The following is a 144,179-nucleotide window of genomic DNA, read 5'->3' on the forward strand; positions in this document are numbered from 1 at the left end:
TTAGCAATGAAGTATTTTAAATTAAAATATGCACATTGTTTTTTTTTAGATATAATGCTATTGCATACTTATAATATACAATATAGTGTACAGTGTAAACATAACTTTTATATTCAACGGGAAACCAAAAAACTTCTTGTGACTTGCTTTATTGTGATATCTGCTTTAATTGCAGTGGTCTGGAACTCTACCCACAATATCTCTGAGGTCTGCCTGCAATCTATTTAAGGAGTTCAGGAAGCCTTCTCTGAAGAAGCAACATTGAAAGAGAGAGCCACTCTAAGCAGTTTCAAGTTTCCAAGCTAGTCAGAATCAAAGACAAAATTTAAACCAGTTGCTTTTTGTTTCTTTTTCTCATTCACCTATGTGTGTTTATTTGCACAGCCAGCACATATGCAACTGGATATTATTCCTGATACATTTTAAATCCCGTTTTCTTCTTTCACTGGTGGTAGTTGAGGCTTTTACTTCTATAAAACTCTTAGATGCTCTCTTCTTTCTTAAATTCACAGCCAAGTGGAAGCTAATAATATTCTTACTCTCTATAACTGGAAATTTTCATGTTTGCAAAGCATCGAAAACCTCACCATTGTCTATTTTGACTGTCTGGTGCTAGGCACTGTATTGAGCATTTAAAATACATAATCTCCCTTAATGTCTGCACAATCAGGTAAGTATCTTACAGATGATAAAACTAAGTTACAGAAAGATGATATAGCTAGTCTACAAACTAGTGATATACTGAACCTGGAATTTGCAACCAGAAAGTTCTGAAGCTGACATCTGCATACTTCATTTCATTCATTACATGCCTCTTCAGTTTAATCAGCTTTTGCTTTTCCTGAAGCCCAAGGAAGGGTAATTGACTTGCCTAATATGGCAGAACTTTGTGAGAATAGTGTCCTAATATCACCAGTATCCAGTATGGGGAGGAAAAAATATAAATTAAGACACAAATTCTTTCTCTCTCTCTTTCTCTACCTCATCTAGGTAAACAGATGTAGAGATGATAGATGATTATTTTAGATATATCTATATTTATTGTTTGGATAGATCTATACATAGATTTAATGATGTCTTTTATGAATATATATTTTTAATTTTATTATAGCCCAGTTAATTATTTTCCATTATGGTTAGAGCTTTGGTTTCAGGATTAGAATCCAGGCTCCAGTGCTTTCTAGCTGTGTGACTTTTTTGGCAAAGAATCTTAATGTCTCTACACTGTATTTCCCACCTAAAAACAAAGTTAATTGCATGATGTGCTTATCATGTAGGCTGGTAGTTGATGGAATGTACATCTAGTGGTATCCTCAGTGGTCAGCAGACAGCAAACATCAATAAATGAGAAACTAAGTCATGGTGAACACACAAGGCAGGCTGAAAAGGAAAGAGAGCATGCGAGGGCAGTCTGAGTAGATGTGGCTGGAGGGAGGTGGAGGAGAGAAGGCATAACACCTTTATTTCTTTTTTATTTTAACCAGCCTTTCTATACATTTTCATAAGGATTCTTAAGCTGGAGGCATTGTATGAGCTCTAACAATGTGAGATTCTCCAGATTATGAGCAAATTTCCTTCAAGTTAAGTAAGCTGAAGATGATTGATCATCTCTGAAATCTGTTCCTTCTCTCACTCTCAAAACCAATTTATCTGCACTGATCTTTCAAAATGCATCTCTTCCAATCTTTGTGACTAAGGTCTACTCTCCCATAATAGAATATGAGTCCCTTTAAGACAGGGTCAGTGTAATCATTTTCCCCCCTCACTGCCCTTAGCTCCAGGATTATGCTTTTCTATGGTGGAGGGAATAATAAACGCTAACTGCACATAGAGCAATTTCTTTTCCCTCCTTTGCCTTTGGCTTAGAGTCAACATCACAAACATCACAAACACTTTTATTTTTTTCTGCTTCTCAGCTTTCTTTACCTCCAGGTCATCATGACTTTGTTTACAGATTATATATCCAGGTTTCCAGGCATTTGACTGGCTATGATGTGAGATTCATAATAACCTTCCTTTTGGTTTAGACTTTGTGACAAATCTAGCTGCATGGCCTTCGACAAGCCAAGACCCCTCTCTGGACCACAGCTTTCTCATCTGCAAAATGAGGTAGCAGGCTCACTGATTTCTAAGACCCTTAATTGTCTAAATTCCATGCCTTTGGCAGCCACCCTCATTCCTGAAGTAATGAAGCTCTGAAATAAATTTTCAAGTGGAAAGTTTTTGTGTGAACTGGAGATGCTCATAGATGCTCATGAGGTTTATCACAAGGCATGAAGACACAGAGCATCTTCATGAATCTGTCCTTGTGTCTCGATCTTGCTGCTCATGATGTTTGTCACGAGGCATGAGGATGCAGAGCATCTTCCTAAATCTGTCCTTGTGTCTGGATCTTGCCTGGCTCTTGAGCTATAGTCCTCTTTCCACGATGACAACATAGCATCAGCTGAGTGCTGTTATGTGTCAAATTACCTATTCTCTTTCCTTCCAAAAAATGAAACTATACTCTCAGATACGTTTTAAGGCATGAAATGCACATGCTACATAGACACTTAGCTTTCTAGGGAAAACAAAGGTTTGAAAAGAGAAAAAAAAATGTTTTTCAGTCTATATTCATTCCATTCTTAACTTCATATGACATTAACTTCAATACAGAAAACGAAGGTTTAGGTAGGAGAAAAACAATCTCTGATCCTTGGGACTTTGTTTATAGTTGGTTCCAGTTCCATGACTGATTTAATGTGATATTTTAAATAATTTGTTGAATATTCCTTTGCCACATCTACCTTTGTGTAAAATGGAGATAAGGATTCTCTGCTTTGTTCCTGAGAACACTGCTACATAGGAGCACTAAATGGGATGGACCTGACTTGTCACTTATTAGGTGTAGTGATAAATCCCTTAACTTTTCTGAACCTCCTTAAGATGATGATACCTACCTCATGGGATTTTTGTGAGAATTAAAGGACTGTAGCTTAGTTTCTGGCACTTAGTGGGTATTCAACAGATGGTAGTAGTAGTTAATTCCTTGAGATGACACCCAGCCTAGTGGTCTATAGTTTTATTAAGTCCTAGATGCAGAGCAAGATGACTATGGCCACAGGACTCATGTTGAAGGACTCATGTTGAAGGACACACATTTTGTGTGGCCCAGGAGTTCCTTATTCTGAGGTTTATTATTCAATAAACACAGAAACACCTTTGGCTGGGCCTGAACTGCTTTGTGACCTTTTGAAAACCATTTCCTATTTCTCGGCCTCTCTTTTTCTTGTCTGTCATTCAAGCAGTGTCCGTTAGGTATTGTCAATGTTTCTTCAGGCTTACCAATGTTAGGGGTGAGAGACTGAGCTTTTCTCTTCCCAGGAATAGTTGGTAGGGATTTGATGGTTTCAAAATTCATATAAATTGTAGCTGTGCCCTGGAGGTACAATGGAGGAACTTCAGGTGTGTTAAATCCATTGTACAGTGGGGAAACCTTAAAGGATGCCGGCAGCAATGCTGTGTTTGTAATTTTAGTAGCTCGTGCATTTCTTGATCAGTACATTCACCAAGACTCAGAAATATTTATGCCATTCTTTGTTCTACTCAAAGACCAAAAGACTTAGCTTCTCAAAACTACCTGTGATTTTTTTTTTTTTTTGTACTGAGGCTTGATAAACAACAGTGTATGCTAATAATAATCATTATGAGGATTTTTTTATGATAAAAGTATATCTATGCCAAATTCTCCAGGCACCTAAGAACGCCAAACTGAATATATTACCTAATAAAAGGGCAGCCCAGCTCTATAAATCTCAAGCATAGTGAAGAAAAATTCTCCATAACCACCACCAACTGTATAATAAATAAAGCAACTATTCACCTACGTAAACCAAAGGAATGAAGGAGCTTTACAAAGCACCAGCATTTTGTATCTGAGGACTTTAAAGCAGAACCAGAAAGGTGTTATATGCGGAAATGGTCTACTAGGTACTTAAAAGTTAAACCGAACCTCTTTTTAGGTAGTGGGTAAGCCAGCTAGCCGTTGACAATTTTATAGCAGCTGAAATAGAATAGGATGTGTGTGCTGCAGTAACGCACACTTCCAAAGTTTCAGTGACTTAACCCATCAGATGTAATTTCATACTCGTGTTAAGTCCTATGAGGACTTGAGGTTTGTAACTCTAATCCACATCAACTCAAAGATCCAGGCTGGACATTGGCTGCTTCCCTCTAGTGACCTCAAAATCTTGGTGCTCTTTACGTCCAGCCGTGCAAATGAGGGAAAGAGATAAGGAAGCATAAAAGACTCACATCCTTTCCTATTTACCTTGGACTAAGAATAACACTTGCCAATTCTGCTCACAGCCCATTGCCCAGAACTAGCCACATGGCCCTAACTTTACATGAGAGACACTGAAGTAGGAAGGCTGCATTGTAAACAATATTATTTTGCTATATAGCAGATCTCTTTTATCCACAAGGGTGAATCTTGCCTACGTCTCTTACCTTGATGCATGACTTTGAAAAAAACTTGCATCCCCTCTTGGACTACAGTATACTCAAAAGTGAACACATAAAAATCTTTTTTCAAGTGGGAGGATTGTGTCAAAGATCAAGTGGAATGATGACCAAGAAAGTGTTGAGCCTGCCATAAAGAAGCATCCAAAGATGAGTTATTATATGCCATGAAGATTATGGGTCCTGTTGCTATTGTATCTTTGTTCAAATTCTGATACAGACACTTATTTAAACTATTTTTTGTCAAGTTACTCAATTTTTTTGTTTCTGATTTCCCATTATTTAAATGGAATAATATTTGCCCTAAAACTATCAGAGGTGAGTTATGAGTCTTTTTAGATGATAGGTGTGGAAGCATGGTCAAAACATTATATACTTAATAAGGGTAACATACTGATAGATCGATTGAGTTGAGGGTCTTAGGTCCCTGTAGACCCTCTTGAAGTCAGATAGAATGCTTTCAGTAGAAAGTAACAGATGACCTGACCTAAAATAGGATTGAACAATAAGGACACTCATTATCCTCCATAATGGCAAGTCCAGGAAAAGGTAAATATGGCAGATCTTTAGTGACTCAAGTTTGTGTCATGTCTCCACATTAATATCCTTCATGCTACCTTCATCCTCAGTGGATTAACAAGGAGACTGTGGCAGCTCCAGGTGTCATACCCAGACAAAACAGTTAAAAGCAAGAAGGATCATTATTCATTTGTTCTCCTTCTTCAGCCTGAAGAAACATTTACACAAATTTGATCTTTCCCTCCATTCCTTCCTAGCAGAAATTTCCCTGCCTATCCCTAAATTAATAGTTGGCAAATGAAATAGAATTGCCATAATTGGATTGATCATGTTGCATCAAATTTAGGATGTTAAGGAATCAAACAATATCTAGGCTTACTTTGTGTTCAATTCCTAGAGCAGTATTTCCTTCTTGAAGAAAGGTTTCCTTTTTCTGATAGCAACTGCATTGTGTTCTCTTGGAATCTAACAAAGAATCTTAGCTCTGCTATAGTTGTCAAGGGATCCTACTTGACACCAAGGTGAAAATCTCAGATAGACCAAGATTGGGCTGGCCACCTGGCCTTGTGAAAGAAAAAGGGCATTGTAGGCAGTCAGATTTAGATTAAAATCCTGACTCAACCACTAGTGACTTGAATTTTGAAAGATGCTTACATCTCTTATGCTTCATTTCCTCTCTATAAAACCGGATATTAACAGCTACCTCACAAGTCTTTTGAGATGACTGAATTAAATAATGCAGCATTTCTGGCACATAGTGGGCACTCAATAAATGTTATTAGTGGTATTAGTATTAATATTAGTGTCAGAATAATGAAGAATTAGAAGAAGAAAAACTATTCTTGGTATCTTTTCCCACATCCCTTTTCTTCTGGTCATGTTGGGCATATATTACCTTATTTCCTTTCCAACAAGCCCTCTGTCAAAATGCAAATACAGCTTAAAAAATATTTGTCCTCAGTCTTCAAAAACAGGGGCATGGTTAAGTAAATTGGGGAAAGACTGCATGACGGAAAGTTAATCAACCATTAAAAATGATGTCTGTATAGCATTTTAATAACATGGAGAATGACTTACGTTACAATATTAAAAATATGTTCCAAAGTATATACATAGTATGATATAAACTATGTAAAAGAAAAATATTCAGAGGAAAAAAGCTTGGAGGGAAAAGCAACAAATTTAACAAACTTTGGCTCTCATCAGAGAGATTCTGTGCAATATTATTTTTTTTTTTGTTCTTTAATTCCATATTATCCAGATTTTCTTTTTGAGCATGTATTAATTATGTATTTAAATGAAACTACATTGAATATAGAGTTATCAATATAGACATATAAATATGGGTTTATAGATATTATTATTTATTGTAGATATTATCATTTATTGAGCTCATACCTGACCTTGTGTTACACTCATTATATAGGCATTACCTCATAAATTTCCTGCTAGAACGCCAGGGAGTAGGTGCAATTATTTCCATCATTATTTCCATATGATGAAATTGGATCTTAGAGGGGGAAGTAAGTTACCAAGATTACTGATGCCTGTTAGAAAGCTAGGATTGGAACCCTAGGTGTTGGCCCCCCAACACCCATGATTTGAACCACTCCAAATACCTTTCCTTCTACAAAGCAGAGATTTAGAGATGAATTATTTGTTTGGAATATTATAGTGGTAACTTAAGTACAGAACCAGGTGATCCTTAAAGGTCCCATCCAATGGAGAGATTCTTTAATTCCATGAAAGAGTAAAGTGATATGCATGTCTTGGGCTTGTGAGTGCCCAGCAGAAAACTGATGTGCAAGTAGGTAAGGAATGCCCGGTTTGGGTAGATTGAAATGGAGGAGAGCAGGACGAAAGACATGAGAAACAGAAAGTGGCATTTTGGTCTTTCTGATTACATTGCTGCATTGCCATGGTAGCTGTTGGCTATTTCTGATGGAGACTGTTATACACTTAACTTCCCAGTCCATAGCTTTCTATTCACACAAGCAAGAGACATGAATATACTTGCATGTCAACCTATGGAACAAGAGTGGAAGCTTTTTCTGGGAATGGGAGACACATGTGATTTGTTTAAAAGTCAAATCATTAAAGATATAAATTAAGCTAAGGCAGCAATATGAGACATGCAACTCAACAGCACTGGGTATATCAAGACAAATTTGTGCTGGCATTTCTAGTACCTTGGTGACTCTAGTGAGGGGTTTGTAATGAGCTAAGTAGAAGGAAGTTGCCTGAGTTAAATTATAGAGTCAAATCCTGTCTTTCACATTTTCTGTGACTTTTTGATGTGCACCAATATGATGATTTGGTGTGCAAATTCTTCCTCTGAATTCAGTTTGACCTGAACTGTATGTGTTGAAAAGAGAGTACTCCTACAACAAAACCCCATGCCATTTCTGCTACTACCTATGGGTTCTTGTCCACAAGACATTGAAGAAATACAAGTGTAAAAACTATGTTTGCTTATAGTGGATATACTTAGATGACATAAAATGGACAGAACTCCATGACTGCAATGGATCCTGTGCAACGCATCGTTTTTAAATGTCAGTCTCAAACTATAGATGCTACCTGAAATGAAATGGGATGTGGAAGTAAAGTTGGATATGACACTGACACACTGACATCTACCAGATCATGATGTGATGGCAGCAGAACGTTGAGGACACTGGGACTTGAGCAGTAGGGGAGTCCTTAGAGGGAAGCATATGGTTAATATTATATAGAATATTGATGTTTCTACCTGCTCAGCTGTCAACCCTCTTCCTTTTAGTAAGATCTCTCAGGTTCTGGAGACATCATCTTTAGTCTTTCTGGGTATAGTGAAGCTGACTCTGTTTTTAGTGCCAGAAGTTGAGTATGTAACCGGGTTTGGTCAACCAGAGTCTCACATCTCTCAGCCTTAAAGCTTGATTCAGAGATAGTGAGGTGGCCTGGACCAAACCAATCTGAGTCAATACTGCCTGACAACCTTTCTTTTTTTTTTTTTTTAATTTTAAGAGAAGATAAAATTTTCTGTTGAACTTAAAGATCAGTCTTCAGCTGCTGGGGGGCAGAGAGGTAGACAATACATAAAGATAATCTTTCTTATGATGAAAATAACATAGAAGCAAAAAGAGAGAGTAGAATAACGAAGAAAAACCTATTCAAAATACATGGAGTGAGCCCCTGGATCCAGCCAAGTCTGAAATCATACTTATATTTGGATTACTTAATTATGTCAGTTGATAAAGTCACTTTTTTCTTTATTCCAGTTTGAGCTGGGTTCCTTTCATGCAAATATAAGAAGCTACATTAGTACCAAGTTTTATGTATATAAAAGTTGTCACATTTGAAGTTTCATGAAAACTTTTCATAGATGTTTTCATCCTGGAGATATATATATATAGATATCTATCTATCTATCTATCTATCTATCTATATATATATCTATAGATAGATAGATAGATAGATAGATATCTATATATATATATATGAGTTTTATTATAGTAGAAAAATTAAACTGGTAAATGGCAAAAATGGTACTGTAACTACATCAAAAAGAAATAAAAAACCCTTCACTTTGTTCCACTGTCAAGTGAAATATTTTAGAATTAATAAAAGGAGCTAGTATCTCTTGTAACAGGTTTTAGAAATGCCAAGATTTGTCCCTTGTAGGTGGGTATTCAACCCAACGAGTGAATGACAGCTGTAACTGTATTCAGACATCCGTGTTTGTGGAGTCCATAAAAGAGAAAGTGGTCACAGACAAACACAGCTTGTGTTATGAACCATTGCATTTAAAAAGAAAAGACAATGATGTGTTCAAGCTTATCAAAGACTTCTGTTAGAAGCATAAAAACACACAGCGACATGTGGATTGATCTACACCGATGACACCCCTGCTAAGCTTGGGTAAATTCCAGAATGGTTCCCTAAGAAAAGAGTACCTCACAGCTTCATTACAGATTGTATGTGGCACAGTCATGAAAAGGCTGCAAAACCCATTCATCATAATCAAAGGATGCTTTGCTTACTGCAGCGAACACAGTCAACTTCAAGGGAGGATGTGTTCTCAATTATCATTGATTCTATTTTTTTTGTTAATAAATTGATAAAGAGCACTGCCTTTCTTTTCCTTGAAGAAGTGAGGTGACTTTTTTGGTAGCTAGATAATTACTTGTATTTTTCTCAAATGTGCAAAATAAAAATGTTTCTTTACCACTGAAATAATAGGTTAGTTGACTTAGAAATAATTGTATGTAGCAGATACACTCAAATACTTAAATGTACTAAATACACATTAGTCAAAACCAGGTTAAACACAATAATGGCTAGAGTGAAGTTACATCCTTTTATTAGGAAATGCTGTGTGGTTCAAAGGACTTGGATAGCATAATTACTTCACTACCATTTTTTTTTTTTTTTAAAGAAAGAGTTGTTATGGAAAAAGAAGGAATGACCCCCATGTGTGAAGTGACAATGCATTTGCCACACTGGAAGTCTCCTTTCCATAGATACTTTCACTCTGGAGACATTAGTGTGGGAAAAAATAAGTGCTGGACCCCTTCCCACTATTGATATGATGGAAGTAAGTGTAAGTTTTACACTGTTGTGTCCCAAATGTTAACATCTGGAATGGTGCCTGGCATGTAGAAGGAGCTCAAAAATATTTTGCAAAAAAAAAAAAAAAAAATGGATAAAGGAAGAGCCAGTTGTTGCAAACGAAGGGAATGATATCGAAGTCTGAGACTGTCTGATGTGCTCAAGTGTCATCTTTTCCCACAACTTGCAAATACAGTGCTGCAGACCTGGGCACCAGACAGTGTTATCATCACTTTGCACATCCAAGCAAAGACCTGGAACCACTAAAATGTGAGTGATGACGTGCACATGTCTATTTCAGCAAGGTTCCTCATTTTTTCCAAAGTCATAGACAAAAGTTCTAACAGAGGAGTGATTGATCTAGCAAAAATAATAATAATAATAATAAAAGAATAAACAAGAAGTAGTAAGTTTGACACTGTTTTATGTACTCTTAGGATTCTTTTGAAAATAAAAGTAAAATATAATGATAAGCCTTTCATTGCTTGCTCATGATATATCTAAAATTTTAATAACTAACCTCTCGTGGTTTTTAATAAGAAGCATGAGGACAGATTTTCAGAACAAAAGGCAGGGGTCTGGGGAAGGCTGCAGTGAAATTAAGTACCACTGTTGTAGTACTAAGCCAGCATAGTGGTCTAAACTGCACAGAAGGTGTCAGAAAGAGAAAGACTCTCAAGTTACATCACGCAATCCTTTCGTATAGCCTCTGACCTTGCAGAGTTTATCTGAAGGTAGCAGGAGACTCTACATCTAGTCTCTGCTCTGTTCATTGCTCTTGTCTTCTTGCTGTGCCAAAACCTCAGTTAACCCTGCAATCTCATTCTCAGGACTCCTGTGGGGCAAGTCACCAAGTTTCTATTCCACTTGCCTGGTGCCAAGGAAGCCAGGCAGCAGCCATGAACAGGGCATCTACATTTGAGAGTGAAGCTCTCAAAGAGAGCAGGAGATGGAGAGCATCAAGTCAGGATGGAAAAGCATGCAATTTCAGGAAAAAAAAAAGATTCCAAGTATTTGTTAACTCCAACCTAATAGTCCCATCTTAGCCCTAGAGACAGAGGAATATTACCTTCAGCCAACTATAGCTGGAGGAGAAATCTTATGTGTATCCAATCTATTGCTCCATTCTTTTTTTTTTTTCTTTTTCTTTTTTAACATCTTTATTGGAGTATAATTGCTTTACAATGGTGTGTTAGTTTCTGCTTTATAACAAAATGAATCAGCTATACATATACATATATCCCCACATCTCCTCCCTCTTACCCTCCCTATCCCACCCCTCTAGGTGGACACAAAGCATCGAGCTGATTTCCCTGTGCTATGCGGCTGCTTCCCACTAACTATCTATTTACATTTGGTAGTACTTACAAGTCCATGCTACTCTCTCACTTCGTCCCAGCTTACCCCCCTTCCCACTCCCCGTGTCCTCAAGTCCATTCTCTATGTCAGCGTCTTTATTCCTGTCCTGCCCCTAGGTTCTTCAGAACCTTTTTTTTTTTTTTTTTTGCTCCATTCTTCTCATGGGCAATACAAAACCTATAATCCCAATGGACAAGATATGGCCTTAGTTTGCTCATGAAAATATCATGCTAGTGTACAGACAAGGGTGCAGCAGCTCCTCTTAGTCTCAGCTCCCTCCGCAATGAAACTCCAGGAGATGCTTCTTTGGCCTCATTGCATTAGGGTTTAATTTAATCCTCTTTCTCAAGACTGAACTGCAAAAAACACATGTCTTTCTGTTGTGCTATTCATTTCACATGGCATTTCTCTTTTCACCTGCCAAATCTCTCATTTTTAATAATTCCTTAAAAGCATAATGGATGGCCAGCTCATGGTTGGTCAGACAATAGCTTTGCGAATGGTGCTAAGAGGAAAATGATGTTTGAAGTGGGGAGACGATGTTTCTACTCTGCAGTGGCCACCCCACACTTGGAATGTTAGTTTTCATTCTGGGTACTACACTAAATGAACTTTGACAAGTGGATGGTATTCAGAGGGAATTAGCAGGAAGGAGAAAGGGGCTAAACATATACTATTTATGGAAAAATTGAGGAACTGGAGCCCAGAGAAGGAAAGGAATAAGAGAACATAAGGATAGGATTTAGGTACCTGAGGAAGCATCCTCTGAAACTAGAAGCTTTTAACTTTTTAGTAATTCCAAAAATTTGAATACGTATTTAGTTCAATAAATTAAGATTACTTTGTAAAGATCAGATTCATCCTCAAATTTAAAAATATGTTTTAGGGAGGAGTCAAGATGGTGGTGTGGGAAGACACGGAGTTAGTATCTCCCCACAACTAGGGTGCCAGCCGGCCACTGGTGGGGAATTCTGACCCCCAAGGAGACGGGAGGAACCCCAGAGTGAACCGCCCCACGTGGCTTGCGGGATCTTGCTTCGTGAGCCTGGGGTCAGGCGGAAGCTCCAGCGGTGGGAGCTCCGAGTCTGAACCACTGGACTAACAGAGAACCTCAGACTCCAAGGAATATTCATCGGAGTGAGGTCTCACAGAGTTCCTCATCTCAGCACCAAGACCCAGCTCTACCCAATAGCATACAAACTCCAGTGTTGGAAGCCTCAGGCCAAACAACCAGTAAAACAGGAACACAATCCCAATCATTTAAAAAAAAAAAAAAAGAGACAGCAAAAAAATATGTCACAGATGAAGGAGCAAGGTAAAAAGCCTACAAGAGCAAATAAATGAAGAGGAAATAGGCAATTTACCTGAAAAAAGAATTCAGAGTAATGATACTAAAGACGATCCACAATCTCGGAAATAGAATGGAAGCAAGGATTGAGAAAATACAAGAAATGCTTAACAAAGATCTATAAGAATTAAGGAACGAACAAATAGAGATGAACAACACAGTAATTAAAATGAAAAATACACTAGAAGGAATCAATAACAGAATAACGGATGCAGGAGAATGAATAAGTGAGCTGGAAGACAAAATGGTTGAAATAAGTGCCAAGGAGCAGAATAAAGAAAAAAGAATGAAAGAACTGAAGACAATCTCAGAGACTTCTGGGACAACACTAAATGCACCAACATTCGAATTATAGGAGTCCCAGAATAAAAAGAGAAAAAGAAAGGGTCTGAGAAAATATTTGAAGAGATTATAGTGGAAAACTTCCCTAACATGGGAAAGGAAATAGTCACCCAAGTCCACGAAGCACAGAGAGTCCATACAGGATAAACTCTAGGAAAAACACACCAAGACACATATTAATCAAACTAACAAAAATGAAATACAAAGAAAAAATATTAAAAGCAGCAAGGGAAGAAAAAAAAAAAAACAACAAAGGAATCCCCCGAAGGTTATCAGCTGATTTTTCAGTGGAAACTCTGCAGGCCAGAAGGGAGTGGCAGGATATACTTAAAGTGATGAAAGAGAAAAACCTATAACCAAGATTACTCTACCCAGCAAGGATCTCATTCAGATTCGATGGAGAAGTGAAAAGCTTTTCAGACAAACGAAAGCTAAGAGAATTCAGCACCACCAAACCAGCTTTACAACAAATGCTAAAGAAACTTCTCTAAGCAGGAAACACAAGAGAAGAAAAAGACCCATAAAAATAGCCCAAAACAATTAAGAAAATGGTAATAGGAACATACATATAGATAATAACCTTGAGTGTAAATGGATTAAATGCCCCAACCAAAAGACACAGACTGGCTAAATGGATACAAAAACAAGACCCATATATATGCTGTCTACAAGAAACCCACTTCAGACCTAGGGACACACACAGACTGAAAGTGAAGGATGGAAAAAGATATTCCATGTAAATGGAAATCAAAAGAAAGCTGGAGTAGCAATACTTGTATCAGATAAAATAGACTTTAAAATAAAGACTGTTACAAGAGATAAGGAGGGACATTACATAATGATCAAAGGATCAATCCAAGAAGAAGATATAACAATTATAAATGTTTATGCACCCAACATAGGAGCACCTCAATACATAAGGCAAATGCTAACAACCATGAAAGGAGAAATCAACAGTAACACAATAATAGTAGGGGACTTTAACACCCCACTTACACCAATGGACAGATCATCCAAACAGAAAATAAATAAGGAAACACAAGCTTTAAAAGACACAATAGACCAGATAGATCTAATTGATATTTATAGAACATCGCACCCAGAAGTGGCAAAATACACTTTCTTCTCAAGTGCACATGAAACATTCTCCAGGATAGATCACATCTTGAGTCACAAATCAAGCCTCGGAAAATTTAAGAAAATTGAAAGCATATCAAGCATCTTTTCTGACCACAAGGCTATGAGGTTGGAAATCAATTACAGGAAAAAAACTGTCAAAAACACAGATACATGGAGGCTAAACAGTGCGCTACTAAATAACCAAGAGATCACGGAAAAAATCAAAGAAGAAATAAAAAAATACACAGAAACAAATGACAGCGAAAACATGATGAGCAAAAACCTATGGGATGCAGCAAAAGCAGTCCTAAGAGGGAAGTTTATAGAATCCCACAGCACATTAAAAGGATCATACATCATGATCAAGTGGGATTTATCCCAGGGATGCAAGGATTCTTCAATATACGCAAATCAATCAATGTGATACACCACATTAACAAATTAAGGAATAAAAACCATATGATCATCTCAATAGATGCAGAAAAAGCTTTTGACAAAATTCAGCACCTATTTATGATAAACACTCTCCAGAAAATGGGCATAGAGGGAACCTACCTCAACATAATAAAGGCCATATATGACAAACTCACAACGAGCATCATACTCAATGGTGAAAAACTGAAAGCATTTCCACTAGGATCAGGAACAAGACAAGGATGTCCACTCTTGCAACTCTAATTCAACATAGTTTTGGAAGTCCTAGCCATGGCAATCAGAGAAGAAAAAGAAATAAAAGGAATACAAATCGGAAAAGAAGAAGTAAAACTGTCACTATTTGCTGATGACATGATACTATACATAGAAAATCCTAAAGATGCCACCAGAAAACTACTAGAGTTAATCAATGAATTTGGTAAAGTTGCAGGATACAAAATTAATGCACAGAAATCTCTGGCATCCCTATACACCAACAACGAAAAATCAGAACGAGAAATTAAGGAAATGCTCCCATTTACCACTGCAACAAAAACAATAAAATACCTGGGAATAAACCTGCCTAAGGAGGCAAAAGATGTGTACTCAGAAAACTATAAAACACTGATGAAAGAAATCAAAGATGACACTAACAGATGGAGAAATATACCATGTGCTTGGATTGGAAGAATCAGTAATGTGAAAATGACTATACTGCCCAAAGCAATCTATAGATTCAATGCAATCCCTATCAAACTACCAATGGCATTCTTCACAGAATTAGAACAAAAAAAATCTTACAATATGTATGGAAACACAAAAGACCCCGAATAGCCAAAGCAATCTTGAGAAAAAAAAAAAAAAGGAGTTGGAGGAATCAGGCTCCCTGACTTCAAACTATACCACAAAGCTACAGTAATCAAGACAGTATGATACTGGCACAAAAACAGAAATATAGATCAGTGGTACAGGATAGAAAGCCCAGAGATAAAACCCACTCACATATAGGCACCTAATTTACGACAAAGGAGGCAAAAACATACAATGGAGAAAAGACAGCCTCTTCAATAAGTGGTGCTGGGAAAACTGGACAGCTACATGTAAAAGAATGAAATTAGAACACTACCTAACACCACACACAAAAATAAACTCCAAATGGATTAAAGACTTAAATGTAAGACCAGACACTATAAAACTTTGAGAGGAAAACACAGGAAAAACTCTCTTTGACATAAACCACAGCAAGATCTTTTTTGACCCACCTCCTACAGTAACAGAAATAAAAACAAAAATAAACAAATGGGACCTAATGAAACTTAAAAGCTTTTGCACAGCAAAGAAACCATAAACAGGACAAAAAGACAACCCTCAGAATGGGAGAAAATATTTGCAAATGAAACAAGAGACAAAGGATTAATCTCCAAAATATACAAACAGCTTATGGAGCTCAATATCAAAAAAACAAACAATGCAGTTAAAAAATGGGCAGAAGATCTAAATAGATATTTCACCAAGGAAGACACACAGATGGCCAAGAGGCACATGAAAAGATGCTCAATGTCACTAATTATTAGAGAAATGCAAATCAGAACTACAAGGAGGTATCACCTCACACTGGTCAGAATGGCCATTCTCAAAAAAGCTAGAAACAATAAATGCTGGAGAGGGTGTGGTGAAAAGGGAACCCTCCTACACTGTTGGTGGGAATGTAAATTGATACAACCACTATGGAAAACAGTATGAGGTTCCCTAAAAAACTAAAACTAAAACTGCCATATGACCCAGCAATCCCACTACCGGGCATATACCCTGAGAAAACCATAATTCAAAAATCTTTTTGCACCCCAATGTTCATTGCTGCACTATTTACAATAGCCAGGACATGGAACCAACCTAAATGTCCATCGACAGATGAATGGATAAAGTAGATGTGGCATATATATACAATGGAATATTACTCAGCCATAAAAAGAAACGAAATTGAGTTATTTGTAGTGAGGTGGATGGACCTAGAGTCTGTCATACAGAGTGAAGTAAGTCAGAAAGAGAAAAACAAATACCATATGCTAACGCATATATATGGAATATAAAAAAAAAATGGTACTGATGAACCTAGTTGCAGGGCAGGAATAAAGAGGTAGACATAGAGAATAGACTTGATGACATGGGGTGGGAGGGTGAAGCTGGGGCGAAGTGAGAGTAGCATCGACGTATATACAGTACCGAATGTAAAACTGTTGGCTGGTGGGAAGTAGCAGCATAGCACAGGGAGATCGGTTCAGTGCTTTGCGATGACCTAGAGGGGTGGGATAGGGAGGATGGGAGGGAGGCTCAAGAGGGAGGGGATATGGGGACATGTGTATGCATATGGCTGATTCACTTTGTTGTGCAACAGAAACTAACATAGTATTGGGAAGCAATTATACTCCAATAAAGATGTATTTAAAAAAAAGTATCAATAGAAACAAACAAACAAAAAAAAAGTTTTATAGGACATAGTGGGTCAATAGAGGGTCCAAGGAGGTCTTGGAAAATTATCTGAATAGGATGTTGTAAAAAAGGAACTCAGTGAATTAAGGGCCCTGGGCCAAGTGCAGCCTGCTCTATTTTTATTGGAAGTCGGCTCATCCATTTAGTTACCGATTTTTTATGCCTGCTTTACGTCTACAAAGCAGAGTTGAATGGCTGTAATAGAGACTGTATGGCCCAAACAATCTAAAATATTTACTATCTGGCTCTTTAAAGAAAAAATTTGCTGACCCCACCAGGGAAGAAATTCAAGTGTATGAACTGAGACCCTGAGAGGTTAAATTTTCTGACTTTGTCTTGCTGACTTTTTAAAAGAGAGAAATCTCTATTTGGAAGCAATGGAGAAGAAAATGATGTAATTTCCAAAAATATTTTGTAGAAACACACCCTTATAAATAAGTACTATAAAGAGAATTATAGCCTGATGGAGAATTTACGGATTACCTCATTAAAATAATCATGAGTGGGAGGCATTAATATTCCAAGTTTAACAGTTCATAATAGCTACTGCAGAGTCATTTTCATGATCATCAACAAAATATTATTACCTAGTTCTTTTTGAAATATATGGAAGAATTTGAGATTTCATCTCTGTAATGTATGCATACAAAGCACATTGAAGCAACTCACTGAAAGAATACAATTTTTGATAAGTAAATGATAAATCTCTGTATCATAAAGCATACTACAACTTTTATAGAACCTTATTCATAGTCTTTTGGAATACGTTTTAAAGGTTCAGGCATGTTTTTACTGTACCTGAAGTAAAGTAAGTCTTTTAATTGCAAACATTATGTTCATTTCCATATGCTCATAACTTTGAAGATGGTGAATAGCAGACATTTTGCAAGATTTATTGGCGTGTTATTTCCTGTAGGCATTCATTTGGTGAGTTTTTATGTGATGAATGTATTTCTAATTGGGACTATTTACACAGGCATCTGGGACCTGGTTAGGAATGGAAAGGAGGGACAGGGAGGCTCAAGTTTAGTTGATTTTACATTTGATTTAACATTTTCCAGAGTGGAGCAGGTTTCAGAATATGTCATTTCTGCCAGTTTTGGAGTGACGTAGGTAGCTTTTATGGTTCCTTCCAGCTCTTATTGTCTATAACTCCATATACCAACAAAATTTATCTCTACAACACCCTGGATATATGTTAAGAGGCAAAAGAGGAGAAGATAAAGAGGCCACAAACCTCTGGCTTAGACTGAAGATTTATTTATTTTGTCGGTTGGGTTAGGCTGGGAAGACAAGTATAAGTCTACTATAAAGAAATGAGAATTTTTCTAAATGCTGGCTGTGTGCCCATTCTTGTGGGGCGTAGGAATAAAGAGAAGATTTTTTCTAAAGTTCATAAATAGGTTTTTCTGTAAACTATTTTTGTACATTCATAATTTGGGCATCCCTCATCTAAGACAGCTATTAAAACAAATTATTTTTCAAAAACCACTGTCAGGCTGGGTATCTATCTTGCCTAAAATAGTTGGGCAATTCAGACTTAACAGGCAAATCAAGAAAAATACTAACAAATATTGCTTTCTTTTTGTCTAAGTGCGCAATGGGCTGAATAGTTCTCACTTTGGTTTCTTTAGTGGTAAATAGCTCACAGGAAAGTAAGAGAAATGTCTAATAGGAGGAATGGGGGACTGACTGGGAAGAGACAAGTGAACAAGGGACAAGAACAGGGCCTGCAGAAGCTGGAGCTATCTATCCTGGTGAGTGTACATTTAGGAAAACTTATGGTTAAGACAGGAGATTATTTAACCATGACAGAAAAGTAAGCATATGCCAAATGTTGTGTGTGTCAGCTTAGGAGAGAGAGGAATCCCCTCTCATGGCTGTGCAATTTTTAACCCTGAGGCCATGTAGTTTTCCGTCATCCATGTACAGTCTAAACTGAAAAGCAGTAGAAAGTTACAAATGCATGGCCTGCCCTGGATTCTTCCCTGTTGTGTGAGATGCTCTGTGTTTTGTTTACCTATTGCTATATAATGAACAACCCAAAAATGTAGTGGCTTAAAAACAACAATTCATTATTTCTTATGATGATGCCGTTTGGCTGGGTGGTTCTCCATGTGATGTTGGCACAGGTTACTCATATGGTTCATTCAGCTGGGAGCTTGTAGGGCTGGAGCATTCTGGACTGGGTCCTTGGCTCTGACTGTTGGTGGAGGACCTCGTTTTCCTCCATGTGGCTATCTTTTGGTCCCTCCTTATTCAGTAGCTTGGATCCAAGTTGTTTTATGAGAAAGCAAAAGTTGATACTGTCCAGACCTCATAAGGGTTAGTCTCAGATCTGAAACAATGCTATTTCTGCCACATGTTATTACTTACATAAGGCAGGGATAAACAGTCACTTGATGGCAGAAGCTGCAAGCACCTACAGCCTTCTGTATTATGTGCAGTCTTCTTTGGAGATAATCTACCACACACTGATTAATAGAAGTGTTCAGCAAACCCCAAACTGCAATCACATACAACTCTTTTCAGTGCCTATGTCTTATTCAGAGAGTAGGTGAAAGATGATTAGATGCAGAGGTAGAATACCAAAGTAGAAACTTGGTTGTGTGGGGTTTGAATAATGGCTATGGGGACAAAAGTACAAAAAGCTTCCTGAGGTCACAGAAGTTTGGAAAACACTGGGGGAAACTTACTCAAGCAACTTCCCTTACTTCTTAGACTTGTGGGACTTCTCACAGCTTTTAATATGCTAATGTTCATTGCTGTTTTCAAAATAATAAATATATTATGAAGCATTCCTAAATGGATTTGATTACAGATCACTTTTTTCATGGAACACTTTAAAGAAGAAATGCTCTATGGAATACATTTTGGGAAATGTTGGGGCAATGTGAGAGAGGGCCAGATAAATGGCATGTATGTCATGCCCCCTGAGACCACAGAAAAATAAAGAAAGTGAGGGAAAGCCCACAAAGCATAATAGGACATGGAGGAAAATGCCCAGGATTTGGAGTCAGAACAGCGGCCTGTCATTTTCAGCCCTGCTGAGTACACTGAGCAAGTGATTTCATATGATCTATAGAATGGAAAGAATAGTGTTACTTTCACATAAAATGGTGCAAGGGTTCAATTGGGACATGAATTGTGATTTTGTGGGAGGTGGTTTCCAAGTTTTTCATTATGAAAGTACTGTTTTTATTATTTTTCTTTCAACCCAATGATCTAAGTTTGCTTGCCAAACAATGGTCAAGGAAAGATACAGGGTAAACTTGGTCTACTAGAGGTATTTATACACATACTAGTTAGTTTAATTTTTACTAATAACTATTAAGGTGAATTCCATCTTTGGTCTCTCTGGTGGCAAAACTATCATAGGATTTTACTATGTGGATTTGAGGAGGGTCATCAGATCTCCTATCAACTATCTCTTTTATCTTTTAGTTTTGAAATCTGCTGTTCTCTTCACATTCTCCTGCCACTGCTTTCCACAAAAGAGCATGAAGAAGAAGAGGGGATAATAGTCACCTCAGATACAATGATCTTGAGGCATTCTTTAAAAATGGTGCAAAAAAAACTTTTAAGAACTGTGAATTATTGGCACACAGGCAACTGTACCTGTCACAGTGATTTTGCCTTCCATATTTCCACCAGAAAACATGGGTATTTGCCTCTTTTTTCTTTCTCTTCTCTCTCTCTTTCCTTCCTTCCTTTCTTCTCCTTCCTTTCCTCTTTTTCTCTCTCTCTCTCTTTCTTTCTCCCTTCCTTCCTCCCTCCCTCCTTCCCTCCCTCCTTTCCTTCCTTCCTCTCTCTCTGTTTCTTTCTTTCTTTCTTTCTCTTCCTTCCTTCTTTCCTTCCTTTCTTCCTTCTTTCCTCCTTCTCTCTCTCTCTCTTTATCACACCTCTGTTAAACCTTCAAGGATATATTCATCCTATTCTACCCCTTAAGACTGACAGCCTTAATGTGCTGTATTAAGTTGCTTCCAGACTTTGAATAGCTGTGTTAGCATCACCTGCTATAACGGAATCTGTCAATTCCCTGCGCCACCCCCACTTTTTTTAACAGTCCATTCTGTTATGAAATATAGAAGTTAAAATCACATTAAAGCTGGATTCAGGTCATGATATATTTCAAATGCAGCCTTGGCATATAATAGATGCTTGGTATATTTTGTGGGGTTTGTTGATATCATTGTTGCTCTATAGGAGAATGTGGGGATCTACAGTTATTTGTCCTACAATGTGGTAGGAAAAAAAAATCCCATGGTGTAATATACTTGGGAAACGTATTTCTCTTAGAGAGTCACACACATATTAACATCTTAAAATCTCTGACAAGTCCTAGAGCCAAGAAACATTTATCTTTCTTTAGCTCAGAATGTCAAATTTATTTGAAGACAGAATTTTTAAAAATAATACCCACCAATATCCAGGAGTGAGTGTGAACGGCAATGCAGAGAGGCATTGGGAAATCTGCTCTAAATATCTCAGAGTTCTTCAGTTTATCAACTCTATAGTTACAAATTTGCAGGGTCTCTTCATGAATGTGTTTTATTTTTGTATAATATTTTCTGCAAATTTTGTAACCAAAAAAAAACCCCTGGCCTGCTTGGATCTAATAATTGGGATATAAATTATAATTTTGTATGAGGTGATTTCCAAGATTTTCATTATCAAATTATTGTTTTTATTATTTTTCTATCAACCCCATGGTCTGAGTTTGCTTACCAAACAAACTTCATTTATTCGTAGCTCATTTGTTTTCTTAGGATTATTAATCAGAGACATACTTTTCAATCAGGGTGCCTTACCAGCATGAGTTAACCACAGTGACTTTATAACATTTTAACCAAAAAAAAAAAAAAAAAGAAAGAAAGAAAGAAACATTTTATTGTATTTAAACTGCCAGTTTAATTAGGAGTAGGATTTTTTTTTTTAACGTGGAAAATAGCTCACAAACCCCAATTACTGCTGTTGAAATAGCCAAGGATCTAGAACACTGGTTCTCAGCTTTGCACATTAATTACCTGAAGAGCTTGAAAAAGAAAATGCCAATGCTTAAGCTTCATCCTCATATTTAAGTCTGAATCTCTGAGATAGGCCTCCAATATTTTTGTTAGACCCTCCAGATTATTCTCATTTACAACAGAGGTTGAGACTCTCAACCCCTGGTTAAATCATACAGGTGAGATACAGATTTTCATAGAGATGGAGTTACTTGTTTTGAGCCAGAAGGTAAAGGCACTGCTTAATAATGAGTCAGCACATTCAGGGTCATTGTTCTCTTTGAAAAGAGGGTTCTCTGGTTTTATCCCATCTCCTATGTTGTTTCATAATCTTAGTTATAAATTAAATCTTCCCGAAGCAATCATGTGGGAAATAAATGCATGTTAGAATGTAGAATTTGGATAAGAACCCAGCAACTAATTCCTCTCAGCTCATTATTTAGTGCAATTTATTGAACTCCATCTGTCTACCCTTCAATTTCTTTATTTTCATTCCAATAAAAATACTAGTGTTGTAGACTTCTGTAAGATTTCAAGAATAAAATACAAATCAAAACCTTACACAGTTTTAGGTACAAAGTCAGTGCTCAATAAATGGTAGTTGATGCTGGATCATTAATTCCAATATGTCTTTAAAAATTTTTTGTATAAGCACCATTGATATGCTTCAAAATTAACCAAGGAAGAAAGTAAGTAGAATACTTGCTTTTAATTAGAACCCTGAAATTGTAGCAATATATTTTGACAAATATGTAACATCTCACTCTACCCTACCAAATATTATCAGAGAAATTCATTGATTATTTATTTCTGTGCTTTTTTTCATGGAAACATTGGCATCATTCAGTCTAAAAAACTAAGAGTTTCTCAATGGCTCCTCATGACTTTGAATTACTAGGAAAGACATTAGTGATCTTCCTTTTTACATTTAATACAAATTTGAAGACAGGCACAATGCTGGCTGAATACATGCACAATCTAGATAGGTTAAGAAAACAGTTCCTATTTTTAGTTTTTTAAGGAACCTCCATACTGTTCCCCATAGTGGCTGTATCAATTTACATTCCCACCAACAGTGCAAGAGGGTTCCCTTTTCTCCACACCCTCTCCAGCATTTATTGTTTGTAGATTTTTTGATGATGGCCATTCTGACTGGTGTGAGGTGATAACTCATTATAGTTTTGATCTGCATTTCTCTAATAATTAGTGATGTTAAGCATCTTTTCATGTGCCTCTTGGCCAGCTGTATGTCTTCTTTGGAGAAATGTCTATTTAGGTTTTCTGCCCATTTTTGGATTGGGTTATTTGTTTTTGGATATTGAGCTGCATGAGCTATTTGTATATTTTGGAGATTAATCCCTTGTCAGTTGCTTCATTTGCAAATATTTTCTCCCATTCTGAGGGTTGTCTTTTCATCTTGTTTATGGTTTTCTTTGCTGTGCAAAAGCTTTGAAGTTTCATTAGGTCCCATTTTTATTTTTGTTTTCATTTTCATTACTCTAGGAGGTGGGTCAAAAAAGATCTTGCTGTGATTTATGTCAAAGAGTGTTCTTCCTATGTTCTCCTCTAAGAGTTTTATAGTGTCTGGTCTTACATTTAGGTCTTTAATCCATTTTGAGTTTATTTTTTGTGTATGGTGTTAGGGAGTGTTCCAATTTCATTCTTTTACATGTAGCTGTCCAGTTTTCCCAGCATCACTTATTGAAGAGGCTGTCTTTTCTCCACTGTATATTCTTGCCTCCTTTGTCATAGAGTAGGTGACCATATGTATACCTACAGCTGATTCAACTGTATTCAACAACTTCGTTGTATAGCAGAAACTAACACAACATTGTAAAGCAACTATAGCCCAATTTTAAAAAAGAAAACAGTTCTTTAGTGATATTAATACATGTGGATCTATAATTTTTCAACTAAATTTGTCTTTGAGTTAATTTTAATTTTTTCAATATTTGAAAATGTTTCAATTTTCTGGAGTCAAATCTCTCAATCCTTTCTTCTGTTATTTTGTTGCTTAGTGGGTAGAAGAATCCTACCCCTCCATGAGTTATTAGTTACTTATGCTTTCTTCTTATATTTAAAATGTCCTTTTGAATTTTACATTTAATAATTTAATTTAGTTGGAAGTAATTTGATATATATTCTGATACAAAGAATATTGATTTTTAATATTGGTATTCAGAAAATATTTGGTACATAGAAATAATTTTGAATTTTTTTCATAATGTATATGCCATCTTATTACTATATTTAAAGTAGATTAATGGACTTAATATAAAAGCTCAACATGGCACATAAGGTCCTGCAAAATTCAGCCCTAGCTCCCTTCTCTGATCAGCACCCCACTCCCCTCTGTTGGCTAATTGCACCTAGAAAACATATTCATTGAGTACAGGGAACATCCAGCTGACCCTTGATCCTCTTGCATCCTTTAATTCACACCTTGATGCATTTATACTCACTCATGCCTCCTCTTCAACTGGTAAATTTATAAAGGAGAGAAAGGAATATCTGTATCCTGACAAAATTCATAATCATTCTTGTATCTTTTTATCCTCATAAAATTTTTGAGTGGAAATTTCTCCCCATTTTAACATCAGATATGTCATATCTAAAATTGTGAGATGTTAAGAATCTGCCCAATGTCACACAACTGGCAAGTGGCCAAAATGAGATTTTATAATGTGGATCTGTCTTAAGCCAAAGCCCATTTCTTATATTCAATACTATTTTGCTTCTCATTTTAGCAACTTTACGCAGTCTGCTTGCCAGCTTAGACTGCCCTAGTCATCCACACTTCAACATATGTATATTTCTATGCATCACTTATGTATCATGTATTATACTGTGAGTGCATGTTATTCATGCCCACTCACACTTATGATCTCATGACCTCTTTGAGGAATCATGTAGAATTAATGTTTGTACCTTCATCAGTCAGCACAAGGCTAGACACAGATTAGATATGATAACAATAAATGTTTGATGGATGGATGGATGGATGGATGCAATTTGATCACACAGTATTGTCTATTCTCTTATTTTGCTTTCTATTTTAGTTATATAGCACCTCTCAGTATAAAATTCCATTATAATATATTTATCATCCCAAATGGCTTACAGGGGCTTTTATTTTAATTGAAGATATAGTATTACAGTTGTGTGAGTGACATCATATCTCTGTAAGAGGCAAAATCTATTCTTTTTAAATATATACTGAAGAGTTTGCATAGGAATTGTTTCCAAGCTATAAAATTATTTACTGCTGCAGTGAAGAGAAAACAAAATCAATTTCCCTCCAAAAATATATGAGTGGTCTAGATAGAGCTTTAGGTAATACATCTCAAGGAGATCTTTTGATAGACCCTTGCTGCTGCTGTATTTCTTTTGAACTGCACTCTACATTTCCTAATCAGCTATATACAGACCTTAAAGTAAACTTTATGATAAAAATAGAAAAGCCTAAAGTCCTTGAATTCCATTGGTTTGAATAAAACACTAGATGAGAAAATTGTTCAACAGTTGATTTTTCCCGTTAATCTTCTTATTAAAATATTTTTATAAGTCAGAGAATTAGAAGTGGATTTTCCATACTTTATTCTGTCAAGTCTAAGACAAGGAACATTTCCTGCATAACTAGCATGAGAAACAAATAAACAACAAAAAAACTCTTTATCAGTATTCTTCATTTTCAGCATATTCATTTTAGTACATTTGAAATTCTGAAATTAGGAAAAAGGAATAAGAATTTAATATATCATCACCAAGGCTCTATCAGGAATTTGACCTGGATTACATCTTTGACACTGGTAGCTTAGATATGTTCCAGCAAACTATTCCTATCTTTTATTGTAAATATGGAGAATATATAGAAAGGAATCAAACTATAAGAGTTGACTCAGAATTGATATATTTTACTCTTGAATATAGTCAATGGCATGGTCATTTTTTCTTGAATGAGATTAGCATTTGAAGTGGTAGATTTAGTAAAGCATTTTTCTATCCCAATGTGGGTGGGCATAATCCAATCCCTTGAGGGCCTGAATGGAACAGAAAGTTGGAGGAAGGAAGAGTTAATTTTTTCCTGCCTGACTGCTTGAGCTAGGACATCCATCTTTCCTGCCTGTGGTGCTCCTGGTTCTCAGGCCTTCAGACTTGGATTGAATTACACCACTGGCTTTCCTGGGTCTCCAGTTTGTAAACAGCAGATTGTGGGACTTCTAGGCCTCCATAATTATGTGATCTGATTTCTTGTAATAAATCTCTTCATGTATATATCCTCTTGTTTCTATTTCTCTAGAGAGCTCTGACTAGTTCAAGACATTCGCATGCAGACGACCACAATGTAAAACAGATGAATACCAAAGTGCCATGTCTGAAGGAAGAATGGGGATTGGAGACCTGCCCAATCCAACCTGTCTCCCAAATCCAACCCTAGAAGCCCCTCAATTCCATAGATTACAGGTTAAAACTACCGATTAATTCTCATCACTTCCTTTTAAAGTTGATGGTGGATACAGAGACAGAGAAGTTAATGGACCAGCCCAAAATGAGGGATTTACTTATGTAGCAGCCAAGTCAAGTCTGTGTAGTTTAGTTTCCAATTTGAGAACTTTGAAGATGAAAATTAAAGTAACATTATTAGTGGAAAGAAGGTAGAAGCCTGGGAATCACACAATTGTGCAGTAACTTCAGAATTTTAGGAAAGGAAGCAAGGTCACATTTGTTCTGACCTTCTAAGTCTCAGTACAGATAACTTCCATTACTACGGAGAATTAAGATAGCCTCATTTTCTATTCCTTGCCACAAAACATAGGATACTTTAATATGCTCTAAGTCATTTGTAAAAATGGTCAAGGGGCTAAGAAGTGTCATTTTAAAATCATATGAGTGAGGCTGTCTATTCCTGTCCATTGCTGTTCTCAGTGTAAATGTACACATAATAGATATACTCTATTTGTTCCAGTAAGTTATTTTATAAAGGGAAGTCCTGTTCATCCTCGCATTTGTTCTTCAGGATACCATTCTGTTTTCTTCATTCTTGTATATCTGTGCAGATGCCCCAGAATGTTTTATGTTTGTTCGTTTTTTTGTTTTTGACCCTTGACAGTAAACAGAGTATGTGTATTTATTTTGATCTCGTTATTCACTTGGGTGCTGGTCAGCCTCTCTTTCAAAGTCAATGGGACTCTCTGCCTGTTGCAGGGTTTAACTTTGTTGTACAAGAAGTGATTATTTCCTATCTCCAGTGCCTGGTTCTCCAATGCTCTGACTGGTTGAAGGGGATGGACATTATAGCTGGATAAGCTGCTGCAAGAGCTCTTTTCACCAAGACCCTGACACAGCTTTTACTAATTACGAATTGTTTCTATCTCCAGGAGTGCAATTGCCCGCCATTTTCTTTTACTTCCTGCCCAATTGTCTTCTTGGAATTTCACACTAGGATGTTAAAAAGGGAAATTTCTATGGGGGAGGGAGATTAAATGTAGCAGCATTTGGGAAATCATACACACAGAACCGAATGATGACAAATTGGCATTTAATGTTGGGGTTGAGGTGGGTTACAGCTAGTCCAATATCAATATATTACAGAATATGAACTTGTGAAATAAGGACCAAAGAGTGGGGGGAGCAAATAGCTGTTGTTGTCCTACTTACTTTCTGCGGAAACAAGCATACTCTAGTTCTCATGCTTTTTCCATTTCTTGCCTTCAGAGTTGAGGTAAATTCACCTCAAGAACAGAAATTTCTCTCAAATTCTTGTAGTAAAATTGACAGTCATGCCCACTTTTCAGAGAAGTGACTTCTCATCTCTGTTTGTGTCTTCATAGGTGTGTTGGCAGAGAGGTGGGAAAGATGCCATCAAGAGCTGCTTTCCAAATGCCATTTTAAACCATCATCACAACTCTCTTTTGATAAAGGATGGGTAAAAGAGGAATGTTCTGTACTCAGCTCCAGAGGATTTTATTTCCCTCTTATGTAAACCACTTCATGTCAGAATAAGAGTTTATATAAAATTAATGTGTTATATATACCAAGACTAAATGACTTAATTTTGGATAAATAGACATTTTCAATGATAAATATTAGTATGTAGAAATTGAAGGGCCTCTCAGGAATGACAGAGCTCCCAACCCTCCTTTATGTTTTGTCTAAAGCAGGATTTAAAGGTTTTTAATAGACTTGAGAAGGGCTAGAAGTCTCCATATATACAGCCTTGCCTGCTCTGATTTATTGGTGGATTTCCTGTGGAATTTCTAATGTGACACTTGATTTCCCCTGCGGGGCTTGTTAACTCCCGATTGGGTAATGTAAATTTCCAGCCAAGATTAAGCACAAACAAAGCCAAACTCATTTATTTTAATAAGGGAAATTGAGGTTCTGAAGGTCTGGTGTTTCTCTTTTCAAATAAACTAGTCTGTCAGGTGATTCTTTTTAAAATATTTGGTTGGAATTAAGAAAAAATAAATGTAATGTTCTAATTTCTGAGTTATTCATTAAAGTTTGAAATGAGAACTGGTCTGTGTCTAAGTATTTTGTTTGAGTCTCTCCTTCCCTCGCCCCCTTTTTTGGCTCATAGGATAAACTGCTGGGAGACATATTTCCACTTTTCCTTAGACTTGAGTACTCACCATCTCAAAAGCCTTGCTAGACTCATTCTCAATATAGAGATGGCATTTCTGCCGGCCTTCAGCAGATGAATATAAATTTTCTAGCCAGAGACAAACTAATGATATATTTGTATTGGAAACTGTATAAGCCCCTTACATATTTTTTCTATTATTTATTTCTCACAAAAGAATGACCACTGTAATGGAATTAAAGACTTTCCTAAGAGTAGTGACAGCATGTGATAGAGAAGAAAGCATTGCCCGGCAAGACATTTAGGAGATAGACGTGATGGTGGGAGAAGGTTGATTGGGAATGGAAGAGGAAAAGAAGGAAGAAATCATTCCAGATTTCCTGGCTTGAGTGAACTGATGACAGATTTACAGATGGAAAAGACAGGAAGAGGAGAAGATTGTTGGTTGAAAGGTGAGAAAGTTAAGAAACTAGTATTTGGATATGTTGAGTTTAATATACCTTGGGGACTAAGAGGTCATGCTGACATCTTGAAATATATATCTGGAGTATGGAAGACAGTCTGAGGAGATAGTTATACATTTTGGAAGAGTTTGCAGGAAAGTTCCTTAGAAACTTTGGATATCAAGGTTGTAATATACATTTTATCTTGTTTTCTGCTATAATCCTGGCACATAAATGACCATATCACTCAATATGTATTTCTGAATATCTGAATGAATGAGCAAATGAACTGAAGTAATGTTATTAGAGAGAGAAGGAGTTACATTGGATAACATAATTTATTACCTATCCACTTGTAATTTTCTATATTCACTCATTCAGCAAGTTTAATTTTTTTAACAGTTTCAATTCGACTTTTCTGAAAATTCTCTATCAGTCACAAATTGTCACAAACCACTCCAAACTACTCCAAAACTCACAAACCACTCAGTGTCTTAAAACAATAATTACAACACATTTTTGTCACATGACCTCACACTGGCTGGGGTTCAGTTGACCTAGACTAGTCTCATCGGGGCTTGGCTTTGGGCTACAGGTTGAATCCAGATTTTTCTCATGTGTCTCTCAACCTCCTTTCAGAACAGCAGCTAAGATTCTCACAGCAGAAACATAGGAGACAAAGCCCTACCCTTCAAGCACATTCCAAGACTCCTTGCATCCTAATGTTATCTTAAAAAGGCTCATGAGTGGGCTCAAAATTAAGGGGCAGAGAAGTCCATTCCCTACACAGAATGGAGAGGTGGTGACTATTTCTCAACAATAGTTCTATCTACCACATTTGCCAAAATCAGTATGTGAAGTTTCATGGTTTTGCTAACGTGTTAGGTCAATACATTGCCTACTGGATATCTTCCCCTGAATGTACCACATCCTTTCTAAGGGCATCACTTTCCATACTCCTGCCAAAGGACTCTCTTCACTTCATGGTTTCCATACTTTACATGACCTTTCAGGTTAGGAAGCAGAAAGCTTTATATACTTCAAACCTTTCATAGCAATCAGTCACCAAATGTTTTCAAATTTCCCTATGTATTCCTCTTCAATTTCTCCTTTTATGCTCCATTCCAGCTGTCCCTCATTCCCTCTTTCTGGTATAGCCACTCAAATTCAAGTCAGTCCTTACTCAAATAAGACTTCATATCATGTCCACTTTCCCACTAAAGTGACTTTCTTCATGTCAAACCCTGCCAAACATTGGCTGACCATTTTATTAACACAGCAAGTATCTATGGAGCCATCCTAAGTGCCAGATACACTGCCATGTGCAGGGATAAAATAGTGAACAAGGAGGGAAGGTCTCTTGGCTCTCTTGAAGCTTCATGCTAGTGGAGTCAGAGAGAAAAGAAACATAAAAATGATCTGAGAAATATCTAAGAAAAATCTTAAGGATAAGTACAATGCAGTGAAAAGAAGGTAATGATTTGACAGGCCACAACTGGGTGTTCCCTTTAGAATGAGTGCCACTAAGGCTTTTCTGAAGAGTTGACATTTGAGTTAATACCTGAATGGTAAGGAAGTGACAAACATGCAAAGATCAGTGAGAAGAACATTCTAGGCAAAATCTGTACCAAACATATAAAGATGAACATCTTAGGTAGGGAGAACAACTGGTGCAGAGACCATGAGATGGCAGGAATGACTTCGACAAGGCCAGTGTGGCTGGAACATGGAGAGAAAAAAGAAGTTGGTTGATAAATGACATTAAAGATTGAGAGAAAACCATATAAGGCCTTAAGCCCAAGGAAACAAGATTTAGATTCCATTCTAAGAGTGATGGAAAGACACTGAAGACTTAGATGGTGACAAGACTTTCTTAAGAAGCACTTTGGCTATGTTTTGGAGAATTGGTCAGAAATAGTCAAGATTGGAAGAAGAAATCAAAGATATGTGGCCAAGACAGCAGTGCAAGGCAAAAAAAAAAAAAAAAAAAAAAAAAAAGTCAAGTTTTGTTTCATGTCTTGCATTGTTTTGTCTTATGAAGTGGTAAAATCAAGAGTTCTATTTAGGCATATTAGGTTTAAATTGTTTAATTAGACATCTAAGTGAAGCTGTCAAATAGTTGAATTCAAATGTCTGGAAATCTGTCAATTTTAGCAATCATACAGGTATTGTGTTATGGTTTCATTTCAGGATATGAGGACATTTTGAATTAAGTGAGGCTCAGTAATTTGTCCAGTCACAAATATGTGATGGTGCTAGAACTAGTCCCTAGACAATTAACTTCCAACCAGTGCAGAGCTCTTGACTGGTCTCCTCCTGTGCTTAACACAGAGTAGGTAGTTAATAATTTTTTTTTTTTTTTAATACTAGATAAGGCAAGGAGCAGCTGTCTGCCAGAGTGTAACAGTTCTCATTGAATCTAGCCATACACTGCTTAACCAAACGGATTCCCCACTATTGCCCTACCCAAACTGGCCACTCTGGGCAATCAAATCTTCTTGTGACCATGGTGACCTTTCTCACATCCAGCTAAACTCTCCTACCTTTTTTTTACTTAAAATCCTATTTCTGCTCTTCTCCATGTCTTCCAATTTCACCCATTTTTTAGGGTCTTAAGCATGCTGGTTCATAAAACCCTTTACTTCCCCTAGCCCACATTGATATCTCACCTGATTTTATTTCTTTACCATAAAATTTGACACTCCTATATTGTCTACGTCTAATGAATTATCCTTGAGTTCTCAAGTGGTTTTTCTTCCCAGCCAGACCATACCCTCTTTCTGTGTTCTCATGCCCTAATTATGAAAACATATTAATAAGAAAAATATAAGCTTTGGAATTAGATCTAAATTCAGCTTCCAGCTCCATGCTTTATCAGTTTTGGACTTTGGGCTAATTATTTAGTGCCTCTAAGCCCTCAGTTTCCTTGTAAAATAGTCCATATTGGTTCTACCTCATACGGATGTTGTAGGCATGATATGAAATGCATTATGCAAAAACTTCTCTTACAATGATATGCACATTGCAAAGTCTCAATAAATATTAGATTCTCTATTTTCTTCTCCTTAGCACCTTAGCATCTACCCAAATATTGGGATCACAATAGGAGCTGCCACTGGCTATGTGGACAAAAGAAGGAAAAATGTAACTGGTTATGAATTTTTATACCAAAGATTTTTGTTTGTTTTCCCATTTACAATACCCTACAGTGACTCACTTGATTTTCTGAAATGTCCTTCTTAATCAAAGTGCTGCATGGCCTACAATTTTGCAAACTGAAGTGGATTAAAATTAGTTTTGTCAGAGAATTTCATGAGACCCTCAACCCCCACCTGGAAATAACTGGAGACACCCTGGGGTATCACAGACCTGGGCTCAGGAATCACCACTCTCTATGTTGCCTCACTTGTGTTTTTATGAGAACTAAATTGACAGCAGCAGTTCAGTAGGGGAGTGTGATTGAATATGCATGGTTTGCTGATAAACTTGTAAGCCCTTGGGGAACCATGAAAAATGCCTTCCCTTTTCCCAAAGAGGTTAAGCGGAAAAGGTCAAAGTGTAGGAGTGTGGGTGTGTGTGTGTTTAATAAAAAAGTAATTAGAAATAAGATGCCAAGATATCTAATTCTAATAAGAAATTAGTCAATATCAGGACAAGCTTTTAGAGATCTACTCAGTACTTTTTAATGCTTCCAATCATGCACTTCCTAAAAGTAAGAATGCCATACCCACACTATGTGTTTGTTGCCTACAGGTTGTACGTAATTCAAAAGAAGGAAGAAATGAAAAACAGGAGGAAGGTGGAGGGAGGGAGCAAAATATGAGTCCTCAGTACCAGGAAGTGTTTACTGAGCTCCCATGAATTAAGGAGAAAGCTCCTCATTGTTAGACTTCCGGGGGTGGGGCAAAGAAAGAGGCAATTAGACCTGAGTTGGACTGCTGCCATCATGGATTCTGAGTAAGAGCTATCTCCCTTAAACCCACTGGCACATATGAAGGGTGCAATCTCACAGTGTTTATTAATAATACATGTCTACTAGAATTTGTGCTTATTACCATTGCCTTTTTTAGGACTTGCATTTTTAAATGGATCATCTTATTTCTCAGCACACCCAGTTTAGGAAGGCAGTCAGTAGAATTTTTCCACATTTCTTAGCGCATTTAAAGGTTCTTCTATGGCTGTGGTCGTGCTCATTAGCAAATGATCTGCACACTAATTCCTCAGCCCAGAGGTCTCACAACTAGGAGAGATCTCATTAGGACGTCCTTTGACACTCCCTTCCTCTCCTTTTTATCTGTTCACTTCATCCTGAGAAAAGCATGTGCCCCTCCAGATCTGCCTTCTTTGGCCAGTGGCCTAAACCCATGGAATCCAGCCACACAGGAAATGTGGATTCAGGGGAAGAAGCCTCCTTTCAAGCCCCCAGGGATGCTTTCAGTACTAATTACAGCAAATGTCTGAGGCAGGCACCAAGTCCTGAAGCCGGTGATGGTGGGTCAAGGACCAAAGCCACAGGGGCCTCGTTCTCAAGTTTCCTGAAATATTTTTGATCTTAATTATTCTTTTATCCCATCTTCTCCACGAGGACCCTCATGCAAGTCAGAACATAAGGATAAAATATGATTTGAAAAACACCATCATTGTAACAAATGCATACACTACAACAGCTTATCTAATAATATTACTAATAGCTAGTATTTATGGATTGCTGAAACACAGGAAAGCACTCTATCTGTATTCTCTAATTTGATCCTCATGGCAATCCATATATGTTATTGGTGCTATTTTAAGTTAAGGAAACTGTGACTCACGGTAATAAGTAACTTGCCCAAAGCCAGGAAGTGTTAGAGTCAGTTTCTAAATCCCAGTCTGTGTTATGTCATAGTCTGTGCCCTTCCTACCATGCCAGGCTGCTAATAGACAGATAAACAGATAGAAAGACAGACGTATGTATAAGTACAAGGACATCCATTAAGGTTGGTTTTAAAAGATCCCTGCCATCCAGGGGAATATCTCATTTGCTGAAAGCTTTCCCAAAAATCAGAACGCATGATGTTTTGGGGATTTCTCCCTCATTATTCCTACTGTGGATCAGCTTTCCTCCTGTCCCTAAGGATAAATCTGATTGATAATTTGACACCAGCAACAAGCTCTGAATTGATTCCCATTTGATATGCATCCTTTGATAGTGATTTGTTCTTTCCTTAGTGTTTACTGGCTTTGGTCTGTTTTCCTTTTAGTAAGCAAAATGCAATTAAACTTGGAGGCATTGCTTAAATTCCATTCCCCAGTGTACAAAACTTTCTCTTCCAAATCAATCTAATCACAGAAAATGTCAAAGTTAAAATAGATCTGGATGGGGGGAAAAAAAAGAGCATAGAGAAAGAGGATTGGGTTCCAAGGTTCTGGGTGGTCTTTTGCAAGGTTGAAGAGCGGACAATGTATGAGAAGTTGTGGTGTGAATAGAATAGAATAGATTGAATAAAAAATGAGTGTATGGCTCTAAGCAAGGAGCCTGGGAGGTCAGGTTTGGAAGCTCACAGGGGATAGACTGCTCGCACCCCTTGGGCCCCTTTAAACTTTCTTAGGCGGAAGTCCTACTATTAGAAAAATCAAAGTGTCTCCCAGTTTCAGGTGCTGTTCTCCAGTGAACATCTATTGGCTATTTTTGGTCAGTGTTGCCTCTGGGTTCCTCCTTCCTTTGCCCAAACCAGATGTCATGCAGGTGTTGCAGCCGTTGGTTTTCCCCACTCACTTGAATTTTAGTGTTTGTGGTCATACTTTGTCACCTGGTTTTGTTGTAAATCTTATCTATCAATTTTGGTTTTGTAATCTCGTTCTGTCTGTTGTTATGTGGTATTTGGAGTCTGAACCTATTTCATTTTTCTTCCACCCCATGATTCCCATATGGACTTTATGGGACTCCTTGTTTTTCTTTGCTAATCTAGACCGTTTGCTTTCCGTCCTACCCTATAACCTGAGTTTCTTTGAAACACATAAGATCAGATCGTTCTACTCACTGCCCCTTCATTAGCTTTTTGGTCACTTCTCATTCGCTGAAGATTATAACCATCAGATTCCTATACACTACTCACCACTGTTCCTTATTATTCTTAGAAAATTCAACATCCACATAAACTATATATTCAACACCCTGATCTCATTAGTTCCTGAACTCATTCTTATATTAGCCTACTATTTCCCACCTCAGGGACACATTCCCATGGTCTTATCTGAGATATCACTAATAACTGCATCATTTGCAAAATCTTGATTTCAAGTACAGCACTCTCCTCTAACCATCTTTCTATCTCACTATTCTATTACCCCTCATTTAAAAGTTCTTTGATCTTATTGAGACCTCCAGTCCGTTCACTACAATATTTTTTCACTGAATATACCTTCATATTTTTATTATTGTCCTTAATTAATTATGAAAACATAGCCCATCATTAGTTCACTCCCTTGAATATACCATTGCTGGAATAGAGTAAAAAATTATATGACGGTTAGACCATATATTACCCACCATTTTAGAGGTAATTCCATATTCAAAGGCCTGAGGTAGAAGAAGGAAACACTTTTAGGAGAACAAGGATTGATATTTTAAAGGTTAAACCATGTGGAAGAAGTGTTAGGCTGAACAAGTACACAGAGGCCAGGTAACAAGAGCCCTTTCAAAGCCATGCCAAAGAACTTGTTCTTTTGTTTTTCTTAGGCAATAAGATACCATGGAAAGTTGATGGGTTGTTTGTGGTATTCTGGGTTGTCTTAGTTTGCTAGGGCTACTGTAACAAAGTGCCACAAACTGAGTGGCTTAAACAATAGACATTATTTTGTCTCACTGTTCTAGTGTCTAGAGCTCTAAGATCAAGGTGTTGGCGGGACCATGATCCCTCTGCAAATACAAGGTAGGGATCTGTTCAAAGACTCTTTCCTAGTGTCTGGTAGCTCCTTAACTTATGACAGCATAACTCCAATTTTCACATAATACTTTCCTAGTGTATGTGTCACTGTCTTCAAATTTCCCCTTTTATAATGACACCGATCATATTGGACTAGGGGCTCACCTCATCCCATTATGAAACCGCCTTAACTAATTACATTTGCAATCCTATTTCTAAATAAGGTTGTGGTCTGAGGTACTGGGATAGGGATTTAAACATATGACTTCTGAGGGACAAAACTCAACCCATAACATGGATGTTTGTCAAAAACATTTTTCATATCATATGGAAGTTCAAATGTTACCTCACCAAAAAGGACCCTATTTTCTCCTACCATTAGGAAATAAGTTTGCTATGGGATGGATAAGAAAAACCCAACAGGGGTCCCTTTGTAGATTTTCTCTTTCTGCAAATGGCCTGGTTAAGAGACGGAGCAAGGATTACAATATAATGTGCAGTTGGCACTCACTGCTAATGCAGGAGAGGAAGATCCAGAGCTGTACACAGCGATGGAGGCTGTGCCTCTTTATTCCATGGGTGATGCTTAAAAAGGCCTCTGTTTTCATGTCTGGTAGCATTCGCCAAAGTTAGGCCAAGAGAAGTCAAAGTAATTTAGATTCAATCTTCTCTCAAAAATGAAATGAACAGAAGTTTTATTAAAAGGAAATGAAGAGGAAATTGAACTTTCATATTTCATTGTGCAATTGCAACAACAAAAAACAATATTCGTGAATAGAATTTTGAAAGATTGTTATTTATATGTCTTTTCTACCCCCCTTTGTGTTCACCTACACTCTACTTGCTCTTGTCAAAATAGGGGTCAAGGGATTTTTTTTTCCCTTAAGAGCTGAGTCATGATAGTAGCATGGCAAACCTAAGCTAATGTGTTCTGTATTGTTTTAAAATTTTTTTACATTTTCTATATAGAACAAATTTACCTAAAGTATTTAATAGTGGAAGATGGAATAAAATCATAACTTATTTTTTACATCATTATTAACTACAACATAGATAAAATATATTTTTGGCTTTTTCTATCTTTTTTGGGGAAGAGTATATTAGAATATGGCTATAGTAAGTAAAATCATAAGGGAATTAGAAATAGCTTTAGCAAATTTTCCTATTGAGAAATCAGAACATGTATTTCAGGATTCCATTTCTACTTGTGTCATTCTATTGAAAGATAAAATGCCTGAAATAAGGCTTCCTGTGACTGAATTATTTAAGAGAGAGGGGGTGTTGCTTCCCTCATTTGAGCCAATCTAGGTAGTAAAGTGTTGACTTTAATAGTCAGGAGGGGCCTTTAAGGTGAGGAATCTTTAATACAATCTTGAGGATTCCTTAATACAGGGCTTTATGAATGTGTAATGGGTCTGTTGAGAATAGATGAAGGCACATTTTAGAAATGGGCACTGGAAACTACTTTTTCCCTATACCTAAAACTCAGCCCCCCATAGCAGCAAAGAAGGAGAGATACTGGAGATTTGTGCATGAGGTGTTGCCGCCCTGGCTCCCAAATGGCATGCATCAGTTTTAATCACATGGATGGGCCAGAATTAGTCATATGCAACTAATAAACTACAAGAAACTTAGAAACCTTGGGACTATTTAGTGAGTAGTAACATGGGTCCAAGTTTCCTTATTGTACATCAGGGCCCACCTCACATTGCCCTCGATCTCTGTAACCTGAGCTTTATGAACTATGGTGTTGCTGGTGGGTGACTTTTTCTTAGTGGTTGACAACGCTGGGAGGGGTGAATGGAAGCTCAGTAAAGCTGGACCACCACGTGGGTGAGGTCAGAGGTTGAGGAAGAAAAAATGAAGAAGAACCTATAGTTTGAAACAGTTATGATTTGGGAAGGTTATTTAGTACTCAGATCATTTCCTTGACTTCTAAAAATCACAAATTTATTACATCTTCAACTCTCAGTCCTTTTTATTATAATATTCAAATCCATAGGCTCTGTATCTATAACAGGACAATTAGTATACCAAGGTGGGACAATCGAAGAACTAATATTTAGAGAACTCTGACAGGTGACATTAGTGGTCTTCTAACTAATTAAAGGGTTACTTCTGGTAAGGGTGCTGCCTCAGGAGTGGCTCAGAAAGAAGGTTCAAGGAGGAGCTAGAAAAGAGGAATGGCTTTGCATTAAAGCAGAAGGGATCGGGGTCTTAAGTAGAGGAGCTTCTGCCCTTGGATGATAAACTGGTGAGCAGTGGAAAGGGGTGGAGGAATATACATTTGCAGAGAGTGGAGGTCCTGAAATTTTGAGCTGGGTGTGTCCTTACATGCCATTCAGTCCATCTCCTTAATTTTATCGCTGGAATGCAAGCGCCAGAATACATTTCATAGAATGTTAATAGGATTTCCTGGAAAATAGTGTTCAGTGGATAATTAAGTTTAGGAAATGCCTCTTAAAGTTAAGGAGATAGGTGTGACAACAAGCTTCTTTCAGAATTTAATGTGATAATGCACAGAGCTACTCTCCAAGAGAGGGACAATATTAAGGAAGATTTCCTCAAGATTTGACCATGGTACATGATTTTTGTCAAAATAATCCCTGTGGAAAAACTTGTGTGTGGAAATATTGAAAAAAAAAAAAAGCAGTCATTTCTTCCTGAGGATTTAAACACTAAAACACTAACACTTTTGCTAGAAAGACGATGCACGCGTAATCTTTTCTCCCCCTGGACTTCATCAGTGTCAGCAGTTCAAATATCAGGCCCAGAAATAGTTTTCTTAGAGGCAATCTTACCTTTATTACTTATCAGCTGTCTGCTTTCTTAGTCTTGGGGCTCACAGTGGGAATTTAAACTTCGCTGTGAATGAAACGTTCGACATAGCCTTTCAGGATTCTCTGCCTTGAGATCCATCCAGTCTGCGCATGTGCTTGGGAGGGGGTGTGAATATTCTCACTGGCACCTGCATCATTCAGTTGCTGACAGATTCCATTTATACAAGGATGACCTGGTATTTAGGCAAAACTAAGCTGAGGATAAGCACGCAAACACCCCTCAGAAAGTCCTCTGCTGTATAACTTATCCTGGAAGCCTTTTTTCCTTCTGGAGCAGTGGTGGAGTAGAAACCCAGGAAAAAAAAAAAATGGTGCATTTGCCCTGGATGGAGCCTTTGGCTTTTATACATTTATATGATGTTTGAAAACAACCATGATTACAAAATGTAAATAAATAAATAAACAAACACACAGGGCTTTGTATGTGTAAGATAATATCCTTCTCAGTAAAAAAAACCCCACTTTTCGGCATCACAATACCTCATTGGCACATGCTGACCGCTCAGGGCCCTGACAGAAGACATTGAATGGACAGAAAGGGATCTGGCATTTTCAAGTTAGAATACACAGACTCAGAATGAGCATCATATAGCTCCCAGATGGTGGTTTATTTTCTCTGATGGCTTTGAAAAATAGAAAACTGCAATAAAAACTGCTGTTCTGACTTGCTCACTTAACTGAATTCGTTTTTTGAGCCATGAAAAGCATTAAAAGTTTTAGCTAAAATTAAAATTCGATAAAGGTCAGTTCTCTAGGCTATGAAAGAGAAACCAGAACATAAGAATAGCTGAGTAGATCCCGCCAAGCTGACCTATAGCAGTTAATAATAATGATTTCCAAGGCAGGGCGAGAGGAAACGAACAACTTTCGTGAACAAAATGGTGACGCTGTCTAAAAAAAAGGGGGAACAGGAACAATGAATGCCCTTTGTTAATATAATTAAATATCTTTCTTGCTAGGATTATTGCTAGAGTAACTGTCCATAGTACTTACATTTTTATTAAAGGAGCCTAGCTCTTATTTGTGGTACGTTAGATTATATTAATGGCATTAGGGAGTTTCAAATATATTTCAATAACACTTTTTACAGGAATAATTTTTTAATCCATCTGGAGAATTGAAATAGACCATAGAAATTTTTGCACTTATTGAAAAGTTGTAAATCTGGCTGGAATGTGAATGTCAACACATCTTACTGGAGTCTACTTGGATCTGTTAACAAAAATCACGAAATCACTTTACATATCATTGAAGTAACGTGCTGCAGAAGGTGGATTTTTGTTCTTCGGTTTTGGTTTTGAATCAGGGATGTGACACAAAAGATACGTAAGGATAAGTACATGGGAGACACATTTGTGGTATGATAGAAAATGAGTTTAAGTCTTCTGGATAGTTCCTTGTGAAATTCATTCTGACCTAAATTATATACACTATATTGAGATATAGTGAAGAGTTAACATGTTAGTTATATTTTAAGGACATATATATTTTTAAGAAATTGGAATATCCTTAGGGATATTGAAAATTATAATACTAATAAAACCTACATTTTCTCATTCTAATCCTTATCATGTTTCTATGAAGTAAGCATTATTATATCCTTTTGCAAATTTAAAAAGTGAGGCATTATTTACACTTTCTTTGCAAATTCATAAGAATCTACTAAGTTTTTAAATCTGCATTAGGGATACAATTTTTCATTGCATGGGTAAGTAAAGGAATAAATACCACGTATAGTGAAGCTTACTACAGCTTCCTGTTTAGATGCAAAATGGATGTTCTAATATATGTGGCATTTTGTGATGATGTGGGTTAGTTCCTACACCCAGCAGAGTAGTGCTTGTTTAATGTTTTCTTGTATGTAATGTGCACATATTCATTTTAATATTGGGCTAAATTTCAGTTCATTTTGCTACACAGAGCAGGAGCCCACACAGCAGAGCTACGTGTGTCTTCCCCTGGCTGGCAGAGTGCTTAATGCCATCATTCAGCTGCTGGCAACTTTGTCTAATTGTGGTGGGTCTTAAGGAATCAGAGAAACAGAAATTATTGCTGCACCAGAGCCTTTTGTTTTACTCAGTATTCCTAGTATTTATGGGGAGCTAGGCCATTCTGCATTCCAGAGCCAAATTTAGGGTCAGTGTCACCAGGAAGGTACATGTCCTAGAGCATCATCTACCTCTTGCTTTGCGGCACCCCAAAATCCCATTGCACTGCATGTGGTGTCCCCCACTTGCTCCCATGGACATTCCCCTAATCCCACTGGAAGCTAAATTACATGACACAGGGCTTCCTTTGCCTGCTTGTTTGTTTTTTACTCCTAAACCGATAATACTTAGAAGGTTGCTTGACACAGAATGGAGAGTCAATGAATTACAACCAAATGAAGAAATCATCTCCTCAGTAGATATAACTCTAGCCATACCCAAACTCGCTCCATGTAAAACACCTCAGAATTTACTGAGGCCTTCTGACCTGTTCCATCATTCCCCTCATCTGGATTTTAGCTGCTTCCTACATAACGTCAGAAACAGCAGAAACAGAGTTCTTTTACCTTTCCTAAGTCTAAATTTTAAAATTATAGTACTCTCACCAAGGTATATAGTTTAACGTTTTCTCTATTCTCACACCATAATTCTTCCTTTTCTAATTTGTACCAGTAAGAAAAACCTGAACAAATTAAATTTCTTCTTTCAAAAACACTGTTGCAATATTAGCTTGAAATAGTGAGCAAAAACAAAAGACAGGGGCTTCCCTGGTGGCGCAGTGGTTGAGAATCTGCCTGCCAATGCAGGGGACATGGGTTCGAGCCCTGGTCTGGGAAGATCCCACATGCCACGCAGCAACTAGGCCCGTGAGCCACAACTACTGAGCCTGCGCGTTGGAGCTTGTGCTCTGCAACAAGAGAGGCCGCGATAGTGAGAGGCCCGCGCACCACGATGAAGAGTGGCCCCCGCTTGCCACAACTAGAGAAAGCCCTTGCACAGATATGAAGACCCAACACAGCCAAAAATAAATAAATAAATAAACAAAAAACAAAAATAAAGGAATTCCTTTAAAAAAAAAGACAGAAATATTCCTGTAGTTTTCATGTTTATTTTTTCTCTTCATAAAGTGATATATGTATCATAGAAATTATAGAGAGTAGAAAGATATGCATGCCACATAATTATATCTTCAGGGACTTTTGTATGATTGTGTTGTATATCCTCTCCTGCCTTGCCAAAACACACACACACAAACACACACACACATGCACACACCACATAGGCCACTGCATATGCCTTTTTGTAAATTGCTTTTTTTCCACCCCCACAAAATATTCTGTTGCACAAATTTTCTTCTGGAAGTTCCACATCATGTTATAATAAGAGTATGTAATATGAATTTGCCTATTCCAAACACAACAAAACATTGGATACGATATTACAAAACTAGATCAATGCCAACCAGAGTGGTAAATCTGTAAGCAGACAGGTACAAGAGGTTGAGGGAGGAGAGAGGTCCAGATTAAAGCCGTGGAAACTAGAGTCTGGAAATTCAGTGTCCTCTGCAGGGCCAGGAGAGTAGCCTTGGGCTCTCATGAGTTAGGCCCATGGAGGGAAGACCCCTGAAGAGGAGGTACATGTGAAAAGGACACAGCCTCTGTGAAGAGAGGACTACAAATGCCAAACACTGGTCAAGATAAGTGATAAGAAAACTGTTTCTGCCCAAGTCTCTTTGAAGATATATATTAAAAAAAATTCCCCATGAGGATTTGAAAGTCCTAAGCTTACACCATATACTGGTATGAGGCCTAAGTTTTCCAAACTCATGAGGTGTCAATACTCCCTGACAATATATTTACATAAGGAATGGTGCCAGAGCTTAGCAAACACAAGCTGTAATCTTAGGAGACTTACCTCTAACACAGGGCACCAGTGGCTTCTGCAGAAGACACCACACTGTCTTTAAGGAAGCTTAAAGTCCCTAATTACAGACCCAAAGAGAAAACAATACTTCTTGAAAGAGAGCCGGCATACACAACCAACAGGAACACGAGTACCAGTGTTGTATCTAGCACATTTGACACACAGTGTATCTTCCTTCCTTCCTTCCTTTTTTTCTTTCTCTCCCTCGCTCTCTCTCCCTTCCTTCCTTCCTTCCTTTCTTTCTTTTTCAACAGACTCCTCTTCTATACTACAAATATTCCCAATGATAGTCATAAAATGTCATGATAACGATACTGGCTAAGGAAGAAATGCAGACAATGAAAATTTCTTTCACTGACATTTCTATATGAAATCAATCCCATAAAAATAAACTTAATAATGCATAAAATAAAAAAGTAATGGATTCATAATATTTAAATCCTTTAAAGTCTTTTTCGAATAAGAGGGGAAAAGCACTCAAAGAAATACTTCCCAGAGAAAGCTCTACAAGGTTCCCAGAGAGAGCTCTACATAGAACATAGAATTGAATTAAGTTCTGTTTCTGAATCTGTACAACCACTATACTATCCTCATTTAGTTTTAAACATAGTTTACACTCAGACATATAAAGTACCACAAGGCTAGAGAACCAATTATACTGAAAGAGAGAAGAAAATTATTCCAAACCTTTGAGCTCACTTTCTAAACAAATGCATGTAGCCGAGGCCATGTAAGTGGAGGTCCACTATATAATTTGGAGTTCTCCAAATTAACTTCCATGTGGAATATAATGTTCAGTAATAAAAATATCTTAAATTAAGCATAGATATGTGTGTGTGTGTGTGTGTGTGTGTGTGTGTAATAATGAAAACTCAACATTAACTGCAACAGTTATTTAGAACTTATACCACCATATGATTTTTTTCATGGAGGAATATTTTTATTATTAGTATTGATTAGAATTTCAAGTACAATGATACTTGCAACTGATAACTGGTGGTGATAAAAAGTAGACTGATTCATCTTTGTTTTTATATTATTTCAAATTCTCTATAGACAACACCCCTTCATTGATTGGACCCAATGTACCATTCTTGGTACACCACAGACTTGCACCCTAAAATCTTGAATTAATAGAACAAACTGAAAGAAAACACAATAATCATAGTAATAAAATAATAACCCTTAGTTATTATTATTGTAGTTATTAAATGTAGTTATTGTTATTTTTTATTTTTAAACTAGAAGTAACTAAAATATTGGAAATAATTAATTAGAAATTATAAGGAGATAGTAAGGGTTAAAATGTTCTAAAGGACCTTGAGTTTTTGAAAGGAAAGTTGAGATACTGATTAATTACAGGCTTTATGTCAAGCATACAGGTTAATATCAAGAATATCCATTTAACACATGAAAATACAATAAAAGAAGAGATGAGAATTAAAGATTATTGAAATAATCTAAAGGTACGTGTAGTAAAGAGAACAAAAAGAGTAAAATAGAGATTTTAATAGAAAAGACAAGAGGATGGCAGAATTAAGTCCAAATAAGTCAGTAAATTATCAAAAGAAAAATTAGTGCAGCAAATACCAAATATTTATAAGTAGTTTAATTACAGTACTTGATACTTATAAATATTTATAGAAATAATTATTTTAAGGATGTGGTTTGTCTTAAAGGGAAAAATTTGCAAAAAACAAAAATCACTTAGAGTCAACTTATACGTTCTTATATCATTGGATCAAAATAAATAAAAAATAAATTCCAGAATTACAAAGAGAACTTGACAATCAACTTTCACAGCAGACAAATTCATTATCAAATAGACACGAGCTAAAATGACCAATAGAGAATCTCAATTTAGTAGAATGCTGAAATAAATAAGGTACGAATATATTTTTTTAATGCACACAAAAATTTTATTTTATTTTATTATTATTATTTTTAACACCTTTATTGGAGTATAATTGCTTTACAATGGTGTGTTAGTTTCTGCTTTATAACAAAGTGAATCACCTATACATATACCTATATCCTCATATCTCCTCCCTCTTGCGTCTCCCTCCCACCCTCCCTATCCCACCCTTCCAGGTGGTCACAAAGCACTGAGCTGATCTCCCTGTGCTATGCAGCTGCTTCCCACTAGCTATTTTACATTTAGTAGTGTATATATGTCCATGCCACTCTCTCACTTCGTCCCAGCTTACCCTTACCACTCCGCAAGTCCTCAAGTCCATTCTCTACATCTGTGTATTTATTCCTGTCCTGCCCCTAGGTTCTTCAGAACAATTTTTTTTTTTTTTAGATTCCATATATATGTGTTAGCATATGGTATTTGTTTTTCTCTTTCTGACTTACTTCACTCTGTATGACAGACTCTAGGTCCATCTACCACACAACAAATAACTCAATTTTGTTTCTTTTTATGGCTGAGTAATATTCCATCATATATACGTGACACATCTTCTTTATCCATTCATCTGTCGATAGACACAGGTTGCTTCCATGTCCTGCCTATTGTAAATAGAGCTGCAATGAACATTGTGGTACATGACTCTTTTTGAATTATGATTTTCTCAGGGTATATGCCCAGTAGTGGGATTGCTGGGTCGTATGGTAGTTCTATTTTTAGTTTTTTAAGGAACCTCCATACAGTTCTCCACAGGGGCTGTATCAATTTACATTCCCACCAACAGTGCAAAAGGGTTCCCTTTTCTCCACACCCTCTCCAGCATTTATTGTTTGTAGAGTTTTGGATGATGGCCATTCTGACTGGTGTGAGGTGATACCTCATTGTAGTTTTGATTTGCATTTCTCTAATGATTAGTGATGTTCAGCATTCTTTCATGTGTTTCTTGGCAATCTGTATATCTTCTTTGGAGAAATGTCTATTTAGGTCTTCTACCCATTTTTGGATTGGGTTCTTTGGGGTTTTTTTTGATATTGAGCTGCTCTTAAATTTTGGAGATTAATCCTTTGTCAGTTGCTTCATTTGCAAATATTTTCTCCCATTCTGAGGGTTGTCTTTTCGTCTTGTTTATGGTTTCCTTTGCTGTGCAAAAGCTTTGAAGTTTCATTAGGTCTCATTTATTGATTTTGTTTTTATTTCCATTTCTCTAGGAGGTGGGTCAAAAAGGATCTTGCTGTGATTTATGTCATAGAGTGTTTTGCTTATGTTTTCCTCAAAGAGTTTTATAGTGTCTGGCCTTACATTTAGGTCTTTAATCCATTTTGAGTTTATTTTTGTGGATGGTGTTAGGGAGTGTTCTAATTTCGTTCTTTTACATGTAGCTGTCCAGTTTTCCCAGCACAACTTATTGAAGAGACTGTCTTTTCTCCATTGTATATTCTTGCCTCCTTTATCAAAAATAAGGTGACCATATGTGTGTGGGTTTATCTCTGAGGTTTCTATCCTGTTCCATTGATCTATATTTCTGTTTTTGTGCCAGTACCATAGTGTCTTGATGACTGTAGCTTTGTAGTATAGTCTGAAGTCTGGGAGCCTGATTCCTCCAGCTCCATTTTTCTTTCTCAAGATTTTTTTGGCTATTCAGGGTCTTTTGTGTTTCCATACAAATTGTGAAATTTTTTGGTCTAGTTCTGTGAAAAATGCCATTGGTAGTTTGATAGGGATTGCAATGAATCTGTAGATTGCTTTGGAGAGTATAGTCATTTTCACAATGTTGATTCTTCCAGTCCAATAACATGGTATATCTCTCTATCTGTTTGTACCATCTTTAATTTCTTTCATCAGTGTCTTATAGTTTTCTGCATACAGGTCTTTGGTGTCCCTAGGTAGGTTTATTCCTAGGCATTTTATTCTTTTTGTTGCAATGGTAAATGGGAGTGTTTCCTTAATTTCTCTTTCCGATTTTTCATCATTAGTGTATAGGAATGCAAGAAATTTCTGTGCATTAATTTTGTATTCTGCACCTTTACCAAATTCATTGATTAGCTCTAGCAGTTTTCTGGTAACATCTTTAGGATTCTCTATGTATAGTATCATGTCTTCTGCAAACAGTGACAGCTTTATTCTTCTTTTCTGATTTGAATTCCTTTTATTTCTTTTTCTTCTCTGATTGCTGTGGCTAAAACGTCCAAAACTATGTTGAATAATTGTGGTGAGAGTGGACAACCTTGCCTTATTCCTGGTCTTAGTGGAAATGCTTTCAGTTTCTCACCATTGAGAATGATGTTGGCTGTGGGTTTGTCATATATGGCCTTTATTACGTTGAGGAAAGTTCCCTCTATGCCTACTTTCTGGAGGGTTTTTATCATAAATCGGTGTTGAATTTTGTCAAAAGCTTTTTCTGCATCTATTTAGATTATCATATGGTTTTTATCCTTCAATTTGTTAATATGGTGTATCACATTGATTGATTTGCATATATTGAAGAATCCTTTCATTCCTGGGATAAACCCCACTTGATCATGGTGTATGATCCTTTGAATGTGCTGTTGGATTCTGTTTGCTAGTATTTTGTTGAGGATCTTTGCATGTATGTTCATCAGTGATACTGGCCTTTTTTTTTTCTTTGTGACATCTTTGTCTGGTTTTGGTATCAGGGTGATGGTGGCTTCGTAGAATGAGCTTGGGAGTTTTCCTCCCTCTGGTATATTTTGGGAGAGTTTGAGAAGGATAGATGTTAGCTCTTCTCTAAATGTTTGATAGAATATACCTGTGAAGCCATCTGGTCCTGGGCTTTTGTTTGTTGGAAGATTTTTAATCACAGTTTCAATTTCAGTGCTTGTGATTGATCTGTTTATATTTTCTATTTCTTCCTAGTTCAGTCTCAGAAGGTTGTGCTTTTCTAAGAATTTGTCCATTTCTTCCAGGTTGTCCATTTTATTGACATATAGTTGCTTGTAGTAATCTCTCATGATCCTTTGTATTTCTGCAGGGTCAGTTGTTAGTTCTCCTTTTTCATTTCTAATTCTATCGATTTCAGTCTTCTCCCTGTTTTTCTTGATGAGTCTGGCTAATGGTTTATCAGTTTTGTTTATCTTCTCAAAGAACCACCTTTTAGTTTTATTGATCTTTGCTACTGTTTTCTTCATTTATTTTTCATTTATTTCTGAACTGATCTTTATGATTTCTTTCCTTCTGCTAACTTTGGGGTTTTTTTGTTCTTCTTTCTCTAATTGCTTTAGTTGTAAGGTTAGGTTGTTTATTTGAGATGTTTCTTGTTTCTTGAGGGAGGATTGTATTGCTATAAACTTCTCTCTTAGAACTGCTTTTGCTGCATCCCATAGGTTTTGGGTCGTTGTGTTTTCATTGTCATTTGTTTCTAGGTATTTTTTGATTTTCTCTTTGAGTTCTTCAGTAATCTCTTGGTTATTCAGTAGTGTATTGTTTAGCTTCCATGTGTTTGTGTTTTTTACAGATATTTTCCTGTAATTGATATCTAATCTCATAGCATTGTGGTTGGAAAAGATACTTGATACAATTTCAATTTTCTCAAATTTACTAAGGCTTGATTTGTGACCCAAGATATGATCTATCCTGTGGAATGTTCCATGAGCACTTGAGAAGAAAGTGTATTCTGTTGTTTTTGGATGGAATGTCCTGTAAATATCAATTAAGTCAATCTTGTTTAATGTTGTCATTTACAGCTTGTGTGTCCTTATTTATTTTCATTTTGGATGATATGTCCATTGGTGAAAGTGGGGTGTTAAAGTCCCCTACTATGATTGTGTTACTGTCGATTTCCCCTTTTATGGCTGTTAGTATTTGCCTTATGTATTGAGGTGCTCCTATGTTGCGTGAAAAAATATTTACAGTTGTTATATCTTCTTCTTGGATTGATCCCTTGATCATTATGTAGTGTCCTTCTTTGTCTCTTGTAATAGTCTTTATTTTAAAGTCTATTTTGTCTGATATGAGAATTGCTACTCCAGCTTTCTTTTGATCTCCATTTGCATGGAATACCTTTTTCCATCCCTTCACTTTCAGTCTGTATGTGTCCCTAGGTCTGAAATGGGTCTGTTGTAGGCAGCATGTATACGGGTCTTGTTTTTGTACCCATCCAGTCAGCCTATGTCTTTTGGTTGGAGCATTTAATCCATTTACATTTAAGGTAATTATCGATATGTATGTTCCTATTACCATTTTCTTAATTGTTTTGGGTTTGTTATTGTAGGTCTTTTCCTTCTCTTGTGTTTCTTGCCTAGAGAAGTTCCTTTAGCATTTGTTGTAAAGCTGGTTTGGTGTTGCTGAATTCTCGTAGCTTTTGCTTTTTTGTAAAGGTTTTAATTTCTCCGTCGAATCTGAATGAGATCCTTGCTGGGTAGAGTAATCTTGGTTGTAGGTTTTTCCCTTTCATCACTTTAAATATGCCCTGCCACTCCCTTCTGGCTTGCAGAGTTTCTGCTGAAAGATCAGCTGTTAACCTTATGGGGATTCCCTTGTATGTTAGTTGTTGTTTTTCCCTTGCTGCTTTTAATAATTTTTCTTTGTATTTAATTTTTGATAGTTTGATTAATATGTGTCTTGGAGTGTTTCACCTTGGATGTATCCTGTATGGGACTCTTTGCACTTCCTGGACTTGATTAACTATTTCCTTTCCCATATTAGGGAAGTTTTCAACTATAATATCTTCAAATATTTTCTCAGTCCCTTTCTTTTTCTCTTCCTCTGGGACCCTTATAATTCGAATGTTGGTGCATTTAATGTCATCCTAGAGGTCTCTAAGACTGTTCTCAATTCTTTTCATTCTTTTTTCTTTATTCTGCTCTGCAGTAGTTATTTCCACTATTTTATCTTCCAGGTAACTTATCCATTCTTATGCCTCAGTTATTCTGCTATTGATTCCTTCTAGAGAATTTTTAATTTCACTTATTGTGTTGTTCATCATTGTTTGTTTGCTCTTTAGTTCTTCTAGGTCCTTGTTAAACGTTTCTTGTATTTTCTCCATTCTATTTCCAAGATTTTGGATCATATTTACTATCATTATTCTGAATTCTTTTTCAGGTAGACTGCCTATTTCTTCTTCATTTGTTTGGTCTGGTGGGTTTTTACCTTGCTCCTTCATCTGATGTGTGTTTCTCTGTCTTCTTATTTTGCTTAACTTACTGTGTTTGGGGTCTCCTTTTCGCAGGCTGCAGGTTCGAAGTTCCCGTTGTTTTTGGTGTCTGCCCCCAGTGGGTAAGGTTGGTTCAGTGGGTTCTGTAGTCTTCCTGGTGGAGGGGACTAGTGCCTGTGTCTGGTTAATGAAGCTGTATCTTGTCTTTCTAGTGGGCAGGACTGCATCCAGTGGTATGTTTTGAGGCATGCACACACTAAAATTTTAAAATGGCTATATACTAAGCTTCAGAAACCATATTAGTGTGAGTAGTCAATTAAAAATCAATATGAGAAAATCATTTTTAAAAAGTGTATTTTGGGAAATATAAAAGAATACAGAAATGCAGGTTAATATTTTTTTGAATCACAATAAAATGCTGCATATTAAAGCTGTATAGTGCAGCTAATGCAGTATTTAGAGGGAAATATATAGCATTAAATGTGAACCAGGAAAGAAAAAAGACTAAAAATTAATGGGAAGAATCTACTCAAGTTAGTAATTATAGAACTATAGACTAAATGTCAAATAGGAAAGGAGAGTATAATAAATATAAAGAAGAATATAAATAAAATTTTTAAGAGAAACAACAAGGAGTACTGCTAAAGATAGGAACCAGTTTCATGAACTTTAAAATGAAAAACAAAAATAACTGGGGAGGGACAATGAATGTGAGAATAAAATTTCTATAAATAATATTAAAAAGTTAAAAAAGGACACTACTGAGACAAAGTTTTTTTTTTAAAGTATAAGAAAATTTTCCCATGTCATTGGATATTCTTCAAAAACATCCTTTATGATGGTATGATATTCACTTGCAGACTAATTGCAGAGCAGTGTTGCAAAATATTAAGGGCCAGTGTATTGGAAATCATTCCTCACTCATCCACATGGTTCAAGCCAAAAAAGCATCTTCTCATTAGACCCATAAAAGAAAAGGGAGATATGGCAGCTGCCATCCTCTGTCCCCACTTAACCAACTCCAGCCCCAGTAAAGGTAACTCTCAGACCTAGCATTTTTCATCAGAGAGGTAACACATGGGAAAAAAATAACGCATTTTGTGATGTCATTTAACTTCCCTGTGTTCACTTTTTTCCTCTCTCTCTTTCTCTCTGTCACTCCCTCTTTCTCTCTTTCAGTTACTTGGTTTGTTTTTCAAGCAATAATAATTTGAGCTGAGTTACATCTCAAAACATTACTTGCATAAGACCAGTCTACTCGATAAAAACCTCACTTTAACTGGAACCCCACTCTTTTACCCCTTTGGAGAAAACTTTCTCTGAAGTAGTGCTACTGCTTTAGGTACGTTTGTTACATCAGAATTGGGGGCTTATTTTCCAAAGAAACAAATTAATATAAAGATATCTTGTGGGAAGTTCCCCCTAAATAGGTGGGCACCTGTTTTCATTGTTCCTTTCCCCAGCCCTACTGCAGGTCAAGCTGAGATAATCAATAATAGACCATTTAGAGGGCTATGATATAAATACTTTTGTAAATATTCTCTTAATATTGGATTTTTATTGGGTTCTAGTTTCTTGCTAATATAAAACTTTTATAATGGACATTCATGTATATTTATTCAGCACTGCTAATATCCTCTCTAGAATATATTTAAAGAAGTAGAACTATTAAGTCAAGGAGTGTGATATAAGGATTCTGATTCTTATTGTTTGATTAATATCCATTAAAACCTTCTAATTTGTGCTCCTGTCAGCAATGTATGACTTATCCATCTCATTGTAGCCACATGAGCTTGAGAACTCAAATATTCTTTTTCTTATCTAATTGGATAAGTAAATGTGGTATCTAATTATTGTTTTCAAATTATTTGGCTACTAATATGATTTTGCTTTTTAATGACATGCATTTTCATCTTTTTATATTTCTTTGCATATTTACTTTCTACCCATCTCATTTGCCCACTTATTTAGTAAGGGCTTAACATTTTATTACATTGATGGAAGCAATTATTTGCATACTGAAGGTTTTAATCTGTTGTCTTATTTGTCACTAATATTACAATTCAGTGCTTTGCAGTTTAATTTTTTTATATTTTAATGTTTACACTTGTTTTATTCATTTTGTGATAATTTTCATTACTTTTATGCTTTACCAAAACTTTTCTATCTTGAGATCAGTTAAGTATTGACCTTTATTTCCTTTTCCTTTTTTTTTTTATATTTTGGCTTTGTACTTTTAATTATTTAATCAATAAAATTCACATTTAAGTACAAGTGAAGTGATAGAAATGGATTAATTTTTAACAATGGGCTTTATTTTTATTGCATTCAAAATGATAATCACTGCATCTGTTATATATATGATGCATCTATCAAATGATTCTTATGTATAATATATCTTGACGGCCTTTTTTCATTTCCTCAAGAAGTCATGTAGGGGCTTCCCTGGTGGCACAGTGCTTAAGAATCTGCCTGTCAATGCAGGGGACGTGGGTTCAAGCCCTGGTCTGGGAAGATCCCACGTGCTGTGGAGCAACTAAGTCTGTGTGCCACAACTACTGAGCCTGCACTCTAGAGCCCACGAGCCACAACTACTGAACCCACATGCCACAACTACTGAAGCCTGCATGCCTAGAGCCCGTGCTCCGCAACAAGAGAAGCCACTGCAATAAGAAGGCTGTGCACCTCAACAAAGAGTAGCCCCCGCTCGCCGCAACTAGAGAAAGCCCGCATGCAGCAACAAAGACCCAACACAGCCAAAAATAAATAATTTTTTTAAAAAAGTCATGTAATTTAAAAATTTCATTTAATTACATGAAGAATTCTTAAATCTGGCATGGTTCTAGCCATTTTGCATTACTTGGTGGCCACAAATCTCTTAGACAGAACTCTGTGTGCCATAGAAATATATTATAAATTCAAAATGTATTTTCTTGTATAGAAAGGTGAACTCACAGCTATTATGAATTGGTTGGTGCAGATGGAATGTTCTTGATTACTTTAAATATCTTTCAGGTTCATTCTACATAACTTCATCTAAATAACATCCACTTTCAGTCCATTTTACATTGATAAAGCTTTCATGATAAACAGACATTTTCCTCTTCAATCTACCTGAGAACAACTTATATTCTGAGGCCTTTGATTTGTTTAGGTAAGCTCATATGTGCATGACCATAATGGATGGTAATGATTATGGAATTAAGGGCAAACTTTACTGGTGGAAGACTGGTTGGAAAAGAAAAGTTACTAGCAATTTAAAGCCTTAGTTAACACATGAAAACAGCATTCAGGTGCTGCCACTGGAGACAACTTGAGACTGTGGGGATCAGGCTTTCGTTAAGAATCTGTTTCTTTTAGGGAAGCAGAGGCAATATTATAAGGCCATTATTAGCAAGGCACTGGGACCCTCAAAACTGTCTAGATCTTGCCTCTGTCACCTAATAGCTGTGTAAGTGCTTAGAACAGAGCCTGCACATATCAAGGGCACAGTAGGCATTGGGAAATAAGAAGAAGAAAAATTTCTATCTGCCATATCAGTATTTTCCCATCTCATAGTATCTTCTGTGGTCAGGGCCTTCAACTAATTGGAAAACCCACATTAGGAAGGGTAATCTGCATTACATTAGATCAACTGATTACAAATATTAATGCATCTAAAAAATACCATCACTGCAACATCTAGACTAATGTTTGACCAAAAAGCTAGGTGCTGTACCCTAGCCAAGTGGACACATAAAATTAACTATCACAGACATCAAAAGAGTATTACAGTCTGTGGTCCTGAAAGAGGTCCAGGGTCACTGGAGAAGAAAGAGTCAGGCCAGCTATGACTATAGAGACTCAGAATGCAGACAGCCTCCTGAGGTAGTTAGGACTTTACCCTCAATCTTAGCTGTTTGGGTTTTAATATTCACTCTACACAAGCGAAAGTGGCTGATAGTTTCAAGGAAGAGAGTTTTATTTTAGAGTGTACAGCAAAGACACTCTGGCTCCATTTTATTCCTTGCATCAGTCATACTCTCTATATTTTCTCCCTTAAATGACATAATCTGAGTGTTCTCACATACAATGACATTGTACTCAAATACAGCTAGATGTCAGTGGTACTAACATAAATAAATTCAGTATTTTTATATGTCTGTATTTCCAAAGGTGTAAGATTACTTTTAACTCTGAAATCATGGTGGGGGCAGAATGAATTCTGCTCCCCCGCCCCCGGCCTCTGCTCCACTTAGGTTAGCTGCCAGACTGTGTTGATCTTTCCTTCTGTTACAGTACCAAGTTTTTAACTGATATTAGCTCTCTGGACCCAGTGTGATTCTGACCACCTGATACCTTCCCTGTGCATTATTTAAGTTCAGCTGCTTCATTGGCTGTTTCATGTCCATCTGCTAAATGATGATTCCAGAGGATATAATAGAGAATCTAAATTTTTCTATAAAGGCCAAGTTCCAACATCTTGATATATTGTAAAATTCCTCCTTTATCCTACCATGCTTTTGCCACCTTTTCTTCTCAGTTCTCTTTGGTGTGAGAACTTGTTCTAAACCAATAATCTGTGGATATGGGATTCTAACTTATTGAGAGAAAATGTTTCAGTAGCATCCCTATCAAACCAGAATTGCTGGAGATTTGCCTGTTTTAGTACTGTCTAATAGAACTTTCTGCAATATGGTAGCCACTGGCCACTTGTAGCTATTGAGCACTTGAAATATGGCTAGTGATACTGAGGAACTGAATTTTAAATTTTATTTAGTTTTAAACAATTTGAATTTGAATTTAAATTTAAATAGCTATGTGTTGCTAGTGGCTCCTATATTTGACTGCACAATCTTAGATCCTGCACAGGGCTCTGGTATCAGAGAATCTCATTATGTCAATGCTTCTCCTTATAAGGGCAAGAGTCTGAAGGCTCAGGGGACATTTCCACCTGGAACCCATCCTCTTCCCCTTGTAGACCACTCCCCAGGACGACCCCAGAATCCCAGGCCCACATGGGCCCAAGTGTACTTCTGGGACCTGTGCTGGCTATTCCCTCAAGTCTGCCCTCTGAAGGGAAATTCTTGCAGTATGAGTAGGGGGTTGTGACTGGCACTTCTGAGTATGGTCTTGGTTGTACATAGATGTGAAGGAGACCAGTAGAGAGTTAGGGTGCAGCTAGAGATGGAAAGAGAAGGGGGTGAGCCAAGGATCTGCTCTCCTTGTGCCACTAATGAGAATTTAAAATCTGAACCTGGTTTTCATGCATCAGGTTCCTAAAAGGCATGCAGGAGTAAGGCCCTTATGGTCAGATATATCCTGGCTGAGACTTGGTCAAGGAGAAGAAACCCAGCAAGAATAGGGGAGATGGCATTGTTAGGTGTCCAGTAGCTAACCTTGGACAGGGTTAAATGAGCCTCCCCTCCCCCTCCACAGGAAAAAGAGGAAGAGTGGAATTTTGTCCTATGAATTTCCCAACTGATTAGAAGAGAAGATTGAAAGAGCAAAAAATGAGCAAGTCAGCAAGTATTTATTCTATTTTTGTTATGATTATATACTTGTCAAGTTTCAATATCTTATTAAATGGTTGCTAGCCAGATTTATTAAATATTTAAACATTTAGATTTAGATCTTAAATATTTAAATAATAAGGTACATGGGCCTCCACGTGTACTCTTGCTTTAGGCCCCACAAACTTTAGGGGTGAACCTGGTGCCTACACTGGAACTTCCTCATTACAGTGCCCATTAGGATGTCTCATTAGTAACTTATGATTTTTAAAATTTCTTTCTCTTACTAGATTGTGAAATAATTTATTCTCCAATGACTAGTCAATACCTGGCGTACACTAGATCCTTAATTGATGAGAGTTGAAGGAAAGAATGAATAAAATGCCACATAAAAAGGACTTCCCTGGTGGTGCAGTGGTTAAGAATCCGCCTGCCAATGCAGGGGACATGGGTTCGAGCCCTGGTCTGGGAAGATCCCACATGCCGCGGAGCAACTAAGCCCGTGGGCCACAACTACTGAGCCTACGCTCTAGAGCCCGTGAGCCACAACTATTGAGCCCACGTGCCTAGAGCTTGTGCTCCACAACAAAGAGAAGCCATCGCAATGAGAAGCCCGCACACCGCAACAAAGAGTAGCCCCTGCTCGCTGCAACTAGAGAAAGCCCCTGCACAGCAATGAAGATCCAATGCAGCCAATAAATAAATAAATTAATAAAAAAAAAAAAAGGAATCTTTCTTTCCTCAGCATCTGCAGATATGAAGTACCTAGGATGATTATATAACCAAAGATATATTTTTTAATCTTAAAGCCCAGATATTCTCACAGTGATATTCTCACATCCTCCTCTATTGACCTAATTAGTATATGGAAGCACATCTTTGCATTTTCTGCAAATACCTTTATGTGAAAGAAATAAGAAAAAAGGGAAGAAAGGAAGGGAAGATGCCAATTGCCAGAAGCCCATATTCTCCAAGAATCCATCTATGTCTTTTCTGTGACACAATTTTTAATATCAGATTGTGCTTTGACACTTTGTGAGAAATATTCTTCCTAATTTGATAAGAGAGTTCGTCGGTATAGAAATATGTTGCTACCTGTTTGATAAATCCTATTCTATTTTATAAAGTTGTTGGCTTGGTCTTGATCTAGAAGATACGTACATTAAAATAAACACATGCCATTTATTAAAAACTCAGGATTCGGAACAACATTTGCTTCATTTGACACCACAGATTTCTCAATCACACATTCTGCCATTTGGTATTGCCTATTGACTGAACCTGGAGTGAGACTGAGGGATAGATTAGTAGGACAAATAAAACACTGTTGGAATAAATATGAACTATGGCATCAATTGATTCAGGTTTCTATACACAACTCCAATATAACTGATGAAAAATAAATTAGCTCTATCTCTTTCAGTGTATAAAATAAGTCCCTTAAAATATTTTGAAGATTAGTCAAGAAAAAAAGGTATTTGTCATTTTTAATTCCCATTCTCTTTTAAGAAATGCAGATTTTGGAAGCTAAAGAGTCTTTGCTTTGCTGATCTCAAAATTATTATCTTCTGGGTAATGGTTTATGTCACACTTGAAGACTTTTAAAATTGTGGGTGGAAGCAGGCAAGTTTGGCAATAGAAATGGGGACAGAGTTAACTCCTGCATGAGAGAAGGATGGGAGGAGGTGGGGAATTTCCCAATGAGGAACAGAAGCAAGGAATGCTAAGTCCTGGAAGACAATATACAGGGGGAGGGACATAGTGGCTTGAAGAAGGGACATACAGAGAAAACAGATGTGGCTAAGAGGGATTTTTGTTGTTGTTGTTGTTGTTGTTTAAGTGAAATGCTATACATTGTGGAATATGAACTCTGCCTTCATCTTCTTTTTTTGTAATCCTATTTTGTAATGATGTCTTCCTCCTAAGTATTCTTGGGCAAAGGACATCTGGGGAGAGGTGATTGAAGAAGAAGGTGACTGAACTACACGCATACTGAAAGAGGTAAAGTTCTATAAATAGAAAATAAGTATTTATGTGTGTATGTGCTTGTGTGTATGTGTGTTTTCCAACCCAGCTATGAAATTATTAACCTGTCAGGGCACTTACTTGTCTTGTTCTGGCCCTAGGTGAGCCTAAGACTGAGTTTGGTGGGAGAATAAATTTAACAATAAACACTTCCTAAACGTCAACTGTATGTTAGACTTTGAGTTACATGATGTGTTACCTGCCTCTCCTCTCCTATATTTTTGGTCTTTTGTTCATTCAAATGTTTGTAGAGAGCCCTTCTAGAAATATCCTCGTTCCAAAGGCATACATATACCGCCTATAGAATAGGAATTAGGGCTCTTTATCATTTCAGAGATGAATAACATTGTTACAGTGAGGGAAATTTTGGATTTGACAAATCATATTTCAGTAAAAATAAATGAAAATGAAACATGTATATATTTCTGAGTTTCAGAAATCTATGTATATAATTCTGAATTCTGAATTTCTATATATCCTATAAAAAGGTGCAAGGTTTATATTATCTTGGAAAAGAATGGAGTGATTAATGGCTCTAATTTATTCAATATTAGAATTTTAGTTATCGTTCTATATTTCAACAGCCTCTTATCAAACATCATTTATGGGTTCCTGCTGCCTAATAGTCACCTTCACTCTGACATCTGAAACTCAACATGTCTAAAACAGATCTTACAAATTACATGCATTTCTTCAAAAAATGCATTTGCTTTGACTTTTGAGATTTTCTTTATGGACTGTCACCTTGTCCATAAGACCCTGAAATTCTCTACAAATGTACACTCTCCCTTTCTCTCCACCTCTGTCACCAAATTTCTCTGATTGCTTCTTCCAAAGATATTCATTTATCTAATTTCTTGTTGCTAGCTCAGAGCCTGAGCAGGTTATAACTGAACTATTCAAAGGGCATCTTAACTATTTTTGGCACATTTACCCTCTGTTCATGTTACCATTTTGGAGGTAGATTCCAGAATAATCCTAAAATACAGCTCTGACTCCATCACTCTCAAGCCCCTAAACCATACTTGTTTTCCCTTTCCCGTTGAACATAACCCCAAAAGACATTCTTATATCCCATCACGTTTTCATTTAAATCTTATCCTCCATTTTAACCGCCTCTTTCCACCACAGCCTAAGTCTTTCTTCTCCTTTCTGATGGGATTTCTTTTACCTGAAATACTCTTCTTACTATTCCTATTTTTAAAAATTGTACTCGTTATCTCCTTTAAAACTCAGAACATGTAGTTTCAGCATGTTAATACTTTACTTGTTTTTATTTATTCTTTCAATCTTTTTCAAATACTAAATGAATATATATTTTCTGTCAGTATATACTAATTAGTCCTCTTTGGGGTTCAGATAAGAGAAATTCAACATAACTCCTTTAAGAGAAGTATTTATTTAGACCATGTAATTAAATTGCAATGAGGAAGAGAGTAAATTATACATTTCGATGCTTTTGAATTGTTCACCACCATGGTGGACTTGAATTTCAAAAGAAAATGCAGAATATTTGTAAAATAAATTTAAATGTTTTCTGTAAAGGTACTTAAGTGTCTCAGATAGCCGAATAATAAGATCACAGTTTAATTTCAGGAAAACCTGGATCATCAGACAAAAACACCATCAGGTCTATTCTCCTCACTATTTTACTATTTTACACATATGCCTTCTGTGTGATTTTTCACTCATCTACTGATGAGTGAAGCCTTTATTTCCTCCTTACTCAATCCACATGTTAGGACATGGCAAACAAAGTTCCCAAGAGTACAGTTCCCCAGTTCAGAGTAGTGTGGGCAGACTGAGTTGGTATTTTTATCCATTCCAAATATCCGGGAAGGTATCTGATTAGTTCAACTTGGATTATTTACTGATCTTTGAACCAGGGGTTGGGGCTACTTGGACCAGCATGGTAGGGGAAGTGGCTGCTCCTAGGAAATGAAGAGCTCTGGGCACATAATATCATAGGTGCCCACTCCAGAGGGTTAAAAAGACGTGAAAAACCAAATCCTGATTCTAGGAGGTCAGGATAGGATGAACAGATGCGATGCTTCTCTCTGGACACATTTAAAGGCATTTTCATATTCAGTAAGATATTTGATCTAATCTTAACTTTTTTACGGCTTTTCTGCATTAATTTGTGATTTTACCTTTTGAATATTAAACCCCAATTTTAGCATTTTTGGGTAGTTACACTTAATGCAAATTTCTTAACAGCCATACTTGTGGGGAAATGTAAAATCAAATTAGTCTTTAACATATTTTTTAAGTAATTGAGTTGCATCGGCATGCTTTCACTCCTCCCATCTAAATTGACTACTTTTTGTGACTTTTCTGAACCATTCTCAGTTTAATGGGATTGTTCCAATTAAATTCTCCAAAGCACTTTGAGTGTCACTGTCCAGGTATAGGAAAAGGTTTGGAATAGATTTGAAATTTTACTGGGGAGACAAAGCCAGCAATGCTTCTTACAGTATCTACTTCTCTTTTTCCTTTTACACCTGGGCTGCTTTATTTATCTGGTAGAGTCCTTTGCTGCCAAAAATATATTTAGCACATTTACTTTTCTAATTACCATAGCACAGAGAATTTCCTTGGAGAAACTTGGAGAGGGGTTCCCACACTAAGAGCCAAATGAAGAGAAGACTGAGTTTATTACCCAGAAATTAGTGGAGAAGAAATCTGTAAGCTACTGTAGGCAGAAGACTGAGAAATTTCTGAGGCAGCCATGGTGAGAGCACTGGGCATAGTGTCAAAAGATCAGAGAATCTGGGAAAATCATAATAATAACAACTGAGTGATGTTTTTAGACTCATTTTAACATTTTCTGTTTCAGAGAAAAATGAGGTGCGATGGAAAGCATAATGACTATCAAATTTTCCACGTGCTTCCCAATTTCCCTTTCCAAGTCATTAAATAATTCAGTGATATTCTTTTATTAAATCAATTTACCATTGGTCTTTTATAGACAAGTTTACTTGGGAGTAACTCATCTTTATTTAGGAACTTTCACTATATTACCTTTTCCCTTGGTTTTATTGATCATCACTTCCAGATAACATTATAAATGGTTGTCTCCCAATTAATCCCAAATTTCTTAATCTCTTAATATGTTCAGGGAATAGATGAACATTCTTTTTAAAGGAAATGAAATGCAAGAATTTAAATACTATAGAAGTGTATTATATTTAACAACAAAAAATAAGTTCAAATTCTTGAAAAGTTAAAAGAATTTAAATTTGAAGGAATTATATGTGGTTATAATTCCTGAGGAGACAGAATCATGTATTTCTTTTAAGTAAGTTTTCTGAAAAAACAGAAAGAATACCGTTTTGATCATGAACTTTCGTTGTTGTTACTGACCACAAATGGATTAATTCATAAATTGCCCATGACTTTTAAGTATCATATTTAAACCTCCTTTAGTTCAGTCATTTATATGCAAATTTTTCTCTTTCACTTTTGGTTATATTATAAACTAATGTGTATGCTGATACACTTTTTGTGATAATTGCATTTTTGTTTCCTATATCTTCAAAAACTCTTACATTGATAGTATCATTTTAAGAAATATGGAAGAATCCAGGGTTTTTGTCTGTTTTTCACTTGTGACTAAATCTATGATTTTATTCTCTTCTTTGGTTGAATTATATGCCGTTTAAAATTAAATAAATGTTTCTCTAAGGTCAGCTGGATGCTTTTAAAGCAGTATGAGTGTTAGATCTTGATGGTACAAAGGTTTCTCAAGCCAACTTCTCTTAGCTTTAAAGTCTGTAACCTATTATACTAAGGGTTTTGACAGTCTCTATTTTCTCACATCACATGCCCAACATGTGACTGGAAATGATCTATTCCCACAATGATTGTCACTTCAATCTTGCATCATGATATAATCTGGTAAAATACATTTTAAGTGACAATTTAAAAATTAAGTTCAAATTAAAATTCATCCCCATGGGGCACCACTACTCAAATGCCTCATTTCTCCTCAGTCATGCAGATGATTATATAATGTGATAATCTCATATACAACACTAAGCTTGTTTGTGTGCTGTCAATATCAACTCCTTACTCCTCAGTGTTGGCTTTTGACATCTGTGGAAAGCTTACCATCATTTCAAAGGTATTAAACAGAAAAAATGTACCAGAACCAAAACAATCAGCAAATGTAGATTTTCAAAGCAGCAAAAAAAGACATTAAAACCATATAGACTCACCATCTAATTTCTTAGATGAACTGAGATCCAGGTACATTCAAAGAGGTTACCAAATATGACACAGCAATGCAGGAAAACCTACAACAGAAATAGCTTATTTAATTCTCAGTTGGGTCTATCTACCATGACTATCTGCTGAGCAAGTATAAGTGAATGTGCCAAATGAAGAAATGAGAAAACCAATCCAGAGACAAATATACCAGGAATTCATCCTCACTGGATATCTTTCCATTTATTTGGAGTGGGAGGGGGTTGATCTCTGAGGTAAAATAATGACAGTAGAAATAAACTCAGAGATAAAATAATGAGAGTTGAAATGCTAGACAGTCTACCATGGGAAAAAGTTACATTTTGTCCGATCAGTAATTCTAGGAAAAGGAGAAGCTGGGATTTCTCTGAGATACATCAGGTTCCAAAAGTTTAAGGGGATGATGGATTATATTTCATAAGCCACTAGTTAATCCATACAATAAAAGTTTTAACAATAATCAAATTCCATTTAACATCTATTCCACTGTCAAACTTTAAACAAGTAACATCTAACTGGTGAAGATGCTATATTAAAAATAACTTACCTTATTGGCAAGTAATTTGGCTTACAAAATAAAAAATATCTTGACCTCAAGAATTAAGTTCTTGGAAAGGATACTAAAAATAATTGCAAAAGAAGTAATACAATATGCACACTAAATTTTTACTTTGCATGACTAATTAGAATCATGACAAACAGAAATGGCTAAAATGCCTAAGAGTAGAGGACTCAAATAAATTACTATTTGTCTTCAAAAGAGAAAATAATATAGCTATTCACTATGGTAATTGTGAAGGCAGGAAAACCATGAACAATTCTTTTTGTATAATGGTAAACCCAAAAGGCAGAATGCAAAATTATCACGATGTTAAACACGTTTTTATGCTGAAAAACATTAGAAGAAATATTTATAAATGCAAAGACTAAAGATCTGGGGATTACAAGTGAATGTCTTCTTTTCTCTCTCTCACTGTCTCTTCAAATTTCTCACAATGTCAATAAATGCAGTGCAAATCCTCTAAGTCATTCCCACTTCAGTAGTTTGGCCCACCTCTCAAAGACCTCCCCTAGCATTCTGGGAAATATCCAGAGTGCCACACAAATTCTCTGCCAAGTAGAGGCATTTTTTTCCTCCTTCTGGATGACCTTGGCTGCCTACCAAAAGAATCAAAGAATCATCCTTGACATTGCTGCTGCTGTCTGTACCTTTCCAAGAGAGAACTGCCTCTCTTAGGAACTAACTCCTTGTTGGCTACAAAGCTGCAAGACTCTTAGGTAGCAAACTAGGCCCTCCGTCTTCTGGAGTACAAAGGTCCTCTGAGTTCTGTGCAAACACTGAAAGACTTTTAGGAAGAGAATTTTAGCCAAGAGAATTCTCTCTTCTGGAGTCCTCTATTCTCCCCCCCGCCCCCCGGTCCCAGTCAATGGAATGTCCTTCTTCAAAGTCTCCACCCTTATGTGCTCTTCCATTCTCCACTACAATTTGCACAAGGGGAAGATACCAGCACATTTTATTCACTGGTTATCTCTAAAGTCTATGGCAGAATCAGGAATTTGACAGATGCTCAACAAATATTTGTTGAATGAGTGAATGAATATACGAAAGCATGAATGCACACAGACTAGCTGCCACCTCACCAGGATGCCAGTCACAATCAGGAATAATCAGAGGATCTAGTCAATACTCTACTAGATCCAGGGGTGTGCATTTAAGCCTTGTATGGATGACCCTCACCATGCAAAGCACAAGTAGGTTGCCCATTTAGGCCAATTTGTAATCACATAGGGCAACTCAGTTCACAAAGCTCTGAAACACCCCCAGCCCCCTTTATTCTCCTTCATGTTCTTAAGAGGCTTGTGGTTCACTGACAGATTATTAGAGTCTTGTACTCTATTCTCCTGCTACAGGGAAACTCTCTTGGGTCCAAATCCTGCATAGCCCTCTCTATCACATCTGCACTTTGTCACATGCTGTTTACTATTCTTTTGGAAGACCCTCGTTTAGCACCTAGAACATAGCAGATACTCAATAAACAATTTTAGTAAATCAACTATATACTCTTGTTTGGGGAAGGAGAAATATAACTCAATGAACCCTTTCTTACATTTAGGACACTCTCATGAAAATAAGGCTTCTATTTCTTCTTCTGAAAAAACATTTCAACATCTTAATTCATGAGAAAAATCTGAAACTGTGCTCTCTAGTAATCTTCCCCCTATCTTTAGAAAGATGCAAACACTTTTAGAAAAAAAAATGAATTAAAAAAAGTCTTGGGGCTTCCCTGGTGGCGCAGTGGTTGGGAATCTGCCTGCCAATGCAGGGGACACGGGTTCGAGCCCTGGTCTGGGAAGATCCCACATGCCGCGGAGCAACTAAGCCCGTGAGCCACAACTACTGAGCCTGCGCGTCTGGAGCCTGTGCTCCGCAACGGGAGAGGCTGCGACAGTGAGAGGCCCGCGCACCGCGATGAAGAGTGGCCCCCGCTTGCCGCAACTAGAGAAAGCCCTCACACAGAAACGAAGACCCAACACAGCCAAAAATAAATCAATCAATCAAAAAAAAAAAAAAAGTCTTATGTGGAACACAACCTGTTTTATCTTATAATTATTTCTCACATAATTATAGTTCTTCCCTATATTTCCACATTTTCTTTTACATTAGAAAGTCTTTACAAATTTACTATTACGTTTGCTCTTTCATTTTAATTCATTCATTTAGACAAAAAATAATTATTGAACACAATAAATGCTGGGGATTCTATTAGTGACTGGGGGATTCAAAATGTACCAGTTAAATGTATCCATAAAGACAGGGGTAAGGGCTGTGGCAGGGAGTAAACATGTAAGGTTACATAAATAAATGTCATCATGGTTGTATGAGTGCTATAGAAGGGAAGTTCAGGGTGCAATGAAACACTAAGGAAGGTCTCTGTACATTCACACTCTTTCAGCTGAAACTCAAATGATGGTAAGGAGTAATCTAGATGAAGGATATGATTAAAGCCCCCCATGCAGAAGGAATGGAAAATTAATGCCCCAGAAGTATAATTTTGTCTACTTTGAGAAACAAAAGGAAGGCCAGCACAGGTGGCATACTGTGTGGGACAGTCGGGTAGCTACAAGAGATGCTGGTGGGAAAAGTAGGACACAGATTATTCACAGCCATATAACCCAAATTAATGATTTTAAACTTTGTTCTCAAAGCAATGAGAAGACATTAATGGCTTGTAAGCCAGAAACTTATGTCATCAGGTTTGCATTTTTTAAATGGTTCCTCTGACCACTGTATGAAGGATAGATTAAAGGGAGTTGTCAAGAGCAGACATGGATGCCCAGTTAGAAAGCCAGTGTAGAAACTCCCCCAGCAGATAACTGTGATATGAGGACAGAGATGAAGAAAAACTGATATTTATTTTGGAAGCAGAACCTACAAAAGTGGCTTCTGATACTACCAAACTAAGGATTATTAATCTTATCTCAAAGAAAAGGAAATTGGTCCTTAGAAAAATATGTTCTAAGGGTTCATAAATCTGAGTGTCCTCCACTTGGCAGTCCTTTTAGTTAAAATTAAATTTATATTTAAGAAAAAAAAACTTTTAAGAGCGATAGTTGCTTCAGCAGTGTTGTTCACCTAATACTTATCATTCTCCCAAGCATAATTGGGGTACTTTCTTCTTAATGCTACATTTAGTTCTGTGCTTTGCTTTGGCCAAGGAAATAGAAGCATAAAAGCCACCTGCCATTTCTGGGTTAAAGCTTTAAGAGCAAGCATATTATTTGTCTTGTTCTATTTCCCTCTAATAAATCTAGATGGAGGCTGTTCCACCAGCCTGACTTTCAGAATGAAGACAACATGGAACAGATTCCCAGCCAACCTATGATGGGCATGTAGTAGGAACAAGTGATTAACTTTTGTTATCTTAAGCCACTGAGGATTTTGGAATTGTTTGTTACTGCAACAAAACTGATCCTATTTTTACTGTTTAATATATATCATTATTCTCATCTCATATTTTGGAAACTGAGGGTTCAGCAAAGGTTCAATATGTCACAGAGAGGGAGGTAAAACCCAAGTCTATCTGACACCAGATACAATGATTTCCCTACCATGATTATAAGAGCCATCTGCAAGTATTGCAGATATAAGAACCCAGAGATGAACACAGTGAATAAACGAAGACCTAGATGTCAATGGAAAAAAATGAAAACCATTTGAGCTGAAAGCAAAGAGTAGAGCTATTTTAACACTCTGAGGAGCCACTGCATGGACCATGTGTAACTGAGAAGGGAGAAAGAAAATGAAAGTACTTAACAGGAATAAGGGATTATAATATCTATGCTAAAACTGATTATATTGAAGAATTATTAAAGCTTGAGATGTATTTTAAGATTGGAGTTAATAAAAGGGTGTCAGAATGTAAGTCTATAAAGTTTGAGATAGAGACAGATAAAAAGTGGGTTTTTTTTGTATTTTGGGTTTTTTCTTTTATTTTTTCAAAAGAGATACAGATAGGTGCACATAATGGGTTCTGGGAATAATATCCAGTGGAGTTGTAAAAATTACACTAAATTGAAGACTTGTCAAAACAATTCATTCATTTCAGAAAGGAATTCTACAACATATATCAGTGTCAGCTGTGTGGCAATAAAGAATCCAGTTTCAGTGTAAGTGGACTTAAATCACTTCTGTTGCCCTCCTTTCCTTAAGAGTGGTTGTTAAAGAAGTTCAACATATGGCAAATTTGGCAGTAAAACATCATTAGTGAAAAACACCCACAACTGCAGAAAGTTGAAAGAATTTTGAAAAATACAAAGAAACTTGAGGTCTCTGATGGTATATGCCATTTGGAAATGGTGCTATTTTTTCTATGCCTATGGGGATATTATTCTGGTTTCCTCATCAGCATTCATTCTCCTATTGGTGTAACTATAGCTCCTCACAGTGATTGGTTCAGGGTGAAACCATGACATAAAATCATCAAGTGCCAGGTTTACTGGCACTCCCAGAAAAGTCTTTCTTCTCTAGATTTCCAGTTTTCAGAATGTAAGATTGAAACTTCTCTAGCGATCTTTTCACAATGAAAGGAGAATAGAGCCAACTTGAAAAATAGTAAATGGGAGATGAAAAGAAACTGGATTTGATGATGTTATAGAAAGCCCTGCACCTAGTCACCTCCTCAACCTGGGCTTATCTGCTATGTGAGCCAACGGTGCTATGTGAGGATTTTTTTTGTTTTGTTTTTTTTTTTGGTCACTTGTGAATAAGAGTCATAACTGATGTAATACTCTCAAAGTTGACCGTCTCTAAGAATATTTTATGTTCAACTATTCAAAATACAAACTATCAGTGAAAATATATTTATTTTTAGAATTCCTTCTTGCTTAGGGATTGTAATTGGTGACAGTTATACAGAGACCTAGCTCTCAAAAAAGGCTTCATTTGTCTGGAGAAGGAAATTAGATAATTGCAATCTAAGGCAATGAGAGCAGAGGTAGTGGATGCCATGAGAGCAGAGAGGTGGGACAATTCAGTAAGTCTGTGGATGTTGAAGATGTACTGGGGGAATTATGACTTAGCTTTGTTTCTGGGGGCAGAAATCCACTTTTGGGTGGGGGTACAACCTGAGGACCTGCTTCACCATTTCAGCATGCAGGACACCAGCTTCCTGAAAGCTTCCAGGGGGAAATGTTCTTCTTCTTGAGAATCTCAGGGTCCCAGGATTGTTCCAAACCCATCCTGTGTGTTTAGAGCCCAGTTCAAAACTCCACCATGAAGCTCAAGCATCTGGAGACTGGTTTCCCACATCATCACAGACAATTCTTTCTCCTTGCACTGTACTTTGTCCCAGATCTTCTCCTTTTCCATTTTTACAGCTTTCCTCAAAGACTCTGTTATTCCTCTGTTCTAGATTGCATGACCCATCTCCCCTTTCCCTGGGGTATGGGTATTGTAACCCTATAAAATGTTATAGAGTTGCAGAGGCCATGATAGGGCATCCTGGGGGCCTCCTTGGAGGATTTCAAGATCTCTTCAAATAAAGGTGGTATTTTCAACATTAAGTGTAAAATCCAATGCTTTTAGAAAGAAATTCAGGCTGAGGAAAGGGAATTAAAGCCAAATGTTTAAAAGTGCTCTTACAGTTACCAGATTTTGATCCTCTAAACAGTATGCGTTATCTGCTAAAAGCTTATATAGGTACACGTTACAAAAAAGAGATAGGAAAAAAAAAGGAATGAACCTAGGAAACAGAATTTTATTTTAATAAATATTTCCAAAACTCATTGTTTTAAATCAACTATTGATTGATTTTGCTTGATAAATAAAACATATCTTAATAGTAATTAAACATAAACACATTTGTTCTCACCAAAAATGTTACTGTGAAAGTGGTATTACATAATTACCTATATATATATATTTACCATATTATGTTAATATTTTATTGAGACCAAAACTTTTATAGTGTTAATTAAATAATATTTTAAAGTCTATTTAATCTTATCACTTATCTGACTGCATTTTGGATTACGTTTTATACTGTATTTTATATTATAGCATCTAAGTGTATACATATATTCTTCATAAATCAATAAATATACATGTGTTTGTGTTAGCATTTAAACAATCTTGCTTTTCAGTGCATGATTAAAAGTAAAAGATTAGAACCACTGTGTTAGATTATAAGCTTCATGATGGCAAAATCCTTAATGTCTTAATCATTGGTTCATCTCAAGAGTTTAGCAGCATTCCCGGCACATTTTAAATGCCTAATAAATATTGATAAGTAAATGAATAAATGGAAGAAACAATTATTTCCAGAGAACATTATTTTCTAATGCTACCTACAAATATTACCTGAAAATATCATTATTAGAAAATCATTATTTTCTGGGTAATATTTTGATGCTTAGCATTTATGTTATATTTTTGTTTGTTTGCATGTCTATATCACCATGCAGATGCTTATCTTCTGTTACTTTTTAAACACCAAAAAATTGTTTGATGAAATGAATAAATGGACAAGTATATGTACAGGCACTAGTATACTTATGCTCACACTTCCTGTGCAACAGAACATCACTTTATAATAAACACCTTTGTTGCCTACTGCAAATGCCAGAGACATGATTTCTCAAATGTATTTTTGCCATGGAGAGCTGTTTGATTTTCTGATTATTTTGTATCAGGTAACATGAAGGTATGGATTTGGAAAGCTTAGCAGTTTGAAGGAACCTCATTAACAGAATTTGTTAAAGGACAGAACGAAATTTTAATCTAGTAAAGAAAAATCATTTATGATGTATACTTAACTGCAGTGCTCCAGAATTTAAATCACATACTGGTGGGAGTAGATGTAACAAATGCTTCTGGAGTCCAGGGGACAAGCAACAAGGCTGAGGTATTGGGTTCATTTGGTAATGGAGAATATTTGACTAAGATGTATGGCACACTTTTTTATTTATCTGCAGGGGCTCAGAGGTAAATGAACAACTCAAGGCTAGTTTTTAATGTGAAGCATTAAATTAAAAGCTTCCCTGGGGTACTTTAACTGGATGTCTAAGAGAATAGTAACTCTCAGATCTTTTATGATGATTTTGCTTGCTTTTAAATCATTTTAGATGGGGTGGAATTTTTGCATGGAATTTTTAAATTATCACACAGTTTGAATAGATATTTAGTAACATGGATTGCATTAGTAGATTTTTTTTTTAACTTTTGGGTTTGTTTGTTTGTTTATTTATTTATTTATTTATTTATTTATTTATTTATTTATTTATTTATTTATTTATTTATTTATTTATGGCTGTGTTGGGTCTTCATTTCTGTGCGAGGGCTTTCTCTAGTTGTGGCAAGTGGGGGCCACTCTTCATCGTGGTGCGTGGGCCTCTCATTATCGCAGCCTCTCTTGTTGCGGAGCACAGGCTCCAGAAGCACAGGCTCAGTAATTGTGGCTTACGGGCCTAGTTGCTCGGCGGCATGTGGGATCTTCCCAGACCAGGGCTCGAACCCGTGTCCCCTGCATTGGCAGGCAGATTCCCAACCACTGCGCCTCCAGGGAAGCCCCCAATATAAATCATTTTAACATAACTGATCTTAAACTCAGGATAATTTTTATGTTGAACATAGCAAGGAATAATTAATTTCTCCACTATACTTGAGGGATTTTATATGTGGAATCTGTATGCTGTTGGGGGTGAGGAATGCTTATTTTTTCTCCTATAGTGTGAAAGAAAGATTTTCCCTAAACAACCCTATACTTTTGCTCTATCTGTTATTCCTCCCTAAGGAGACAAGGGATCACCCTGTTGGTAGGTGCAGTCACTGGTTCACCTTTCTCTGTTGGGTGGAGATAATCAATCCCAGATCACCAAGTCAGGGAATTTGGTTTACAGCTATGCTCTTCTCCTGACAAGTGGGAAGCAAGAGATCCAGAGTTTTCTGCTATGTATTCTAAACACTGCAGAAACCTGGATTAATGTGTGTGTGTGTGTGTGTGTGTGTGTGTGTGTGTGTCTGTGTGTGTGTGCATGTGTGGTGTGAGGTGGGGTGTCTGGGTGATGATAAAAGTGGAAGAAATATTAAAATGCCCAATGTTGAATTTATAACTTAAGTCTGCCAATCTAGCATTTATTGGATATATAAAGCTGATATGTAGGGATCCATCTAAATGTATTCTTTGCCCATCTTAATTGTTGTTGTTGTCTAACCAGATGTTTTCTAATGTCTTAGTTGTTGTCTATTTCAGGTGGGAAAGAAGGGTATCATCTATTGGTTGCATCAAACCCCATCTGACTTTCTTAACTTTACCCCACACAATTTCTCTTCTGCAACTAAATCAAAACACTTGCAACTTGTCCATATATTCTAATATTTCATAACTTTGTTCCTTTGCATAGATTGACATCCCATTCTCCTTTCTGTGGACTTGAAAACAATTATTTATCTTTCAGAAATATACGCCTGTCTGCTCTAGGACAAGTCCAGATATAGTGGCCCAGTTTTCCTTGAAATATCATGCAAACTGGAACCCAAATGTCTGTAAAGACAAGGTTCTTGAAGAACATCTCACAGGCCAAATCTGACCCACCACATGTTCTGTCAATAAAGTATTATTGGAACATAGCCACAACCATTCATTTATGTATTATCTGTGGCTACTTTTATGGTATAATAGCAGGTGAGTAGTTGTAATGGATGCCACATGGCCCACAAAGCCTGTAATGTTTACTATCTAGCCTTTTATAGAAAGTGTTTATCAATCTCTACTTAAGGAAAAAATTGGTTGAAATAAAATAGCAAGTATTCAGTTGAGACAGTGTTTGGAGACAGTGTTTTCTAGTTCACCATAAGCCCAATCAGTACCTAGCAGGGTGCACCCTGAGTGTGTCATTCATTTATATTCCCAGTCTGGTTCCTATTGGCATTTGAGCATATGGGAGTCTTCTTAAAGAAGATTTACTTGATGATCAAAATCTAGGATGGGCATAGTTCTGGAATATTTGTTCAGTTCTTCTTTATCATTTATATTTTTGGCAAAGATTTCCTATCTTTTCACTCACTATAGACAAGTTTTCCTTTATTTTCTTGAGCCTAGTTATAATAGTTACTATAAAATCCTCGTCTGCTAATTCTAACATCTAGATCATCTCAGGTTCAGTCTACATTATTTTCTCTTGAAAAGGTTTTTGGGTTTTTTTGTTTGTTTTTTGTTTTTTATTTCTTTGTGTGTTGAGTGACTTGGAATTGCATTCTGGACATTGTGAATGGTATTTTGTAGAAGCCTCTGAAGAGTATTGCTTTATATTTTTTAGTAGATAATTAATTTGAATTAACTCAAACCGACAAACTTATCTTTTCTGCAACAGGGGGACAGTTAAAATTTTAGTTTAGTTCTTTTAAGCATACCTTTGGGGTCATCTAGACATTTATCTTCAGCTTTTCTAGTAAACTTTTGCTCACCCAGCAGGTTGCAGACTTAGGTATGCTGTCAGTAGTAAAAGTCATAAAAATGAAAAACTAATTAAGTGCTATTCTCTTTTTTGAAGTATCGACTCTCCTTCATTATCTTCCTGCTTCTGTTTGTGCTTCAGTGCCTTCACTGAATTGGCATTGTTTATTTTGCCCAGAGGTTACTGTTATTTGAAGGAAGGTTGGTTTGATTGGAGCCCTTTGGATATTAACAGAAGTAGAAACACTGAATAATAGTTCTTTGGTGTTTCATTTCATTCTGTTTTGTTTTCTCTTTGGGGGGCCCTGTGCTAGACTCTTCTACAAACATCAAAATCTTCTATAAAAATCATCTTTCTTAATTCTTAAAATCTCTAGTTCAGTTTTACTGTATTCAATTTACAGATTAAAAAACTGAGGATCAGAAAGAAAAAATACTAGCCAAAGTTTCATAGAACATAAGATGCAGAAACAATTCAAATCCAAATCTGGCTGACAGTTGTCTTGTAATCATGGAGCCTCCATCACATAACCAGTCAGCCTACTGATTAGGCTTCTGCCATTTCAGGGTTAAGCTAAGCTCCATAGATAAGGTGCTCTGCTCTGATGTTAGGGCAAATTATTGAGAAACAACAACAAAAACAAAACAAAAGTAAATCCTTGAATTAATCTTGTGTTTTTATGACTTTGTTGTATTGCATTCATGTTTTCCCCTTCTTAATTGTCAGATGATCTTTACTAGATAAGGGTGGTATAAAAGATTTGTATTAAAAAAAAAAAAAAAAAAGATTTGTATTTCCACTGAATGGTTTCCCCACTGTTTATCCAAGTCTAACTGCTAAGAGTATGAAATGCTTATGTTTATTCTTCTGCATTAAATGTTAAACCTTCCAAAATATACTGAGAATGAGACAACAATTAGGATGTTGTCATTAATTTTCATTTTCCACTAGCGATGAGTTTAGATGAACTTCTACTAGCTCCCTTCAGATGAGGAGAATGGATTTCCCCTTACATTTAATCTATGTCATGGTATCTTCTGTACTTATTTGCCCACCATACTTCCCTGACTTTCTTCTCTGTCAGACAGCTTTGCTGCACTGTCCACAGGGACAGAAATATGACCCCAAGTGGGCCAATTATGTACTCTCAGGAACTTGGAACTGGAAAAACAACTCACAACTCAACAGAGTTGGAATGCAGTTAGGGCTTAGCAGATGAAGAAGTAATTGTAGAACTTGGAGATTCTCAGTGCTGTCCTAGTAACTTTTCTTTCTAAAACTTGCTTTTATAGCCATACTTTTGACTTTGTAAGTAAATTCAGTTTCTTTATATTAAATTTCTCTTTATTCTCACAAGAAATTCCTTTTTGGCTTGTTTGTTACTAATAGCCAAAAAACCATATATAATGACCTATTGACACTAATGTCACATACACACACACGTTCAAAAAAGGAGGCCACTGTGAATTATTTAGATATAAAATAATGGGAGTTGGAAATTATTTTCTACATTGTCTCAATTGCCTCAGTTTCCCCAGTTTGTATTCTGAAGATAAAAAGATTAGAACAAGTGAAGGTATTATGAGTTGCCAGATTTAGCAAATAAAAATACAAAATTCCCAATTAAGTTTGAATTTCAGATAAATGACAAGTGACATTTTAGTGACATCCCATGCAAATATGGGTAGTATATATTTATACTGAAAATATTAATTTTTGTTACCTGAAATTCAAATTTGACTAGGTGTCCTGAATTTTATTGGGCAACTATATATTGGCCAGTGTAGCCCGTCATATTTTCAAACCAAAGTTGGTTATTCAGGTAATAGGAAGTGATCAAATAATATTTTATCAACACACTCTTGCCTCCCATGGAAACTTCACTGATATATAAAAAACCGTATTTATGAATAGTTTATGGCAGAAGATGAAAGAATATTAAAGAACACTCTGACTAGATGTCACCAAACCACTTTACCCTGTGCTCTTTCCTCCAACTCTCTGTATAATATGATATTGAAAATAACCCTTCTTGTAGTACTCCACATCTTCAATCATGGCTGTGTCCATGGAGATAGGGTTATCAATAAAGGTTTGTTATAAAGAAAAAAATAGAGGAAAATCTCTGGAAAGAAATTTTATATAATTTTTATACCTCACCTACTTGTCACTGGTGTTCCTCACCACTCTAGGAACACACACACACACACACACACACACACACACACAGAGGCATGAACACTCAAACAAACAAAGTTTTAGGGAAGCTTTCCCAATAAGTAAATAGTAAAAAAGAGCTCAATCAGTACATCAGGGGGTTATCATGCTAAAAATAAGGATAAAGAAAGAGCCAACATACAAGTGAAGGGCAGAAACAGAATAACAATGAAAGTTGATGCTGGGATATATCAAGAGTATGATGGAATATGACTTAAGATTGGATTCAACTGTTGATTCAAAGAGTAGGTTCAATAAAGTATTTTTTCCTATCATAGGAGAGAATCAGTAGTTTAGGGACTGATGGAAGACAATGCAACACTCACCATTCTTTAGCCCCTTCTTTATAGACAACTCTATGATACATTATATGTGGTAAAATTCATGAGATACCTCAAGGGCCTAGGACGATTAGTCTCAACCAAAAATAAGTAGGTGTAATATTTATTGACAATATTTTTCTTGGTTAAGCTTCCTTTTTCTAACATTATGTGAAGACGGATTATAAGTGGGGTGTATCCAGTTGTCTCAGGAAAAGGATATTGCTGTTCTCTCTTAGGGAGGGAACTCAATGAAGCTTTGAATTTCCAATAAAGTTATCTGTATCCTTCCTTCCAGAAGAGACTCCAACATACGGGCAATATATCACTGTTACAAGTTTTCTTCAAGCACAGACATACAAAGGGGGAGAGGGGATGAACATTCTTCGAGACTAAATTTAACATTATGGTTCCTGCAAAACTGACCATACGTAAGATACATGGAAAGTACTCCAGGCTGTAAAACTAAGGAAGAATTTGCTGAGCAATGTCTGTAGATACTGCTTATGCAACTGGCATCTGCTTGAAAAATTGGATAAAGATAAAACCTACAGATTTAGAATGTTGGTCCAAGTGGATTTCAGTTTAAAGAATTCTGACAATCAGAAAATACGTTGCTTAAACAAATTACAAATTACAATGAAAAGTAAACATGCATTTTCGTATAAAATTTAATCATTTATAAAGCAGAGAATTCAGTTTAGTGACTCATTTATATGAAATTTTAGTTCAAAAATAGAGTTCATAGTATTTTTAGTTTTTTTTAAAAAAATCTATCTCAAGAGGCAGGTGGGACATACATTATCATATCCATGGAAGAGGAATCTGGGATTCAGATAAACTGAGTAGTTCATCTAAAGCTGCACAGTGAAAGGCTGTGGGAGGGTTGGGGTGGGGAGAATGTCAGAGATCAAACCCATCACCTTTCTTGGTTTAGTAGGCTTTTCCATTTTACTATTCTTTCTTACTCCTTTGACATTGGAATACAATGGGAAAAAAGGGAGAAAGTCTTCATTTACAATACCAAGGACATAGTGACTCAAGCAGCAGTTACAGTACCCCTCTGATACATAAATCAAAAGGAAATTTGTTGTGGAAGTTCTGAAAAAGGGTAATTGATTTTTCTGAGATATCTTTTACGTCAAAGCAGAGGTTCGATGTAATGACAGGAGTTTGGATACTAAAGCTCTGATGGTATGGGCATTTTCAACGAAGAGAAGAATTAAGTAAAAGCAGAACTAGGATTGCTTTTGAATTGGAACGTGAGAAAACTGAAGATGTGACAAATTGCTTCATGGGAATATGAAATCCACAAGTTGCTTAGGGAGTGGAAAACCATACTGATGCTCTGACTCTTTAACAGAGCTGACAGGAGATAAAAGTGTGACTGCAGGAATGACAAATTGTTTGTAACTTGACACAGAAAATTGGGAATCAAAGTAGCATTTTGGTTAAAAAAAAAAAGTCCACAGAAGGAGGTTAGTCATACAAGGGGGAGCACCCCTCAGTAGACAGTGTGAGAAACTGGACAAACATAATCTCTGCATCAGACAGATACAGGTTTCCATCCTAGCTCCATTAATTGCTAGATGGATGAGACTGGACATGTCTCAAGACTCCACTTCCCTTGGAAATTCTAACACTAGCTTCACAAGGGTTGAGATGACTATTACATGAGACAAATCCCTATCAAAATTCCTGTCACACTGCCACTGTTAGAAGCCCATAAATGGCTGTGGTAATTTTTTATCATTATCACCATCAGCAGCAGCACCACCACCACCATCAGCAGTATCATCTGGTAAAGATGGACTCAATGAGGCTGTCTCTCATCCCCCCTAAGATGGAAAGAAAAGCCATAAAGATAAAAATTCACCTCTTCATTAATACGATGGAATATCTATTTTTTAACGAATCATGTTTCTTAAAAGTCTTTAAGCAAAGGACTATACTATTCTCATAAGACATAACTGAAAAACAAGGTATTTTTTTCTCAATTAAAAGAATTTTCATCAGCCATCTTAATTTCACAATCCTTGTCATTTGATGCAGTTTTTAAAAAAATATTTAATATTCTGTATGTAAGATTTACAAAGAATTTATTAAATTTGTTTCATATATATATATACATATATATTCACTTACTTATTTGCTTCCTTTCTTTTATTGACAGCCATGGCTTCTTCCTCCAGCCTACCTGCAGCACACCTGTTAAACCCTAAGATATTCAAGATCTTTTCTCAGTTGTGGGTGCACAGCAATGACCAAGCCATGATCCCTTCCTCAAACAAATCGAAGTCTAATGGGAGAAACATCTTTGTAAAAATAATTCCAATAAATGAGAAAGTGTTTCATCACAGAGGAATGTTTTGTCAGTGCCTCAGGGTGTCTTGCCTGGGAGTCATTTAAGAAAAGCTTAAAAAATGAAGTGGCCTTGAGTGTTAAGGAACAAGTGGAATTTTTCACTAGTGGTTGATCATCTTTTCCTTCCCTTCCTGTATTCCTTCTTTTCCTTTCTTTGTTTTAAAAATAAATTATATATTTTTAGGATAATAAAGGTAATATGTGCAGGGAATTAAAAAATAGAGCAAAGCAGACAAAAGAAAAACAAATAGTAACCATGACTTTTTTCTCTTCCTTCTCTTCCTCTACCCTGCTTTTCCTTCTTTCCTTTCCTTTCCCTTTCCCTTTTTCCCTCTTTTTTTCTCATCATTTTTGTTTTCTTTTACGTCTCCTCCTTCCACCCTTTTTTCCCTCTCTGTCCCACTCTCTTTTTCTTTCCTTTCTGTTAGATAGTTCTAGGTTTCTCTGTATCCTTGGAATCCTCAAGAGGAGGAGTGAAGTACTGGTCATTCACTCTTTGGCCTTCAGGAGATACTTTCATTCTGAAGATTAATGTGTTTCTTCAGCTCAGTAAAATTTTCTTCTATAGTATTATTCTTTTTTTTTTTTCTTATGATGAGGAAACATTTACTTGAAAATTCAGCAATTGTTCCAGTTTGTTCTCCTTATAGTTTCAGTGACTTTGTATTTAATATATTTTATTACCTTTTTGATAGACTTTCTTGACCACAGCACTACTTTAGAAATTTTAGGGGGATACAGCTTTCCTTCACTTCATTTAAATATATCCTAATTTACTTAGTTTATAAAGACAGTTCAAAGAGCATTGTTATTGCCAACAAACACATGAAAGAAAGCTCAACACTAATCATTAGAGAAATTCAAATCAAAACTACAATGAGGTATCACCTCACACCAGTCAGAATGACCATCATCAAAAAATCTACAAACAATAAATGCTGGAGAGGGTGTGGAGAAAAGGGAACCCTCTTGCACTGTTGGTGGGAATGTAAATTGATACAGCCACTATGGAGAACAGTATGGAGGTTCCTCAGAAGACTAAAACTAGAGTTGCCATATGATCCAGCAATCCCACTCCTGGGCATATACCCTGAGAAAACCATAATTGAAAAAAGAGTCATGTACCACAATGTTCATTGCAGCACTATTTACAATAGCCAGGACATGGAAGCAACCTAAGTGTCCATCGACAGATGAATGGATAAAGAAGATGTGGCACATGTATACAATGGAATATTACTCAGCCATAAAAAGAAATGAAATTGAGTTATTTGTAGTGAGGTGGATGGACCTAGAGTCTGTCATACAGAGTGAAGTAAGTCAGAAAGAGAAAAACAAATACCGTATGCTAACACATATATATGGAATCTAAAAAAAAAAAAAAAAAGGGTCATGAAGAACCTAGAGGCAAGACAAGAATAAAGACACAGACCTACTAGAGAATGGACTTGAGGATATGGGGAGGGGGAAGGGTAAGCTGGGACAAAGTGAGAGAGTGGCATGGACATATATACACTACCAAATGTAAAACCGATAGCTAGCGGGAAGCAGCCGCATAGCACAGGGAGATCAGCTCAGTGCTTTGTGACCACCTAGAGGGGTGGGATAGGGAGGGTGGGAGGGAGGGAGATGCAAGAGGGAGGAGAAATGGGGACATATGTATATGTATAGCTGATTCACTTTGTTATAAAGCAGAAACTAACACACCATTGTAAAGCAATTATACTCCAATAAAGATGTTAAAAAAAAAGAGCATTGTTTATGACTGGTAGCTTTTTTCCTGGGATATAAATATTGCCTATTTTCCCTACAAACTGTTGATCAACATGCATTGCCTTTACTAGATAAAACTTCAGTTATGAATAATTGAAAAGTAAATATATCCTTGAATTAGGTATTCAAATATTTATCTCATGACAGAGAGATAAAAGCATAGCACAATTAGGGATCTTATTTCCAGGAAAGTCTATAGAATGATGAGCATGTCAATTCAATTACCTAAAACAAACCATGAATAGGAGCTTTAAAAAATGATGGCTGGTTCTCACTGTCAGAGTTTCTCAACCAGTTCTTCAAGATACAGTGTGGGTGTCAGAATTTTGAAAAAAAAAAAAAAAAAATCCCCAAATGAGGTAAGGATAACAGCCACTGCCAAGGACCAAAGGCTACAGGAAATCAGAATGAGATGAGACTGGTTTGGGCTGAAGAGTCAAGGAAAGCTTTAGTGGAGAAGGATAACTAGTAACAGGAGTTAGAAAGATGACTTTGATAAGAGTACAGACAGAAAAATAATTTTCTTTGGTTGGGTCCAGCAAAGGTAAAACCATCTAGTTTTTAGATTACCATAATATAGATTACTCTATTAATCTGCTCAGCCTGCAGGTTAACAAAATACCACATTCTGAGTGTCTTAAGCAATGGAATTTTGTTTCTTCAAGTTCTGGAGGCTGGAAGTCCATGATCAAGGGTGCAGCCTGTTTGGTTCTTAGTGAGGATTCTCCACCTGGGTTGCAGACTGCCTCTTGTTGTCTGCTCTCCTGGTTTTTTCCTTGGTATGTGTGCAGAGATAGAGGGGGAGGGGGGACTCTCTGGTATCTCTTATAAGGACAGTAATCCTATCAGATCAAGTCCCCACTCTCATGACCTCATTTAACTTTAATTACTTCCTTAGTGGCCTCATCTCCAAATACAGTCACACTGGGGTACAGAACTTAAGTGTGTGAAATTTGGAGGGACATAAGCAGTCAGTCCATAACAATTACCAAAAAAGAATGTGTGATGACTTATTCTGACTCCTATCCTTTTCTTCTTTTCTCACCCTTTCTATTACCTTCACTTTCTGTATTTCTTTTTTCTTCCTTTCTCTGTTTCCTTCTCTTTTCTCCAAATATTTATCAAACACTTACTATGGTACAGGTGTTGATCTAGGCACTAGGAACACTGAGATGGATAAGGTATGATTTCACTGCACTCAAGGTGCTTACCCTGTAGTAGTGAAATATACCCAGGCATAGCCTCTACAGCACCTGTGTCTCCTGGAGCCTCTCTGAACATCACATCCAAAGAGCATATGACAACCTTTTCAGTTCTTCCTTAATAGCAAAATCCAATGGCTATATCACATTTTAATTATAAAGCTTGCTCACCCATGGTGGCTTCATATTCCTGTGTGTTGTTGGCTCTAAGATGGCAATTTCAGGGGTGGTGCCAGGGAGAATATTGTTAGGGTGCTTACAGGACCATCATATGATTCCACTGAGGCATCCATTCAGAATCAAGGTCCCCCATTCAAAGGACCCTCAGTAATGGGAAGGGTGATTCAAAGCAATCCTTGACTAAATTCATCAGTCAAGGGCAAGGAAACTCCCAGGCATCCTGAGAATCAGAGTCCAGGAGAGCAAACAGCACCAATGAGATCACCGAATACAAACTACTAATTACAGAGTAAAGATTCTAGTACTAGACATGGGAAGGGACCCATATTAGGATCACCATGCTCACTAGTAATGAAGCAGAGACATGAATCTGGGTATTCCAGTACTCAATCTAATGCTGTTTGACTACATTCAGAGAATTTGTGATTTAAATTAAAACAAAACTGTTGGACTCAAAGGAAAGAGGAAAAAAGAGGCACAGAACAGAATATTTTGCAGTTATGCACATATTAAGTTTATGAGTGACCTGGAACAAAGTACAGTATTAATTTGAGAAAAACATTTCCATCACTCTTTTAATACTGTGCTTTCTTTTTATAAAAGTCATTTCACGGTGGTGGTTAAAAACAAAAAAAAAAAACAAACCAACAGAAAAGGCTTTTCTTTTTCTGTTTCTTCCTATTATGTTCCTGGTTACTAATTCCTGATCATACCAGTTGTGGGTATGTGTGGGAGGATTTCCTCCCTACACTATCAAGCAATTCTCGGGACACTAGCTGGGTGTCCTACAATTCAACTAAATTCTGACACTATCTACCTGGAGATAGCATCAGATTGAACACGTTCTGGGTTCAGTCCCACAAGACTCCCCCTTCTCCCCCACCAATTTCAGACATCAGTCGCAAGTTCAGGTTGTTACTTGTGCTTCTGACTGGTTGGATACAAAGTGGAGGTTCCCACAACACCCTTCTTGGGTTCCATTAGCTTGCTAGAGTGGCTCACAGAACCCAGAGAAACATTTGACTTTCTATATTGCTGGTTTATTATTAAAAGCTGTAAGTCAGGAACAGTCAGGTGGAAGACATGCAAGGTATGAGGAAAGGGCACAGAACTTCCATGTTTTCTTTAGGGCACCATTTTCTCAGCACCTCCACACACTCACCAACCCAGAAGCTCTTTGAACCTTGTCCTTTTGGATTTTTATGAAGGCTTCACTGCATAGGCACAATTGATTAAATCACTGGCCACTGGAGAATGAGTCAACCTCCAGCCCCTCTCCCCTCCCTAGAGGTCAGGGGAGTGGGACTGAAAGTTCCGAACCTCTAATCACATGGTTGGTTCCTGTGGTAACCAGCTCCATCCTTAGGTGATGGAGGAGCATTCCAAAAGCCACCTCACTAATATAGCAAACAACACCTTTATCACTCTCATCACTTAAGAAATTTCAAGCATTTTAGAAGCTCTATGCCAGAAATGGGAATGAAGACCCATACTTATTATAAATCACAATATCACACTTCCAAATTACCTGAAGGAAAATTGAAGGTATGCAGTGGAAAAGAGAGAAGCAGAATCATTTTCAGTGGTGTTTTTATTTTGTTACCTAAGTCATTGAGAAGGTTCTCATTAGCTCTATGTGCTCAGGTAATTTGGGACAGCTAAAAGTTCTAGTTGTCAACAGCCAGGCTCCCTTGTTTCTCTAATTAACGAGGTGACTCCCCTTATAAGTAATTGGGACAACAAACTTCTCTCTGACCATCTGAGTATAACCTTGACACCAAGTGATACATATAGTCATTCCTAGAATAAACCCAATGAGTCTCCCAAACCCAGCATTTCCTCTCTTACCTAAGTATTTCAAAAAAACTATGGCAGCCTGGCTCTTTTTTGGCTGAATTATCCACATAATTGCCTCAATTCTTCACATGATGAGTGTGAAATATTACCTTGTAATTCTTACATTAACTTGTCTCACTGCTGAACTAACATTCAAATAGCTCTTAAAGCGTACGGTAGACAGTGTGGCATTAGCAGGTTAAATTAAAATGCAATTAAAAAAGTAATAATTCTCATTCTGACAGGAGCAGTGTAATAGAGATGGTACCATGTGAGAGCATTAATTTTTAAGGGAATTTTAAAAAAGAAAGACTCCTACTTCTCTAGCAATCCTACTGCATTAGTCTTTACCACTTTGCTAAACATTGCTTTAGCTTTCCACTTTAATAGTGGCAAACTCTGAGGTCTGACATGAATTAGGTTATTTCATCTGAGATGGTTTAAGCTGGCCTAAGGAGTGACAGGAGAATACAGTACGGAGTCAGTGCTAATGACAGCATACCATTTTTATAGACTAAGTGTCGAGCAATGAATTTCAATTACAGGGTGTCAGGATGCCCAAATGCAGGTACCTGATAACAAGTCAGAAGCTCACCGTTTCTGTAAGGCTTCTGTTGAATTTCAATAAAGCTCTTAGCCCTTAGCACAGCCTTTTTTATGCTTTTTTTTCTTTGCCAGAAGCCAAGAGATGTAATCTTTTCTGAGCAACTCCATCTATAGCACCCTTCAGCCATCATGTTGCAATAGCTAAATGAAGCATGCCTTTCTAACATATGGGCTTCCCCTGTGGCTCATCTTCCAATGTGTTTGGAAGTGACATCGAAAGTAGGCATAGATTTTCATCTGCAACGTTTAAATGGAGTTTTCCAAAAATGCATTATTAGCTCAGCAATAGCAGAGTCTCGATGATGACCTGATAAGGCCATTTTCCTGCCAAATATATGAACAGGTTGGAGGAAAAAAGTAATTGTAAGGTACCACACTACTCACTTGAAGTAGTGAAGATTTATGCTCAAAAAGTAGTATATATCACTGATTCTATTAAATTCACTTCCCATATGGCTCGAGGGAATGGTTAGGAAAGGCAAAATGAGAGCAATCAATGTATTCCATCTTTTTATGTTGAAATAAATGATAAATGGTTGAGTTTACCATCCATCTCCTTTAAATGATATCCATTTAAATAAATGATAAAGGGTTGAGTTTACCATCCATTTCATTTAATATTTTTTATTATAACATGCCTAAAGGACAACTTTTGATTTTTCTCCTCTAACTTGCTTTACCTGCAGTGGTTCTTAATGTAGATGTAGGCAGCTCCTTTCAGCTGCTAATGCCAAAAGAAGTGGATTCCTTCTCGACTCACCTTTTTTCTCTCATACTCCATAGACACCCCAGCAGGAAATCCTTTTCGCTCTGGCTTCAAAGAATAACCAGAACCAAACAATTTTCCTCAACTTTACTGTCACCATTATACCAACCACGTTATTTAGATGCTTGGATTCTATAGTAACCACCATACAGGACTCTCTGCTACTCTTGTCTCATTCTACCTCTGCCTTTTTTTTCAACTTAGGAAACCAAATTATCCTTTGAACATCATATATATGTGTGTGTGTGTGTGTGTGTGTGTGTGTGTATATATATATATATATATATATAATATTATGTATATAATGGGGAGAGAGAGGGATGACTCTATGGAGTTCATATTTCCCTCTAATACCTTGAACTTATTAATTATATTTATTTTAGAATCACTCTCTAATTATATCAGTATATGAATTATCTATATTCAATCATTTGATCCCATTTTTTTAACATGCCTTGTGATTTTTTTTTATGAAACGTTATATGTTTTGAATTAAAAATTGTGGAGACTCTGGATGGTTTTATCTACTCCAAGAACACTAAATTTCATTTCTTAATGGTGGTGCATCTCGATGCTGCCATGGGCTGGTTCCAGCTTTATTCAGGCTGGTCTATTTCAGCTACCTCCTTACTCCTCAGGTTGGTTGTATCACGTTTGTGGGCTTGAACCCCAGCCTTCATCTTCTCAGCAACATGATTGATGAAATCTCTGCCCAGTTCCTCAAGCGCCCAGATGCTGTTTTATTCTTTTTTTTTTTTTTTTTTTGTCTTTCCTTGCGCTTGAGCACCTCTGGAATTGGCCAATTCCTTGGGAAAATATTATACACATACTCACATACTTTTGAGGTCACTTCTTTCCATTTCTCTCCTGTTAAGGATTTTGTCACTTTAACCTCAGTTTATCTGGCAACTCAGGACCCTGTTCTGTTGGTTCAGTCAGCAAGACTGAGCTTTCTCCTTGAGTTCCATTTCACCTTGCTGCAAATTGGCATACCTCAGGGAAGAGATGGGGTAAATGTGGAGCTTATGTTCTTGTATTGTCTTTTTCTCCAAGATTTCAGCCCCACAAATCCTGCCTGCAGTGGTTGTTCTTTAACATGTCAGGAAAGTTTGTTTTAAAATTGAACTGTATCCAGCATGTGTAGTTAATTCCAAAGGTAAGGTTAGTCCAATTCAAGTTACTCCTGCACGGCCAGCCCTGGACACTCAGTTCTTTCTGATTTTATTCTCTAGATGTTAATATTTTCTGTCTCTCTATTTTAATGGCTTTTACTGTTCATGCCCTCCCTGTTCTTCCTCCACCCGAATTTAGAAACCATGCTTATCCAAGATGTTAGGGATCAAATCGGTTTTATAGACTCTCAGTGTTTTTGTTGGTTATACTTTTCCACCTTAATAACTTTAAGTTCAGACTTTTCCATTGTCTTAACAACTCACATCCTATAACAATTAATAACTTATGATGACTTTAAGGGTATTGACAATGAAATTGCGAGTTTTTCTCTAAATTCATAAAAACAAAAAACTATCCTCACTGTATCTCACTTAATAATCTTTCCTTCTTATTTGAGGCCCTTGGCATGGCAGGAAGAAAATGGAAAGTGTTAGAGAACGATAATATATAGGCCACAGAGGTTTAAAATATCCACAGGCTGAAATTTTCTGACCTAGTATTTCCAAACCTAACTGTATGAGTATCTTCCCTGTTAAAACTTTTTTCAACAATGTTAGTTGATTTTCAGATAAGTTAAGTTACAATGCAATAAAACAAAACAAAGCAAAACTACTCTATTCATCTCAATGTTGTCCTTCCTTTTTTTGTTTTTTGGAAAATATCTTCTTAAGGAATTCTGCTTGCTGCCTCATCTTTTTAGTATTATTCTGCAGATTTTAACATCTAACCCCTACTGGATATCCAATAGCAAATTTCAACAATGAGTCTCCCATTGTCTAATCAATTTGTATGCATTTCTAATTTCATCAGGATATCAATGTTTTGAATCTCACTATTATTCATATTTCTCCAGGGTCCCAAGTTCTTAAAAGCAAATTATAAATATGATTACTAATATTTTCAGAGGATTTATATCTACCATGTTTCCTATATTACTTTTTTAAAAGGTCAAAGCCCTAGTCTGGGTTCAAGTGAAACATCTATTCTCAGTCTAAATATCTGGTATAAATATTTTCCCCTTCTCCAAATTATTACATAACTTACCTTCTTTGACAATTATTTAGAATTTGCATTGATAACGAGTTTTAATGAGAATTTAATTCATGATAGCTTTTGTGAACTAAAGTATATGTAACAATAAATAAGTACAAAAATGAATAATTTAAAACCTTGAAATTCCAAAGCACTTGAAAATGTTGTTATGAAACTTATTACTTAATTTTGTGGATGGCCAAATACAAACGGTGCTCATTATATGCTGCTCTGACCTTGTGCAGAAATGAAATAGTCATCTGGGGATATTGTACCCAACATAATTATTAACTAGTAGCTCTTGCCTCTCCCCCAGTTTCTGCCTGACTTGGTTATTCATATTTTTCATTGCAATTTGTCTTGCTTCATATCCCCTGGTAACTGGCATTTTGTTCTTTCATTTCCATAATTTCAATCTAGCATGCACGTTCCCCAAAATGCATGCTTGTAAATTGTGTGTGCATATCTGTTTTGGACCTTTCAGTGTTTTCACTCTTAAACAATTTCAAAGGCACCATAGGTAACTCTTTTTTTTTTTTTTTCTACTTTGTTTATTTTAAATGTTCTCAGGTAAAGTGGTCCTTAGGCTTAAGTATTTTCAATGAATAATCTTAGGTATATAGAACATCTGAATACTTGTTTTTAATGTCAAGTAATTAAAGTTTGTCAGTTTAGGTGGCTATACATATATTTAGAGAACCATAGTAAGCTTGGATAAAAAGCTGTACTCTAAATAATCTAATATTTCCCTCAGAATTTTGACAAATAAATGGACAGATACAGTTGGCATGGCTGGTATTGCTTATATCTTGGACTTGGGAATTTGATTCTTTTTTTGTCCAAGGACTGGCAAAAATATTGTAAATGTGGTCTCCTAGATATTCTAAACACAGTTCTATGTATATGAGCCAATATATAAGCCTCCTTATGAATGGGGAATTTTTGTGAACATGTTTATATGAAAAAGGCTGGAGTTTAACTGGAAGAATCCCTGCTATCAGCCACCAAAAAAAAAAATTGGAAGATTTGCTGAAAACTAATATTTCATTCAAATGAAGATTTTCTGGTCTGTGATGATTGATTGAAAACTAAAGTGTACTAAGTAGAACCCTCTGACTAAAATCCTATAATTAAAATTAGGGAAATTATTCAATGTGTTCCAGTCAGGATGTACCATTCATGATCATGTCAAGGGGAACTGTATTGTTTTTTTTTTTCTTTTTTCATCGTTTCCAGACTTAGAACCAGGCAATCTGGTTTTAAATCCCTACTACACACACACATCTTATAGATACTTGGACATGAGACATGTTCACTGAAAGACTATTTTTAAAAGTAAAGCTTGAAAAGTTGAAATAAACTAACCTTCAACAGTGAGTAAATAGATGAATACACCGTGTTTCTTTGGCATGATGAACTATTATGAAATAATACATAATAAATAAATAATAAATATAAATTACAAATGATAAAATCTGTGTTAATAGAAAACTCATATGAAATTTCAGTATTAAAAACATGTCTCTGTGTATATTTTAGTAATGTCCTCTTTGGACTCAGATGACCTGGAGCAGAGGAGGGACATGGCCTCATTACCACTGGACAGTGATGAATACCCTGACTCTCCACTAGACCTCCTCTGATGCCACCCCAGCTAGGAGAGAGGGGCTCCTCATTACTGCCACGTGGAAGTGGAAGTCTAGGCCCCCACAGAGTCTCCAATGACACCACAGGGGTGAAGGTATCATTACTGCTAGACGGGGATGGAAATACAGGCAACATTCTCAGCTTTTTCTGTCATTAATAGCAGAAGGGATGGGGCACCTTCTTTCAGTCTGGCAAGAGTGGAAGTCTAGGCTTTCCACTTTGGTGGGGGGTGGAGGTAGAACCACAGTGGTGTACGTGTGTGTGTGTGTATGTGTGTGTGTGTGTGTGTGTGTGTGTATGTGTGTGGTGTTGGACTATAGTAGTAAAGCAGTTATCTAAAAGTTTCCTCTCTTGCTAGGTTGTCCCTTTCCTGGTCCATTGGCTAGAAGGAATAGGCTTTTGTTAGGTCTTTTTTCTTTTTGGGGGGGGTAGGCGGTGGGGTCTGTGCATTGTCATTTCCAGGGTACTCACATCTTCAGCTCCATGTCAAGGATTATGAGGCAAAAATAAAACCCAGGGAACTCAGCACCATTTCATCCCTTAAGACTTAAAAACCCCTTGCCTGTTTGCATTCTTCTTTCCACATTCCAGAATCTTTTAATACTTGTTTTACAAACAATACAGAGGGTTTTGGTTATACTCAGTGGGAGACATAGAGGAAAATGTATCTCCTCTATCTTACTATAATCAGGAGGTCAGGTATTCTGTTTTTACATTTGGAATACCCAGATACCAAGCTATCCTACTAGCCCACACAACCCGATAACTCTCATCTGATTACTTTTGTCCTTGCAACATCTTTCTGTCTATGGCAGGCATTCCTTCTTCTGCCAGTACCTAGAATAGGTGCTCACTCTCAGGTATGGAAAATGGCATGGCTCTCTTCTTACCGCTGATGGGTTTAGTCTCTCTAGAGTTTATTCCTTCAATGTTTTTTTTCTTTTTCTCTACCACAATTCAATGGTCCTGTATAAGTATAGAGTTTTTGTTTTGTCTGGGTTTTGTTATTTTTTTAATTACATGAATACAGATCTTTTATATCCTTCCACATCTTAACTGAAAGAGGAAGTATTTTTTTAAGTAATTTGAAACATAGAGATATTTAACAGTCTCTGCTTGAATGAGGTTGTGGTTGTATGCCTATCTGTCTGTCTGTTGTTTTTTGGTTTGTTTCTTTGTGAAAGGTATTCAAGGCATATTTCCTCATGTCTGGGCTCTCAGAATTGTAAACCTGAATCCATTTGTTACTTTCTAAATTACAAAAGTTTGGTATTCTCTAAAACATTTTTGATTAAAATAATGCCAAGTATTAACACGATTTCTAAGTTTTATAACTTATAGAAGCGTATTTTATGCCTAAATTTAAAGACCTGATTTAATAAAATTACTGATTTCCAAAATCAGCCAGCTAAAGCATTTGAATGGGAGATATCAGATATTATATATAAACCTTGTTTGTCAAACCAACACAATTCAATAACTTCACAATTTCTTTTTTATCATCAGTTATCTCTTAATTTCTGGGTGAGATGATTAGATAGCATGAAATGTTGGTCAGAAGAAAGATAATGAGAGTGAATGAGAGACCAAATATTCTTCTGAATTACATTATCAAAATATCAGATAGTTCAAAAGAGACATTAGGAAATTTACGTTTTTTCTCTATTAGGCAATAGGATATTTTATGAACTTAAAACTATTTCTGGAGACTACCAGTTTAAAGTTGAATCTTGCTAGAAGATCCTGAAAATACCTCTTCAACCTTTTCAAAACAATACTTGAGAAAATTCTGGGAAAAAAAGCCAATAAACTCTAGAACATAACATTATCTGCAAAAGCCGAGAGCATCCTATTCCTAAATCTGAGATGGTTTTCTACTCACTATAAAGACAACATAGATTAAGCAAAAAGAAAATTATCAAGAGCAAAGACTTTCTCTCCACATTTTGTTAGATTCTTTAATACTCACCCAACATTAGAAAAGAAATAAATGGACTTTGGTGAGATTAGCAGTTACTTATTGCCTAAAGAGTATGCAGTCCTCACAAATAAACAATCACAATGTGAAGTAGATATGAAAAGTACTTGAAATCTTTATCTTTTTGTTTCTCTAATAATTTGTACTATACAAGTTCAGTGTGTCAGCCAGAGTATGGGCTGAAGTTTTCTCCCCAGTTCCCAAGAGCAAGCAGAAAAAAGGGAATCTGCATCCTGTGTCTATTGGTAAAAATTATTCATCTAGCTCTATTACTTTCATTCAACAGGAGTAAACCAAAGGACAAAACCCAACAAAGAAAACCTAAATGAAAATAAGGGAAAAGGAAATTGATACTCTGAAGACAAACATACCTTTATAACTGATATACTGGGTACCAAAGAATATTTTAAGGATGTGTTCTTCACTTTTGGTAGAATTCAAGAAGAGAATTTCATGAAACTATTATACAACATCATAAAGAAAGAATGGTGAAGAAGAAAAGTCTAGATCATCTAGATTAGAACAAAGAAAAATAATGATGCCTGAGAGATGTTTGCTCACCTTCCACTCAAATACTCATGTAATACTGATGGACAAATGTGCATGCAACCATACTGGAAGTTAGGAACATTACCAGTCATTAGAACGATTTTCTAATCAACAAATTACTAAATAGGGTCCTAAGAGAGAGTAATGGACTCAAGAAGAAAAATGGTTAAAGATTTGCTTCAACTCCACTGTGTACCTAAACCTAGAGACTTAAAAAGTTTTAATTTGAAGGAAGGAAACCATCGCCCAACGTACAGTATTTGCCCTCCAGGACAAGCACCCCATATTATACACATGTCCCTGTTGATTGTGAAATGTGAAGGGAAAAGTAGGACAAGTCTGAGACATGAATTCACTGAGAATGGTGCACTCTGGGAGTTGTAGTTCTTTGAGCACTGTCTGAGCAGGAAAAATATTCCAGGTGGATTCACACTATCCCTGGTACACAGTCAATGGATCACACAAAGGCGAGAGAAAAAAAGCTATATTTTAAACATGACAACTAGATACTCAGAAAATGAACTAGATTTTGTGCTTATAAAGATTTTACCAGACACCTAGTGTGACCTGAGAGAAAGCCGGGTCACTCCACCCATTCTGCTCACAGGGCTCAATAGGATCGTCATCCACTTAATTAGAGATGAGTAACAAGGTATGGGAGGGTTGGGGGGATGCGGGATACCATGAGACTTAGAACAGGTTTCTGAAATAGAAATCAAAGGGGTCCTTGGATTCACAAAAGGCACATTTTTGAGGAAAATTTAATATACAATCAGGAATAAATGTGGAAATATGTTATTACCATACAGCATGAAAATAGTTTTTCAATACTGAAATATTAGTGTGTACTGGAGACTACTGGAGCACAAATGCCTTGACTTTATCTGGAAAGAGCACTGAAACCAATTAAATATAAGTTACCTCTAAATAATTTACTTTCAGTGGAAATCCATATTAAAGCAATTCACAAGCAAACCATTTTATTAACATTCAGTCACATGAAACTGGACCTATGGAAAGTCAAAATTCACATAATAATATTCATTCAAAACATATGTAAACACATATGTATTGATTATTTTACTCTAGGTCAGACAGTGGTAGATGCTGATGAATCAACAATAAACAGGATGAGAGGCAGAAACCTGAGTTTATATTCTGGCTCAGCCATTTGCTCTACCATTGTGACTAAGCAGAAATTATTTACCGTCTTTGTTAAATAATTTAGTTATTAGTTCCTCATTTAAATATGTTAAATAATTTAGCCTTAGTTCCTCATTTATAAAATAGAGGTTAATTTTACTTATATTATTTGATTTACATTATATTTATTTATATATCTATATTTGTATATGTCCATGTGTGGCTATCCATATATATGATTATTTATATTCCATGAATTTCATGATTATGCTTAATTAGCCATATATATGTGTGTGTGTGATATAATCATCTGTAAAACAGAGACATATATATATACATATACACATATATATATAAATTTTCCATATGCATGTGTGTGTATGATGTGTATGTATATACATATATATGTGTTTGTATGTATATATACAGGAGAAAGAGAAAGAAAGAAAATTTAGAATGTATTCAGCATGTTTTAAGTATCATGGGGTTTGTAAGAATCATTATCATTATTAAAGATATCACTAACTTATAGGATGGATAGGATGTACAACTATCAATATAAATTTGAAATTTAATGGGTAGAAATTATTGTGGGGGATCAGAGGGTCTCACTTTGCTGGGAAAATATGAGATGGTATCCTAGGATTGGAAATGTTTTGGCTTCGTATGAGTTATTTACATTTTTCTAAATGGGAAAGAGGAATAAGAATGTTTTTAAATAAATAATGGATATGGGATATTCAAGGAAGGGTGCTAACCTCAGCAGAACTCATAATAGGAGAGAAGAACTGGACTTGAGTCTATGGTGGGATATTAGTAGCAAACTGTAAGTAGTATGTTACTTTTGAAGTAATTCGAGGTTTCTTATTCATTTCTGCAATGTGATTAAAGGATTTTATCAGTCAAGTATCAGTTCTCAATGATTAATCATACTGCCAAATTGATTTGACACTGATTTTCTTACCTGTAAACAAATTCATGCCAAGCTCTAAAAGACATGCTTAACATTTCTCCATACTCTTAAAACTTCATAGAACCATAAAAATTTGTATCTGGAAAGATGTTTGGAATTCAAGTACAGCCAGAGTCTCTTCCTCAATGCTAGAGAACTTACTGCAATTGTATTTTTATTTTCAGCATCCCAATGTAATATTCTTTTATTGAATATATGTTGAATGAACTGAAAGTATTAAGAACTTGTTTAAAAGCCCTGGCCTAATATTTTACATGGATCTTTTCAATAATTCATGAGAGAGAGAGAGAGAGAGAGAGATGTTAAAACAAATAATCGATTTAGTAATCTTCACCGAGTGCATGTTTTATATACAAGCATAATGAATGAATGATAAATGGGGAATCTAGGACTCCAAAGGAAGAAATAGCTGAATCATAAATATCTAGAGCACAAAGGGCTGGGCTGGGCCAAATTCTGAATTGGTCTTTTTCCAAAAGAAGATCCTTTAACATCTCTAGTACCAATCCTGTATATGGATTTTGGCTTTTTTTTTTTTTTTTTTCTGTTTGAGATATATTTTCAATTCATTGGTAGATTTTCAAATTCAATAAAACGATTTCTTTTCTTTTTCCTTATCACTTCATGTTCCCACAACAAACCCTAAGAAGCGGATTATCCACTTTTATCACTACTTAAAGTTAGTGCCAGATCTTCCAGACTCCAGTGCTGTTGTAGGTGTGCTCCTTTCTTTGGGGGAATCATTGGGCAGCAAGAAATGCCCCCTACTGTTTCCAGCAGCTGGGACAGACAGCATGATAAATGTTAGATGCTGAAGGAGTGTACTCAGATAACCAAGAAAATGCTTTGGGGGGTATTTGAGGACTTTCTAGTCTCCATTCATCTCCCAAGCCAACAAAACATTATTTGAATCATCGTTTTTCTTCCCGTCATCCATTCTCTCTCATTTGTTCTTCCTCTTGCTTGAATTCATCAGACATTTGTACATCCCTGACAAAAAGCCAGGGCTGTGTTAGATATGGGGTTGGGGGGGTGGTGATAAGTATACTATCTATAATGGACTAAGTGGACACAGAAATAAGAATCAATTTCTCTCAAACCATGTAATAAATTCAGTAACAGAGAGGCTTTCACTTTCTCACCTTCTTCCCCCAACATCACATATCCTAAACTCTTTGAGGCATTGCTACTATATCATCTACTGAATTGATACTTTGAAATCTTTGTATTTTGCCTAATTACCACTATGATTCTTCTTCATTGTCCTAAAAAAATAGAGGTGGTTTTCTGTGACCATCAAGTAAAGAAGGAGAGTTTTATAATAGAATAGTACTCCATTCCTCCTGAATTTTAATGTCCCATTTTGTGTTTTTACTGTTCTCTGATGAGCAAGGTTATACAGTGCTAATGGATTGTAATACATTAAATCAATATGTGGTTAAGATGTGAGATGGAAGACAGCAGGGGTCCTCAACCCCCAGGCTGTGGACCGGTACCGGAACCGGGCCGCACAGCAGGAGGTGAGCAGAGGGTGAGCAAGTAAAGCTTCATCTGCTTCATCTGCCACTCCCCATCACTCGCATTACTGCCTGAACCATCCCGCCCCCTGCCCTAGTCCATGGAAAAACTGCCTTCCATGGAACTGGTCCCTGGTGCCAAAAATGCTGGGGACCACTGGAAGAGAGGACATAGAACATGAAGAATCAGGATAACTTTGTTTTTGCTTTTTATTATTTTATTTTTTTAATTAATTTTTATTGGAATATAGTTGCTTTATGATGTTGTGTTAGTTTCTGCTACAGCAAAGTGAATCAGTTATATGTATACATACACTCCCTCTTTTTTAGATTTCCTTCCCATTTAGGTCACCACAGAGCAATAAGTAGAGTTCCTAGTGCTATACAGTAGGTTTTCATTAGTTATCTATTTTATACATAGTAGTGTATATATGTCAATCCCAATCTCCCAATTCATCCCACCCCCCCTTCCATCCTTGGTCTCCATAAGTTTGTTCTCTACATCTGTGTCTCTATTTCTGCTTTGCGAGTAAGTTAATCTGTACCATTTTTCTAGATTCCACATACAAGCAATGTTATATGATATTTCTTTTTCTCTTTCTGACTTACTTCACTCTGTACAACAGTCTCTAGGTCCATCCACATCTCTGCAAATGGCACTACTTCATTCCTTTTTATGGCTGAGTAATATTCCATTGTATATATGGACCACGTCTTCTTTATCCATTCTTCTGTCAATGGACATTTAGGTTGCTTCCATGTCTTGGCTATTGTAAATAGTGCTGCAATGAACATTGGGGTGCATGTATCTTTTTGAATTATGGTTTTCTCCGGGTATATGCCCAGGAGTGGGATTGCTGGGTTATATGGTAGTTCTATTTTTAGTTTTTTAAGAAACCTCCATACTGTACTCCATACAGGCTGTACCAATTTACATTCTCACCAACAGTGTAGGAGGGTTCCCTTTTCTTCACACCCTCTCCAGTATTTATTGTTTGTAGATTTTTTGATGATGGCCATTCTGACCGGTGTGAGGTGATACCTCATTGTAGTTTTGATTTGCATTTCTCTAATAATTAGTGATGTTGAACATCTTTTCATGTGTTTGTTATCCATCTGTATGTCTTTTTTGGAGAAATGTCTATTAAGGTCTTCTACCCATTTTTTGATTGGGTTGTTTGTTTTTTTTGATATTGAGCTGCATGAGCTGTTTGTATATTTTGGAGATTAATCCCTTGTCAGTTGCTTCATTTGTAAATATTTTCTCCCATTCTGAGGGTTGTCTTTTTGTTTTGTTTATGGTTTCCTTTGCTGTACAAAAGCTTTTAAGTTTAATTAGTCCGCATTTGTTTATTTTTGTTTATATTTTCATTACTCTAGGAGGTGGGTCAGAAAAGATCTTGCTGCAATTTATGTAAAGGATAATTTATTTTTATGTGTGTCCTTGGGCAGGTCAGAAAAGTCCTCTAGATCTCTGCTTCTTCATCTGTAAAATCAGGGTAAATAATAATTTCCCCCTCTCTCCCACTGACATCAATTGAGAAAATCTTTAGAAAGCATGATTTAAAAAAAAAAAAAAAAAAAAAAGGCATGATTCCACATTGCATCCCCAGTGTTAAACATGGTGATTTTTACAGCATGTATGCTTTAAAATTTAGGTTTAATTAGTGAGTGAAGAAATACTTTGAAAACTATAAAAAACTGTACAGTACATGCATAAAAAATTATTGTTACTTTACTTATTTAGAGCTTATGTATTTAGCGGTGTTCGGAATAGCCAGAAAAGTGGCTTCTTATACCTTCCTTTTCAGCCTGGTAAAATGGATATTAAATAAGTTCAAGGGTAAGAATGCTATTATGCAATGAGAATTGAAGCTCTGGGATCTGATATTCATGCATGGAGGTTCCCACACTAGCCAGGGGCATGGCACCTTCATGCATCAAAATAATGGAACGATGCTGACAATAATGAAGATGAATGGCATGATTTTAGGCACTGATAGACTTGTATTTTCAACCGCGAAAATGTAGGTGATCCAAAGCATAAGCTAATGCTGCCTGAAAACTGTCCAATAATTACATATCTAATTTTATAGGAAACAATTGTATATCCTCATTCAGTTACATTTAATGTTTTAAAATGTCTTCCAAATAAGTTGTAGGTATCACTGTCACCTGGTGTCGTATCAATAATTAACTGAGCAAGAAAACCTTTGATGTTCAGATTTCATTTCAGATTTACTTTTTTGGGCTCTGTGAAAACTGTATCTATTCATGAGCACCAATTGATTTTCATCATCAAATATCTGATGCTTAGAAAAAATAATCTTATCAACTCCTAGCTGCCTAAAGAGGGATGGGATATTAGTCTGTATTATTTAAAGATACCTGTTGGGCCAACATGATATATGTAGTGAGAATCCAAATGTTCTTTATTCTTGTCTTAGCTGTACAGGCTTCTGAACAATTAACACATAACTCATTATATTATATATTTACTCACTTTTGAAAGGTAATATATATTCAATGTCTAAAATGTGGAAAATATGGACAAGGGAAAAATCACAATGCAAAAATCTATATCCCACCACTCGCCAGTAAACTACCATTACATTGTTGGTATATGTTTCTAGCTTTCTTTTCCTTCAGTATATGTGTGTGTGTGTTGAGAGGTGGGCTAAAAAGTGGGGGAGTGGTTTTCTTTTTTTTATAAATTGTTTAAAGTAGTTTTCTTTTTTTAAAAAAATTGTTTATGCACTTAAGAGTATAACTTGGACATTTTTCCATGTCATTTTATTGTTCTGAAAAATATTTCAGTGTTCCCATGCTATATCATTATGTACATACACCTACATTTTTTCATATTGAAGTCATTTGCACATTTTTGCTAATATACATAACCATGGTGAACAATCCAATGATCCTAAGACTGGGTTTATTAAGGTACCTAAGTCAAGTGAGCAATTTACCGTGATTTCCAACAGGAGATATAATTAGAATTAATTAGATAAAGAAGGTAACCAACATACATTGCTCTTTTGATTTTCCTTAGAACGTCTTAGAAAGCTCTCAGATCTGTTCACTCCTTTTCATGAGCAAAAACTTTCACCACCTATTCCAGCTACCAACTTTTAGTGCCTCGCCCATGTTACCAAGTTCCAAACTGGCTTTCTTACGTCCAACTTCTGAACTCTTCTATACACAATTAGCCAGAACATAAAAAACCAAAAATTAAAAATCTGGTTAAGTCACCACCTTGGTTAAAAATCCTTCTCTTTTGCTTATTAAATAATTTTAGGATAAAGACTAAACTCCTTGTCAGGGTCTGCAAGGCTCCGTGAGATCTGGTCCTGCTCATCCCTCTAGCCCCATACTCATCACACACCTATCCACTCTTGCTCTTTCAACTCCAACCATGACAGCCTTCTTTCAGTTCTGTTTTTATTTTTTTTCCCCAATAAACCACACTTCACCCTGCCTCCAGATCTCCAAAACTGCTTGACTTCTGCCTCATTTCCCCCCTGTTACCCAACTCATTTTGTCTACGTGATTCTTACTCGTCTTTCAAAGCCACTTTAAAATTTTCTTCCAGAAGAAGTCTTTCCTGATCCCCAGTCCAGATCAGTCCCTAATATATACATATTCAATAATATATTCATAGCTCACTACATTTCTACTTGTGAAACTTATCCTGTACACCTTTGGATTATCATTTTTGTCTGTGTTATTATTTGATTAAACACTATCATCCCAATGAGAATGTAACTCTATGATAAAAGAATCTCATCAATTTGAAGACATTACTATATCAATAGTGCAAAACATGGTGTACTATTAATGAGTGGGATTATTTTATTTCAACACTATTTTCTACTGATAGAATAGACAAATAGGTGGGTAGACAGAAATTTCCTTTATTTTCTAAGAAGTGCATTTCTACTGAAAGTTATAAATTCTTTGGCATTGTCATCATCTCAGTAAAGGATAGAGGGATACAGGGTATTTACATTTAAAATGTTGAAATGAAAGACCAAATAATTTTAAATTAGGCAGGCAGTTGATTTCACTGAACAAAGCACTGAGCTTGGAATAAAAAGTTGTAGCTGTAGGTCTATCACTCATGAGTTGTGTGATTTGGGGCAAGTCACAATCTGATTTAGAATCTCTGCCCTGGGTAGGGAGAAGCAGGAGAAGAAACTAGCATTTCTGGATAACCTCCTCCATGTGACAAACCTCCTACATGCTCTACATTTGTTAGGCCATTTTATTGAGAATTATCCATCCAACATCCTGAACAGTAACATTCTCATTCTTTTACACATAAGAATCTGCGGGTGAAGTCAATGAGGTTGACTACCATTTCCAAAGTTATATGGAAAGTAAGTGACAAAACTGGGTTAACATTACATGTATATGACCTCAAAGCAGATGCTCCTTTTAATCACAAACTGTATGGCCCTAGTTGGAAATAAGGACATCTTTCTCACAGGGTAGTTTTGAGATTTGAATGTGATTATATATGTGACCACAACAGTGCTTGGCTATTAGCAGATAAGTAGTCCATATTTGATGAGTAAAAATAAATATTGAATATAAAATCTATGGAATAATTTATGTGTAATAAACACAAATTGCCATAGCACACTATCCCCACACAGAGGCTCTATTCATGGCAGAGAACTTCTGCAAAGATAGATCAGTTTCTGCCTCTGTAATGCTCATAAAAACTAATTTACATCTTTCTATAAGAACACTTGGCTAGAAGTCTGAATCGCTGAATACATATAGGGTAATTTTGAAAAAAAAAAAAAAAACAACTTGCCTATCGAAGACATTGTTTCACACAACTAGTAATTAAGATCTACTAGCTGTAGAGAGGCAGTAACCCTGAAATACATTTTTGGCTCTGTGTATCACAAAAGCAACATTTTATGATTGTTCATAAAAACATGCATTGGCTTAGAAGTTCCAGTTATTAAATGAATAAATAATGTGGCAAGTGCACAGAAAAACAACAATTTGAATAATAAACAAGAGTTGTGTGGGTATTTCAATGATTTATTTATAATGACAACAGTTTAAATTAAATACTGGGATATTCATAATCATTGTACAAACTCTAGTTGAGTATTTTAGCTCTGTGCACTTAATATATCATACATTTTCAATGTAAGCCAATTTGTCTAATAAAATAATGAAAAAAATCAATGAAGCAGTTTTATAAAGACTGTAATTTAAAGACATTAGAGTATTAAGCAATCATTTCATGCTGTTTCCTGCCTGCATATTAAGCAGTGTACACACAAACCTAGCAATTCTGATGCTTCAGAACAGTTCTAAAAAATTAAAATCAAGCTGAAGATTCTTTCACCCAAACAGAATACTCCCCAGGTGCAAAAGTCAGAATGATACAAAAGTCTAATTTGCATGTCTCATAATCAGACATGCGTTCAAAAGTGCAATTAACTTGACGTTGCATTCAACCTGAACAGTTAAGCGTTTGTTAATATGTTGAGTTGGAGTTTTTTTTTATTTTTTAAAATGACTTTTGTTACTATAAAAAAAACTTTAGTTATATTGCTTCATATTTTTTTCAAATTCTGACTTGGACCTGAGCTCAAGAACTTTAATGTCTGGTTTCTGAAAGCAGGCCACCCTTGTGAGCATGTTAGACAATGGGAGGAAATCAATTTGGCTCAGATAGATTATTTGCAAAAACAGATGACTTTTCCCTGAGTAAGATTTATTATAAAGAACTTGTATAATCTCAAGAAAGGGTTATAATGGTATCAAGGGGATAAAAATCTGCAAAGCAAAGCCTTTGTTCTCCAACCCTGAAATGACTTACATCTGCACTGGGTCTTGGAATAATTTTACTCCTAAACCCCCAAAATTAAGTTTTGGTTGTCTTTATTTTCATGATGTCTCAAAAACATTGACGAAAGAGCATGGGCAAGGCAAATAAAATGGGAAGGAATAAAGTACTGAAAATTCAAGCATGAATAGGATGCAATTGTGTTTATTAAATTTCCTACACATAATTATATGTTACGCATTAGCTTGGGAAGCAAATGAATGACCATTTATAATTATTTTCAAAATCACTTTAACTTGAGGTCTGAGTTTAGGAGACTAGCAGCACATTTGGGCAGGAAGGTAATGAAATAATATATCTCTGGTCACCAAGGACAGCTCTCTGATTTTATAACAGTGAGTGAGATGCACCCAGTGAAATTCATAGCAGTGTTCTTCAATATAATTTAATGCAGTAAATGTTTATGAGCACCATACGTGTTCTGGGGATATATATCTTTTAATAAGGCAGTTTCCCTTCCCTCAGGACGCTTGCAAACCAATGAAGGACTCCTAGATGGCTGAAAATCAAATTATCACTCAGCCCAACGTTCTGTTCACTATATCAAGTTGCCTCTACCAAATAAATCTAAGGAAGCCACACTTGCAATGTCAAACACAGTTTCAAGAGACTAAAAACAGATGTCTTTCACAAATACCCTCTGTGTGAATATGCCTTGAATTGTAGTTTTCTGTAATGGTGAGTGATAATTTGAAAGCAACTGTCTTCATATGCAAGTGCCTAGTATAAATGCGCAAAACAAATTTTAAAACATTCCAAGTTCACAGCAATTAAAAATGAATTGTGGAAGAGTACAATTTGTGAATAAGTGTGGTAGAGTAGAGGGATATCATTTGAGTAACAGATACATAAAGGTATACATACAAACTTGGATTGTTCCCTTCAATAATCCTTAAAAACAAATTAATAATAATCAATTTCATAGGGATATTTCAACTATTAACACAATGCCCAGTGCACAGTAGGTACTCAAGTCTTTGTTTAAAGGAAGAATACATTAATAAGTAGAAGGCTATTTAGATGATGGATGATGCTATTGCATATAATTATTTTGGAGAAGCTAGTTTTAGGACAGGTGAACTATTCCATTAATATTCTCATCACCAACAAAAATTTATTATCAGACTGATGGTTTAGTATTTCTGAAACCCATGTGTAGTAGACAAAAAGAAATTAGGAATATCACAATGAAGCCGCTGTCACAAGAGGGTACCTCTTGACGATAATTCCTACAACTGGATAGGAATGTTTGAGAGCAGGTCCTAGGAAACCACACATGAGGGAAAGTCATGGACTAATGGAGTCATGGCTTCCATGCAACCTTTATTTCTGTTCTTTTTTTAATTTATTTTTTTATACAGCAGGTTCTCTTTAGTTATCCATTTCATACATATTAGTGTATATATGTCAATCCCAATCTCCCAATTCATTGCACCTTCCCCCCACCACTTTCCCCCCTTGGTGTCCACACGATTGTTCTCTACATCTGTGTCTCAATTTCTGCCCTGCAAACCGGTGCATCTGTATAAGTATAAGTTCCACATGTATGCATTAATATACGATATTTGTTTTTCCCTTTCTGACTTACTTCACTCTTTATGACAGTCTCTAGATCCATCCATGTCTCAACATATCACCCATTTTCGTTCCTTTTTATGGCTGAGTAATATTCCATTGTATATATGTACCACACCATCTTTATCCATTCGTCTGTTGATGGGCATTTATGTTGCTTCCATGTCCTGGCTACTCTAAATAGTGCTGCAATGAACATTGGGGTGCATGTGTCTCTTTGAATTATGGTTTTCTCTGGGTATATTCCCAGTAGTGGGATTGCTGGGTCATATGGTAATTCTATTTTTAGTTTTTTAAGGAACCTCCATACTGTTCTCCATAGTGGCTGTATCAATTTACATTCCCACCAACAGTGCAAGAGGGTTCCCTTTTCTCCACACCCTCTCCAGCATTTGTTGTTTGTAGATTTTCGGATGATGCACGTTCTAACTGGTGTGATGTGATACCTCACTGCAGTTCTGATTTGCATTTCTCTAATAATCAGTGATGTTGAGCAGATTTTCATGTGCTTCTTGGCCATCTGTATGTCTTCTTTGGAGAAATGTCTATTTAGGTCTTCTGCCCATTTTTGATTGGGTTGTTTTTTTTAATATTGAGCTACATGAGCTGTTTATATATTTTGGAGATTAATCTTTTGTCTGCTGATTTGTTTGAAAATATTTTCTCCCATCCTGAGGGTTGTCTTTTCATCTTGTTTATAGTTCCCTTTGCTGTGCAAAAGCTTTTAAGTTTCATTAGGTCCCATTTGTTTCTTTTTGTTTTTATTTCCATTACTCTAGGAAGTGGATCAAAAAAGATCTTGCGGTGATTTATGTCAAAGAGTGTTCTTCCTATGTTTTCCTCTATGAGTTTTACAGTGTCCGGTCTTACATTTAGGTCTTAAATCCATTTTGAGTTTATTTCTGTGTATGGTGTTAGGGAGTGTTCTAATTTCATTCTTTTACATGTAGCTGTCCAGTTTCCCCAGCACCACTTATTGAAGAGACTGTCTTCTCTCCATTGTATATCCTTGCCTCCTATATCATAGATTAGTTGACCATAGGTGTGTGGGTTTATCTCTGGGCTTTTTCTCCTGTTCCATTGATCTATATTTCTGTTTATGTGCCAGTACCATATTGTCTTGATTACAGTAGCTTTGGAGTATAGTCTGAAGTCAGGGAGCCTGATTCCTCCAGCTCCGTTTCTTTCCCTCCAGACCGCCTTGGCTATTCAGGGTCTTTTGTGTCTCCATACAAATTTTAAGATTTTTGTTCTAGTTCTGTAAAAAATGCCTTTGGTAATTTGATGGGGATTGCACTGACTCTGTAGATTGCTTTGGGTAGTATAGTCATTATCACAATATTGATTCTTCCAATCCAAGAACATGGTATATCTCTCCCTCTGTTTGTATCATCTTTAATTTCTTTCATCACTGTCTTATAGTTTTCTGCATACAGGTCTTTTGTCTCCCTAGGTAGGTTTATCCCTAGGTATTTTTTCTTTTTGTTGAAATGGTAAATGGGAGTGTTTCATTAATTTCTCTTTCAGGTTTTTCATCATTAGTGTATAGGAATGCAAGAGATTTCTGTGCATTAATTTTGTATCCTGCGATTTTACCAAATTCATTGATTAGCTCTAGTAGTTTTCTGGTGGCATCTTTAGGATTCTCTATGTATAGTATCATGTCATCTGCAAACAGTGACAGTTTTACTTCTTCTTTTCCAATTTGTATTCCTTTCATTTCTTTTTCTTCTCTGATTGTCGTGGCTAGGACTTTCAAAACTATGTTGAATAATAGTGGTGAGAGTGGACATCCTTGTCTTGTTCCTGATCTTAGAGGAAATGTTTTCAGTTTTTCACCATTGATAATGATGTTTGCTGTGGGTTTGTTGTATATGGCCTTTATTATTTTGAGGTAGGTTCCCTCTATGCCCACTTTCTGGAGAGTTTTTATCATAAATGGGTGTTGAATTTTGTCAACAGCTTTTTCTGCATCTATTGAGATGATCACACGGTTTTTCTTCTTCAATTTGTCAATATGGTGTATCACACTGATTGATTTGCATATATTGAAGAATCCTTGCATCCCTGGGATAAATCCCACTTGATCATGGTGTATGAGCCTTTTAATGTGTTGTTGGATTCTGTTTGCTAGTATTCTGTTGAGGATTTTTGCATCTATATTCATCAGTGATATTGGTCCGTAATTTTCTTTTTTTGTAGTATCTTTGTCTGGGTATCAGGGTCATGGTGGCCTCATAGAATGAGTTTTTGAGTGTTCCTTCCTCTGCAATATTTTGGCAGAGTTTGAGGAGGATGGGTGGTAGCTCTTCTCCAAATGTTTGATAGAATTCACCTGTGAAGCCAACTGGTCCTGGACATTTGTTTCTTGGAAGATTTTTAGTCACAGTTTCAATTTCATTACTTGTGATTGGTCGGTTCATATTTTCTATTTCTTCCAGGTTCAGTCTTGGAAGGTTATACCTTTCTAAGAATTTGTCCATTTCTTCCGGGTTGTCCATTTTATTGGCATAGAGTTGCTTGTAGTAGTCTCTTAGGATGCTTTGTATTTCTGCGGTGTCTGTTGTAACTTCTCCTTTTTCATATCTAATTTTATTGATTTGAGTCCTCTCCCTCTTTTTCTTGGTGAGTCTGGCTAATGCTTTATCAATTTTGTTTATCTTCTCAAAGAAGAAGCTTTTAGTTTTATTGATCTTTGCTAATGTTTTCTTTGTTTCTATTTCATTTATTTCTGCTCTGATCTTTATGATTTCTCTCCTTCTACTAACTTTGGGTTTTGTTTATTCTTCTTTCTCTACTTCCTTTAGGTGTAAGGTTAGATTGTTTATTTGAGATGTTTGTTGTTTCTTGAGGTAGGATTGTATTGCTATAAACTTCCCTCTTAGAACTGCTTTTGCTGCATCCCATAGGTTTTGGATCGTCGTGTTTTCATTGTCATTTGTCTCTAGGTATTTTTTGATTTCCTCTTTGATTTCTTCAGTGATCTCTTGGTTATTTAGTAACGTACTGTTTAGCCTCCATGTGTTTGTGTTTTTTTATGTTTTTTTCCCCTGTAACTGATTTCTAATCTCATAGCGTTGTGGTCAGAAAATATGCTTGGTATGATTTCAATTTTCTTAAATTTACTGAGGCTTGATTTGTGACAGAAGATGTGATCTATCCTAGAGAATATTCCATGTGCACTTAAGAAGAAAGTGTAATATGCTGTTTTTGCATGGAATATCCTATAAATATCAATGAAATCTATCTGGTCTATTGTGTCACTTAAAGCTTGTGTTTCCTTATTAATTTTCTGTTTGGAATATCTGGCCATTGGCGTAAGTGAGGTGTTAAAGTCCCCCACTATTATTGTGTTACTGTCGATTTCCCCTTTTATAGCTGTTAGCAGTTGCCTTATGTATTGAGGTGCTCCTATGTTGGGTGCATATATAGTTATAATTGTTTTATCTTCCTCTTGGATTGATCCCTTGATCATTATGTAATGTCCTTCCTTGTCTCTTGTAACATTCTTTATTTCAAAGTCTATTTTATCTGATATGAGTATTGCTACTCCAGCTTTCTTCTGATTTCCATTTGCATGGAATATCCTTTTCCTTCTCCTCACGTTCAGTCTGTATGTGTCTCTAGGTCTGAAGTGGGTCTCTTGTAGACAGCATATAGACGGGTCTTGTTTTTGTATCCATTCAGCGAGCCTGTGTCTTTTGGTTGGAGCATTTAATCCATTCATGTTTAAGGTAATTATCTATATGTATGTTCCTATTACCATTTTCTTAATTGTTTTGGATGTGGTTTTGTAGGTCCTTTTCTTCTCTTATGTTTCCCACTTAGAGAAGATCCTTTAGCATTTGTTGTAAAGCTGGTTTGGTGGTGCTGAATTCTGTTAGCTTTTGCTTGTCTGTAAAGCTTTTGATTTTGCCAACTAATCTGAATGAGATCCTTGCCGGGTAGAGTAATCTCGGTTGCAGGTACTTCCCTTTCATCACTTTAAATATGTCATGCCACTCCCTTCTGACTTGCAGAGTTTCTGCTGAGAAATCAGCTGTAAACCCTATGGGAGTTCCCTTGTATGTTATTTGTCATTTCTCCCTTGCTGCCTTCAATAATTTTTGTGTCTTTAATTTTTGTCAATTTGATTACTATGTGTTTCAGTGTGTTTCTCCTTGGATTTATCCTGTATGAGACTCTCTGTGCTTCCTGGTTTTGGGTGGCTATTTCCTTTCCCGTGTTAGGGATGTTTTCAACTATAATCCCTTCAAATATTTTCTCGGGTCATTTCTTTCTCTCTTCACCTTCTGCGACCCCTATAATGTGAATGTTGTTGCGTTTAATGTCGTCCCAGAAGTCTCTTAGACTGTTTTCATTTTTTTTCATTCTTTTTTCTTTATTCTGTTCCATGGCAGTGAATTCCACCATTCTGTCTTCCAGGTCACTTATCCGTTCTTCTGCCTCAGTTATTCTGCTATTGATTCCTTCTAGCGTATTTTTCATTTCAGTTATTGTATTGTTCATCTCTGTTTGCTTGCTCTTTAATTCTTCTACGTGTTTGTTCTTTCATTCTTCCAGGTCTTTGTTAAACATTTCTTGCATCTTCTCGCTCTTTGCCTACATTCTTTTTCCGAGGTCCTGGATCATCTTCACTATCATTATTCTGAATTCTTTTTCCGGAAGGTTGCCTATCTCCTTTTCATTTAGTTGTTTTTCTGGGGTTTTATCTTGTTCCTTCACCTCGTACATAACCTTCTCTCTTTTCATCTTGTCTATCTTTCTGTGAATGTGGTTTTTGTTCCACAGGCTGCAGGACTGTAGTTCTTCTTGCTTCTGCTGTCTGCCCTCTGGTGGATGAGGCTATCTAAGAGGCTTGTGCAAGTTTCCTGATGGGAGGGACTGGTGGTGGGTAGAGCTGGGTGTTGCTCTGGTGGGCAGAGCTCAGTAAAACTTTAATCCGCTTGTCTGCTGATGGGTGGGGCTGGGTTCCTTTCCTGCTGGTTGTTTGGCCTGAGGCAACCCAACACTGGAGGCTAGCTGGCTCTTTGTTGGGTCTAATGGTGGACTCTGGGAGGGCTCATGCCAAGGAGTACTTCTCAGAACTTCTGCTACCAGTGTCCTTGTCCTCATGGTGAGCCACAGCCACCCCCGCCTCTGCAGGAGACCCTCCAACACTAGCAGGTAGGTCTGGTTCAGTCTCCTATCAGGTCACTGCTCCTTCCCCTGGTTTCTGATGCACACACTACTTTGTGTGTGCCCTCCAAGAGTGGCGTCTCTGTTTCCCCCAGTCCTGTCGAAGCCCTATAATCAAATCCTGGTAGCCTTCAAAGTCTGATTCCCTAGGAATTCCTCCTCCCATTGCCAGACCCCCAGGTTGGGAAGCCTGACGTGGGGCTCAGAACTCTCAATCCAGTGGGTGGACTTCTGTGGTATAAGTGTTCTCCAGTTTGTGAGTCACCCACCCAGCAGTTATGGGATTTGATTGCACCCCTCCTACTGTCTCATTGTGGTTTCTCCTTTGTCTTTGGATGTGGGGTATCTTTTTTGGTGAGTTCCAGTGTCTTCCTGTCAATGATTGTTTAGCAGTTAGTTGTGATTCTTGTGCTCTTGCAAGAGGGAGTGAGGGCATGTCCTTCTACTCCGCCATCTTGAACCAATCCCTTTCATGCAACCTTTGTTCTTAAAATAATTGTCAGCTCTACTGTCCCTTTGCCCTCACCTTATTCAAGTAGGAAGTTTGTCAGAATCTCTCCCATCAGAACTTTTTGACGGATGGCATACGCAAAGCTCATTTCACTCTGAGGATTTGCATACACTGTCCATTTAATAGCATTTCCTGTATCCGCAGAGTCTGCAGTAGCACAGAAGAATGATAGTGGCTGAAGCAATAGGATAACTGTTGTAAATGCTGTTCTGTTGAAAATGTTTATGTTAAAGATTGAATTCTGAGCAGTAGCTGGCAAAGAAAATGAGAACTATGCAATTGTTTATGTATTTAGTTTGCTTCAGCTCAGATTCCTGGAAGCATGCCATCTCTTTTTGAAAGTAGAAGTAATAATATCAGGCAGAGAAACAGAATGAGAGGGTGGGGGGAAGAAGAAGTGGCTGTAGAGAATGAACAAGAGAGAAAATAGTAATGCCACCACAATATAAAGAAGCTACTTGAGGGCAAGGGCTCTTTTCTAGTCATTGCTGTATCCATAAATCCTAGAACAGAGCCTGACAAATGTTCTTTAAATATTGGTTGACTCACTTCCAATCACCTTCTAGCAGAATAATGCGTCACCATTATTCTAGTTACAATATACAAATAGTTAACAACAACAACTCCCTCTGTGTAGTCCTATGTCACTTTATTTGTAATTTGAATAAATATTTATTCATTAGGTAACTGTGCAGTAAATTAAAAAGTTCACTTTGCAGGGTGCAGAAGCTTCTTGACAATTTTTTTGGTTGTCATTAAACATTGAATTAAAAATATTCCATTCATTCAACACATATTAACTGAGGAACAAACAATATTCCATGTATCTTGTAGGCACTAAGTGTTAAAACATGAATAAGAAAACACAGGCTCTTCTTGTGAAGAGCCTAAAATCTAGAATCATTGTTATTACTAATATTTTTTTTTTTGAGACGGGATTTCACTGGGGTATTCCTACAAGCTTAAGTAAGTCATTCTTTGGGTTCCTGCAGTGGGAAATGTAAAGAATATCCTGTTTTACACGATGGTGCCTGAAAAATTATGTAAACTACTAGTGCTCAGGCACAACACCACTTACTTTTGCAAACATCTAAAATTAGTCATTCAGAACCAATTTTGGTGAATTGGGTTTCCTGTCAAGCTAATGTGCGCTCCCAACCCAGCATGAATACAAAAGAGTGAGACAGAATTTCTTGTGTCTGTGGGAGTAATATTCAGCAATAAGTCCCTAAATATATTGAGTCATAGCTGCATTCTTGAAATATGTGTAAACTTTTCCAAGAGGATCACTCTGAGAGATTCTGCTCTTTGCAATGGACAGGTTCTGGCATAAATACCAGAAACATTTGTTTCTTTGTGTCTTACATGTTAAAGTAGGTTTTTTCCCCCTTCTTTTTTCCTATATTTATCACCAAAGGAACTTAAAATTTATTGTGTATGCCAAAAGAATGTAAGGAGAGATAATTTTAAGTGCCCTCTTTGTCCTTTTTATATTTGTAAAAATACCATTTGAATAATTCAGTTTTGTGTCTTGTATATATTAGCTTAAATATCATCTCTGAGGGTCTCTCCTAAGCATAGATTGATGTGTCCTCTATTCTTAACCTCTGCTCATTTTACCAGCGTATCTATCTTAATGGTTCCATATACATAAATATAATCGCTTCATAATAGTGGTATTACTTTACCTGTTTATTACCTTTGTCCCTGACTAGAATGTAAGCTTCATGAAAGCAGAAACTTTGCCCGTCTGAAGAGACTACTTTATTTTATTCCCAGATCCTAGAACAGTGCTTGACACATGAAAAATACTTAATTTGTTGAATGAATACTTGAGTAAAGTTTTCCTGTTCATCAAATTCATCTTTCCTCATAGTCTACATTTTTTGGGAATTATTACATGAACCATTGTGAAATCAAATCAGTGGGTCTCAATTGCATATACTGCATTCTAAATAAAGTCATTTTCAAAACTAAAAGCAATGCCTAAATAGAGAAGCAGAAATATTTTAAAAGGTATATTCTCTGAAACACCAACCCCTACCAAAAATAACACGAAAGAAGAAAACCACAGGCCAATCTCATTTGTGAATATCAAACAAAAAATAACCTGTTAGCATGCTGAATTTAGTTATTTAGTAATAGAGTAATGCACAGCACCCAATTGAGGTTCAATTAAAAACTACAAGAATGATGTTATATTAGTATAATTTGTAATATAGCCATCTCAATAGGCATTAAGAAGGCATTTAATAAACTTCAAAAGTCAGTAGTTGGCCTCACGCTTAACTATGAAATATTGAAACATTTCTATTACACTCAAAATAAAGATATGATTGTTCATAATAATTATCATAATTTAGTACCATTTTGAAAGTACAAGACAAAAAATTAGGAAAGAGAATGAAATAAGAGTGATACATTTTGGAAAACAGCAGGCACATCATTTAGAAATTACATAGGTGATTATGGGGGAGCCATGGGTAGCAAATGAAAAAAAAGAAGTCTAAATAAGAGAATGAAGTGATGTTATGGACTATAAAATGAGTGAAAAAAATCCAATGGTTTCTTTATACACAAATAAGTAGCTAAAAATATAAAACAAGAAAGAAAATGGTAAAGATCACTAATGAATGCCTAACTTATCAAGAGTTTTCTAGGGCTCTTATGGAATGAGAGACATTAAGGACCATTTGATGCATAATCTTTTTAAGAATACCTAACTTAAATTCATACACTGACATGTAAATGTAATGATATCCCTATAAACTTCCTAAAAAAAATATTTGGAGGGAAAACATGAAAAATACGAATCCAGATCTAAAAGATTTAATCTAAAAGACAAAGTCTGTGAAACCAGTAAGAAAAAAAAAAAAAAAAGGATGAAGAGGATAAGAAGAGGGTACCAGCTCTTCTAAATATTTAAATGTATCAAATGTATCAATTAAAACTGTATGGTAATGACACAAATAGGTCAATAGAAGATAATAAAGCCTGAAATACAACCAGTATTTGTGACCTTAGCATGTGAGAAAATGGCACTTTAAATAAGAGAGGTAAAATATGGATTATTCATAAATAATGTTGATATACCCAGAAGTCTTTGTGGCGAGAGTCAGAGCCTTATGTCACTCCATTCATCAAAATAAATTTCAGAGGCATCAGATATTTAAACAAACAAACTGGGAAAAGGCTCAGATGATTCTTTCTTTTTCTTTTTCTGCTAATGATAAGTTTTTCTATGCATATCATGAAACCAAGAAACCATAAAAGTTTAAGTTGTTAAATCTGACAATGGAATCACTAAAAAAAAAACAAAAAACAAAACTAAGCCATATGTCTTTACATAAAATGAGATATAGAAAAGTAAAAGACATATGACAAAGAAAGTTTTACTATTTTTAATGTAGAAAGTGTTCCTTCAAATATTAAAAAAAAAAAAAGACATAAACTCACTAGAAATAATGGAATTAATGGCATGGCTAGTATATCAAAGATCATTTATACATTCAGTCAAGAAAAGATGATAAATTCAAATTTTGTGTTTCCCACACTCTACCCTGCACTAAAAACATCATAGTGATTATATGTAAAGTATATGGGGAAGTCTGAAAGGACATTGAAACATTGAAAAACAAAATGAACATTTCCATAGAGCAGACTACAACAGGAAGGCAAGAGAGTAAGTAAGCATTGCTGAAGTTTACCTGGGGGGGTTTCTGGTTCAGAGGTAGTCATGGTAGAGACTGTTGCCTCCTATCAAGTAAGGGGGAATAACATGACTCGCACGTGGCTGGGTTGGAGCCAGATTTATGGCTTGAGACCAGAGGCCAGAATGGCACATCTCTGACCCTGGACAGATGCTGATGTTGTTTGAGATTTGCTGCAGTTTTGGTTTCTGTGATGCAGAAAAGAACGAGAGAATGGAGGATGCACAAGTGGAGCTCAGTCAATCCATAACCAGCAGAGTGATAAACTATCACATCCCATTGTGATTGTGATCTAAAATATGTATAACTGAATCACTTTGCTGTACACCTGAAACTAACACAACATTGTAAATCAACTATACTCCAATATAAAATATATATTTTTTTTTTTTTTTAAGTAGGGCTGCCTTAAAGGACTGGGGGAGGGAGGTATAGACAAACCTCTAGGAGACAATGAGGAGTGAAAGAGAGAGAGACAGAAATTGATTCTCAGTCAAGACAATCCCACCCTCCCCAAATCAAAGCATACTAATGTAAAGAATCTTAAAAATTAAGTCAGCAGAAAAAGCAAATCCCTCAAAAAATTGAAAGTAATAGAACAACATAAAATAATTTAAAAATCAATTAAGTTCAAGGTCTTCAGAGAAATGAAGGAAGAGGTTACATTGACAAAAAATAGAACTGGAAATTACAAAAGAACAAGAATAGGAGGATATGGAAAACCCAAATAAGAGCCTATGAATGCCAAAGGGAGCAATCAAAATAAAAGACAAAAACAAGGCTGACATAGCACACAGGTGAGGACAGAATTTCTGAAAAGAAAGTAGAAATAGCCTGCTAGGCAGGACAGAATTTAAGGGCACATGGAAGAGAGATTGAGAGTTTCCTAAAGAATTCCATTGTTCTGGAACAGAACAGAGGAAATTAAAAGATGCGATATTTGAAGAGTTGACTTTTTTTTTTTCAGAAATGAAGAAAAACATGTATGATTAAATTAAAACTACACTCTGAGTAGAGAGAAGGTGAATACAATTTAGTGTGCATCCAAACATAGTGATAAAACTGTAGATACAAAGATTAAATTAAAATATAAAGATACTAGAACAATGAAGCTGAAATTAGGGAATTTCTGAGAAGACAACAAAGAAGACAGAGGAGGAGGAAGGGGATGGGGAAAGGGGGGAGGAATGAGAAGCAGAAAGAAAACTAAAACAACAGAGAGAAGTAAATTATGCTTTTGAATAGTTTATTGACCTATCAGAAGGCCAAATGATATTTTAAAAGGAAAACAAAAGAAAAAATAAGATAAAGAAAAAAAATGAAGTCCAAATATTCTGTGACCCACTAAATGAAAATTAACTAAACTCATCTTGTAAGACAGACAGTCTGATAAAATGATCAGCTTCTCTGACCACAATGCAATTTTATTAGAAAGTAACAATAGAAGAGTTATTTATAATTTTTCCTAATAAACCCAATGAAAATTACTTAGTATTAAAAGGGAAACATGACAATATCACATATCAAAATGTGTAAACACAGCTATATAAATAGTCCTAAATTCAGTTATTAACATGAAAATGACTGAAAATAAATGTGTTCAACTCAACAAATTATTCAAGATCAACAGTATAATTGAAGAAAGTATAAGAAAGAAAATAATAGTATAAGTTTAATGAATAGCATACAGAGAAACAATAGAAAATCAACAACACAAAAAGTAGTTTGTTCAAGGACCAAATAAAATATAAATCTTTAGCAAGATTGAACAAGACAAAAAGGAAGAAAGTGTACAAATAAATGAGAAATAAAATAGTTATAAATATTTAGATACAGAGATGGATAGATGTTACAAATGTAATAGAAATGTTATAAGTTGAAAATAACTCTAAGTAAAATGCTGCAGGCAATTAATTGAAGATTTAGATGAAATGGCTATTAAAATGAATATATATATATATACATATATATATATATAAAACCGTGGTGAAAAATGTCACCTGCCATATCCTTAAACAAAGGATGTTGTGGCCAACAAGCCATTAGCCAATGCAGCCACTCTCAATTGTGCATCCTGAGTGGGTTCAGGATGGAGAATAAGAGGATACTGGCCCTAGGTAGTTAAGGTGCATATCAAAGGAATGATTTCAATAAGCCCAGACTCTTGCATCTTCCTATACATAGAAAAGAGCTAAATTCATTAACTTGAGATGTTGAATCTTTCTTTAAATAGCAGAAATCTTTTGATGTTCAACTAACTGGTTTGTTTTTGCGAAAACTCCTATATATCCTGGTTCCTCCCTTACCTCTTCGGAGCAGTCCCTCTGAGCTATCTGAGGTGCTGTGCCCCAGGCTTAAGTGCTCAACATGCCTGATGAATAAAACATAATTCTCAACTTTTAGGTTGTGTATTTCTTTCAGTTAACATAACCAAAACTGATTCTGAAGGAATAGAAAATACGAATTTTTGAAAATAAATATTCATGTGGTTTTATACACACACAGACACACACACACATAAAACTCAAACAACTTATAGGAAATTTCTGCAGAACAGTCAAGGAATAGGTAATTCCTATGCCCTATAAAATATTTCAGAAATAAACCAAAAATAAACAAATAAAAGGAAGATACCCACCTACTTTTATGCCAGCTGTAGAATTTTGTTATTAAAACCATGACAAGAATAATACAAATTATTGACATATTAGTATGTTTTAAATAAGAAAAAAATAGCTCTTTAAATTCATCAATATAAAAATATATATTGAATTATGCATATATAAAGTTTATCCCAGGAAGACTGGCTAAACATCTAAAAATATTCTGATGCAATGTATCACATTAACTAAAATCAAAAGAAAAAAAGGGCAAACACTGTAGCCACAATAGATTATTGTATCTATAAGATCAACAGATTTTTAAAAAGAGGCATTCAATAAACTTCAACATCATTCATATTAAATCTTATCAAACTTAGCAAACTCTTAGAAAGAGACATAGATTTCCTTAATGTATTAGAAATATAAAACACCACCACAAATTTTATGTGTATGGTAAAACTCTAGAAATTTATTCATTAAGTCAAGAACAAATTTTTTTTTTAACAGCTGTATTGGAGTATAACTGCTTTAAAATGGTCTGTTAGTTTCTGCTGTATAACAAAGTGAATCAGCTATACATATACATATATCCCCATATCCCCTCCCTCTTGCGTCTCCCTCCCACCCTCCCTATCCCACCCTCTAGGTGGACACAAAGCACCAAGCTGATCTCCCTGTGCTATGCAGCTGCTTCCCACTAGCTATCTATTTTATATTTGGTAGTGTATATATGTCCATGCCACTCTCTCAGCTTCGTCCCAGCTTACCCTTCCACCTCCCCATGTCCTCAAGTCCATTCTCTACATCTGCATCTTTATTCCTGTCCTGCCCCTAGGTTCATCAGAACCATTTTTTTTTTTTTTTAGATTCCATATATATGTGTTAGCATAAGGTATTTGTTTTTCTCTTTCTGACTTACGTCACTCTGTATGACAGACTCGAGGTCCATCTACCTCACTACAAATAACTCAATTCCGTTTCTTTTTATGGCTGAGTAATATTCCATTGTATATATATGCCACATCTTCTTTATCCATTCATTTCTTGATGGACACTTAGGTTGCTTCCATGTCCTGGCTATTGTAAATAGTGCTGCAATGAACACTGGGGTGCATGTGTCTTTTTGAATTATGATTTTCTCAGGGTATATGCCGAGTAGTGGGATTGCTGGGTCGTATGGTAGTTCTATTTTTAGAAGAACACATTTTTTATTGAACTTAACAGAAGAGAACAAGAAAAAGTCACAATAAAATATAAAAGAAATTAAGAGGAAGACGATAAGGAGAAGAAAAAAGCAGAAAGCAATTATTTGCATCTTATATAATTTCTAAATAGAAATTAATGGAATCTACATAAAGGATATTTGTACAAATTAAACTAAATCAGTCACAGATACTATCAAAATCAATTGTATTGTTATATACTAATAGCTAATCACTTAGAAAACACTGATTAAAAACATTTTTCATTGGTAATATAAAACTAAAAAGTATTAGTAAATATAAATTTGGGCAAGATTCTACTGAGAAATTTACAAAACTATTAGTGAAAGTCATTGAAGAACTAACTAAATGTATAAACATCAAGTTCATTAATGGGAGGATTCACTATTGTAATGGAAATTCTCCCCCAAATTAACTTAATAGTTGAACATAACTTCAATCAGAATCTCAACAGTGATTTTCCTGAAGATGGCAAGTTGTGACTAAAGTTTACATGGGACAGCAAAGGACTGATAACACTGGCATAAATTTTTAAGAAAAATGGATGTTGTGTGTTGTAGATTCTTCCCCAGTGTTGTGCCAAGATTTATTAGGAAGCCATAGCATAGTTTTTGTTCAAGCGTTAAAAAAACATAGCACAAAAGGAGGATCCAGAAGTCTGCAGTAGTAGAGTCTAGAGAAGAACTACATGTATGGAAAATCAATATCTAACAAGTTGGTATTGCAAGTCTGTGGGGAAAGATGGATTATTCAATAAATGGAACAGGGATAAAGTGACCATCCATATTGAATAAAACAATAAAACTAGATTCTTAATCCATCCATTACCCAAAACCATTTCATAGTGGATTCGATGCCTACTTCTGAAAATCAAATTTCTAAAAAATCATTAGACATAAATATGAGAGAATATTTATATGACCAAATGGTACAGAAAAAATTTCTTAACACACACACACACACACATATTCACACAAACACCAAACAAAATGTAAGTAGATATGATAAATTAAACTTCATTAAAATTAAAACCTTACATTCAAAGAAAGACACTATGATCAAAGTGAAGAGACAAGTCACACACAGGAAAAATGTATTTACAATGAATGGAACTGAAAAAGGGTTAGTGCTGTAAAGCCAAAGCAATATGACCAGTCTTTTATAATCAGTGAGTTCATTATAATAGACTGGTGGAATGTAATTATTGGGTTAAATATGGGTAAAGACTGTTTGGTAAGTAAATTCAACTACCAATAAATAAATAAATACTATAAATATAAATAAATATACAAATAAATATGAATGAGTAAATACAATTATCCACAACAAGCAGTCTTGAGTTTAGGACCTACAGAACAACAAACTACTGTCTTTTTTTGTTTTGTTTGTTTGTTTTTGGAAGTGAGCAGGTTACAACAAAATTTCTTGCCAAAAAAGAAAAGAAAAAAAAAAAAAAAGAGAAAGAGAGAGAGAGATAGAAATAGAAAGAAAAGAACCAAGGCAATGTTTTATAAGATCCAGAATGTGTGTAAATCTGGAAAGGAAAGATCTTCTAACACAGATTGCCTAATGACTATATTCTTTTCAGTGGCTGTGCCTCTTTAACTAGTAAATATTTTTCAGTCTTCTTTCATATTTTTATAACACATTGTTAAAGGCTAGTCCTCTGTTTGATATTCTCAAGCAGTTGTGTCACCAGCCCAACGTTTCACCTTCTCTCAAAGCTTTTGAAGTCTTTGGCCTAATATTCTAAATTAATTTTAATTAAGGATGAATTTAATTTATTTGGGACTGGTAAGTGTTTAACTTCTACCGTATAAACAGGCGATCCATGGAAGATGGAAACTGAATAATAGCATATGTTAAAAGATGCTCAATTCCACTAATGATCAGGGAAATGCTTATTAAAACTACAATGAGATGCAATGCTGTGCATATCAGGTTGGGATATTCAGAAACTATTAATTACATTTTTGGGGGGTTACGTATCATGTCTGAAAAAACTATGGAAAAGATTTACATTTGATAAAGCTCTGTGACATGCAGGTGCCCAGGTATTCTCTACAACTTTCTATATGTGTATGATATGGTGAAGTACATTTTTTCTAAAGTAGTTTACATTAGTTCAATTCTTAACGATTATTTATAAATACTATTTTAAATATGTCCATGAAATACTGTTAAATAGAAATGAAGGTTGTTAAAATATATATGATATAATTGTATTTATATATGCACACACAAACATACATACATTTTACAACAGAAGAGAGAGGAGAGTAACGAGAGAGAGAGGCATTGTGGTAGATAAGATACATGCAGAAACAAACAGATGGACATCAGAGAGGAATACAAGAGAGTGTCAGATAAAGACACAGTGACAGGAAGAGAGACCAACAGAGAAGTGAATAAAAACTTCTGGACAGTGCGCTAATTTATGTATAGAGATTTCCCTGGGGGATTCAGCTCTACTACTTTTATTTCTGCTTTTTATTTTTTCTGTTGAATAGCTTCATACTAAATATGCTTTTAGAACATTGAAGTTTTTACTTAGAAATTAATAAAAACACAAATACTAGTTCTATTCATGCCAATGTCACTCCTTAGGATATATCTTGAAATCTTTGAGCATTTCCCACCCCATGATTAGGAAAATAATAATTTTAGAACACTTTTAAGTTTTATTATAAAAGTACTACTCACACAACAGTGCCTCTCTTCAGAATGTCATGAAAATCCTGAACACTTCCCATCCCTTTATAAATAAAAGGATTTTCTCTTTTCACTTCATATTTTTTAAAGTCTTCATAAGCTTACTTTTTAAAACAAAAATAAGGAACACACACCAATTAAATGACTTTAGTTTATTGAGTTGTGACTGTGATAAAAGGTGAAAAATCTTTGGTTTAATTAACCATGCTAATTAGATGTGTATGTAAACTCATTTATATTTGTGTTAAAATAAGTCATTTATTTAGCCATTTACCTATTCACAGTAAACATGAAGCCTAGGATGGCACTGACTTACTGTTGCAAACATAACTATGGCGACCATTTACCGTATGTTTCACTAAGTATAGAGCACGTGTCATGAAGAACAAACCTCAGGATTCAGCTACTTTACTACAACTGGAGGTTTTAGGTTGCAGATGGTAGGAACAACTGTATTTAACATTAGTTGCAAATTATTATAGAACCTAACAATAATTTCCAGCAATAATTATAATTATTAGGGAACTTTCTCAACAGTCTCACTTCATATTAATTGTATGTACTCCTCCTTAGACTATTCATCGTCCATAGGATTCATTTACCTGAAGTATTGAACCAAAGTCCCTGAACTATAAGACTATATTGTTTAAGCACGAAATAATCATCAAACATACACTTTATGAACTAAAATTTTCTTCTAGAAAATGGGCTTTCTGGATCACCATAAATTTGACAGTAGAGCTACATCGGATGGACACCTGGCTTATTCTTCCTCCCACAAGACATACTTTAACTGATGCTGAATGTGGTTTGATAACTAAGAGGAACTCTAAACATAATCTACAGTAGGAACAGATTCTTGTATAATCGCTTCCTGGGTGATGATAAAGGTCTGAGCGCAAAAGGACTCCGGTATAGTAAGATATTGAACATCAGTTACAAAAGCATCCTATACAGGGTCTCTTGTTGAGAAAGTGGGAAACCAACATGAGGTAAGCTGGATGTGTTCTTACTCTGGGAACTCCCACACTTCTCTTACATTCTGAATTATTTATGAAGAAATACCATAGCAAAGTTTAAAAAATCAACGATACTCCAATATAAAATAAAATGTTAAAAATAAAAGAAATCCCAGAACAATCCATTTTTACAGTATGTGTGTGTATTGGGCAGGGGGGAGCTCTTCCCACTATTCTGAAGCCCTCCTGTACAACAAAGGCAGAACTGAACAAGCAGACTGTCGTTTCCAAATCTATATAGAAACCTGACACTGAAAAGTAGAGACTAATCCAAGGGCACAGAACTGGTGATACTTTATATAAACAACTGCAGAAAAGATGTCAGAAACATAAAAATCTGCATCAAGATTGCTGAGTAATTTAAACAACATTCATAGGAAAAAAAAAAAGTAGCTTTGTTATAGTCTTAAGATAATTGTGGGACAGATCCTGTTTTCTATGAGGATGCCTGGGGCAAAGGCAGAGAAAAGTCAGGGGTCACAGAAAAATTTGAACATGATTCTCTCCCAAAATATGTTTAAAAGAAATTAGATAATGCAATTAAAGTGAACGCATATTCTATTTTAATGATGTTCATTCATTTTCTACGAAGTTTACACATTTAACATTCTGTGATTTGGATCCTATTAAAGAGTATATTAAACTAAAATAAAATACTCTAAGAATCATCTTGGTGACAGGAGAATATTTTTACACAGCTAATTGAGAGCACAGATCACCCCATTTAAAACTACGTTAGGTATAACAAAATTGTAAATTAAATTGAGAATGGATCTGGGCTTTTCTGACCATTATTCTCCAAGGGAGAAAGTTAACTTGGATGAAGACTCAATTTTTAAGAGAATCTTTTGAAGCAACCAAAAGAATAATCATATTCCTCTCAAAACTTCATAGATTGGACTTTCCTAATAGTAAAATTCTCCTGATAAAAACTACTGTGAATTAGATAATGTTGGCTGTTAGGCCTTAAAGGGTTGGATTTTTAATAATCAGTTATTTACATTTTTCTTTCTCCCAGGTTCTCTGGAGAAAAACCCTGCCAGGTACACATGCTTTACAGGATGGCAGGCAGTGCAAGAAAAGGGCCAGGACCTCACCTCCCACCTATACAGCATTGAAATGGCCAGTTTATACATCGGGCCCAGGTGTGTCCTAGATTTTGATTAATATCATTGGCAACTCCCACTACCTGGATGATAAACAAGGAAAGAAATGGAAAGGCCAGCCCTTCCTGGAAAAGGCTGATGATGACTCAGACTTTTAAATTATGGGGTCTCCTCAAGACTCTGACTACAGATTTACCCTTCTCTCTCTCTACTCCTTCTGGGATCTCTCATCTAGTTGTATTTCTTTAAATATCATCTATTTTCTGTAGACTCTCAAATTTAAATCCTTATGCTCTACTTGTCCCCTGTGTTCCAGACTCATATATCAAACTGCCTACTCTCTTCTCCACTAGGAATCTCATTATGGCCAACACAGAACTATTCATCCTTTCCAAATTCCATGCCACTCCAAGCCTTCTCTGTTTCAAAGGATGGCATCATTACTCACCCAGTTGCTTGGGACCAAAACTGACAATTTATTCTTGTTTCTTCTATTTCCCTCATATCTCATGTACAGTACATCAGTGAATCCTGATGACCTACTTGCAAATCATATGTCGGATCTGACCAATTCTCATCACTGCCTCTGTAATTCACCATCATCTATAGCTAGGAACTTCAGCTGCTTCATTGTTCTCTATTCTTGCCTCCTCCACAAAATAGCCAGAATGATCAGATGGTTCCTTGAAATCTACCAATGCCTTCTCATTGCAAAATAATTACAAATAATAACAAGATAATCCAGACTCTAACCAAGGTATCGCAAATCCCACTAGATGCTGACCAGTCCCACTCATGCCCTCTTTAGAAGAATCCTATTATAACTTTACTTCTCCATTTACATTTGGAATCATCTTATCAAGTAACATCATAAAACCACATCAATATTTTGATTGGAATTTTATTGAATTTGTGGGTCAATTTTATTAAACAGACATCTTTATGATATTATCTTCATGTCCATATATTTAGTATTATTTTCTCATTTAGTTAGGTCTTTTGAAACATCTACTAAAGTTTTATGGTTTTACCTGCAGAGGTTTTGCAGTTTTGTTACATTTGTTCTTAAGCACTTGATATTCTCTGATACATCCTGCCTTATAATTGCATTCTGTGGTTGTTTTTTGCTCTTTGATAGAAATTCAAGCACTTTTGTTATATTAATATTATGCCCAGCCACCTTATCCAAATTTCCCATTTTAATAATTTGTCCTGAATATCCTTTAGAATCTCTATGCAAATGATCATATTTTCTAATGATAGTTTTATGTCCTTTCCAATCTCTTACATCTAAATTATTTCTCTTTAACTGCTGAATACAAATGTCATACTGGGCACCCTTGTCTCATTTCCAATTTAAGATACAATGCTCCTAGTCCTTTCCTGTTTGATTACACTTAACTCGATTTCTATTTTTTCCTTTTCGTTTATATATCATCTTCATCATATTAAGAAAGTTCTATTCTTACTTGGCCAAGGTTTTTTTTTTTCTTTTTCACCAGAAATGAATAAATTTTATCACATACTTTTGGTCTGCATAATTCAAGAAGAAGGTATAGTCATTCTTTTTTTAATTTATTAACAGGGTGAATGAATGTATGTTTTCTTTTAACAATAAATTATCATTAATGTTCAGAGATCAGTTTGTACGTTGTTCATTGAAATTTATTGACCTTCTGTATAGCCTAAAATATTGTGGTGATTTTAAAACATGCTTACACATTCTTTAACTCTCCTTTCATAAGAACCTAGGTAGGCCTTTGTGACTACCTTGGAGAATAGGATGTGGAAGGCACATGCTGTGTGACTTCCAAGGTTAGTGTATAAAAGTCAACACAGCTTGACTGTCTTTGTCTCTCTGGACACAAGCCTTTAGATTTGAGCTATCAGGTGAAGGATTCAGCTACTCTGAGTCTCCATGCTGGAAACACAACTTGGTGATATCACATGGAGACAGAGATGCCTACGGACCCCCTGTTGTTCCAGCTTTCAGCTGTTGAGTCTTTCCAGCTCAAGTTCCAGGAAGGTGAGTAAGCCTTTCTATGTGTCTAGCCCCAGGTACCATCTGACTGCAGCTATTTTACATAACCTGAGTAAAAACCACCTAGTTGAGCCCAGTCAACCTCCAGAACCATGAAAAATAACAATAAAATGATTGCTGTTTTGACACTGAATTTGGAATGACTTAATATGTAAAAATAAGATAATTGGGAAAAATTATTATTTTTTGGTTAATATTCCAAGGGAACTTGAGAACTTAGGAATACTACATATGCCCATGAAATCAAGCTTATTGATTATGTTGTTCAGATTATTTGTTATAATATTTACATATTATGTATTTATTTGAAAGTTTATCTGGTATTAATATAGTTAGTATGGGGCAGGTGCATTTAGTCTCATGTCAATGATTATGGAGAAATAAGAATGTAATTTCTACCCCAGGCCAAAGCCAACGATTCACAGACACACAGAGACATACAGACACACAGACAGACGCACCAGCTCAAACAGCCCTCTAGTCACCCTGGGGTTTCATACTGTTCTCTCACTAACTTAAAATTTTTTGCTCTATGCTTCCTCTAGAGCATGGATCTGCAATATTTTTCTGTAAAGGACCAGATAATAAATATTTTAGTATTTATGGTCCATATATTCTCCTTCTCTTCCTCTTCTTCTTCTCTCTCCATCTTTATTGTCTTTTCTTTATTTCTTGTTTGTTGTAAAAAACACTTTAGAGTGTAAAAAAACCCATGTTCTTAGCTCTTGGGTGAACAACAATGGCCTCTGAGATGGGTATGGCCTGCAGACCATACTTTGCTGACCCCTGCTCTCAGGATCAATTTGGGTGGAGGAAGTCAGCAGGAGTTCAGCATCTTGGAAAATCCAATTAATTTTTTCCGGAATATACAGGAAGATTATCTTTTCCAGCCTTTCTTTTCATTGGGTTGGTGCCATATAACTGGGTTCCAGTAACCACTTTCAGGCCTGACCTTTAAATCATCCTGTGTGATACACCACATTTTCACTCATCTCACTGGCTGTCTGGAAGGGGAGATCCAAATAAGGACTCTGAGGAGGACCTAGAGGATGAATGGGGAACACTGAATCACCTCTTGAAAGAGAGACCTACAAGAGTTACTCAACTCTCATCAGATTTCGAAATAAGAGGGAGAAATACTCATTTTGGATTAAGTCAATAAGTGATTAGGAGGTTGTTTGTTAGAGCACAGGTGTTACTTACCATGGCACAGTTCTCAAGACACTTTATGACATTTTGTCTACTTCTCTAATCTTATTTCTCTCAGATGTTCCTCTCATTCATCATGTTTCAGCCAAACTGGACATCCTGTTTCTCATAAATATGCCTAGATGGTCCCTATTCAGGGCCTTTGCACTGTCTGTCCTGATGGGAACATTTTCTTTCAGATTTTCCCATGACTCTTCCTTCATGCCTCCAATCAAATGTCAACCTCTGACAGACCTTTTACAACCACAATTTGTAAAGATGAGGTACTCCATCCAGTCTTCACAAAATTAATATGCATTTTTTTTATTGGTCTGCTACAAAAGCTTTATTGTTTCATGATCATTTCTTTTTTTCTATTTTGGAATTTTGAATTTTATTTTATTTATTGTTTTATAGAGCAGGTTCTTATTAGTTATCCATTTCATACATATTAGTGTATACATGTCAATCCCAATCTCCCAATTCATCACACCACCACCACACCCCCGCCACTTTCCCCCCTTGGTGTCCATACGTTTGTTCTCTACATCTGTGTCTCTATTTCTGCCCTGCAAACTGGTTCATCTGTACAATTTTTCTAGTTTCCACATATCTGTGTTAATATACAATATTTGTTTTTCTCTTTCTGACTTACTTCACTGTATGACAGCCTCTAGATCCATCCACGTCTCAAGAAATGACCCAATTTCATTCCTTTTTATGGCTGAGTAATATTCCATTGTATATATGTACCACACCATCTTTATCCATTCGTCTGTTGATGGGCATTTATGTTGCTTCCATGTCCCAGCTATTGTAAATAGTGCTGCAATGAACATTGGGGTACATGTGTCTTTTTGAATTACGGTTTACTCTGGGTATATTCCCAGTAGTGGGATTGCTGGGTCATATGGTAATTCTATTTTTAGCTTTTTAAGCACCCTCCATACTGTTCTCCATAGTGGCTGTATCAATTTACATTCCCACCAACAGTGGGAGAGGGATCCCTTTTCTCCACACTCTCTCCAGCATTTGTTGTTTGTAGACTTTCTGATGATGCACATTCTAACTAGTGTGAGGTGATACCTCATTGTAGTTTTGATTTGCATTTCTCTAATAATCAGTGATGTTGAGCAGCTTTTCATGTGCTTCTTGGCCATCTGTATGTCTTCTTTGGAGAAATGTCTGTTTTTGTCTTCGGCCCATTTTTTGATTGGGTTGTTTGTTTTTTTAATATTGAGCTGCATGAGCTGTTTATATATTTTGAAAATTCATCCTTTGTCTGCTGATTTGTTTGCAAATATATTCTCCAATTCTGAGGGTTGTCTTTTTGTCTTGTTTATGGTTTCCTTTGCTGTGCAAAAGCTTTTACGTTTCATTAGGTCCCATTTGATTATTTTTGTTTTTATTTCCATTACTCTAGGAGGTGGATCATAAAAAATCTTGCTGTGATTTATGTCAAAGAGTGTTCTTCCTATGTTTTCCTCTAAGAGTTTTAAAGTGTCCGGTCTTACATTTAGGTCTCTAATCTATTTTGAGTTTATTTCTGTGGATGGTGTTAGGGAGTGTTCTAATTTCATTCTTTTACATATAGCTGTCCAGTTTTCTCAGCACCACTTATTGAAGAGACTGTCTTTCCTCCATTGTACATCCTTGCCTCCTTTGTCATAGATTAGTTGACCATAGGTGTGTGGGTTTATCTCTCGGCTTTCTATCCTGTTCCACTGATCTATATTTCTGTTTTTTGCCAGTACCATATTGTCTTGATTACTGTAGCTTTGTAGTATAGTCTGAAGTCTGGGAGCCTGATTCCTCCAGCTATGTTTTTTTCCCTCAAGACTGCTTTGGCTATTCAGGGTCTTTTGTGTCTCCATACAAGTTTTAAGATTTTTTTGTTCTAGTTCTGTAAAAACTGCCATTGGTAATCTGATGGGGATTGCATTGAATCTGTCGATTGCTTTGGGTAGTATAGTCATTTTCACAATATTGATTCTTCCAATACAAGAACATGGTATATCTCTGCATCTGTTTGTATAATCTTTAATTTCTTTCATCACTGTCTTATAGTTTTCTGCATACAAGTCTTTTGTCTCCCTAGGTAGGTTTATTCTTAAGTATTTTCTTCTTTTTGTTGCAATGGTAAATGGGAGTTTTTCCTTAATTTCTCTTTCAGATCATTAGTGTATAGGAATGCAAGAGATTTCTGGGCATTAATTTTGTATCCTGCAACTTTACCAAATTCATTGATTACCTCTAGTAGCTTTCTGGTGGCATCCTTAGGATTCTCTATGTATAGTATCATGTCAACTGCAAACAGTGACAGTTTTACTTCTTCTTTTCCAATTTGAATTCCTTTATTTTTCATCTCTGATTGCCATGGCTAGGACTTCCAAAACTATGTTGAATAACAGTGGCGAGGTGGACACCCTTGTCTTGTTCCTGATCTTAGAGGAAACTTTTCAGTTTTTCACCACTGAGAATGATGTTTGCTGTGGGTTTGTTATATATGGCTTTACTATGTTGAGGTAGGTTCCCTCTATGCACACTTTCTGGAGAGTTTTTATCATAAATGGGTATTGAATTTTGTCAAAAGCTTTCTCTGCATCTATTGAGAAGATCATATGGTTTTTATTCTTCAGTTTGTTAATATGGTGTACCACATTGATTGATTTGCATATATTGAAGAATCCTTGCATCCCTGGGATAAATCCCACTTGATCATGGTGTATGATCCTTTTAATGTGTTGTTGGATTCTGAGTGGTAGTATTTTGTTGAGGACTTTTGCATCTATATTCATGAGTGATATTGGTCTGTAATTTTCTTTTATTGTAGTATCTTTGTCTGGTTTTGGTATCAGGGTCATGGTGGCCTCACAGAATGAGTTTGGGAGGGTTCCTTCCTCTGCAATTTTTTGGAAGAGTTTGAGAAGGATGGGTGGTAGCTGTTCTCTAAATGTTTTATAGAATTCACCTGTGAAGCCATCTGGTCCTGGACATTTGTTTGTTGGAAGATTTTTAATCACAGTTTCAATTTCATTACTTGTGATTGGTCTGTTCATATTTTCTATATCTTCCTGGTTCAGTCTTGGAAGGTTATACCTTTCTAAGAATCTGTCCATTTCTTCCAGGTTGTCCATTTTACTGGCATAGAGTTGCTTGTAGTAGTCTCTTAGGATGCTTTGTATTTTTGAGGTGTCTGTTGTAACTTCTCCTTTTGCATTTCTAATATCACTGATTTGAGTCCTCTCCCTCTTTTTCTTGATGAGTCTGGTTAATGGTTTATCAATTTTGTTTATCTTCTCAAAGAACCAGTTTTTAGTTTTATTGATCTTTGCTATTGTTTTCTTTGTTTCTATTTCATTTATTTCTGCTCTGATCTTTATGATTTCTTTCCTTCCACTAACTTTGGGTTTTGTTTGTTCTTCTTTCTCTAGTTCCTTTAGGTGTAAGGTTAGATTGTTTATTTGAGATGTTTGCTGTTTCTTGAGGTCGGATTGTATAGCTATAAACTTCCCTCTTAGAACTGCTTTTGCTGCATCCACAGGTTTTTGGATCGTCGTGTTTTTGTTGTCATTTGTCTCTAGGTATTTTCTGATTTCCTCTTTGATTTCTTCAGTGATCTCTTGCTTATTTAGTAACATATTGTTTAGCCTTCATATGTTTCTGCTTTTACGTTTTTTTCCCTGTAATTGATTTCTAGTCTCATAACGTTGTGGTCAGAAAAGATGCTTGATATGATTTCAATTTTCTTAAATTTACTGAGGCTTGATTTGTGACAGAAGATGTGATCTATCCTAGAGAGTATTCCGTGTGCACTTGAGAAGAAAGTGTAATCTTCTGTTTTTGGATGGAATGGCCTATAAATATCAATTAAATCTATCTGGTCTATTGTGTCATTTAAAGCTTGTGTTTCCTTATTAATTTTCTGTTTGGATGATCTGTCCATTGGTGTAAGTGAGGTGTCAGAGGTGTTAAAGTCCCCCACTATTATTGTGTTACTGTTGATTTCCTCTTTTATAGCTCTTAGCAGTTGCCTTATGTATTGAGGTGCTCCTATGTTGGGTGCATATATATTTATAATTGTTATATCTTCCTCTTGGATTGATCCCTTGATCATTATGTAATGTCCTTCCTTGTCTCTTGTAACTTTCTTTATTTTAAAGTCTATTTTATCTGATATGAGTATTGTTACTCCATCTTTCTTTTGATTTCCATTTGCATGGATTATCTTTTTCGATCCCCTCACTTTCAGTCTGTATGTGTCCCTAGGTCTGAACTGGGTCTCTTGTAGACGGCATAAATATGGGTCTTGTTTTTGTATCCATTCAGCGAGCCTGTGTCTTTTGGTTGGAGCACTTAATCCATTCACGTTTAAGGTAATTATCAATATGTATGTTCCTATTACCATTTTCTTAATTGTTATGGGTTTGTTTTTATGGGTCCTTTTATTCTCTTGTGTTTCCCACTTAGAGAAGTTCCTTTAGCATTTGTTCTATAGCTGGTTTGGTGGTGCTGAATTCTCTTATCTTTTGCTTGACTTTAAAGCTTTTGATTTCTCTGTGGAATCTGAATGAGATCCTTGCCAGATAGAGTAATCTTGGTTGTAGGTTCTTCCCTTTCATCACTTTAAATATGTCATTCCACTCCCTTCTGGCTTGTAGAGTTTCTGCCGAGAAATCTGCTGTTAACCTTATTGGAGTTCCCTTGTATGTTATTTGTCATTTTTCCATTGCTGCTTTCAGTAATTTTTCTTTGTCTTTAATTTTTGTCAATTTGATTACTAAGTGTCTCAGTGTGTTTCTTCTTGGGTTTATCCTACCTGGGACTCTCTGCGCTTCCTGGACTTGGGTGCCTGTTTCGTTTCCCATGTTAGGGAAGTTTTCAACTATAATCTCTTCAAATATTTTCTCAGGTCCTTTCTCTCTCTCTTCTCCTTCTGAGACCCCTATAATGCAAATGTTGTTGAGTTTAATGTTGTCCCAGAGGTCTCTTAGGCTGTCTTCATTTCTTTTCATTCTTTTCTCTTTAGTCTGTTCCGCAGCAGTGAATTCCACCATTCTGTCTTCCAGGTCACTTATCCGTTCTTCTGCCTCAGTTATTCTGCTATGGATTCCTTCTAGCGTACTTTTCATTTCAGTTATTGCATTGTTCATCTCTGTTTGTTTGTTCTTTAATTCTTCCAGGTCTTTGTTAAACATTTCTTGCATCTTCTCGCTCTTTGCCTACATTCTTTTTCTGAGGTCCTGGATCATCTTCACTATCATTATTCTGAATTCCTTTTTTGGAAAGTTGCTTATCTCCACTTCATTTACTTGTTTTTCTGGGGTTTTATCTTGTTCCTTCATCTGGAACATAGTGAATGTGGTTTTTGTTCCACATGCTGCAGGATTGTAGTTCTTCTTGTTTCTGCTGTCTGCCCTCTGGTGGATGAGGCTATCTAAGAGGCTTGTGCAAGTTTCCTGATGGGAGGGACTGGTGATGGGTAGAGTTGGGTGTTACTCTGGGGGGCAGAGCTCAGTAAAACTTTAATCCGTTTGTCTGCTGATGGGTGGGGCTGGTTTTCCTCCTTGTTGGTTGTTTGGCCTCAGGTGACCCAACACTGGAGCCTACCTGGCTCTTTGGTGGGGCTAATGGTGGACTTTGGGAGGGCTCACACCAAGGAGTACTTCCCAGAACTTCTGCTGCCAGTGTCCTTGTCCTCATGGTGAGCCACAGCCACCCCCTGCCTCTGCAGGAGACCCTCCAACACTAGCAGGTAGGTCTGGTTCAGTCTCCTATGGGGTCACTGCCCCGTCCCCTGGGTCCTGATGCACACACTATTTTGTGTGTGCCCTCTAAGAGTGGAGTCTCTGTTTCCCCCAGTCCTGTCGAAGTCCTGAAATCAAATCCCGCTAGCCTTCAACATCTGATTCTGTAGGAATTCTTCCTCCCATTGCCGGACCCCCAGGTTGGGATGCCTGATGTGGGGTTCAGAACCTTCACAGCAGTGGGTGGACTTCTGTGGTATAAGTGTTCTCCAGTTTGTGAGTCACCCACCCAGCAGTTATGGGATTTGATTTTATTGTGATTGCGTCCCTCCTACCATCTCATTGTGGCTTCTCCTTTGTCTTTGGATGTGGGGTATCTTTTTTGGTGAGTTCCAGTGTCTTCCTGTCGATGATTGTTCACCAGTTAGTTGTGATACTGGTGCTCTCGCAAGAGGGAGTGAGCACATGTCCTTCTACTCTGCCATCTTGAACCAATCTCTTCAATATATATTCTTGATAGCACTTATTATTACTAAAATGATCAAATTTCTGTATTAATCATGGATCTGTCTTTACTTTAGCATATAGTGGCTTATGTTTGAACAGTCTAGTATTGTATGCTAAGAAGCTAGAACAATATCTGATATACAGGATACTCCCAAGAATATATAAAGCAGATTAACATGGTATAATTATCCATGGTATAATTATGCTTTTAGATATGTTTTTAAATTTCAAATTGCTTTTGCAAATATATAGAACACAAATACATAAATGTATAAACACATGAATAAATAAAATAAGAACATAATAATACGTGCATATGGATTAACCCTTCATGTAACAGTTTGCTAGTGCTACCATAACAAAGTACCACAGTCTGGGTGGCTTAAACAAGAAAAACATAATACAGAAATTTATTGTTGTACAGTTCTTTAGGCTAGAAGTCTGCAATCAAGCTTTTGGCAAGGTTGGTTTCTTCAGAGGTCTATAAGAAAAAGATCTGTTCCAGGTATCTCGCCTTTGTTTACAGATAGCCATCTTCATGTTCACATGGTGTTCTCCCTGTATGTGTGTCTCTGTGTCCAAATTTCCCCTTTTTATAAGGACACCAGTCATATTGGATTAGGGCCCACCCTAATGACCTCATGTTAACTTGATCATCTTTGTAACGACCGTGTATGTAAAGTCATATTCTGAGCTACAAAATGTTAAGACTTCATCATATACATTTTGACAGGGGACAGAATTCAACTCATAACACTCTGCCCTCTGGACGTCCAAAATTCATGTTCTTCTTATATGCAAAATGCATTCACCCTATCTCAGCATCCCCCCTTCCACCCACCTATTTTAATCCATTAGCATCAACTCTGTCTAAAACCTCATCTACATATCATTTAAATCAAGTATGGGTGACTCTGGGTACAATTCACCCTGGGTCAAAATACCTCTTCTTCTGTGAACCTGTGAAACTAGACAACAAGTTATCTGCTTCAAAAATACAATGGTGGGGGCTTCCCTGGTGGCGCAGTGGTTGAGAATCTGCCTGCCAATGCAGGGGACACGGGTTCGAGCCCTGGTCTGGGAGGATCCCACATGCCGCAGAGCAACTAGGCCCGTGAGCCACAACTACTGAGCCTGCGCGTCTGGAGCCTGTGCCCCGCAACAAGAGAGGCCGCAACAGTGAAAGGCCCGCGCACGGCGATGAAGAGTGGCCCCCGCTTGCCGCAACTGGAGAAAGCCCTCGCACAGAGACGAAGACCCAACACAGCCAAAAATAAATAAATCAATAAATAAATCAATAAAAATTTAAAAAAAAAATACAATGGTGGGAAAGAGGTGTTAAACATTCCCATTCCAAAAGGGAGAGATTGAAAGGAAGAAAGGGGTCATGGGTCCCAAGCAAGTCCAAAACCTAGTGGGGCAAATTCCATTAGATTTTAAGGCTTAAGAATAATCCTCTTTGACTCTATGCTCTGTCCTCTGGGCCCACCAGAGTGGCAGCTCTACTCTCGTGGCCTGTGCCTTTTGGGCTCATGGTACTAGTGGTAGCCTTGTTGACCTGTGAACTGCTTCCAAATTATTTGTCCCTTTTCTTGAAAGAAAATGCACGTTTGCAGCTGGATAGATTTGTCAGCCCACTTCCTGCCTACAGAATCCCAGAAATCTGATAGTCTTCCTTCAGGCCATCCTGTCTTTGTCTCTGTCCCTATAAATCCAAGCTGGCAGTGTTTATGCTGGTATAAAATCTTCAAAAGCCTTGTAGGCCCTCCAGTGTGGTTCACAGAGGTCCAAGGTATTAGATAAGAAGGTCTTCCACAAGCTTTCCTTGATAACCTTATATCTATTCCTGGCTTCTGCTGAGGTAGCTGACTGGACCCATGACTCATTTGCCTTATCCTGGGCAAACTCTTGTTCAGCCATACCCTTGTCCCTGTTTCCAGAGCACACTATCTGGATAAGCTGACAATTTTCCAAAACTTCAAGTTCTAGTTCCCTTTTGCTTACCAATTCCCTATTCAATACATCTCTCCTCTCATATTTTCCTATAAGCAGCAAAGACAAATCAGGCCATATTTTTAGTACGTTGCTTATAAATATCCTTAGATAAATATCCAAGATCATTGCTTACAAATTCTACCTTCTACAAAACACTAGAACACAATTCAGCCAAATTATCTACCACTTTATAACAAGAATGGCCTTTCCTCCAGTTTTCAGTAAAATATTCCTCATTTGCATGTGAGATCTTACCAGAAGCACTTTAACATTTATATTTCTAGCAACATTCTGGTCATTCTTACCTCTTTCTGAGCTCTCTCCAGAATTACCTTTAATTTCCATTGTTCTACCATCAGTCTATTCAAGTCAGCTAGGCCTTTTCTATCTTGCACCTCACAACTCTTCCAGTCTCTACCAATTATTTCTTACAGTAGCACTCTACTTCCCATACCAAAATCTGTATTAGTTTGCTAGTGTTGCTATAACAAAGTGCCATAAATGGGATGGTTTAAACAACTGAAATTTATTACCTCATAGTTCTTGAGGCTAGAAGTCTGAAACCAAAGTGTTGGCAGGATTTGTTCCTTTGAAGGACTTTAAGGGAAATCTCTGTTCCATGACCCTCCAGTTGGCTTGCAGATGGCAGCCTTTATACTCATATGGCATTCCTTCTATATATGTCTCTTTGAGTCCAAATTTCTCTTTTTTATAAGGACACTAGTCATATTGGATTAAGGCCTATCCTAATGACCTCATTTAAACTTTATTATCTCTTTAAAGACCCTATCTCCCAATAAGGTCACATTCTGAGGCACTGGGACCTAGGACTTCAACATGTGAATTTTGGGGGAACACAATTCAACCCAAGCATCCCATAATATGTAGGATAGAAAAAAATGTGTATGGTGATTTAAGCATCTAACTTTGACCTATCTAGTCTCAAATCATTAAGTTCTATGCTCTCAAAGCTAATGCATATTACAGAAATACAAATGCTATTCAGAGATAAATGATAACTTCATCCACATTTATCTCAAATCGTAGACACACTCTTGTTTCAAACACTACGTATAGTAGTATAACCTCATAACTTTTCCAATTAGAATTATCACTTGTATTCAACATTCTTCTTAGTCTTCTTATGCATGCCTGTAGTTGAGCAACAGCATTAACCTCATCTTACAGTTCCTTCTTACCTTCTTAATGCCTTTAGGTAAAGACATACACAGGCTTTGCCACATACTGTTTAGTGTACACATATTTGGAATTATGGAATGTGCATTTAGCCTTGTAAATTATTCCCCACCTCTATCAATGGTGAGGTTCAGTATTATTTCATGTATAAGCCCATGACTATAATTTGCTTCAGGTACATTGCAACATGAACACACCTACAGACTCGATTCCTAGGCAATTCCTCCATTTTTATTTCCAAGAGAAGCCTTTTCCTTTTCTTGACTTCCTTTTAATTCTACTTTAGGATTCAGGTTAGGTATGAACTGTGCATACCTGCTAGAGTTTATTCAATCAAAAACTGAAGCATGTGGTCTCACTAATATGAGAACAAGGAGAAAAAAATATTTGAAATCAGATCCACACCAAGAAATACACAATGTATGACTGCCTTGGCTATGCACCATCAAAGTAGATTGGAAGCATCTTTAAAAGCATTAACTCAAAACGGAATGCAATATTAGCTAATTTTGTCATTATCAGAAGGCACTTGAGATATGACTTTCTGCCATTCTTGTCAGTGACTAAATGAGATGTCAATCATAATATCTAAATCAGAAACACTCAAGACACTACTGAATAAAATGTTATCAGTATAAATAAGATGTTTCTTGACCTGAAAAACAACCACAATTAAAATATTAACATCAGGAATTCTGATTTGCATTCATTGTGATGCCTCTTTCCCCCTGACCCTTAAATATTTTTTACACTTTTGTTGTTGTTGTTGTTGTTCAATTAATTAATTTATTTTTGGCTGCGTTGGGTCTTCGTGGCTGCACGCGGGCTTTCTCTAGTTGCGGCGAGCACGGGCTACTCTTCGTTGCGGTACGTGGGCTTCTCATTGCGGTGGCTTCTCTTGTTGCGGAGCATGGGCTCTAGGCATGCGGGCTTCAGTAGTTGTGGCTCTCAGGCTCTAGAGTGCAGGCTCAGTAGTTGTGGCGCACGGGCTTAGCTGCTCCGCGTGCTGATCTTCCTGGACCAGGGCTCAAACCCGTGTCCCCTGCATTGGCAGGCAGATTCTTAACCACTGCACCACCAGGGAAGCCCCCTGACCCTTAAATATTGATAATAAATTTGCTTTTGTTAAATTTTCTCAATATTCTTATGAATCCAATATAAAGCCAGTCTGTTCATAGTATTCTATTAGGGCTAGGAACATAAAGATTAATATAAGTGATTACATTAAAATAGAAAAAAAGAGTATAAAAAAATTCTATGACAGTTTTTTAAAAGTAAAATAGTTTCCTTTATGTGAGACTATTATAATTGAGAGTTGGCGTTGTCAAGGGTTTCAGGATATAATATCTTCAGTGTTCAGATAAACATTCTAACTTCAGATAGTTGATTGGAAATCATAATTGAATTTGAACTGTAGTATTAGCTAATGACATAGTTTATAATGCAGATATATTGTCACTCATTAAAAATATTTGCATTGTAAAAGATCAAAAACATAAAGGCTTACTTGACAAATGTTCATTCAGAAGCATATGTTTTCAATATTGTAAACTTTTTGCAGAGAAGTATATGCTAATTATGTTTCTTTACAGAATTTAAAATAGTTCAACAGCATTTTGAAACAAATGTCTCACAAAAGAAATCTGCTGCTACCATGTCTAAGTTATCTCTAGTTTTTAAAAAGCTAAAATATCCTGAATAGCCTTTTTCTTCTGGCAAACTATGGCAATCAAGTACATCTTTCTTGGTATTATTTACGTGTAAAGTGGAGAAAGTAATAGTACATACTTCTGTGGGTAGGTATGAAGAGTAAATTAATTAATACATGTGAGGCAGTTACCACAAAGCCTAGAATACAGTAAGCACTTAATAAAGGTTAACTACTGTTTTGCCTTTGGTTTATTTTCCAATAACTAAAACTTTATCTTCTAAAATTAATTTTGTTCAAAGTTTCAGGCAATAAGATTTATTTTTTAATGAATCATGTTTGAATTCCTGCTCCATAAGACATTGTGTGTGTGTGTGTGTGTGTGTGTGTTTTGAAATGTATGTAGAAAGAAGTTGCTTCATTAAAGTAAAAGTTTGTCCAGGTTTGACACATACTAATAGGATGGAGTCAGAATAGGGGCTTTCTACCCCAAGCAATAACATTCACTAGGTTATTTACAATAACATTCAACAAGAGCTCGAGAGAATCAAAGACATATCTTAGAGTCAAGAAACAAACACTGTATGGAAAATGGGCCAGCACTGGGAAGTCAAAGAAATGGAAATGTATCAAAAGTTTACACCAAAGGAGATAATAATAAAGTAAGAATAAGACCAAAATCTATCTGAAGTTGGGTTCTCCAAGAAACAAATGCTGAGATGCAGTTTTCCAGCAGGAAGTTTATTAGGAAGTGTTCTTTGAATGTACATCTGTGGGAGAGTGAAGGGCATAGGATTGGGAAGAGGGAGTAACTGGGATATGAGACAGTTGCAACAAAGGTTTCAGACATTCCCATAGCTGGTATGGTCTTCAGAGTTGGCCCACCTTAAGGCAAGCAGGAAGGGCCTTTATAGCTCCCTACCACTGGCCAATCGTTGGATACAAAATCCTATTAACAGGCAGCCCTCAGACAGCAATTTCAGGGGAAGCACCAACAAAGCAGCTGGGAGAATGAATGCCTCAGACTTGAGGGGGAGATATGGTGCTTACAACAGCATCCCCTACACAATAAAACCAATCTTTGAAGCTTGATTTTATTGCCCTGTAACTTTGAGGAGAGAAGGGGATTGCAGCAAGAAGTCAGGAAGAGAGTTGAGAGAGTGGATGAAGTCATCTTCAAAATATCTTTTTCAGGTTTCTTTATGAAAGTAAAAGTTGAGCACACAATCTGGAAACAGCCAGGGCTCAGAAATTCCCTTTTTGATTATAGAATCACACAATAATATCAGTATTATGAGTGGAATTTGTCAATAAAGATGTATTAATTAAACTGCTTTGAATTATATTTCTTGTGTGCACAGCTGTTTCCAATTACATGATTATAGCTTACAAAGCCAACAGTTGAAATCATGTTTTTTTACCATCCATGGGAGAAAGTAGCACACTGTATAACTATAAAAATAAGCTCTCATTCTGCAAGAACATGAAATGCAGAATGAGGACTACAGACGCTAGCCATTGAGGGAATTCATGCAGAAATATGCCCTCCGGCATGATGCTTATTCTAAATGGTATGACTTATCTCAGCGCTCCGTTCACCAAGCAGATCTTTAAATTAACAATGGGTCAGATTCAGAAGCATTTAGTTAGGAGATAGTCAACATAAAAATGTGGTTCTTCATTTTACTGGCCCACTGCTTTCAAGTCAGGTGTCCCCAAATCACTAATTATGACATATAGAGGTCAGTGGGACTCCATCACCTTTGCTTTCAATAATCTTTTATGTCTTTTGGACTTAAAACTAAGGAGAATAACTTGTGACCCGTGCAGCCAGAAGAGTTCAAGGGTTTAACCCTCAGGCTCTGTGCTGAGACAGATCTGGGTTTGAATCCCGGTTCCTCCACTTAGTCACTCTGATTTTTTTTTTTAAATTAATTTATTTATTTATGGCTGTGTTGGGTCTTCGTTTCTGTGCGAGGGCTTTCTCTAGTTGCGGCATGTGGGGGCCACTCTTCATCGCAGTGCGTGGGCCTCTCACTATCGCGGCCTCTCTTTGTTGCGGAGCACAGGCTCCAGACGCGCAGGCTCAGCAATTGTGGCTCACGGGCCTAGTCGCTCCGCGGCATGTGGGATCTTCCCAGACCAGGGCTCGAACCCGTGTTCCCAGCATTGGCAGGCAGATTCTCAACCACTGAGCCACCAGGGAAGCCCAGTCACTCTGATTTTTAACAATTCAGTTAAGGACACAGGATATTATGCATCAAAAAAAAGTCATTGTGATGAAAACAGATGTTAGACAAATTTATTAACAGAGATGCTGTTTCAGTCTCTTAATTAATTAATTACCATTTATTGAATACCTCTTATGTACCAGAACAGTCCTAACTTTTTATATGTATTAACTAAATCATCAAGTCAGCTTCATGCAGTGGGTACAATTATTTATCCTCGTTTTATAGATGAAGAGCTAAAGCTTTGAGAGATTATATGAATTGTGCAAGCTGACTGCTAGTAAGTGGCAGAGTCAGGATTATCAACTAGTAATACTTAATAAATAGTGGTCATGACAAACAATAAATGTTAGGTCTATGGTCACTAGTTCTATAGTACTAATACTACTTCTACTGCTGTTGCTGTAAGCAGCTCTACACAGTGCTAAGGGACTAGAAGAGAGTACAGTCTGACTACAGAATCAAAAAGCCATGTCTACTTCTGGTTGAAACCTTGGCTCCTTATAGTGATATTTAACTGAAGATCATAATACAGTTGACCTTTGAACAACATGGGTTTGAACTGTGCAGGTCCACTTATATGCGGATCTTTTTCAATAAATACATACTGTAGTACTACTCGATCTGAGGTTGGCTGAACGTACAGCTATGGAACTGCAGGTACAAGGGCCGACTATAAAGTTATATTCAGATTTTTGACTGTGCTTGGATGGGTGGTGCCCCTAAACCCACATTGTTCAAGGGTCAACTGTATTTTCAGCTATAATTTATATTTATATTTGCCATCTAATTTGCACTGCTCAAAATCTCCAGTATGTTACTTATGGCAAGTATTTATCTACTGTAGATGAGAAAAGATGGAAGCACAAGTACAGGAAAGAAAATAAGCAGGATCTCAAATTTGGGGGAATGGAAGGATGGAATTAGAACTTGAATCTGGTATTTTGTCCACTTAGTTTATTATAAAGGAGAAAAAAAAAAACTATCAACAAACGTTAAGTTTCTCTTTTTTTTTTTGCCAAATCACATGAGTAGATTTTCACCCCATTTGGAGAATGTATATGAGACGGTACCATGTAAAATACAGGCTATACAGAGTAAATGTTTCACTTTGAGGACCCTGTGTGCTACCTGAGTGTTAAGTTGTCATCTACCAGAACAGCTGAAGTTCAGGAACCAAGTGGGATCTTCAAGCTTACAAACATCATCAAAGAAAACATAGTGCAGTTTAAAATATATAATCCAATCTGAGCCATGAGACCAGCCACTTCAGAAACCATGTACAGTTGGCCACCTGTATCCATGGGTTCTTCATCCATGGATTCAACCAACCATGGATAGAAAATATTCAGAAAAAAAGTTTCTAGAAAGTTCTAAAAAGCAAAACTTGTATTTGCTGCATTCCAACAGCTATTTACACAGTAATAGATAGTATAAGTAGTCGAGATTATTTAAAGTATACAGGAAGATGTGCATAGGTTATATAAAATGGCAAATATATATAAGGGGCTTGAGCATCGATGGAGTGGATTTTGGTATCTGAGGGGTGTCCCAGAACCAATCCCTCGTGGATATCAAGGGACCATTGTACTGACTTACCATTGGGCTGGTTCTTACATGGGCAACTCTAGATAACAAGTTCCAGGGTGAATGCCAGTAGGAAATTAATTCTGAGCAATGGTCAAAGCAATGGAAAAATACATTATCTGTGGGTGTTTCACCAAACCGAGTTACTCCAGTTCAGTTCAAAAGCTGATGTGCTGATTCAGAAAACTTAGTTTGGCTATGGATACAATAGTCTGACTTGGAAACAGAAAGAAGTAAAGGGAAAAGTGAAAGCGTTTTTGGAAGGTAAACTTAATGTCTTAGGTAAGAAGAGCATTAGATCTGGAAATAGGAGTTTCTATGTTGAATTCTGGCACTAATGGGCTGAAACTGTGTGTCCCCTCAAAACCCATATGTCGAAATGTGATGGTAATAGGAGGTGGGGAGATCATAAGGGTGGAGCCCTCATGAATGGGATCAGTGCTTTTGTAAGAAGAGGCAAGAGAACTTGCTCTCAGCTTCTGCTCTCTACAAGGAGAAGACGGCCTTTTGTAAACCAGGAAGACTGTCCTCACCAAACAGCGAATCTGCCAGCATCTTGATCTTGGATTTCCCAGCCTCCAGAAATGTGAGAAAGAAATGTGTGTTGCTTAAGACACCCAGTCTATGGTAATTTGTTATAGCAGCCCAAGCTGAATTAGACACTTGGTCAAGTTGCTTCAATCATTCAGCCTATATTCATCACATGTAAATTGAAGATCTTGAATTTAGTAGTCAATGCACTGACCTCTCCAGAAGTGAATTTTGAGGACATTTTCAAATCATACACTTTGTTTGCCCCAATAGGGTACTATGAAAGAATGTTCTAGTCATTCAGACAGCTTGCTAAACCTCAGTCATTCTCGTACTAATTTCATGATTTTTCTACATCTACCTGTACTATTTTTTGCTTATATTTTCTTTATATTGTCTCATAATTATACTTAGATTTATTTAAAATCAAATTAAATTAAATCAACACTGTAAGTAGAATACAAAGTAAAACTTGCCTTACACCAGAAATGCAACTATAAAACCATAAATTTAACAAAAGCAAAACATTATCGTTAAACTGATCAATTGCTTAGGGATGTGAACCTAAGGTTTATTCTTTTTATAATGTAAGATGAGTAAATATTGAAGTGGTTAAAGAGTTGTTTCCAATATACTGACTTTTTCCTTGCATAATTGATGGAAAATCGAAAGAAAAAAAAGACTAAGTTTTTAACAGTGACATTAAAAAAAAAGAAATGCCTGTTTAAGTTACCACCAAAAGTGATCTCAGGTCCAGATGATATGCATACTAAATGTTGGAATTTCTACGTTTCCTTATCCAGAAAACATTTAAGTGTTCTGCCAGACAAAGGGAGTAAACTCACTTGAACCACAGCTGAGTCATTCTTTCAAGGAACTAAGTACATATTATGAAGCAGTGAAGAAGCACATGTACATAAGTAACCACCAGGCAGGAGTGAGACTATTAAGTGCCCCTGGAGCTAGAGAGTTATCTACCTACCCAACAGGTTTTCTCTTTTTTGTGTACATTAGGACCTCTCAAGTGGCTGTGCCCCTTTCTGGAAATACAATAAAATATGTTATTTTCAGAACAAGAGCCTTTCTCTTATTGCAGATTAATTATAAATGTCTTTATGTCTGAGAATTTCTTCTCACTTTTATCATTCTGTTCTTTCTATCCCAATCATCTTCATAGAAATTATCACTACCTGGTATTTTCTTGTGTGTTTAATTCAGAATGTTTTCTTTCTCTTAGAATGTTCACTCCACAAGGGAAAGGCCCTTGTCTGTTTTCTTCACACTTGGGTCAGTGATGTGCAGCAGCTGGCTTGTTCAAGTGCATGAGAGTGGATTGGTAAACTTTCAGGAATTTTATGAGCCAGTTGACATCATGCCAGTAGCTTAGAATCAGTCATGTTAGGAGTATTTATATAAACTCAGCAAAAGCTACAAATACATTTTTTCTGGGGAACTGGTTGTTAAACACTTACTTGTACACCACTTGCTGTGTCTCCATGCCTAGAAACATGCTTGCAACATGGAAGAGGCCCAATCAATGTTTGTTTATTGAATAAAGTAAATGTCCAAAGATAGGAAAAAAAACCCACCGTCCCAGCTCAAGGGAAGTCAGGAAGGAGGAGTTCTCTCTTATTCATGTGGGAGAGTCAGCCTTTTTTGTTCTATTCAGGTCTTCAACTGATTGGGTGAGGCTCACCCATATTAAGGAGGGCAATCTACTCAGTCTATTGATTCAAATGTTAACCTCATATAAAAACACTCCCACTGATACACTCAGAAAAATGTCTGACCAAATATCTGGGCATCCAGGGGCTCAGTCAAGTTGACACATAAAATAAGTCATCACAAGTAAGTTCCCAATGTAAGCTGTTATTATAATAATTACCATTATTAATATTATAATTAATTAATGTTATTAATATTACATTATTAATATTAGGTGACAAGCATTTTGGTGGGCATTTTCACACACAGTATCTTTTGTTGACATCTCTCCTTCACATTTTGATTATTAAATCTCAAAAAAAGCACTATTATAGCAAATTATCACATTACCTTTAGTATTAATTCAAAAACTAAAAAAATACTAGAGAGACCCTATCATTAACCTTGTATTCCTCTGCTGTGTTGCACATAGTAGGGCCATAAGGAGTTCTTTATTGATACTTTGAGAAAATCTAGGGCAGTACTCAGGAGCCTCATTCAGAGAACCGAGAGCACATCTGTTATCAGAGAAAAAGCGTGTACTTATTTTAGCAAGTTGCATTTGCATTAATTTTTCTTGCCTCTATCCTCTACAAAAGCCATGGATTAAGATTTATTTTTCAAATTGCTAGAGGTCATAATATAAAAATGACCTCCGAATGCAAGAATAGCAACATAGTTAAGAGTTCCTGGTTTGGACAGTCAGCATTAATGTAGACTGGAGAAGTAATCTGGCAATCTCTCCCCCTTTACCTAGGTAGACTGATGAATGATCGTTTCCTCTCTTCTGTGTTCAGAAGTTTTACGGGCCATGGAGAATGCAAGATCAGATATATTTGTGCCTGATATCAAAAGAAGTATTATCCAGCCACACTTAAATAAATGTTGTAAAAGACCTGAACAAAGCATTTCTGAATACCAAAAATTCCAGTTTTCAGAGAAATTTTGAAAGTTTGCAAATAAATAAGAAAGAAAACTATATTTGTGGTTTCAAAGTAAGGTCAAAGCTCCTAGCATTGCAAATTATCTTAGGAATTGGTATTCATTCAGAGCTCCATTGAATTAAATTAAGGAGTGTGGAAGATTGATTATCTAGATCTCTAACTTGGAGAATTTTCCAGACATTTTCAAAGACTATTGGAAACATTGAGATCACCATCAATTAGGTTAAAACAAATACAAATTTGATACATTCCAGCCTTCTGAAAGAAACACAAAATAGGGAATGAGAAAGGGGAAGGATCCTAAGGTCTGTGTCTGAGTCTCAAAACTTCTATTCATGACATTCTAAGATACTCTGGGACAAGTATTATTTTATAAAGATCTCTTCCATCTTTAGACCACATATAATGAAAATTGATTCACTCTCTTAATACTCTAATTTTAACAATTGCTCTTATTCATAGCTCCCCAGTGAAAGGTGATACTTTGATTCTTTTCTCCCTGAATTTGTCTTAGAAACGTATGCATGTATTTTGTGTCATCTGACATTCTTCCTTCTTTCCAACTTTTACATTCAACATATTTTTGAGTACTCATGTCTTTGTCCCTGGATTTCTCTTGAATCCACACACTTCATCTTGACTATCACTGCCTCCCAAGTGTGGGCCACCCAAAACTTTCATCTGAATAATTTCCAAAACATGCCCTGCATAGTTCTCCCTTCTTCACAGTGCACCAGAGTGATCTATGTCATCTGAGAAGCAATCTGACCTTGTCATTTCTCTGATTAAAACCTTCCACGTCTATACTATAGCCGTCAGTGCAAACCGCAAGCTTCTAAAGCTGCCTTGTTAAACCCTCCTGAGATGGCCATTGCTTTGCTCTCCAATCACTCACAACTCCCTGTGTTCCACTCCATTGTTCTGTTATACCAAACTTCTTCCATCCTATGAGAGCAATTCATGTCCTCTTGTCTGTCCAACTTTACATAACCAGTCACCCAAAATCCAGTCCAGTCCCTATCAACTGACCATTTATTTGGCCCAAATCCACCAGTTCTCTGATGCTGTATAAGTTGTTACTTCCCTCCCTGGTGGCCCAGGAATTGCTCATGTGCCTTCCTTATGTGTTCTCATCACACACATCACATTCTAACTCATGCATTCCTCCCCATATACTGAACAGTATATTTTCTTAGTTGTCTTCCCAACTAGTCCACAAGGGCAAACTGTGACAAATTCATCATGGTAAATTAAGACTTTATTACAGTTCTGAACATAGAAGTGTCTCAATAAATATTTGGGGAAGGAAGAAAAAATAAGGTTTGCTAAGGGAATGATTATAGAGAATAAGACTTGGACCAATCTTTCCTCTCCTATCCTTTCCTCTCTCCTTCCCCTCATCTCCCCTCTCCACCTCTCCTCTCCTCACCCTTCTCCCTCTCTCTGCCTTCCCCCACTTCCTGGCCTCCTGCTACTTGGGAACTCACTGAACTCCATATCTGTTATTCCTTTCTCCTTTTCTATAACAGTGGTTTTATTGATGTGCTATTTCCAATGGATTTTAGAGGTGGAGGTGGAGTAAAAGCAGGAGAGGAGGAGAAGGAGAAAATGGAATAGTAGCAGGAGATTTAACATTCATGAAGCACTTTTTATGTGCTAGGCATTCTACCAAGTATTTCACCAGCATCTATCATTGCATCCTTACATCAGCAGTATGTGAGAGATACAGTTATAATCCTCATTTTATTAATAAGGAAACTAAGGCACAGTAAGTGGCACACCCAGGAACTGAACTTGAACCTGTCCACCTGCCTCCCAATTACTTATTTTTTGTGAAACCATATAGCTTCCCTCACTATACATTGAACCAATGCTCAGGTCATTAGATGTGTACAGAGCTCTTGAATGAAACTCTTTGGTTCCTTTAGACCTTAAAGGCAGAACTCAAGATTTGGGGCTATTCGCCCAGATGTGTATCTGGGAATGCTAGAAAGAATGAAAGCATATGTCTTTCTTTTCCCTACCCATATATCTCCTGCACCCTCTGCTAGAATTTTCCTCACCCATATATCTCCTGCACCCTCTGCTAGGATTTTCCTCAGTGACTATCCTGCCTAGCAGCAGTGCAGTGACAATGCAATGGAAGGACCTTTTTTATTTAGGAACACATCCCAACACGGCATCGGGCCATGGCACATGTTAGGAGTAAAAATCAGGGTCCATGAAGCCCATTCCATGCCATGCGTTTCTCCTTTTGCTGAAAATTTCCTGACTTGTCTTCATTCGGTGGTGAGCATTTCCCAAGGATCTCCAGGTGTCCCTTCCTGTAATAGTTTATTACCCTTCTAGTTGTTGAGAGATGAAAGCTGCTGTTAATGCATTTGGTGCACTCTCCAACAGCTGCACTGATTTTAGGTCCTGCATTGCAATCCCTTTGTCAGATGTTGTGTGGAAACCGGGCTCAGCTACTCACTTATCATAGGTACTATTTCTGGTATGTTTGAAATTTGCCCTCTGCTTCTCTGAGAACTGCACTGGCTAGTGTTGTACACATTGAAAGTGTGTGGTAGATATCACACACTCATGGAATGAGTGTGAAAGTCTACGTAACTTTCTATGACTCTTTAAGAAGGCAACAGTTGGTTACACCTCTTCAGGTTCCTCAAACACACCCTCCTCTCTCTTCCTTGTATTTCCTTCTCTGTCTACAAGGATGAGCTTTCCTCCTCCTTTTGAGTTGACTTGGCCTGATCTAATGTTTGAGATTCAACTCAGGATCTCCCTTTTTCTATGAAGCAAGACTAGGTCCACATGTCTCTCTGCTACAATTCTGTTCTCACTGGGCTGTGAAAGCTCACTCATATGTGTGTGGTGTCTTCAATTAGCCTCTTTGCTTTCCAGAATCAAGGGTTATAGGCCTTCATCTTTAGTATCTTGTACTGTAGCTGGAACCAAGTCTTGTATCAATATGTTTTCATTGAGTGAATAAATAAGTATTCTAAAGATTTCACTAAGTTCATGATAAGCTTTTCAATTCAATCACCTGAAATCCAATAGTTTGGATAAGGTATTCAGGACACCTGGTCATATACCATTCATTCAGGCTTTCAGTTTGGACCAAAGTTTTCTTATCTTTTGAAGTCTGGCACATTCATTAATGTTCCTTCTGTAATTGTTGCTTTGCTCCAAATAGAGAAAAAGTTTAAAGGAGTCTTTTCCTCCTTCTCCTCTTCCTTCTTCTGCAAAGGAGGTACCATGATGGGGTGGAGACTGCAGGGATTTGACATTTGAAGTTCTGAGAGTCATCCTTAGTTTTGCTGTGTCTTAGGAACTGTCATATAAACTGAGAGCTCATCCACAAGATGGAAATAACAGTGCCTTCTTTTTACATCTTGAAGGGTTGTTGTAAAGATCCAAATATATTATTATTCATATTTTTGCTCTCAGAAATACTCAAAGAAATATAACTTCTGCTAGTACTTGTAGAAGACCTCCAATATCTTTATCAATCAATCTATCTATGTTATAGTTCCCCTAAAACTCTACTTTATATCTGGTTATTAGTGTCCTAAAAACAAGCTACTACACTTTTATTATTTCCCCTGGGTACATGGTTTTATTTCACCAAACTTTTGAGCCCTCTGGTGAAATGCAAGAGTTATTTCTTCAACTGGAAGTAAATTTAATTGACTTATTTAAATACAAATAGAGAGCATTTTAGTAGGAATGGATTATAGTATTATAAACTTATGGTTTCAAATACAGCTGGTTCTCAGAATTACCCATGGAGCTTAATAAAAACAAACAAAACAAAACAAAAGAAAAACAGATTTCTTGTCTTTACCATAGACCCACTGGGAATCTCTATGAAATATCTGCCCCACTGATTCTGGTGATGGTGCTTGTGTTCCTCAGCAAACCTTGTGCCCCATAAACTGTGTTTTGCACCAGAGAGTTCTCCACCTTGTCTAGAGCTGACTGGACCTGGGAAAGTTCTTCATTCACTGGAGCCAAATTATAGGCCTCTCAGTGATTTATCTCCTGAATACATGGGGTAGTCTTATTTGCTAGTGGCAGAGATCTGGTCATAAATATCCTAATTCTACCACTTATTAGGTGTATAAACTTAGTCAAGTCACATAACCACTTTGAGCCTTAAATTGGGAGTGGGGAGAAGTCAGAATGTGCTAAGTTTGTTCCTTTGCAAAATAAAGAAAACAACAGAACTTAACTCACAGGCTTCTAAAATTTATGACACATAGAAAGTACTAGATTATGCATAGTTTTCATCCTATCTTTCATGGGGTTGTTGAAAAGAATTATTTAGTTGATGTATATAAAGTGCTTAGAATAGTTCCTGGCATCTATAACTGCTCAATAGGAGTTAATTATATGTTGCTATTGTTATTTTACCTAACTCTTGGTTGTGTTCTTTCTTTCACTTGCTGTAACATGCATTTATAATTCACTGGACTCCTGCATCCTCACACACTCATTCAGCAACAGTCCCCTGTGTGTGAGTACCTGTTGAGCCTCTGTGTCTGGAATGCCCTGCCCGGTGTCCTGGGACTGCTTAGTCTCTCCCAATCCTCTACAACTAGTTTCAGATGTCAGCTCTGCCTCTGCAGCTTCACTGACAACTTGGTCTCCATAGAAAGACACTCATCTAAGCTCTCATCGTCCTCTGAGACACACTTAATTTCTTGTGCTCATCACAGAATATTAGTGTTAGTTGTTTTTTATGAACACATAGGGCTACTACATACAGCTATAGAGGTTGTGCCCTAAGACAACCTAAGACTTGTAGCTGGATCCTAAGACAAGTGAGTGTCTTAGGATGTTCAAATGCAGTCCTGGTTATTAGTCAATGCTGCTTGGCATGGGACTGGATCTAATTAGTTCAATAAGAAGCATGTTTTACAATTTATCTGCCTGAAGAGGTTGCATTATATGATTTATCT

The sequence above is a fragment of the Eschrichtius robustus genome, chromosome 19 (genome assembly GCF_028021215.1).
Source record: "Eschrichtius robustus isolate mEscRob2 chromosome 19, mEscRob2.pri, whole genome shotgun sequence".
In the NCBI taxonomy this organism is placed as follows: Eukaryota; Metazoa; Chordata; class Mammalia; order Artiodactyla; family Eschrichtiidae; genus Eschrichtius; species Eschrichtius robustus.